The following is a 144,179-nucleotide window of genomic DNA, read 5'->3' on the forward strand; positions in this document are numbered from 1 at the left end:
TCACTGAATAACTGTTAACACGTTAGCTAAAAGAAACAGCCAAACCATCTTATATGGAAAATTGAGTCTGATCATCATCATTTTTTCGTGCAGTCTGTGATTTTTTCTTAGGTAGCTGTAGTTTTCGACCAATCGATAAACGGAGCCTGTAGATTTTAGTTCTACAACTGTTCTATAGAGCTATGAATTAACTATAAGTTTCCGTAAGAAATAGAGGGAATCATACTCGATAGATGTAAATTTAAGTAAGATCATCATGGACGTACATCTCGAGATTTTAAACATATGTATATAAGATTATAGAATGTCAATCCAGGATATTAGACATTTATAATAATCAGTACAAAAAATTATAAATTTGAATATGCATCGAAAAATTCAAATTAACATTACAATTATAAAGCAGTATGTGTCGTTTGTTCTTCAGACTCCCCGGCGTTAGTTTGCAACGAACCCTTCATAGAACTTTTTTTTTCATGTTAACCGTCGGACAGAGATCGGCCTGTCATAAAAAAGGCGTCGCCACTGAGAGCAACATCTGTACAATTAAAAACAGATTTAGTTTAGATCATTGAAAAATTATTTTTGTTCCAGAAATGAATTGTTATTATTTAAGTGCTGTACAAATTTCGAGCATAGTTTTATGAAATTACTTAAATCGACTGTTGTATACAAACTAAGATCCGTACAAGCATAACAAATTTATCTCCAAACCGGTCTTAAACCTCAAATCTGAACCTTAAATCTGAAAACTTCTTCATTCTTTATGTCTAAGAAAATCCGAAAAACATCTTTCAAAATTCGCTTTAATGTTAAGGAATGTAAACAAATATTGAATATACTTATCTATAGTTGACAGTCTTTATTGTAGGGTTCGTTAAATCCTACTCGTATGGAAATCTGTGGTCCATTTGATAGTCTAGTGTTTTTGGTAAAACTCTTTTCAATATTGGAATTTCTTCTTAAAAAAAGGAGAGTTCCTAATGTTGTGATAAGAACAGATTACACATTTATTTAAGTCATTACTAAATCTGAAGATTTCAGATACAAAATAATGGTAGATTAACTTTTCATGGAGTGTTTGCAGTCAAAGTATCTGAGTGTGTACATACGGAATTACATGAGTTAAGATATATGTGTGTTGGATATGTCGCCATAGAATTGAATAGAACTCTATGATTCTTTATGATAACATCAAAATAAAAATCAGACACCTGCAATTAAAAAACTCAGTGGAGATTTTAACGTGTCTTTGAAAACATAGGGCACATGTAAATGCACATATATATTTAACAGATGCGTATTTTTGTCTTGCTTTGAAAAACAAAATCGCAAAAAATGGATAAACTACATATTCTGACCATTGTTTTAGTGAGTTGTGGAATAGCCTTCATGACTGTGTCACTGGGTACTGGCATCAAGAGTCTGCTAGAAGGCAACTGGATTTACTATGCTTACTCTACCACTGTCTCGACCACCTACCTGGGTAATCCTGCCACAGTGGTCGCAGTGGCTACCGCCAATATTGGTCTATACACCACTTGTTATAACATCGACACCACTACCACTGTGACCACTTTTCTCGGTACTTCTACCACTTTCCTCAACACCAACGCCTGTGTAGACTCGGACTCCACCGGATATATCAGCGCAGGTTTGTTCACATTGGACGCTTATAAGTCTAGCAGCTACCGCAAAATGATATGCTTTAATATGTTTAATAAAACAATTTCATGCACGCTTAAAATCACAGGTAATTTTAATCATTGTCGGTTCGTTTAAAATACTGTTAAAGTGGTTATTTACTTTGGTTTATGGTAGTACGCGTTTTCTACTGTCAAACAACGCGCATGAGTATTAAGTATGCGTGTGCTTGATCTCCTACTCTAAAGTTTTGATTTTTTTACATACACGCACGGGGTATTTTACGTTGATCTAAGCGTAACCAGTGTCCCCCACGCGTAAATTACCATTTTTACAGTACTTCAGATAACGCTGTTAACGTCATATGGAGGCTAGATGATCAACGTATTACCCATCAGGTCTAACTTACAATTAAGGCGCGATGTTCTTTATTTATAAACTGTCATTTAGTATAGAAATAATCCAGATAGCTTTGCCATTAATTCGAAAATTTTCCTATACCTTCCTAGTTCTTCTCAAACAGATAGGATGATGTTTACTCAGGGTTTGATTTGTCAAATTCAGATTGGTCTTTGACAAACCGATGTAATTGGTCTTTTATTGTGGTCTGTCCTGATCAAACTACAAAGAGAGCATTTATACTTGGCAGATTTCTACTTATCAAAGGCACACCAACAAACTAGTTCGCTTACAGCATACATTGAAAAATATAACTTTGATAACAAATTATAGAAATATATTATGTCTTACGTAGTTGTTATGTGTTGAACTGGTGACGGAAATAATTTTGACGGGCGAAACTGTTTGAAAGTGTCGAAGGGCGAAAATTACACGGGGCGAAAATAAACCGGTATACAGTAGTACCTTAAACATGTATGATAATGAATTATTTTGCCAGGGTTGATTTATTTACAGCTACTATTGCATTGTAGAATCTAAATAGTCGTACATCTAAATAGCTATATATATGATTAGAAATTATACATGATGATGAATTTTCAGACTTTAGATGAACTCAAAAGCAGAGAAATATGAACCTCTTTAAGTGAGCTTTGATTTATATTTTGAAGTCCCGCTACTTATTTTGTTGTTGTTGATATCTAAAGCAACATCAAATCCCAATTCAATTCAATTTATTTTAATTTCCTTTAAGTTATACAACTCAGCAGAATACAAAACATTATATAAACATCCTATATATGAGGTGTACTGTTGATGAGTGGACAGATAAAGAACAATGAATGTTTTACAAAATGGTACAATGACAAACTTCTTAATTGCACAGTTTGCAGTAGAAATTTTCCTAAATTATTTAAAAATTATTTTGTGTCATCTACACTAAGTAACTTAACTAGTATGAACACAATGGGTTTTACATAGTACAAGCGCTTTTAGCTTCTTGATCCGAATTTATATCAAATATTGTGAACGCATTTAAACAATGGTTATGCTAAGTATGTGCATTATAAAAGACATTGCAGTTGTTTTCCAGAACAGTTAAGTCATATTTCAATGAAAAAATGACGTACAAAATTTGTTTTCAAAACAAACGACACAAAAGGGTACTGCGTCATTTAGCCTCATATTAGAGAGGTTGAGATTTTAAACGTGTACGGGTACGCGTACGTGTGTTAAAACTACACGTACACGTACACGTTTTTTGTAATTTATCAGTTTAGATTTCTTGACTTGTAAGATATAAACGTGTACGTAAATCGACGCAGTTTTGTAACATGAATTTATTTAGTTAATTCCAAAAAAATGGTAAATTTCTTATCAATTTTCATGCAAATGAAGCTTAAAAATCTATATAATGTATCACAAGAATACATTCACTCATCAAAAAGATTTTATTTGTTGTAAAAAGCTACACGTTTGTACTTACGTGTAGACGACACTCTACAAGTTTAGAGAACGTGTAGAAACCATGTCGTCACAAAAACTGATGACGTAATTCGCGAAGAATTTAGGTGGTTCCCCTAGTTCACGTACACGTACCCGTACACGTTTGAAATCTCAACCTCTCTATTAAATCTCACCCTGCTGTTGAAGCAGCTATGTTTGTATTACGACTTTGACATCGCTATAAATAAAGATCATAATGTTTTAGCAAATCAAAAATTAACCTAGTATGTACATTTTGTTCACTGATATTTCTCAAGTTTGCTTTGTTTACAATCGATGCATAACATGCGGATTGAATAAACCCAAACATTCGGGGACGAAACCAAACGGTTCCCTTTTCTAAACATCCCCATGATGCAGTTTGGTTTGGGTTTTTTTGTATGCCCTCAATTACTTTTATTTACTTTGAATATTTCTGATTTTGAAAGCACGAAGGTGCCCGATTCTGCTGGTGTAAATAGACGAAGGTCTATAACTTTTTAGGATAATTGATTTGTATGGAAATTTATTTGATACATTGTACTGTAATAGCGGGAAAATCGGACGGCAGGCAGCTTTAATATATTTGTTTCTGAATTCCTCATAAAATGGACATTTCAAAATAAAACGAAGCACATGTCATCCTCTGTATTGCTTTGTTGACACCTATTACAAAACCTCTGACTCCTTGTTATATTTTTATGTCTGCCTTTTGCAATTTTAAACGAATGAGAAGAATTGCTAAATTTTGCTACACTTTTCCTATACATTTTTTGCCATTATAGTTAATCGGTCTCTTAAGATAAGTTTGTAAACAGAAATTGGATACGAAATGCTGATACAGGAAACTATTTTAAAATTTGTACAAAAACGACATTAAATTTTGTTTGAAGATATTCAACATTTTGCATCAAATCATCTATGGACGGTAATCGTGTTCAAAAATCCAGACATGCAAACTTGTAAATCTGAATATCTAATCGTATTGGTGTGTGAACCTGAGTATAAAAATGTGTAATTCTGATCGTGTAACCTATAAAACTCGGGTATAAACACACGTAAGATTTGATTTAGTTCCTTCGTATGATGCTCATGCATTTTGCAGCTTTGTCGTTTTCATTAGTTAATGAAACTTTGAACTATGCACACTTTCAATCCGTAGTTTTTGCATTTGTATCATCAGAATCGGCAATAGCACATCTGACTCTGACACGATACAAATTGACAAATGTAAAGTCTACAAGTTATGGCAACTGTCTTGCTGCGGGAAAAGGCATGCCGTAATCGCCGGAATGGACGAAAATAAACAGAATATTCAGCTAAACTGTTGCAATAAGCTTTTAATGAATGATACTTTTTTCTATAGAAAATACCGGTATTATCTTTAGAAAAATTATTGAGGTATGATTGAAACTGAACCAAACAGGAAGAGGTTCATGTATATAAAAATCGTTGCCGATGTGACGAATCCGCTAATTTCTGTAATATAATTCTCATGGTATTATACGATAAGGGTTAAAAGAAATGCATAATATCTTATTTCTCTATGCTTCTAGGTCAACCTAATATTTTTTTTATTTATTCCGTCCCTCCGGCGATTACGGCATGTCTTTACCTGCAGCTAGCCTTTTCTATCGGTGACGTCACTGTTTTCATATATGGTCATGTCAAAATTCGACAAACTTGTAGACTTTACATGTACATTTGTCGATTTGTAACATGTCAACCGTGCTATTTCAGAAAACGGAGATATCAATGCAGAGACTACAAGTGATAAGTGTGAATTATAGTGGCAAGTAACATGTAAATAACAATCAGCTTTTTACAGCTGCATTTGTGCATCTGTAGAAAAAGCCTGCATGGTCAACTCTATAGTGTTTATGCCTGAGTTTTATATACTCAGGCATACACACCTTCACGATTGCATATTCGGATTTATAAGTTTACAGGTCTGGATTTTTGAACACGATTATCCTCATTAATCATCTTCATCTTATTTATATATTTAGATCGATCTGAACTTAGATCATCAAACATATATTCTAAACCTAAGGTGGAAGCTCATCTATTTTATTTACAATCTAAATATCATTGTTTTCAATCATATTCTCGTAACATTCCCTCTTTACGGTGTCCATTGTTTTTCTAGGTCAAATAGGTCAAAACTTCAAATTCCGTCAAGTCTGACATAAAATATCATTGATGAAAGGAGGACTCAATTGACATATCGTATAAATGGGGCTTCACAACCATGAGAGTCTTAACACCACAAGACAAATATTGACTATAAAAACTTCTTCCAAATAAAACCGTGTAGACAAAAACGTGATCACGTTGCATAAAATGAATTTAAAATTCTACTTTTGAAAATACGTTTTAAAAATTCGGAAAGTAAAAATTTTTAAAGCCCCAGCTGGATTTTTGACCTACAGATCCGTAGTGAACCCTCTAACCCACTGCGCTACGCTGTCAGATAACAGTCTTGGGAAAGAAACTACTTACATAAGGAATAAGGAATCATTCTTTGAGTATTATGAGGTGATAATTTCGGTCGGGGTGTGATCAAATCCAATAAAGCCCGAAGGGCTTTATGATAGATTTGATCACACCCCGACCGAAATTATCATCTCATAATATCCAAAGAATGATTCCTTATTACTTATATTTATATAATTTTAAGCCATCGTACGATTATATATTTAAATATTAATAAGCAAACTCCGCTGGCGCCTCGATTTGGCGTCATTTGTATTATGGGTTATATAGTACAAAATCGATACGTAGTGTTATCACAGGCAAAGACACCGGAAAATGTAAATATATGTATATAATATTATACTTGATTTTATTGTTTATTTCGATGAATAATACGCCTCGAACACGAAATAAACCTGTGTCGTACAGTCAACATGTCACTTGGTCACATTTAAGTCACTACTCAGTGGACTGAATGACATATAGCTTCAATTTGTGGGAGGACCAATAATGTTGCTCCAGAAGGTGGTAAAAACAATAACATAAATATTCATAAAAAGATAAAACATGGCTTATGTTGGTAATTATGTCTCTGTGATAATAATGTCACACTGGCTATCAAGGATATTATCTCAAAGACGGATCAAGGGTACTGGGTATAAATCAAATAATTAATATTCAAATACTTTATATTTATTTAGACGGTCTCAATGTGCTTTTTTGGCATGAAATTTAACTTTCTATGTTTTTAAAGTTTAAATTCAGTTCAAATCAGCCCTCTTACACACGACTTTAGAACTTTAACCTACAATATTCCCTTCTACAGCGGTAGCATGGTTTGCATAGCCTCCCAAACGAGGCAACCACATTTGGCGGTGGTCACCACATATTTTTGCGGTTGTTACGTCTTTAGGGTCGTTTAAATTTAATTAGTCTATGCAAAAAGGAGGTCACAGATAGGATCGGCCTAAAAGTTGGTATACATATACCGTGTTAATATGTAAACAAGACAGCGAAAATCATGTACGCATTGTGTCCAACAATTGAAATATGGCAGGTTAAAATGCAAACGCTAATCTTGTTTTTATTTAGAATTACGTTAAATAATGAAAGATTTACACATGTTAAGGAGATCTTTTAAGAGATATGGTTCAGGGTATTTCAAACTGTTAAAGATCATGAGGGTATTTTTTTAAGAAAGCTATATTTAAAAGTTTGTAAATTGACCGATTTTGAATTATCCTCTTTTCCAAATCCCTTGTAAAAATAGTCCGGCTGTTTTAATTTCTAGGATTAAAATACCTGGGTATATGTGTCATGATTCTGGCGCGCATGTCCGGCATCCAGCAATACAAATGTACAATATGCGGGAATGCATCACTGGATTTTTTTTAGCTCATTGACTACGCTTTCAACTTTTATCAAAAGTTTACTGCCAAAGTTAATGTAACACTTTTATATCTTTTAATTAAGTAACCAACTATGTGAGGTTTTGGAGTGTTGTCTTTTCACCTACAAGTGGATGAACTCAAAGACTGAAGTGACCGCATTAAACACCTTTCATGTTAGAGAGGATGACCTAATTCTCTGTTAAAGCAAGCGGACAAAGGAGTTTTATTAAAAACTTGAAATATGAAATACTTACCACTAAATTTGTAAACTAATTTAATCTGAAAGGTAAATAGAGACCCGTTTGTTAGGGATAAAACTAAGGGGGAATGTGAACCTACATTTTCTTTTATTAAAAAGATATATTTTTTCATAATACTATATCCGCTGCTTTATAAATTAAACACATGTAAATAATAAATGATAACCTGCCTTTTCCCATATTGAATCTTCTACAATTAGTTTTAATATTTTTGCTGAACACAACAATAATTTTATTTTATTAACCGCCATGTGTGTGTCTGCTATTCATTTCCCTTAAAGATATGTCGTTTTTAAAAAAAAGTGTTCTAATACAATAAAAGCCTCCATGTAATTTTGTCATTTCATATTGCTTCAATATTTTTAATTGTTTCTACTTTATAAAACATAGTGTAGACAAACATTCTTATAACAACAATTTCTTACGCTAAATTGATGATATAGTCGCAAGATCAAAATATCAATATATATGTTTTTTAAAATCTGGTTTGTGCAGATCTTTGGAAAAATAATAATAATAATAATAATATTATTAATGATAATTTATTGATGAAAATTATTATTGTTTCGTTTTGTTGTTGTTTTTTTTTAACCAACTAATTATTTTAATAGCTGGTTGCATCAGAATTTCATATACTTTTATATTGTAGAGTATGTAATACCAAATCGGCACAATTAAAAAAATTGCGAGACCATCATTAGTTAAAATTTATTTGATCATTAACGTCGTAATTATGGTGTGTGTTTTGGGTAGCAGCAGTTAAGTCAGAATACAGCTCAACATATATAAACATTGTAGCTCTGTGCCGGTGAGACGATCGTGTTAAAGTCCCGGGTATTTTTTTTCTCCCCCCCCCAAAAAAAATAAAAAAAACAAAAGGTTAAATTATAGACCATTGCTGGAAGTGTTTTAAGGTGGCTTGGAACACCTGTCGGTATTCATGTGGATAAAAGTATATTATAATCAAAATACTTTCACCGTTTTAAAATATTCAAAATTACGATATTTGACAAAAAATATTGTTTTAAAATTTTCTGGAAAGGTAAAGATTTTAAAGGCCCCAGAGGGATTCGAACTCTTAACTTACCAAGTGCGCTACGCTTTTTGGTAACAATTTGGGTAATAAAAAGTTAAGAAAATTATGCTAAAGTTTATTGTGTCATTTGATCGGAAGTAGGTCACAATATGGAGGTGACCCACACCATCTTAACCACTTTTATGATTGATGCAACTAACCAGTCATATTAGCTATTTATTTTTGTAATAATGTAACCTTACGGGGAAATGTTTCTTCCTAAATAGGAAATTAAGTTTATACTTCCTATAGATATATTTAAAATCCGATAGAATTTTAACATAACTTCAATAGAGTTTTGAGAACCGAGAACTTTTCTTGAAGGATAAACATCCGTCGAAATCAAATTAATTTGGGAAATATTTATCCCTTAGAAATTACTATTTTCCCATTGGATATTAATTCTAAAGGATAACATCTCATCTCTCAGGGAAGATACTATTCAACAAAAGTAGAAATTATATGATCTCTAGGAAATAGCGTTTGATATATATATATAGAACCATTTTAACAAGACCTTGGACTTTCAGTAGGACGTTGATATCTATTTCTTGCGTCAAAGCAAGTTAAAAATGACGCGGTTTCAAGCGAAATATGCACCGGTTGCGTAGTCTTAGCTCAAAAGCCAGACAAATCTTGTTGATTTCAGAGAGCCATGGCTGAGTGGCTGACAATGAAATAGACAGACATACGTCACATTGCTGTTTAACACAACTACCCAAAGTCCAAGCTCTTGTTAAAATGGTTATATCTGGATTTTTTTACGCAACTACTGTACATTCCAAGCCACTTGGACCTAGCATGATTATACAGAACAGTGTTTAATTCAATTTAATTCAGTAGAACTGCAGTATGTGTGAGTATAAGCAGGTGTCCAATTGTTTAATAGAGAAGTCTTTGTTTGGTTCCTACAGATACAGTACGAGTGATACAGAAGGTGGCCATAGCCGCGGCGGTGATGATTGGCCTGTCCCTGCTGGCAGGCTTCCCAGTGCTGGTCCTGGTCATCATCAAGAAGCTCCCCAAACCCATCTGTTTCCTTTCTCTGGCCCCCGCCATACTGGCCTTCGTGGCAAGTAAGTATACAGTGGAGTCCCCTGTGTGCTCTTTTGATCCATTCACAACCATCTCATACTTCTGTTAAGTTTAATAGAAATCATTGAAAAAAATTACTAGTATCATGTACAAAATTAGACGGCAAATCTTTTTGTGATCTTGAACATTTAAATCAATTTGATTATTTGTCATAAATAATTTCATATAATAATTTATCAATTAATTAATTTATTTATTTATTTATTCGTTCGTTCATTCATTCATTCATTTCATTTCATTTCAGCTGTGATGCTTCTGGCCGCCGTGTTGGTGCTGAATGACCAGCTGATCAGCGGGATGTCTATGGGCGACACCGCCAAACTGGGCTACGTCGCCACCGTTTTCGCCTTCCTGTCGGCGGCTGTCTACACGACGGCTGCCGTCCTCGTCATCAAACACGCCCTGGCTTCCGCCAAGACGTCCCAATCGCCGCCGACCAATCAAAAGGCCGAGATCACAGAAATGGCACTAGAGAGCAACAAAGAGAAGATTTAAAATTGTTATTCACGCGCAGTTTTCATAGAGCAAGTTTTTTGATTGTCTCTACAATAGGACATACCTTAATGTTGATGAAAAACCAGCCTCCGTTGTTTACAAACTTACCTATTTGATCTACAAATTTTGTCATACCTTATGATAAGGTCTGCATCTGAATGTAGCAACGAAATTATATTTCATTTATGTACATTTGTCATCATTATCATTGTGTTTTAAATTGATTTGAAAAATGATTTCTGTGATATATACCATGTGGATTTATGAAAAACCGTTTACATACAACTAATTCACATTAAAACAGATTGACAGTTTGGGTTAAAAAGACATGTGTTGTAAACTTTTCCTTTAAATAGTATTTTCTCTAGAAAAAATGGTGAAGGGTTACACCCTCATCCTCGAATAAAGGGCCTTGCAAACATTGTAAACTTCATTTCCTGTTATCGTCTATAAAATCTCTAATGACAACGAAGTGATAACAGGATTAATGTTGAATTCAAGTTGAATTTTTTTTTTTTACCAACCAAAAATAAACAATAAAATGAGTTCTTTCATATTTATATAGTTACAGAGCATCAATTTTATTTTCAGAAAATTGTATCCAATTTTCTTTCTCATCTTAAAATTTTTAAACTATGCTTCTTCTTTTAATAAATAGTGTTACTATAAATCAAACTAGTGCACGGGTTGACATTGCATATCGGACATTTACGAAATAGGTACGATAAGCCTACAATAATGCTATTAATTTCACTACAATTTCCTTAGTTTGAATAATCTAACCGTGTCTCGGGAAAGGTCCTCACCACAGTTAGAATGCCTCCCTCGTAATGTAGCAGAAAATTGCAGAATCGCTCCGGAACGATTTTGGAGAAAGTTAATGAAGTTGCCTTGAAAATAACAGTCAAATTCATCACAACAAACCTTTTTGAGACTGCAAATACCTTTCAATTAAAAATTTTAATCCATAGAATGGAAGAATTCAACACCTTTTCACCAACGTACACGTATTTTCTTTGTAAAACTGGGTCCGTAGGACATTATTAAATTTTTACGATAAACCATATTCTATCTTCACTCTCCTAACAAATTTAATGTAACTTTTTTGCATCATCACGAAGACAAAAGTAAGTACTTAGTTGAAATGTATATTTGTTATTTTATACTTTCTCTCAAAAGAAATGATTAATATATATGAACAGAATATATAGCAAATATCCAACGAAAATTTACCCGTATTTGTATTATAATTTCTGAGTTTATTCATGTAGATGTGATATTATGAAAACATAAACTAAAGATCCCGTTAGCGTGAATGTATTGCGCAAGCGCAAGATGGTAAAATCCAAAAAATCCAGGTGATTTCCGGGATTTTTTGAGGATTTTTTTGTTGATTATTAATTAGCGAAGATGAACTGAAAAAAAATAAAAACAAATTGGTAATCTTCAAGTACCAATGATGTTTAAAATATATAAAACAAAAGACAGTATTCTTCCGATTTCTCGGTATTAAAGACCAAAAATTCAAGTCTATTATTTTAATAAAGTAGTATAGATTGTTATTTAGAATAATTGAGAGATAATATTTACTCCTCGTGTATACATCTTTTTTCAGCGTGTAAACTCAGTAATTTCAACGTACCAGTATGCAAACAGATATCAATTTATTCTATGAATATTTATTATTATTGTTATATGTATAGTACACGTCCACCAAATTAAGGGGGTTTATTCGCACCTGTCCAGTTGCTGCAAAGGACAGTAAAGGTCACCTACTAACTGACTAATCTTATTAGGAAGATAGGACCCCTCCATTGTGTATCGCCTTTGTTAAGTTAATAATAAAATGACTGTTTGGGGTTGTCACCGTCGAATTTCTATTGAGAAATTAATACAAATTTAAAACATAGCCAGCAACTTATCCATATATAAGGCGGATTTTGTGCTTCCAACACCGGCTGGTTGTTGTGTTACATGCATTGTCTTTGAAAACATCACTTATCATTAATTGTCAAAAACAATCGTAATTTTATTGTTTTCATTTCATAAAAGTCACGTCATCATTGGCGACACTACTTGAGGTCAAAGGGCGAAAGTAAGACACTTTAAATTACAGGAATTCGGTTTAATTAAAAAAAAAAAGGGAGGACGGATAAAATGGAGAAAACTCAGCTCCTGATCGTCGTTTTGCTGGCTGTCGGCATTGGTTTAATGGCGACGTCGTTCGGCGTAGGCGTGGCTGGTTTACTGGGTGAGAACTGGATCGACTACGCCACCACTACTACCACCTCTACCACTGTAAGTGGTACCCCCGCCACCATCGTGGCCGTGATCAAGGCTAACATCGGGCTGTTCACCACCTGTTACATCGTGGATACCACTACCACCATCACCAGTATATTCGGCACTAGCACCACCTCACTGTCGACCAGCGACTGCGTAAACTCGGAAACTACCGGATACGTCGATGCCGGTAAGTTCTTTTTTAAGAGGGTTGGATGGTTGTGGCCATTTTTAGACTTATTCAATCTCCTTTAAAACGAGAGCTAAGTATAAAGAAAAAGTTAAGAAAACAAATCAAATTTTAAAGCTGAAATATTTGGAACTTTCTTTACTATACAGTAGTTTTATCTGTGTAGAAATATATTTTTCAATCTGATTAAGGTAGATAAGATAGATTTGATGAGTATTTTGTTGACTATGCGCCCAATATCCTTAAAATTCAATTGTGACCTCTTTTTCAATCTTGAAGAATCGAATTATTCATATTTTGAAAATTATTTTTGAATTTTAGTGTGATTACTAGTATTTACTCATAAAGCTCAATATCTTATGGATACAACATAAAATTAACATTTGAAAATTGCTAATCAATGAGATCCAGACAACTGTAAACAGTAGAATCATTTATCTGTGGGAACCAATCGCATACGATTTCCTGTATTATACGAAACTACGAATTCATACATAATACATGCCAAATATCGGACATAAAGAATTGTATGTGTAATGCAGGTGAACACACAAAATAGTTCGAGGAATTCTCTAAATGACTCATATCAATAAGTTTTCGTTTCAGATTTTACCGTCTTAAATATAAATGCATTTCATGGTATTTCAAAACTCCTGGTATTTTCTGACTACGTGAATAAAAATAAGATTACATTCTCTACAAGAATATAAACACAATAAATATTAAATCTTCATTATAAAATGTCTGAATTCACTAACGAATAGAAAATGGGTTTTATTTGTGTTTTTGATTTATTTTACATACACTCTTTGCATATCTAAGACTCTGAAAGGAAACTTGTACATTTTTAGCGATATAATTGACGCTGTTGTATAATATATGGAAATACCGGTCCTCTACCTCGTTGATGATTTAAATGTACATGCATTTAATAACTTCGAATAAAGAAAAAATCAAGTAAAAATTGCGCCCCATGCAGATAATGATAGGGGTACAACTCCCAGAAAATGTTCACATCAAAACTTTCTACATGTAAAAGCACATAAATACTTTTTAAAACGCTTTATGTAATTCTACGGTGGTTAAAGAGCAGTTGTGCTGACAAATGTGATTTTTTTTTTATTATGATATTAATTTCATTTGCACATACAATATATCATACAATGTATATATACATGTAAGTATATTTAGCACAATTGAAAAGTCTGTTGACAGGATCAATTTCAACAAATTTAAGGGAGAGAAAATGAGGGACAGTAGGAAATGGAGAGTGGGGGGAGAGAGTGAGGGAATTATGAGGATACATGTATCATGTCAGAAATATTTTATTAATAATTAGGCGTAATCAAAATATTTACTGCCGAGTTGTTGTATTCAGACAAGGTATATATAAATCGTGCCTTATGTAAATATGTCAATGGTCAGGATCTACATGTACATGAGAAAAAGCCAGTCAGTCCATTGGTTTAAGAAATTATTATATTTGCCTTGTTTTGTTGCAGTGTATTTAAGTGTAGTTATATGGGTTTTGAGATCAATCAGAAGTTCATGGATTGATAAGTTTTCCTGTAGACATCTTTTCCTGTATATGTAAGATTTGATTATATGAAAAATTATACCCAAATAAATTGAATTAGGGGTTACTAATATAAATCATTTTTCTTCTAATGTAATATGTAAACCTTTTCTGTCACATATTGATATAAAGTGGCTTAAAAGATTTTGGACATGTAAACAGTCCCAAAAAAGATGCACGATAGTTTCTTCGTTACTTTGACACATTTGACAAATGTGATCATATACATGTATTAATATGTTCGATATTGGCCTGGCTTCTGTAAGATTAGAAGGGGCAAAACTCCAGGAAAAATATGGAAATTAAGATTCCCTGTCTACAATTAAGTTTCTTGAAATTGAATGAGGATAATTGCTAAAAAAAAAAAAAAGTATTTTAGCGGTATACTTAGTATTTCATACTGAGTAAACTAGTTAGTGCAAAATTTACGAAAAAGGATTTGAAATTACCTGAGAATATGCACATCTACACACAACCACTTAGAATTTTGTTATAAGTGGAGCTGTGCAGTCAATACGTTTCGCATTTTATCTATAATGAAAAGTGACAAAATTCCAAGAAAAAAGGAAAAAGAATCCCAGCTATAACATGTATATATATACACTGTACACATTGTGTTCTTATTTACGACGAAGTTTCATTAAATTCTTTTTAGGAGTTTCAGGCACAGGGGGTGTATCTAATAGGTTTAAACTGTCATCTTTAATGACCAATTTTCTTAGTTCAAAAGAACCAAAATAACCAGAAATTAAAGAAATCAAATTTCCTGTTACTATGCACAACACCGACATAAATTATGGTGTTCCTAATTTACTACAGTAGTATGTTCAAAGACGTTTAAAGCATTTCGCATTTCTGTGCTGCGGATTGATCGGAGTTGCCCTGTTAAAAAACAAAGTACCGAAGAACTGACGGGAGTTGATTTTATCGATGTTTATTTATTTTAAAATCAATGATATGTTATTTTGAATGACAAGTACAGGTAGTTTCTAATCTGTATTTGAATTACGCACATTTTTATAATATGAATTTTCGAACTTTTTCGACACAAGAATGTTGATAAAACCCAATATGAATTTAAAGATATTAGAATAAATTCAAACTACACAGCTAATTGTGCAACATACGTTTCACATATGTTCATTAACGTACGTTAAACACACGTGGTACTTAAATCAAGTTAAACGTACGAGAGGTCACATACGTATTACACATGTTTAACGTATGTGAAACGTATGTGGCACATTTTGCTGTGTATGTATCAGTGATAGAAATATTTCTGGAAAATTTATGGATCCAAGCAATATTGAACCCTCGTCTCGTTAGGCAAAACGCTCGGCTGTCGCCGTTAATCTCAGACAAGCAAGAGAGACTCTCTGCTTGTCGGAGATTTGCGGAGACAGCCGAGCGTCGAGTTGAACGAGACTATATTGAACTCTGGCGCAAGAATACATACAACTACAAAAAATATCTAAATTGTTCGTACCATTTAAAATCTGACTATTTTCAAGGTATTTATAAATAAGTTTCCTTGAAAAACAATGCTTAAGCAGACATTATTTCGAATTTATCAATTATTCTCAAGAACTAAGTCTTGTCAGCGGCGATGATTTGTGCTTTCAGAGACATAAATAACATGTTATTTATGTCTCTGGTGCTTTGGTCCAAACAGTTTCACTTTCGGTCTGTCAGAGTAACTGCATAGGAGAGTTGATTAAAATCAACTCCCAAAACCCAAGACTGACTCAAAAACGTTATACCAAACTTGCTGAGTGGGGTTTACTTACGATTTGAGTATACTCATTCAATATTTTACCAGTCATAATAAATTATCCAAATAAGAATTATCGTTCTTAATATTGGCATTGAATCATATCAAAGTACTAAAATGATCTGACACTGTTGATTGATTTAAGAAATGAAGATAATAATTTTTCTATTGATCGACGTATCAAAGAAAAAATTGACCGGAAAACTTCATCAATGCGCGTAGCGCATTGATGAAAAAGTTTTCCGGTCAATTTTTTCTTTGATACGTCGATCAATAGAAAAATTATTATCTTCATTTCTTATCATTTAATAAAACATTTTCAAATAAAAAAATGTGATGTGTCATTGATCAAAAATGTAAATAATGTAAATGAAGCGGTGCGTATGAATACAAAACAACAACAGCAACAATATTCAAAATGGATGCGCCTCAGCTATGGGGCGCCGTTTTAATATTTTTGAGGTATTTTCTGATATCAGAAAATGATTTTTTGATATCAAGAATTCGAATTTCTGATATCAGGAAATGATTTTTTGATATCATAAATTCGAATTCTTGATATCAGAAAATACGATCCATTTTCTGATATCAAAAAATCGATTTTCTGATATCAAAAAATCATTTTCTGATATCAGAAATTCGATTTTTTGATATCAGAAAATGATTTTTTGATATCAGAAATTGAAACTGATTTTTTGATATCAAGAATTATATTTTCTGATATCAGAAATTCAAAGAAAATGGCGAATAAATTTCACCTATTTAATGAATACTCCCTTGATCCAAAATTAAATTTCCGAACTACAGAGCCAGATTTGCATTTAAATATTTTTTGTCTTTTATTTATTTGAATGTAAAATTTAATAAGTGTTCTTGATAATTCTGGTCTTATGTATTGAAAGCGCTAACTGTACGCCTGTATAGCTCTTTATATTATGCGAGGCCATCATTTTTCAATATTCACAGCAAATCGCAAAAAAAGCAGTGTTGATCATTGTATACGTGGCAAAACTTGCCAGAAGGAAACCAGGTTTAAAATAAGGCATTCATTATTATTCTTAAGAGATATCTACAGGCTTGAAACACCTTTTCTTACAAATTTCAAAAGTTGCATTACAGGGAGCATTCATTAAGTTGATAGTAATTTTATGTAAGTCTTATTTTCTGATATCAAAAAATAGATTTTCTGATATCAGAAAATGTAAATGATTTTTTGATATCAAAAAATGATTTTGTGATATCAAGAATTCGATTTTTTGATATCAAAAAATGATTTTCTGATATCAAGAATTCAATTTTTTGATATCAAAAAATCAACTTTAATTCTTGATATCAAAAAATCTATTTTGTGATATCAGAAAATCATTTTTTGATATCAAGAATTCGAATTTCTGATATCAAAAAATGATTTTCTGATATCACAAAATAGATTTTTTGATATCAAGAATTAATTTTTGATATCAAGAATTATTTTCTGATATCAAAAATTCGAATTATTGATATCAAATATTTATTTTTTGATATCAGAAAATACCTCAAAAATATTAAAACGGCGCCTCATACTCAGCTGATGCAGAGCTATTGAGCTGAATTAAAGGATTAAACACAAATAGTGAGTTAAAATCTGAACCGGCTGAATTGAAAACGAAAGGAAAATACATGCGATAGCTTGTGATATTATTCACTGTGCAGAAAAACTCGTAATAAAACTAGTTTTCATGTGAGATCGCTGGAATATGCAACTTGACATAACCATCCAAGGAAAGGCGATCGTGGATGAAAATAGCTGATATGTCGACAGAGAATAGTATGTATAAGCGACTTTTGTAAACGTTGTGGTAACTAGATAGCCAGTGATGTACTTAAATGGTATATTAGCCGCTTGGAATGCGCAGAAGGAGTTGATGCATCACTCATAGCTTTTCTTTACGACGCTTATTCTGATGACCGATCATGTACGTGTGTAAATTTAAAAATTATCGTTACCAAATTTGAACAGCAGTGTTACCTTGAAAGTTTATAGGCCTATATGTTCGTTATAATATTCCTGGAAAAGGAACAGCCAGCCTCGCTGTAGGCCTAAATGCAATGTTGATTGATCTCAAGCAGACGAAATCGTGAGAAGACGCTTAATTTTCTATGTCGTGAATCAAATAATGTGTTTTGTTTATTTTTGAAGGTTAAACTTTCAATTTTTTATATTCACAAGGTTGCATTTTGTTTGCTGACAATAAAACAGACACAACTTTACTTTTCTTGACAGTGTTTATCTTGGAAATTCCCGTTCTATAAATAGTGTTAGATCAGAACAGTTGAGAAAAGTAGATCCGGCAAAAATTTTATTGATGCAGGTATCAAAGAAATTTTTCGACCAATCAGAAGCGCCGATATCTCATCAAATGAATAAATATTAAATGATTCCACTTTCCAGATACGATCAAGACTATCCAGAGAGTGGGCATAGTGGCGGGGCTGTTCCTTGGCCTGAGTTTTGTGGCTGGCATTATTTTTCTCGTGCTCAACATCCTGAAGAAGCTTGCCAAACCTATCTGCTTTGCGGCAGTCACTGCGCCCTCTCTGTCTTTCATTTCAAGTAAGTGTGCAACTTTGTATTGTATTTTTTATACTGCATATCAATTTTAAGTGTAGAGAAAATCATAAAATGCATTTTTTTCATTCCAGCCATCATGCTTGTAGCGGCTCTAATTATTCTGGATGGCCAACTTTTAGCTGGAATGAGTATGGGTTCAACTGCCACCATGGGCATCGTTTCCCTTGTGCTCGCCTTTCTTGCCACAGTGGCATATTCCGTGGCAGCTGCCTTCATCATCAAGCGTGCCTTAGTGGCTTCCCAAATTAACCCCAATTCAAACAGCAAACAGTCTACCAGTGAAAAGGCTGAGCAAGATGGTAGCAAGGAACCAGAAAAGGAGAAACCTGATGCTGCCATTCCCTGATAAAGAATTCACAGCTGTTCCCATATCCACAAGGAGATTCACATTTACAATTAATTTATTTTTAGAATTTAATTCTCTCTCTTACTCCATGTGCTTGTTTTGAAGTTTGTAAAACATATTAAAACAAAAAACATTTTGACATTAACAAGCATGATTTATATTTTTAATCCATGGTGAAAATAAGAGAAAATACACAATAAATGACAGTTTGTTTGTTCATTGTTCCCTTTCACTCCATCAGCTGGTTTCCATGGCTGAAGCATCAACACCTGTAAAAACAAAGAGTAAATACTAAATAACTGTTCAATCTCACAACCTGTCAACCTTTTTAAGGTGGTATGGGACATCAGTCGATATTAATATGGAAAAGTACACTATAATCAAAATACTTTCACCAGTTTAGAATTTTGAAATTTCACAACATTAGACCAAAAATAATGTTTCAAAGTTTTTTGGATAGGTAAAAACTAGAAAAGCCCTAGTGGGATTTGAACTCATGACTTACACAGTCGTAGCTGACACTTTAACCCATAAAATACATTATTAGATTACAATTTTGGGAAAGAAAAACTTTATAACTAATTATACTAGATTTTATTTTTTATTTTGATGACAATGAACCTTATTCTCATGACTGAAGTTACAGTTTAGAGAAAAAGTATGTCACAATAAGGAAGTGTCCTATACCACCTTTAGCACGGCTGATAAGGCCAAAATATACAGTAGGATAAAGTTTTTTGATAAAAAAAACATAGGTAATCATAGATTACTAAGCTCACCGAAACGGAGCATCACCATTATGAGACATCACCTTCATAAGACCACCTTTATCATTTTATATGAAAATCATACTTTATGTTCAGTTCAGTTCAGTTCATATGTTAATCAATACAATGATATAAAATTAAATATTGTATCATGTCGTATTTATAATATATATCATATAAAACAATAAAATACCGTAATAAACAATAATGAGATATGATATTGTAATGTATGATATGACATTGTATTGTGTTATACCTTATTGTATTTGATCACATAATACAATATCATAAAATATAATACAATATAGTATTATATTACAATATCATATTACATAATACATCATAACATTGAAACATATTATATTGTATAATATAGTATGATATTGTATTGAATGACACTGAAACATATTTGATACATTATATGATATTATATCATATAATACAATATAATTTGATTCCAACATTGTATCTTATCAAATGATACAATATTATGTGATAAAGCAAAATATTATAAAATACATTATTATATTATACATATTATATCATATGACACAATAATATATATTACAATATCATATAATACAATTTCATGTGATAAGATAATATATCATATAAACCAATATCATATCATACAATATCGTATGATACAATATTATATAATATTACAATATCATATAATACAATTTCATGTGATATAATTCTATATTACTGAAACCAATATCATATTATACAATATTGTATGATACAATATTATAGAATATACAATATTGTATCATAGGACACAATATAATATTTATATAATAGTGTTGTGTTGTGCATGTACTATGCCTAAATAGTAGTCAGGGTTTGATACATGGTGCACGAGCCGGAGGCGAGTGCACTATGTATCAAACCCTGACTACTATTTAGGCATAGTACATGCACAACACAACACTATTGTTATTATTATGCCGACTGTTGAATATACTGACGTGCTTTGCTCTAAGTAGCTCTGACGTTCGAGTGTTGACAAGTCTTAAAATAATCACCGGAAAAGCAAGCGTTTGTTGTTGTTTTTCAAATTACGTGTAATCAATTGATTTGATTGTTTATTTAATCAACAAATTGTTGTACAATAAAAAGTCAACAAAGGTTTATGTTCTTTTCAAGAAATAGAGAGACGTTTGGCCTTACCGAGAAAACTCGAAATGTTTAGCAGACGAAATCTCAGTGAATTTTTTTTCTTGAACATTCTTTATCAAGCGTCATTTAAAAAAGCGTTTTTGTGATTCTCATGTAGAATTTCTTTGAAAAATGTTCAATCAATTTGTTCAAAAGTTTATAGGAAACTTTAACTTTAAAATTACCGTCAATAATGAATTTTTTTTTGGAAAAATGAATAATTTTAATTGCTTGATGTCAGTCGTATATATCTACATTTTATATACCTAAATACCGGTGTTCATAATAACGGCTAATTTAGCGTAGCGGTAACGCGTTGGGCTTCATGCTAGAATTAATGATTTTAGCGACGTGAGTTCGAATCCCGCTGTCGGCGCTTGACAGATTTTCGTTGAAAATATTCGCCGTGCTCTATTTCGGCATAGTATGCTTACGCTATGTAAATCCTTTGATACTATGCGAAAATAGATGAGTATTGAATATAAAGTGAGAAACTGACAGAAGGTATAATAATTTGCAATATCTCATGTAATTGTATCATGTGATAAAATAATAAATTAAAAATACAATATAATATTATACAATATTGTATCATAATATACAATACTATATATAACAGTATCATGATACAATATCATATCATAAAATATCCAAAAAATTGATACAATATCATATCGTATTGTATAACTTTTTATAATATAACATATGATATCATATTGTATCATATCAAACAATATTGTTTCATATCATACAATACTATATCATAGGAATCATGTTATATCATTTATCAACAAACACATCTATCTATCGAGCTGGTTTGAGTGAGGTAGGAGATTTCTTTAGCATCCTTGATAATGGAGATCAGGCTCTGCATATAAAACAACCTCTGCATTTAATTTATAATAAAGTTAAATCAACTATGCAAGCTATCATCTATAAAACATGTGACCTGTTCCAAAAAACTAAACCTCATCCAGCATCCGAAACCTATGGCTCAGATTCAGCATTCAAGCCCATCAGGTGCATTGGTATCATAACACGCATCATCCATGCAAGTTTGGTGAAGTTTGGACCAGTAATAACTAAGATATCATCATCAGAGGGCACTAGCAATTAAAACCTTAACTTCCTCCAGCATCCGCAACCTATGGCTCAGATTCAGTATCCATGCCTGTCAGGTGCATCTGTATCATAAGACACACCATCCATTCAAGTTTGGTGAAGTTAGGACCTGTAATAACTAAGATTTATTTTTTTAGCATCCTTGATAATGGAGATCAAGCTCTGCATCTGAAGCTACCTCTGCGATTCATTCATATTACAGTTAAATCAACTATGCAAGTTTGATATAGTACTATCATCTATTAAACATGTGACCTGTTCCTAAAAACTTAACTTTATCCAGCATCCGAAACCAGACTCAGCATTCAAGCCTGTCAGGTGCATCAGTATCATAAGACACACCATCCATGGAAGTCTGGTGAAGTAAGGACAAGTAATAACTAAGATATCATCATCAGAGGGCACCTGCAACAAAAACTTTAACCAGCTCTAAAAACCTTAACCTCTTCCAGCATCCGAAACCTATTGCTCAGATTCAGCATTCAAGCTTGTCAGGTGCATCAGTATCATAAGACGCACCATCCATACAAGTTTGGTGAAGTAAGGACCAGTAGTAACTAAGATATAATCATCAGAGGGCACCTGCAACAAAAACTTTAACCAGCTCTAAAAACCTCAACCTCTTCCAGCATCCGAAACCTATTGCTCAGATTCAGCATTCAAGCTTGTCAGGTGCATCAGTATCATAAGACGCATCATCCATACAAGTTTGGTGAAGTTAGGACCAGTAGTAACTTAGATATTGCTATCAATGGGCACCCACAACAAAAACTTTAACCTGCTCCAAAAACCTTAACCTCCTCCAGCATCCGAAACCTATAGCTCAGAATCAGCACTCAAGCCTGTCTGGTGCATCAGTATCATAAGGCACACCATCCATGCAAGTTTGGTGATGTACGGACCAGCAGTAACTAAGATATTGCTATCAAAGGGCACCTGCAACAAAAACTTTAACCTGGTCCAACAACCTTAACCTCCTCCAGCATCTGAAATTTAGGACCCAGATTCAGCATCCAAGTCTTTCAAGTCCATAAGTAGGTCCAGATGCATCACCCATGCAAGTTTGGTGAAGATAGGACAAGTAATAGCTTAGATACAGGACCTGCAACAAAAACTTTAACCAGGTCCGGACGCCGACGCCGACGCCGACGCCACCGCCGACGCCGACGCCGAGGGTATAGCATAAGCTCTCCTTGACTTCGTCTCGGTGAGCTAAAAAACTGGTTTAAAATGCAGCAGAAACCTATTCAGAACAAGCTTTCTGAGAGTATTGCGTAAGCAATACACGTCCCCTACCGGCTTGTAGAAATTTGTGAAAACAATGCACTGTTATGCAGAATATCATTTCCTACCGTCTTCTGTACCCCGAATCAACAGACCAACACGATAACGAACCCGATTGTAATAATACATAAAACCCTGTCGATTAAATTTACAACACAATGCTTGACACTATTTTACAGAACTCATTTGTTTGTTAGAAACAATAAAACGAATGGTCCCATTTATGCATGATATTATTATTGACTACATACTTTCCTCGTTTATTCAATACACACCATACCCGATAACGAACCCAAACATTAAAAAATTGGAATATAAAAAATTAATTTTCTCAAAAATATGTCAACCAGATGCTACGAAAGTGTAAACTTGATCTGCAGTTTGACATTTTAAAGCTGTTCAGCAAATTTCATATTATTCCTCAAACGCATAAAGAAAAGTGTGGAAAACTGAAAATGGACAGACAGACGGACGCAGAGGAAAGCTATAGTCCCCTCCGGTAAAAACTGAAATGGGGACTAATAACAAGAGCTACCATTTACAAGGGGCACATGCCATGGCTTTTAACAAAATGTCAACACTGACCATAAAAAGTGGGGGCCAGTTTGTTCAAAACTTGTTTTTCTATATTAAATCTAAAAAAAAATGTTGGTTTCTAAAGCAAAAACCGCTCCCTCTTACAGTCATCTCTTTTTTTTATCATTAACCAAACGAATGGAAAGGGGGAAAACTCACTTTCCTTCATTGATTACACATGGATAAACATACCTGGTAGTTCATTTTTCGTTTAGCTCATATTGTCTATTAGAGAGATGTAGTTCATATTTTATTTGTCAATCTTTAAAATAAATTACAATCAAAATCAGAGTCTATAATTATAACAGAAATAGTCTGTCCTCACAGAGCACCATTTACTGGTTTACAATTGTTATTTATTAACAAAACATACAACAGAAAAAGTCACAATATCTGAAAACAATTTCAACCTTACACATTCAAACTTCTGTTGCTATAAAGTTTAATGCATTTATTTTTCATTTGCTGTTTTGATGAATAAACATACATGTAGTCAATAAACAATCATTAAAGTGGTAAAAATCTTGCTACAACATTTTTGAATGGATTGGTTCCAAAAAATACATGAGTACCCATTTTTAATGCAATTAAAGTTTTCATATTCTTACAAACTTGTTTTACCTAATTCATTGAACATAAATTCCTGCTGGTATTCCTTTAAGAACTGTGTTGATCGAGATTCGTCCAAGAAAAGGGAGTAAACACGTTTGATATCATCCACATCAACTTCTGTACCCTAGAAAAAGCAAATCAAAGAGGTTCTTGACAACTGAATTAAAAGGAAAATCAAATGCATGGCAAAAAGGAAAGATCAAATACTGTGTGTGTGTGTGTGTGTGTGTGTGTGTGTGTGTGTGTCTCTCTCTCTCTCTCTCTCTTAATGATCTCTCTCTCTCTCTCTCTCTCTCTCTCTCTCTCTCTCTCTCTCTCTCTCTCTCTCTATATATATTATCTTGAAGATAACCAATTTGTTATTATTTTTTCTAAATCAAGCTTCGCCAATTAATAATCACGAAAATTCCTTTATAAAATCTGGAAATTTTCTGGATTTTTTTGATTTTACAATCTTGCACATGCGCATTACATTCATGCTAAATCACGGGAGGCTCTTTAGTTTATGTTTCCACAATATCACATTTGCATGGATAAACTCAGAAACGATATTACAAGTACCTGTAAATTTGCATTGAAAATTTGTCTTATATTCTGTTCATCAAAGGAAATACAGGAGATAACTCTAACTCAGTGCATTTAATATGAAATATCCCAAGAGTTCCCAATGTCAACATGGTGTGTAAATTTAAAGCGAGTAAAAAAAGTTGGTAAAAAAGTGTTGAATTCTTCATTAATTTGACTGTTATTTTCAATGCAGCCTAATTAATTTTCTCCAAAATCGTTTCGGAGCGGTTCTGCATTTTTTTTGCAACTTTACAGGTATATGGGAGGTATTTTAACTGTGGTGAAGGCCTGTTCCGAGACACATTTAGATTATTATAACTAAGCAGAGTGTAGTGAAATTAAAAGCATTATTGTAGTCTTAAAGCTTGGTTATGTAAATGTCAACAATACAGTGTGTCGATGTACCTATTTCTTAAATGTCTGATATCATATGCAATGTCAACCCGTGGATGCATGGGTAAAAGTCTAGTATATATATATATATATATACACACACACACACACACACACATATATATACACTTTAATAATTATTGGCTTTTAAAGTAAGGTTTGGTTTTAAAAAAAATAACAGGACACAAGCATTTTATCAATTTAAAAATGAAGTCCGCATCATATGGTTTTGAATAGTGTTTTAGAAACATCAGATTTATATTCTAAGATACGTTTTTCCTGAAATCGGTGGACTTGAAAAGGATTCAAATAAAATGTTTTCGTCTTCATAATAGTAGTCCAAAATTAAGACTTTTGTTGCATTTTATTCTTTTTTTTCAGATAGTTCATTTAAAATTATTAAAAATGAACCATGATATAAATAGTAACATTATTTTCGAACATTTAAAGCATAAATAACCCCATATTAGTCACATATAAAATGTATATACTTTTACCAAATTATTCACATTTCATCAACATGAAAATTTGAAGTCATAAACTTTGACCTTTTGTAAAACAGGCAAAATCATTTGAATTTCATGAGAAAAGAGACTTTAGTATAGTAAACAAAATGGTATGTAACTTTGGTACAACTCCTAAAAAATGCAAGCCGCAAACCTTATCTTAATAAAACCAAACTAGCCTCCCCCCAATTTTCTGGCCAAAAAGGCAATGAGTATTTAAACCAAAACCTATTAAATTCAGCAAAACAAAGAATATACATGTATAGCTATACTGCTGAGATATTTGAACAGAAATTGTTGGCCATCACATTTCCAGGTAATGCCCCTTGAAAGTCTGGCTCCTAGTGGGACATACCTTTCGTTTCCTGGACACAAGGTTGGCTGTGGTGATGAGCTGTATGGCATATCGGAGGGAGGTCTCCATTCCAATCCGGGTCAACACAATCAGGGCCTCATCACTCATCTCTACATCTTCCTCTTCACACCTGTGACACATAAAATAATACACTTAATTTCTGTATATGTACATAAATTCAGACATTGTACACATATATTCTTTCATGAATGCCTATATTTATTCACTTTGTATGCCAGGCTTTCCATTGAAATAATGATTAGACATATTTTCAACCAATTAAAAAAAATGCACTCATCTATATGTCTATTGCATTTAAATTACCATTAAAAACTTCTCTCAAAACAATTTTCAGTACATCAGCATTATTTCACAGATTTGAGCAATATCAACCTTTGAGGCCTGTTTAAGCAATGCAATATCACCCATACATAGTGAGTTTGAGCCGTGTTTAAGCAATGCAATATCACCCATACATAGTGAGTTTGAGCCCTGTTTTAGCAGTGCAGTATCACCCATACAGAGTGAGTTTGAGCCCTGTTTAAGCAATGCAGTATCACCCATACATAGTGAGTTTGAGCCCTGTATCACCCATACAGAGTGAGTGTGTACCTGATGGTGAGGATCTGTTTGATTTCCTTCTCCTGGTACGGGGTGGTGGAGATGATCAGTAGTCGGTCCAGGAGATCTATGGGAATTCCATGGGGACTCTGGTACTGTGTGCCTCGGATTCTGAAAGAGATGATCTTAAAGTTTTATATCACGTTTTATTTCTGGTAGATATACATCATATGACTACAAAACATGTATATTTGTTGGTTTCTCACTCTATTACTATCAGAGTTTTTTATCAGCAGCCAACAACAGTTTACAACAGGCTATCAGATTACAGTGACCTGCTCTTAGGGGATTTTTTAATTTTTTGTTTGTAAACATTTATTACAAACTCATATGCTGAACATAAATATTTTATTGAAAACCAAAACAAAGAGATTTACAACTCTACATGTGTAAGCATTTTCCCCTGGAAATGCAGCTAAAAATGACAAACTTGTGTGTTAAACTGAAAGCTGATTCTCTGTCAACAATCAATTATTCTGAGTCTATCATCATTATACAATTCACTTTCTGTCTAGAACTCTCTGCACTGAGTGGCCCCTACCTAGTGATTCCTCTGTTGGTGGCCATACAGGGCTCAAAGTAGACTTTTGGACAAAGTCGCCAAATGGCAACCTACTTTGAATTTAACTTGCCATTTTCAAGTTCTTGGGAGACAAGTCTACTAAATCTCCAAAATTGTACATTGTTTTGAGTGGATACGTGAAAGGAATATCTCGTTCGAAGTTCTTTCACACTGGGGTAACAAAATAAGTTTACCTTCACGTTATGTTAAAGTCTCACAAACGTTACTAAAATATATTTGTCTCATGCTGTTTTGCATATAAATCTTTCATTGAACGAAATCTCTTCTTTATATATATGAAACATGCAACGTTGTTTACATAGTCCACCATTTTGTTTATTTTGAAAGATTTTTGAACCCAGTGTAAAATTTTTGAAAACAAACCGGGTGGTTTTTTGGTCGCCAAATGGCGACTGGCTTTTAATTTAAGTCGCGAAACCTGAATTTAAGTCACATATGCGGCTAAATAGGTCACATATGTGACTTAAATTCAGGCCCTGCCATTATAAAAACTGGAGCCATGTCTAACTCAGGTGCTCACTTTCTTACCTGGTGATTCCTCTGTTGGTGGCCATTATCAGAATGGGAGCCATGTCTGACTCCAGGGCTCGGTTCAGAAAGGAGAAACATTCAATGTCAAGCATGTGTACCTCATCAATAAATAACACCTACAAAACAAAAAACTTATCAATTTTTATGTCTGATAATCAGTGCCTTTTCAGCTTAAGTTTTTTCATCTAATAAATCTTTTTTATGATAAAACTAACTCAACTTTTTTGCAGTGTGGTTTTGAATATTTTACTAGCTTGCACTTTAAGTTACAAGATTCCCCTTCCAGAATAAAAAACCCCATTATCTTAAATGTGGTTATATTCTTCATAACATTTATGATAAAAGCCCAAAAAAATTAATCATTAGTTTCTCGGGCCAAAATTTTGAAATGTTGATGAGGCAGTCAGGTTCTTTTTTTTTCTTTCTTTTTTTTGAGACACAGATTTACAATGACGGTAACCCATATTTTATGATTTATTTGTGTACTCATCAGCAGATATTCATCAAGCTGATACATTGGCAAAGTTTAAATATTTATTTTAATTTGTTCTTTTTTGTTTAAACTGTTCCTGATTCCTTTTCAAAGGATGAGTTTTTGCAGATGAACAAACATGACAAATGTTTTGCGCCTTGCTTCATTTTGCAGCCCAGCTTTCCCCTCCACAGTAATACATATAACACAAATCTGAACTGAAATAGGGGACTTCTTATGGCATTTCGCTAGTTGAATTTGCCATACAAAAATTTATCAACTAAAGCATTCATTTGGGGTGTTTTCTTATCAATCTTCAGTGCCTTGAGGACAGAAATCACGGAAAAGTAAATTAGTCATCCTAAAATTCTCAAACATTACAATTGTCCTTTATTCCTGCTACTAGGCAACATCACAGAGGCTTCAATTTCTGAAGATAACAGAGAAAGGACTATATTCGGTATGGTCAAATATCTGCCCCCAATTTTAACCAATTTTAAATACTCTCGTATAAAAATCAAATCTTTATAAATCATAGTACAGAAGATGCCTATCATTTTAATCTTGATTTTAGTCACCATTGCTCATTCGCTGTTTATCTATGACGTCACATAAATGACCAAATTCCCGCAAATTTGCAAACCAATGAAAATGTTGTCTTTTTTTATTTCTATTTTGCAGTCGGAATTATAGAGCGCAGGTCTGCTCAAGTACAAATTTAACATATGTTTTTATTGATATAATTATACACATCATACTAAAAAATAGTACGGTACTTCAGCAAGCCTGCTCTCGATGTTTCTCAGTCGAAAAACCGTCGGAAAACACCCATATTTTGCTACAAACCATCAATTTTACAAAGTAAGACTATCTTCATGACGTCATCTCTACATTATGATGTAAAACCTTTTACACACTTATTTTCAATTTGATTTCAACTATCTTCCACCTTATTTTTAAAACTCTATATAAAACTTTAATTTTGGGGGCAATAAATGCATAAAACCACACATAGTCCTTTCAGTTGTAGTGTTAACAGGGACCAACCTAAGGCAAACTTAGTTTAGGGAGACTTCACTTCTGAAGTTCTCCTTGCAGTAAAATTAGGGAGAAGTTTGAATCAAAGTACTGAAAGTACTGAAAAGCGCTAACCTAGCTTGGTTCTAAGAAAATTTACTGTGTGCAAGCGTAGGCGGAAATAAGCCTTATTGAAATTTTGGTTTATGTTTAATGAATATCAATTTAAAGTATCGAAGGCCAGATTTCTTTAAATATATGTTACTTTCTAAAGATGATGTGAATTAAAGCTGAACACGACTTGTATATGGATACTTGCCTGAAAAAAAGATATGTTAAAATCACAAATTATACCTTTTGAACAGTAATTTATCACAGTGTTTGACATTTTCCTGCAAAGAATCGATTTTATTTTTCTATATTTTAGCTTCTGAATACGCACTATATTTTTTCATCACTGCGTAGCATCCCGTGCTGATGTACGTAAGCCCCGCAAACCAATCGTATCTACTCGGCCATTTCCGTCACCCAGATAACTGGTTCCCTATACCTCTTACCAGTTTAAATGATGTATATTTCTGCTCATAGAGGGCAGTTATTCCTTGCACCGGAAATAGAAGTCTAACGACAATAAAGCGCTGAGCTATGCTTAGCGCTTTAAAAATCAGGTAGACTTCCATTTTTTGACAATGGCATAATGCTAATGATAATGTATATATACACAGATTCATTTAAATTGGATAAGAAACAAGTCAATTAAAAATAAAACAACTCCTAAAAAATTTAAAATCTTATCCAATTTTTTTAAATTTAACTTATTACGTGTATTCGTTCAATATGTAGATGAACTGTTTCATAACTTTGTTAGCTAAATGACAAATAAAATCAGTCTATGTGTTTCAGTTTAGTCCAACCCTTTGACCCAATTAGACCGTCATATAGTTGGATCTGTTTAATTTTAAAGATAACTGTAAACAAATGGTTTTATGATTATTTTAGCATTAACTTTGCAGAGTCATTAACTAATTACAAGTTACTAACTAATTGTAATATCAGCACCTGAAGTTATAAACATCGGTTGTAATTTTCAGTGCACAGTATGTGGTTGCATCAACTGTATTTATAACCTCTAAAGATAAGACAGTCGTTAGTTATTAATCACAACAGGGGTTAACTTACGCTATGAAAATGTCTTTTGAATTAGATAATTATCATTTTATTGCATTTGGGGTGAACTTTCACGATCGTGAACTCAGATTACAGGGCAACTTCAACCTTTCTTTCTGAGGAAGTTCTGGCAAAGTTACCGACCACAAAGCAAGTACTTATATTTACATAAACTTGTATTTAGCCCAAATCGCCCCCTAGGTTGGTCAGTGGGTAGATGTATCAGATAAAAAAAGGTTTTCACTGACAGAGACAAGCATTTATTCTGAGCGTTTGTTTACATTGATTCCAAAATAGAGAAAACCAGTAATGATAAGATATGAAAAATTAGGGAAAATAACGATAAAAAAGTTTGATGCGGCGATAATTTTACTAATGCGGCAGTGCCTAGGAAACAAATCATTAATTTTTTTTGGCCTAATTGGTTTTTTTTTAATAAGAATCTGATTGTCTTCTCTTTTATCTGAGTCTGACCAGGGCTTTGCTTGTCAAATAACCCTGTCTGTCTGTTTGTCTTACCCCGGGAACAATCTCTGCCTTTCCCTCCTCCCTCCATTCCGCCACCTTGGAGTTAATTTGTTCTCGTACCTCGCCCTTAATTTCTCCTGTGTCACCTGAAATAACCAGCCACCAAAAATTGAGACACTGTAGGTTTAATTTTATTACATTATTAAAAAGTGATTTTCTGCTTAATTAACTAATGCAATAAAATAATCATTTGATCATCAATTAATAGAAGTTTATTCCTATGAAACAAACTAATAGAAAAGACACTTTTCACCAATCATCTAAAGCATTTCATCTCTAAATTTGGTTTTCAGTACCTGAGAACAGTGCCAGGAATCCCTGTGTGCGACTGTTGATGACATCTATTTCATGTAACGTCACTGTGTGTACAACTTCTTTCCTTTTCTGTAATTCTCCCTCTGGGCACTGAACAAACTTGGTCTGAAATTTTATATTAAACAATACATAATATCTGAATTATCTAATATCTTTTACCTTCCTTTTTCCAATTATCCATTATCTTATGAAGTTTTCATTTTTAATTAGAATTTTTCAATCCAAGCAAGTTCAAAATGAAGTGAGTCCTCATTACACCACTCTGAACTTTCATAATTCATATATTACTGACTCTATCACAATTAAAATCACTATCACATGCATACAAACATAACCACGCAGGGATAAATAAAAAAAAGATAAGCAGTTTTCAATACCTGAGCTCCCATTGCATCATAATCGCGAGCTCTTGTAAAGGATCTGCCCAGCTTTGTAATTTTTCCGGTGGCTTTGTCAATGGTAATTATATCCCTGAAACCAGTTTAAAGCAAAACTTAAATTCCCCAAAAAACAACATCTTTATTCATTATGTCTAAATTCTCTGCAGTTGAATCGAAGGCTACAACAGGTATTTCTGTTTCAATAGGGACATCTATGTATTCTTTCCAGGAAATTTGCCAAAGAGCAAAACTGATACTGGTTCATATGACTCTTATCAATCAAAATACATGTACATGTACACTGATTTTGCATAGGTACCAATGATTCTATTACAGCAGTGATTACTGTACAAACTGTAAATGTTAATTATAGCATGATTATAGATAAGAATGTCCCTCATTTGTGTACATATTTATATACATTATACATGTATCTATAAAAAAATTTTGTCTCCACTGACATCAATGAGAAAATATAAATTATAGGTATGCCACATTGTTTTTACTTAAGAAATACATACTTACCCTGCTTGAACTTTTTCTTTTGTGAGAGATTCTATCATTTTCTGACCCAGATCATAAATTGTTTCCATTTCTGTGGTTTTCAGTGTCAACTTCCCAACCTTTGCACCCTACAAAAGACATAAATATACCAAATACATGTACACTGTATTACTCATACTTATGTCTTGAAATTTCATGCAAGTTTCTGTATTCAAGTCCATTCTGCACTTGCTTGTGTTGATAAGTCCATCTGATACTTTCCATTAAATTATTTAATGCTGGCCACTGTCAAATCATAGTGAGAAATACTTGCAAATTTTATATAAATAATAATCAATGCTAACCAATCTTAAGATTTGTTATTTGAAACTAACAAAGAATCACACAGTCAATTACATGATTTCAACATACATTTTCATCTGTCTTTCTATTTTGCATTCATTTGGAAATTTAGAATCAAATGAATATTATAACCATGATTTCTACACTTAATTCAATTTCTCTTTTGATTTTCTGAGGTTTGTTAGTGTCTTCGGCTTCCAGTTTCTGGTTGCCGTTTTCCGACTAAACAACTTACTGTTCCCGTGGCTGGTCTGTCTATCTGGATTTCTACAACCTCTCCCTCAATGATCTCTGTTTCTTCTCTAAAAAAGAATATACACCATTTTTTTAAGTGGCCTATTTAAGTACACATTTCACTAGAAAATCTCAGGAAGTTGTTGCATTATTGATTTCAATCAATTATTTATGAAGATCTTGTGTAGACTTATAGAAAAAAAAAATCTTCAAAGCAATCTTTTGTTATATATTCTAGGGGTGGTGGGAAAGTACATGTAAAGGTTATGAAATAAAACAATTTAACTTACTTTATTCTAACTCCAATGGATTTCCTAAAGGCTTGGGTCAGAGCTTCCGTCTTACTCATCTCCAGTGAGAAAATTTCACTACCAGCAATACTGGTAAAAGGGGTGTCTGTTCCTAAGGCCTGAGCCATTCCTGTAAATATTCAAGTGTAAAGTCAGATGCTCCGTTATAATCTAAAGTTTCATAATTTTTTATACATTTTACTTGTATTAAAAGAATTTACAGCAATGACTACATCAATTCAACAGTATAGTCAAAAGCAGCTAATCCCAAATCAAACTATTGTTTTGATAATTTAACTAAAACTACCAAATCTCTACTCAGTATTTATTCATGTGAATTTTGTAATATTACACATTACATGCACATAATGAAGCAATGCAATGATGGTACAGTGAATAGCAGCCCTGACAAAGGTCAATAAAATTAATTCAAGAAGTTGCAAAGCTAGGGTGTGAGTTGATGTTCTTTCATCAAAAGATGAGAGTTGATAGAAATGTAGATTAAACACAAAATTATGAAAAAAAATGCTTTTCTATGGATTTCAGTGGCTCATAAATGTAATGCTGAGCTTGGCATGTATTTCGTGGGCTGAAGTTATAATAATTCTGCTTGAATGACAGTTACCCATAGCGATGGCAGTTTTCCCTGTTCCAGGATGTCCTGCTATTAGAACTGCTCTGCCTGCAATTTTTCCTTCCTGTAATTGAGAATACATAAACTGTAATTTTAAAATTTTGGACATAAACTTGAAGAAAGATATGGAACTTGGTTTATTCAACGTTTAATTCATTGTTAAGAATAGCAGCTTTTACATGATGTACTAACCTTAATCATCTCCAGTATGACCCCTGCTGCCCGCCGGGCCTCTGTCTGGCCCACCATGCCCTGTGAAACATTTCTGGCATCTAGGGCATCGTCCAAGCCCAGACCACGGATGTGTGAATGGGCACCTGGAACAAAAAACAAGAGATTTTACAATATTTTAGTGTTAAGACATTTTTAAAACATAATTTAATATGTTATTTGATATTGTGTTTGTTATTTACTTGGTGTTTCCCAAACTAATTACTTCTGAAAGTGATCATGTTATGTAATTTAATGACTACCCTGGTAATTACAATTCCTGAATTGGAAAGTTAATAATTTTTTGGCATGAACAATTCCTTTTTTTACCGATCAGCTTTAATTAAAGACAAATAATATGACATTTGAGCACCCATACAAAATTAATTCATTTGCATACCTATTCGCTCGATCCTTGTTACCTCTCTTATTTCTTGAACTTTTTCCACTGTTGGCTTTAACATAAAGAAAACAGATCCTATATAGTATTAAAGTCATTACACTATGTGTGTACAACTCAAGAAGTGTTTCACTCACAACTAATTTTATTAAAAAAAGTTATGATTTTACCTCTAACTAATATTGCTTTTATAGGATTCTTATATCTCATAAACAGACTGTTGAACACATTCTATCAATTTGTGCATTTTTGAAATCTCACAAGATAATCAAAATTGTTTTTCAGTGTGATTATCAAAATATGCAGTAGAATTATATTTTAAGCAGTATTAGTGAGTTTGGAGCATTAGTGATTTAAGTTATTTAAGTTAGAAGATTTCATTGAGGAGTACTTTGTTCTTCTCAATATCTTCTATTAGGATGTTGTAAATTGTTGTTATCCCATAACAAAATACATTAAGTTCCAAGATCTTACTATTAAATCATACGACAACAGTTTACGCTTTTTTTATAAACCGCTTCGCGGTTTATAAAGCGCAAACTGCCCCAAACCATTTTATATCGTATAAAACAAATAAATATTGAATTCATTCCTTAAATAAATTCGGTTCCTGGCGGGGTAAAAGTATTCGAGAGAAAGCAAAAGTTTTAGGTTGGGGCAGTCAGGTTGCATTTAACAATGATTAGAGATGTGTAATTCCTTCTGCGCTTGCCTCAACGGTCACAGGTTGCATTTAACAATGATAAAAGATGTGTTATTCCTTCTGCGCTTGCCCCAACGGTCACACCGTAAAACATTTTATTTTATTTCTTTAAATCATATCACACTTGTTAACAGTTACAGGATGCACATATTTGAAAAATTAAATTGTACAGAATTATCAACATGATTTTTTTCTTAATGAAACCGACGCAAATTCGGACACTTCATTCTTGACTGGTCTTGTTTACAAATTTTGTTCCAGCATGTTCGATATATCCAAGTGTGCAATCGATGTCAACAAAGGCACGTGTTGTACAATTAGAACATTGAAACAAATAACTGTTAATAAAAATGTCTATTTTTCGACCTAATAACTTTAAAAGCACGTATTTCTACTACAAACAATGTTAATCATTCACTATAAAGGGTACAATTATAAATTATCAAGAATGAAACTTACTGCTGCCATTTCGCCGGTTTGTGCTTGTCGAAGCGCCCTCTGGAATTGGTATACAAATAGACTCGATCCAAAAAAGATTAAAACAACTGATCGGATAGATTTGATATTCTTCTAAATATTCTTGTTTTCTTTTTAATGATTTAGAGCTCGGCTCCTGTATGATATTTGTTTCCAAAGACGTTATTTACATTTTAAAAAAACCTAACAAATGGTAGTAGGCCCAATTTAATGTGACAAGTTCACAAAAAATATAGATAAAAGGACTTTAAAAAGTCTTTGTTTTGAAATTATTTGAGATAAAATGTCATATTATACGTCCCTGTGTTAATATTTAAGATCAATTCTATGTAAGAATCAAAATTTGGTGGCCACGCATAGATTTTGATGAGTTAAAAAGCCTAACACCATTTATTGTTGCTATGTGGTCCCGTTGCCATGGTTACAGAGGGTAAAGATGTAAAGATGTAAAAATGGCATATTGTGAGTAATGTGCGCAACTTGGGATTTCCAAGGTAGAATATATTATTTAAAATAGTTGTCGTTTTTTAAAAGACAGAAAAAAATCATGGAAAAAGGCATATTTTCAGAGCGTTTCCATGGTTACTAAAATTGAATTTAAAAATTAACAAAAATTAAAAAGTGCAAATCTAGGATTTTTTGGTAAACACTGTAATGATTGTGCAAGTAAGAATTTAAATATGAAAATTGAGAACCGTTGCTATGGCAATAAGCTAAAAAGAAAAGGTAAATTATGATATTTTCAGGCATATTTTAATGGATAATATTTACATATAATGAATAAATATATAAAATCAATTGGTGAGAAAAAACCAAGTATGTCCTAAACTTTTATGGAACTTGAAAAAAATCTGACATTTGCTAAAAATAACTGTCGTTGCTATCGACTTTTTAAAAAAGGAAGAATTTCTGTGTGATTTTCTACGCAACTTAATTTTCCATTGCAACAACACTTCTCTGTTGCATTACAAAGCTTTTTGTGGTATATAAAAGAAATAATTATATATAAACAACGTTATTTAGTGAACATGGCGTTATGAATAGCAATTGCTCTGTAGGCATATTCCATGATGCGCGCTAGCCAAAATGGCGGCGCCCACGGCTGGAAGAAAATTAATTTTTTGGCCTTAGTACCCTTGATTCAACTCTCATTTTTCACTGATTTTCTTATATAGATGTTACCATTAATCCTCGCTTCGCGAGGTGGGCTTTGCCCGCCTCTCGCTGCGCTCGGTATTACTTGGCCTTCTTACCAAAGCAACGTACGTCAATTTTCATAACAAGAGGCTAATAGGCTTAACGGTCATCTAAGTGCCATAGCCCATACACAAACTTGTTGAGGAGTCTCATATATACATTTAATTAAGTTTTATTCTGGAGTAAAAAAAATTATAATATTGTAATGACGACCACCTTCCTGCCTGAAATCTTTCTAAAAGGACTATGAAACCTATAATTTTAGCGAAAAACTTATAAAGATCATAATAGAGAGCATGGCCTAATATTAAAAGGGTACACGAAAATGGATGAAAATAATTTTCCCATATTTGTTAACTTTCAAGATAGGTTTTATGTGTATTTCAGATAAACTAAAACAAGGTGGCTAGTAGACATGTTTTATTAAATCAACCCCCCATTCCCCATCCCCAGGAGCAGACAGAAACTCTCTATATGTGGGCATTTAAACAAAAAGCATAATTACCATTTCTTAATCCCATCCCTCCAAATTTTCATTCAACATAACAACTGAACACCATCTGGTATTTATACCGTAATCATTTTACATGTACTGTTTATAAGTGATTATGGTTAGCCAATTAATATTTTACTATTAATGAGTCTATTTATTTGTATAAAGACTTAATACTTGGGGTTTTTTTTTCAATAAATAAAAAATTTGCATAGTTTTTTAGATCATACAACTTCTTAATTACATTATATTTAATGATTAATAACTCCATTATGAAGAAGCAAGGGAAGATAACTCCATTAGGAAGAAGCAACAGGAGATAGCTTAATTAACTTTCACAATATCTCAACTTTGATACACAGCCTCATTCTTTCTTTTTTCTTAATACACATGTAGGTGAATTACCAGGGTATCTCATTTCCTTCATTTAAATTCTTGAGCAGAGTAAAATAACAAGACAAATATACCCCCCCCCCCTCCCTCCCAGCCATAACACTTGCCTTACATGTAGGTGGCATGAAATATTATAAAAGATGACAGCTTAATTTTTTTATAAGCAGTCAGTTTTTATTCTATGTCAGTAGACCTTTTTTAAACATTCTCTATACATTAACACTAAATGACCATGCTTTTAGCCACACCCTGCATTAGGTATCCCAACCCAATACACTATATAAGTGTTTTGGCCCCGCCCTAGATTCAGAACCCATACCTTGGGGGGCATTAAATTAAAAATATTTGGGAGAGGACTTCCTGGTCTACAAGATTATGAATTCAGTTTTTCCTACAGGTGTGTGGGAGTAGAGAGATAATTTTTAAACATAATATGCATTAACACTATACATCCATTTTGGCCCCGCCTTAGAGTCAACATCCATTGTCTAGGGGACATAAAATTTACAATTTTAATAGAGGACTTCCTGGTTAACTTGATTATGAAGTCAGTCTTTCTTACAGATGTGTGAGAGTAGAGAAGAAGATTTTTAAACATTATATGCATTAACACTATATGGCCATATTGCCCCCCCCCCCCCCACAGCCTGAACCCCTGACCCAGGAGTTTGTGGACATCATAACCATAACCATGCATTTAGTTTTTAACAAATATATAGGGGAGTAGAGAAGATGATTTTCTAAGATCTAATACAACTTCAATACTATATGCCATATTGGCCCACCCTAGATCCTGAACCCCTGATCCAGGGGCCATGAATTTCACAATTTTGTAAGAGGGCTTCATGGACATCATAACCATCATTCAATTTTTTCCTAATATGTGTGGGAGTTGAGAAGAAGATTTTTGAAAATGGTTTTTTGGGAGTTGATTTTAATCAACTCTCCTGTGCAGTTACTCTGGCAAACCGAAACTGAAACAGTGTTTGGACCTAAGCACAAATCATCACCGCTGACAGGAGTTAGTTCTTGAAAATCATCGATAAATTCGATGTAATGTTCGCTGAAGCATTTTTTTTTTAAAGAAACTTATTTATAATTAAATACCTAAGAAATAGTCAGATTTTAAATAGTTGTATGGTAGTAATAGTAACAATTTAGAAGTGTTTTGCAGTCGTATGTATTCCTACGCCAGAGTTCAATATACTGTAGTCTCGTTCAATCATCGGCTGACTATACAGAGTCAGTCTATATTTAGAGGTCGCATCATCAAGCTATCACGTGACCTGGTATATCTTACTTGTCGGAGATTAACGGAGACAGCCGAGCATCTGGTTGAACGAGACTATTATTGGTTGGATCCATACACATTTAGAAATATTTCGAATACCGATACATAGTTTGACGAATCAATTCTTGGACTATTTTTAAATATTACACAACATGATTCATAAGAGGTTTTCTCGAAATTCTTGTCGGAAAAGTCCGAGAATCCATATTATAGAAATGTGCGTAATTCAAATAGAGATTATAAACTACTTGCCAAGCAAAATAACATATCGTTGATTTTAAGATAAATAATAATCGATAAAATCAACTCCTGTCAGTACTTTAGTACTTTGATTGCATAAATAGCCCCGCCCGTGGCGCCCTGGGTGTGGTAGAGCCATGAATTAAAAATGGAAAATTGTTAACGCACAAAGCACGACACACGACGACAGACGAAGACCAATTGCATTAGGTCATCTGAGTGACTCAGGTGACCTAATAAAATATATATTGCATGGACATTGTTAAAGATTTAAAACTTTAATAGTTTCCCTTTTCGGCTTATAAAAAACCGCAAAAAAATGATTTTAAAAATTTGTTACGGTTTCCACGGTCATATTTTAAAAGTATTGGTTTTTCCATCAATTTTCTTATATTATATAAGAATTGAAAATAGGACAAATGCTGTTTTATGTCTTTGATAGTTTACATTAGTGGGCAGCTTCTAATATGGCTTCAAAGTAGGCAAGTTTTGCTATTTTTCCATTTGTAACCTAGGTTACCATCGCAACGATTACCCCTAGCAACCAACTTTTAGTGTTTTACACCTAGGTATGTTCATGTATGAAATATAAGAAAAATTGGTGACTATGCGTGACCGGATCCTTTTATAAATATTTGATTCTTACACAGACTTCATCAAAAGTAATGCACTATGATAGGCCAATACTGTGGAATCATTAGATTTTGTGATGGCTCAATTTTCGTGGAATTCATGGGTACCCCTTATCCACGAATTAACATCATCCACGAATTAATAAAATAAAGGAATAAGGCATGTTTCCTTTTGTGATATAAGAGAATACACGAAATTACGTCCCCACGAACCTGTAAAATTTAAGCAATCCACGAAAATTGACCCCACGAAATTTAATGATTCCACAGTAGTTATATTAACGATATAAAAAAAAGTGAAACGTTTATGTACTTTTATGTACATATATCAAGTATTATTCCCTCTATTTCTTACGGAAACTTATAGTTCAGGCACGTAGCATCAGGGGGGGGGGGGGGGGGGGGCAGGGGGGCCTGCCCCCCCCCCCCCCCACTTTTTCTCGCAACAACAAATTTTTTAAAATATACATATAAAAAATTGAATTATCATTGAGTTGGCCCCCCCCCCCCCCCACTTTTTTGGGAGTATGTAAAAAAAATGATATGAAAATAAGGAAATGAGGAGTGAAATTGACCCCCCCCCCCCCCCGGATTAGGATTTTGAAGATTTTGGAAAACTTAAAATTTTCCTTTTTTTTTTTTTGCTTGACAACATTTTTTGGATGAGTCTGGCCCCCCCACTTTCAAAAAACGATGCTACGTGCCTGTAGTTAATTCATAGCCCTATAGAAACAGCCAAACTGAAATCTACACACCCTGTTTATCGATTGGTCAAAATCTACAGCGGCTAGCTGAAACAGACAAGAAACTGACAGGACTAAAAATTGACACGCCCTCTTTATTGATCGGTCGAAACCTACAGCGACCTAAGAATAAAAGTACTGAAAGTACTCATGGGAGTTGAACTTGCATAAATTTATTTTCGGTAGTATGTTTGTAGTTTGTACATTAATAACTAGACAACATTGAGATGGTCACCATCTCAAAGGGCCCTGCTTAAATAATGGACAACTGAATGACAAGAATTTCAAAGAACTTTGCTTTGACATTGACCCATAAGTTAGAAATTTTTCAGCTGGCTAAGAACGTTTCTTTACAAATAAAGTACAAACTTTACCAATAAAACATCAACGTCATATCATTCACACACACCCTCAATCACTGAAAAAAAGATAATTAATTACTTTTGAAATTCAGTGCACTCAAGACTATAACTTTCAGATTCGCAGACTAAAACAAAACACACTAAATATGAAACACGCAAATCACGACAAAGGTCTTTTTTCAGGTTAATTCTAAAATATTCAAAAAATAGATTTTTATATCATAGATATAAACGTAATCAGAAGATTTTACGTTGGCCTTAATCTACCTAAACAACAAAACGAAAACACGTGAACATCGAACATCGGCTTGCACATACCGGTATACAGCTCTAATCTAACGGAATTGCCGACTTTCTTGTGAAAGTACGAATTCTAATCTAACGGAATTGCTGACTTTCTGGTGAAAAAACGAATTCGTGCAATAAAACGTTATTTCAGCATTTACCACGACTTTCAAATTGATAGGATTTGTCAAAAACCTGATTTTCTTGGCAGTTTTCTTCAATCTTCTTCGAGTGTAAACAAAACTTGATGACACTATCGTGTATGCATACCGGTATTTTAGTGTACGAAAAGTAAAACTTATGAATTTTCACACGAAAACTTGTGAGGTATTCGTATACAAATTGTTCTAATATACTCAAGGTATCTATTTATGAAAAGGTATAAAACAAACAATGAACTATTTTTATACACTCTATACATTGCAAAGCTGTTTTGCGCCACCGTGTCCGTCTCGTCAAGAGCACTACCTTTAAAAGCACATTTCGTTACAAAACATAAACAAAAACAATAATTCATTATACTCCAGATATCAATCAGATATAAATCTAACATTTAATAAGAAATTGAATAGAAAATATGAAATTGATATTATTAACATCGTATTCATCTGTTCATGTATTTTATCAGCATCGATTAACACGGATTATTTAAACGTTATATATAGACATTATATTGAGTAGTTTGCCCACGCAAATTTTTCTTGCGCTGAGTTTGCGTGACAGTCTAGGGAGGTTGAACATAGTTCAACTCCCAAAAATCACGGACTGCACGAAGTAATCATGATGATGTCAGACTCAAAGTCTCACAGGAGACGATTTGGCTGTTTGTGTTAAAAAAAAGCAAAGAAAATCATTGACAAATTATTTTACACTGCAGTATCAAATTAAGAATAACATTGAAGCTTTTAGATTCTACGTACTCTTTCCATTTTGACGAATGCGAATTTGTTTTTTGCGCTTTCTTTTTCTTTTTGCTTGTTAAATTTTGAATGAGTTTGCTCCTCCAACAACAATTTTCAAAAACGCTGCCGCTGTTCGTCTACATCTCAGATCCCAATGTACGTCAGACTATATTCAAATATTGAAAGTTGCAAGAATATCCGTACACATTTCATAAAATCATTAATATCAACCGTTATAAGGTGTTTTAAAAAATTAAATACTTTGCGCATTTTTTATGAACAATCAAAGCGTGTATAATTTGTCAAGTACTTTGTTAGGCACAACCCCCGGTAGATACTTTTAAAAATAATTAATGTTAATTAAAATCATAAATTTTATATCACAATAGGTCACATAAAAGTCCTGACAGAGTGCTTTTATTGTACATTAGTATTTTCTATAACCATGAATGTCTTAAAAACAACAACAACACCCTCCATTCAAATAAAATGGTTGTTGTCTACCTTAAGTAAATTTGCTCAACCTTTCATTCACTGTTAGTCTCTTGATTTACATTCCAGTTAGCGTGTTCGACCACAGATGCATTCCTTTGCACAGATATTTTGCTGACTGTTGTATTTTCTTATCTTGACTGTATATTAGCAATTTTTCATCACTGATTGGAAGTTTATGGATAAACTTAGTATGTGAATGTTGAATGATAAAAATTCAAGTGCAAATTATTCAATTTTATATATGACCTATGCATATTCACATGTTTCATCTATGAATATGAAATCTTAAAGAATTGTTCTGATCTCTTCATTTAGGGTTTCGACCTCAAAAGCAAGCTTCATTAATGATAAGTAAAAAATACAAGACACAAAATTGCAAATATATATAATTTATATACTTCAGAAAAAAAAAACATTGCACATTATATGCCACTGGCCCCACCCTCGCTGGATGGGTGGATTCATATGTACAGCTTGCTAATAACTTGAGAGGAAAATATATGAATGAAAAATAAACTAAATAAACAATGACTAAATACAACAGCAACGACATTTATGTACTTTAGATTCCTAATTAAACGTGAGGAACTATTAATATCCGTGTAAAATCACAAGAACCGCATCGTGCGGATTTTACAATCTTGCTTTCATTTTTCAAACAGATGAAAACTAAATGAAACAATGATAACAATTCGGTGTTCATGATTTCATATTCTCTCGATTTTATGCAAAATGGTTGCATTACAGAATTATGTACTCGTGTAAATTAAGGAATCTACAGTGTACTAGCTAGTTCATGCATATATACATGCATCTTACAAAAATTCAGGTATGTGCAATTTCTTTTACAATTCGCCTCACCTGTGAATATTGAACGAATCAAATTCACTGAGATCATATATCAAAGTACATACGTTACAGTTTTCTGATTTCATATCAAAACTATAAAGACATGTAAAAATATGTCTTCAAGTCCAAGTCATAAAATTCTATGATAGATTGAGATGATGCTATGATCAGGCCTACAAGACAATCACATGTAAATAAATAATAATAGGTATTAAAAATTGAGACATTTTCAAGTTAAATCAAGTTATATTCTAAAAAAAAAATAATTGCACATCAATACAGGCATTTGTTCAATAAATACAGATTTTAAAGACTTCAACAAGTAGGATTATTCAGTAAAAGTTCAATAAATACACATGTATGCACGTTATAGACAGTTATTGTGGTAAAAAGTACATGTATCTGTAAGCATTTTTCAAGCAAATCTTTGCACTCAAATGCAGGGCAAGTATTGTAATTTCCAGAATTAAATCAGGAATATAAAAATAAGATGAGTTTCATACCAAGAATAAATAAAAATTTCATATTCTTCAGTTAGCTCTTTGTGTTATTTCAAAATGTCATATCAGTTGCATAATTAAATTATTTTCTTACATATCACCAGGATTAATTCTGGAACTATTACAACCAAAACACAAAACAACAAAAAACCACACAAATTTACTATAGTATAGTATTCTAAGATATTAAAAAAAGTGAAAATATCCCTTTAAACCATATAAATTTGGAATGTTTAATTGGAAATGCACACCATCTCAATGAAGCTGCAATATATGTATATAAGAAAAAAAAAACAAGAATATCAAGATTGCCACAAACATGGATTCATCATACTAAAGGATTTCTGGCCAGCAAATTAAAAAAAAAAATGTAATAAATAAATTCATATATGCATTTTCAATTCTCTCATAATAATGACGATGAGAAAATGGAGGATTGCTATCAAATAAAAAATTGGAAAAAACAATATGTTCGTCATTACAGAATGATGCATCAAATGCAGCAAGGACTGAAAAATGGTGCCCCAATAATTTCTGGAATGATTTGGTCATCCAAACACAAATTCTTTAAATTGTACATGTTGATTAATTGGTATTCATTTACAGGTCCTTTTAGTAACCATTTGTGCTGGACGCAGGAACCAAAAAACTGTACTACTGTAACAAGGTAACTCATTATTAAAACACAATCAACACATAGCACAAAAACGTGTCTATTCTGTACATTCTACAGGATTTTTCACGGAATAAATCCCCCAACTAATGGCAATTTTATGTTAATTGACTAGTCATTGATAGAAAATCCCATCAGTTCTTTCTGAATTGGTCAAAATGGGAAATTCAAACACACTCCTGACTGGATTAATGCACTGGCAGTGAAGAAAGAGCACTTCTGAGGCAGATCCCATAGCGATTCCACATGAGCTATACGTCGACTATTTTTTGTCCTCATGAATTACACAACATAGCTTTTTCTATATGGCAAGCAAGGTAGTTCACATGTTTGTCTGTTCAAACAACTTGTGATACAGAGCACAACTATCAAACAGTTGACTGTTTTGAGTTGTTGGTCACTTTGTCTGCGTATATGCCTATGAATGATCCATCCTCGTTGAATTTGCTGATGTCTAAATCACCACCATATTCTCCCATACTGTCCTCATCACTCTCTATCTGTTTGCCAAAATCATCTGACAGCGATATATTGTCCATTTTGTGGCCATCTTCATCTCTGAAATTAGACAAATGTATTTCAGATAAATTTTTTAACCATTCCTGAAAATTCAACATTGTTGAATTGAACAATGTTATCATGGTGTTCAACCATGTGGAGATCTAGAAGGGGGGGGGGGTCAAGGGGGACCCTTCCCACAAAAATAAAATTCAAACTATTTAAATTCACAAAGAAAACTTTCTGTAAAAAAAAAAAATATGCACATGTCAACCAAAAATGTTGAATAGAACTAAGCTTCCTATCAAAATTGTTTTTCTTGCCATACATGCAGTTGTTACAGCGAAATTAATAAAGTCACACTTTAACAGCAAAGTCAGTTTCATTACTGTTAGTTTTAAATGGTCGTATAAACTTATCCGATAAAACATATAATGAATCCAAATTGTTTATCCTTGGCAATTTGCTATAAGCATGCTTTACTGTAAACTTTAAAAAAAAACCACAACTTTATTCTATTAAACTGTATCATTCAATACATTTATTTTCATGATTCTTTTAGTGATAACTGGACTAGCTGCAACTTCATGTATATTTGACTGCATAAATGTGCATATTCAACAGCTTAAACACAATTGTACATGCGTATTCAAATTTAATAGCTTAGAAAAAATTATTCAACTTTTATGACTTACGCTCGAGACAAATCATGGAATCCGCTGTCAGCCAGTTCTTTTTCTGGATCATGTCCGGCTGCCACTTCTTTCTCATCCACTACAATCATCCAACATAATTTAATAAGTACATAAACCTGTGAGCTTGCTTCAAGTAAAAAATGCTTATACATTTTCTTTTTTTTTCTAAAATATTTATATGTACATCCAAGATACATGTTTGTAAAATATATCAGAAAAGTCGTTAAGTTGAACAACGATTGGACAAGTGGGATGATAAACCTTTTAGAGTAGCTTAGTTGATTAAGGAGGACACATAAGTGAATTGGCTTCAAAACCCACCTGGATAAGTGCCACTTTTACAGGCATTACGGTACAGCACGCAGCAGATCAAGATGATGACAATGATTAGGAGGATCACACCAAAAATGATTCCAAGGAACCACAGATTGGCCTCGGCTGGTGGTTCTTGTGGAACTAAAGAAGTAAAAAAAAAAATACATCAAAATATGTACATAACAATATAACAAACCAAATCGAATGCTCAGAAACATAATAAACATATAATGTTTTTTCACAACATCAATGTGGAGGAGAGTAAAATGTCACGGTAAATTTTTGAATCAATAATAACTTGAAAATATACTATAGTAAAACATTTCATTCAAAATTCAGGTCATTTCAAACATTTGTGCAAGGAACAAAAAATCTGTTGGTTGACTAAATAAATGCTACTACTGCTAATAATATCAACCACATTTAACTCAAATACATGTACAACATTGACAACAAATGTTCAATAATATGCAGAACTAAAAAAAAAACTGTAAATCGCTTAAATCTATCATATAATAGAACCATTTTAACAAGAGCTTAGACTTTGGGTAGTTGTGTCAAACAGCAATGTGACGAAGGAGTGTCTATTTCATTGCTAGCCACTCAGCCACGGCTCTTTGAAATCAACAGGATTTGTCTGGCTTTTGAGCTAAGACTACGCAATCGGTGTATATTTCGCTTGAAACCAGCGTCATTTTTAACTTGTTTTGACGCAAGAAATAGATTGTTACGTTCTAATGAAAGTCCAAGGCCTTGTTAAAATGGTTCTATGTACATCATAAAGTTTGTTCTGAAGAAATTATCAAATGCATGCTTTCTATTAAGGTGGAATGCTACACCCAGATTTTATTTTATAGATCGTTAAAGTATCATTTCTGAAACATGATTTCTTTGTTCAAAGAATGATGTATGCGCTTAATTACTTTCAACAACAAAGTCATATTTCAGAAATTATACTGTAGAAATCCATATAATAAAATGTTGGTGTAGAATTCCACCTTAAACAAATCCTTTACCAAAATGTTTTAAAGAAAAAGGGGAGACAAATAAATTACCAATACATGCAAAACCTTAATCAAGAAAGAGCCTTAAACATTTATCAATTTTCATCCAAGCCATAGTTCAGTATCAGTATTGATCTATACATGCATTTTCTACCAGTGATCTCATTTATCTATCATGCAAGTCCCCAAATCCGCCCACTTTTACAATGAGAAACCATTCACTGAACAATCAAAACGTGATACTACAAATAATATTCAAATTCATATCTTGAAAAACTCTTATACATGTAATAAAAGATTACAATATGTTTATATACAGGTACATGTTTTTGCCCATTTATATATGTTGTTGTTGTCTATATGAAAAATTAAATTTGATTTCTTCAAATTCTTATGACATATGAAATTAAATATATAAAGCTGTTATCATAGAATAAGCAACTGAAAAATGAAAGAAATGTTGTTAATGAAACATTCAAAGCCAAAAGAGACTGAGAAGAACTTTGGTGAGGTTCCTTACCGGTTGGTACTGGGTCAGTGACATCTAGAGGAACAAAAGCCAGCAGATGGGAAGGTCAATGAATGATGATAATGTACAGGTCTACCAGATTCATTAAGTCATTAAAGCAATGCATGTATCAAATAGGACCAAAGAGAATTGGGCACTATTAGGTAAAACGCATAAGAGACCCAGTAGCTGATAGATTTGGTATTATAAAGCTTTGATTCGAAGGATCAAGAACTTTTCAAAGAAAGGATAAAAATGACCATCTAAAATGTACTGAAAATATATGTACTTTGCCTTTCTGTAAACAAATAATCTGGCACTACAATTAGTTTATGTATATGAAGGTTAGTTGTTATAATCTATTCTAGCATATACATGAATTATTTTTCAAGAAACACTATTTTATAAAGCCTAAAAAGACGCGGAAAGTGTTTGATTTTGCATGTCACATGACAATAATCGTATTTTCTTGATCATAATGTGATAAAATACTACAGAGATATTCACATGAACCAGTCAGAGAAAGAGGACTAGCTAACAAGTCAATCATACTGCGAGAGACACTCCATTGATCTCACTACTTACTTGCTGGGATATCCGTAACCACGTCTATGTGAACAAATTCTGCGTCATACTGATGATAGATCTCCACAAAATATCGTCCAATCAGCTGGAAGAACTTGTCCTTGTTTAGGCCCTGAGCATTGATGGTGAGGTTCCTGTTGCTGTCGGAGAGAGTCCAAGCCCTGGGGTTGGTGTTGGATGTCAGTACAGTGGTCTGGTTATTGGAGTTCCTAAACCTCCATCTGTACTGTAAGCTCAGGGCAGGGTCTGTGCTTGCATCTACAGCCAAGGAAATAACACTCTCTCTGTCGATGAGGTAAGAGTTCTCAGGGCGAATCAGGATCTTTATGGGGTCTGTAAAACATCAAACATAAAAATATCATACTGCTACAAACTTAAGAATTAAAAAGATAAAACAAAATTAATAAACCTACATTTACCTGGCAGCAACTTGCATTATATCTATATAAAATGTAGGCATGATCATTTTGTGCTCTTTACTAGCTTAACAACACACTTGCATCACCACATAAAATCTAATCTTAGGAACATTTTAAGAACAATGTCATTCTTGCAGACTCATGCTATCATTAATTTTTGTTTGTATGATTTATTCTGGCCCATATTTTTCAAAGCTGATTCATTCTTTATGCTTTTGTTAAACTTACCAAGAACTGCCAGAAACGCATCCTTGAAGATCATGCCCTCGCTGTTGGACGACACACACTGGTAACTTCCGGTAGATCCAGCTCGAGAAGACGAAGGCTTCTCCGTGTCCAGCACCGTCAGTTCCCGCATGTCGGCACTAACAGAGTATTCTACACCTACTGAAATATCCAAAACATGAAGACGTGTCACTTCAAACAAGTCCCCTTTTGCATGCATAAAAGAGGTGCAGATATATAAAGGACATGTTCTGTGCAAAATAAAAATAAAATCACAACACAAAAACAAAGGAAGTCATGCTTATCACCACTAGTCTATATACACTCAATAAAATTGTTTTCCTTATTAAAATGAACATAAAGGTTTTGAGGTTTTTTTGTTATTAAACTTTATTTTGAGAGAGAAAAAACAACAATAAATCTATACCCATCTGCTCATTACCATCCATGACAAAAAAAAAATATATTAAAACATGTAAAAAATGAGGGAAAATACTTGTATGACTTCAAAAGAATTTGAAAGGTGTGCACTGAGCTTTTTGCTTGTTCTTTCCACTACAGAAATCGATAGTTATCAATCAGTCACTGCCATAGATTGTGTGGCCTTCTCTCTCAGTAATTATTAGAGAGGTAAAGAGTTTCTTGCATAAGACTTTCCTGTAAACTACCATTAAACTACCATTCCATTTATCATGCATGTTCTGTTTTTGAATGACCTCTAACAAATAAAAAGCAACTTTAAAAATAAAAATAAAGAAAAAGAGACTATCTATTGACCTCTATTGGCACCAATGTCTTTGCCATTTTTCTTCCATATTGGAGGTGACGGCTGCTTTTCTCCTTGTACTGACACCGTATCGCAGTAAAACACCACGTTTTTTCCGGCAGAAATATACGTGTCAGCCATCTGTGGATTTTGGTTTAATGGATTGATGAAAGGAGGTGCTTGGGAAAAAAATGGATATTTGTTAAATGGAGAAATACAGATGTAATCCCCATTAAAAATCAATTGAAAGTACCGGGGTACTACACGTAGTATGAATTTTTTCTCAATGCTTTGACTAAACAAACAACTAAACTCATAAAATAGATATGAGTACCAATATGGATAACTTATGCAGAACTTCATAGCAAATAAATTTTATTTTTTATATATGCACTCTTCAATGAATAAAATTGTTCAAAGAACTATTTCAAAAAATTCACTGTAATAGTTAACTATCACAAGACACTTGCACCCAGGACGACGTGAACTTACAAGTGACGTTGAGGAATGCCTGCTGCTGGACCTTGTTGTTGGCTATACACGTGTAGGAGCCCTCGTCATTGATGGTCAGGTTCTTCACCAACAGCTTCCTCCCAAAGTCGGCCAGTTCATACTTCTTGGTGTTGGAGATGTCAATGAACTCTAGCTCCGGGGTCTTCCACTGTATGGTTGGAATCGGGCTACAAGATCAGGACGTGTTTGTTAATACCCACTAGATCACCAAGGCTGGCAAAAACTGAACTAAGATATCTAAGATCAAGCTAAGCTGACTCAGAAATAGAGAATTATATCTTTTTTTATGTTCACATGTAATGTAATAACTAACCTTCCGGAAAATATGCACTGTAATTCAGCAGTCTGTCCCAGAAAGGCCTTGGTGTTCTCCGAGTACACACCCAGGGGCTCTATCCTGCTCTGTGAAGAGTCTGTGAAAGTCAAACAGACCATGTCAGTACGAATAGTTATGTTTCATGTTGATAGCTTTTAATGCTGAGAAATGCCATGATGCCTTTATTTGAACCTTTAATGCTGACATCTTTAATTGAACTAACCTTTAATGGAGAGAGATGTCATGCTGCCTTTATTTGAACCTTTAATGCAGATATCTTTAATTGAACTAACCTTTAATGGAGAGAGATGTCATGCTGCCTTTAGTGAAGGTCTTTGTCAATTCATTCCAAAGACCACACCCATACTGCTGTCCATCCCAGTCCTCATCAGTCACAGACAGGATATGTAAATTACCTACAATGTAAAGAAACATCCTCAGTTAAGTAGTTCTTGGGTTCTTATAAACGTTTAAAGTAGTGTCACATTTCTCAGAAATAAGTTCAACTATGATTCTGTTCTGCAATGCATATAAAGATTTAAAAGTATGGCAATGTAGCCCATTTCTGATCTACATGTATATAAATTGTCATTTTGCATTTTCAACTGAATTTTTTTTTTTTTTAAATAGGGAATGAAATGTGCAATCACAAATTTACATGTTCATGAAAATGTTTCAAATTTTATACCTATATATCACACACTAAAAACATATGAGAAGCTACTGTAATTTTATAATTTGATGTAACTGCCCTTCTGTGTTGATAGTAAATTCAGGCCCAGCCATGCCTACCCTTTCCATCCACTGCTACCCTTTCTGACACGCGAACATTGTTGTCGGTGCCAGGGCCTTTCTTCCACTCGACGCGGCACTGAGACTCGGGCTCACACACCGGGCGATTCCGACACTGGATCAGGCAATGCTGGAACTTGGTACACTCCTGAGAAACAGGATCCGCCGGGAAACTTCCCAACCCTAGAGAGAGAGGACACATTATAAAAAGGAGGCAACCTAAGCAGTATAATTGTTCAAAAATCGGTTCAACATGTGCTTGATATGTATTAGAAAGTATCAAAATTAATTGACTTACGAGCCTCATGGACTTCTATAGGAGGTGATAGAGCAGTGCCATATTGGTTGCTAGCAAAGCACTGATAGGTCCCATAGTCTGACATATCTATTCTGGTGAATACAATTGTGCCTAGCTTGGAATCTACAGCAACCTGTCGACTATTCCGCACTGCCACATCGTCCTTCCTCCACTGATAACTGTAGAATCAGGTAAAAGGGAGGTTACATATTGGTTTAAGTAGTTCAAGGCTTGTAAAGACTTTATTTCACTTCAAGATATCAGCACAGATGTATCATGCAATATATATATACTGATGAATTATAAAAAGCTGCTTTTCCCAAAATACATACATTTGAATATGATCTCTTTTTTGTAAGATTTTATACTCACGTGATATTTCCATTCTGGGCTTTACAGTGGATGGTTATTGGAGTACTGTGATCTCTTTGTATGTAATAAGATGGCTCAAATGTTTGATGTAATGATGGCGGGCGGTTTATCACTGTAAAAAGACAATCTCAGTAGGTTGCACAATATTCTCTAAATATGCAGAATACTTCAATGCTGATTAATTTTTTTCGTTTTTAGATTTGATTGTTTTTTTCATAAATATCACAGAGGATGCCTGAATTATTATTTTTATGTAATGATCTGTTAACCTTCCCGAGGGTATTCTAGTGTCAACAGCAAGATAACTTTAATCATTTCATGACTAAAGGTACTTTGTAGTCATTAATTAACTTCAAGCATTATAATTTGCACAAACCTTGGCAAGAACAAATGCAAATGCTGATTGCTATGGTCACAAGAGCCAACTCATGGAACGCCATCTTCGTGAACACACGATGCAGCTATTCAAATCAGTTCATCTCCAACCCCTGTAAAAAAAAAACCATTTTACACCCTGAATCAATCCGATCCATACCTATCTCAAAGTAATCAAAAGTTTCAAACAAGCACAAGGGAGTCTGTATTAACTCGAGCAGCATGTTTTTGGTATGTCACATGTCGATGAAATGATCGAGATATATATGTACTTCGACATACTGCTTTAAAATCATTACATATAAATGTCTTTTCTGATGACACATCAATCCATGCACTCTTAGTAGTCATCCAGACATCATCCATTACAAACATCTAACAACAAATACCAGGTATACAAATACCAGGCTTAAAAGGAATTCTCTGGCAGCACTTTGCTCACATTGCCTTGAAGATCAAAATTTCCATGATCTTGTATCACAGCTAGCCTGTATTCATAACGCCAGTGATGTATGGTACATATACCATACATACAGTCTAAGTCACGTACTTAGTGCAACCACTTGATCAAAATGGCTACCATATCATATCACCTTGTAGAAATTTGTGCCCAAGAGACAATAATGATTATGCCATATATGGAAATCATGTTTAGAACAGACTAAAAGATATTAATAATTGTTTGTGGTGTATCATATTGCTTGGTCAACTACTAGGTATACTACACACTATAATAATAACGCATACAACCATTATGACTGGATTATGAAGCATGCATGCAGATCATGTAGCAATTAACATGTTATAAATTAACTGTTAAACTGCTATCCAAATGTCTTGGTCTTTTTTCTTATTCTTTGCAGACACTTATAGCCATTGATAACCTCCTCCCCAAGTTAATGCCACAGATACAAGAGGTTTCACCCATAAAGTTGTGCACTTTGGCCCGTTTCATTCACAGATGACAAAAAAATCAATGTATCCATTACACAAACATGCCCACTCAGTCGTTATATCAACATGCTGTTTCTTTGTCAACAGATGCTGATCTCATGGACCACTACTCAGTGAATCGCATTCATATTCCTAACAAAAATAGCAATTGAAGCTATATCACTTACAGTTATGGCTGTAGAAATTGTCCCATTTTTAAAATCACCAAAACACAATGTATCAGTTTACTGTTCAAACAATCTTGTTTGATTCCACCTTCTTGCTGCCCTGTTGGGTAAATAAACCTATTGCTCTGTCTATTGATTTAGAAAACATATTCATCTCCTATAAACAGCAAACACAAATACATGTACTAGAATACTCCATTAAAGAAGTTTAAAGGAAAAGAAGTTATGGGTTTTTTTTAATGAAACAAATATTAACCATTCAAACCCTATTGCCTCAAAAAGTGGTCCTAATATCCGGACAGAAACAATCTCTTTCTGGATAATTTTTATCACTTTTTAAATATTTTCTAATAATCAAACCTTTACGTGTAAGCTAAATGGATTCAATAACCTTTTTGTTTTGGAGAATAAAAAGTCAACATACCAAAATACATCTACTAGTACCAGATGATCTATACCAATAAAACACTTTACTTAGATAATGATTTCAGCTTCAGGTCTATCCCCAATACATTATTCATTCCGAAATTGGCATACTTTTCCTTCCATATCATCACATAATACCTCAGATAGCTGTTGAGCATTCAAATTTTGCTCTATACCAATATTAAAGAATCAAACTGCAACAGATATAAATGTCACTGGTACAGCTATTCCCGCCAGACTCCAAGGTGCGACGTATATTGTAAGACAGTCCATACAGAGGTATAGCCATCATCTATAGCTACTAGCTGAGCTCGACCATGCTGACGAGTCATACATTATAGGATTGCCCTCAACATACCATAACCAGGTACATCACAATCAGTGATGGTGGGGACCATGAATTGTGCTGGGTGCAGCCATCAATCAAACTGTCTCCAGCCCCCTAGGCCCATTATAATGATTATAACCCAGATAGCTATCATATCCGCATTTACAAGAACAGAATTGTTCTTCACATAAAATTAATGAAAACACTGTGTTTATTACCACTGCAATATATTAAGCTTGTCATATTCAAATGCTTCTGAAATGAGTCTTTTAAGATCCTGAGTCTAAAGATTTTCAAAAGTGTGTAAATAATTAAAGGTTTGTTTTCAGAAACTACATAGAAACTGCCAGATCAATTAACCTTCAAAGATACAGCATCAACAGTTCTGTACGTCTGAAACCGAGCAAAGAATTCATTTGATGTCCTCATACTAACCATCCACTGATCATTGATGTTAGAATATTAAAGCTGATCTAATCAGTGAAAATTATACAATAGCTTATTAATCAATAAAAAAGCAACTTTTGCTGTTTGTGAACAATCTGCTAGCTAAACTATAAAACTGATTGAACTTACATGGGGAGAAAGAGTCCTTTCAAGTTTTGTGTTGAATTTATCACAATGAAGTCAACCTGGGTAACGCAATACACATCCAGAAGAATTTAATAGATAAACTGAGACCTGATAAATCTCAAATGCACATTCCCCACAATATCTGTCACTGGTCCATGTTCAGACTGCTAATTAGGGATGTCAAGAGTGTTGGTAATATGGCAGATAGATTATGTGCAGTCAGCTTGGATGGAATCTTGATCCAGAGTGACATGTAACAATATCCTGGTACAAAAAATTCTGCTCCAACTGTTCCACATCAATCTCAGAGGACACACAACATGCAAGTCAACGATAATGGACCAGGGCTTAATCCAGCGGGGTGTAAATAATAATATACATATAATTTTTCCTCACACCTGGCTTATTCAATTTCTTTCCTTACTGCTGAACCAACACCACATAGAAAATGTCATGTACCGATAGAAATTCACTGTATACAGAGGCATATGGATCACAGTTGCTTGAAATCAATTATGCATAAGGTGCATTATTCTTCCTTATTCGTACAATGTATGCCCTTGTAGCAATAGATCTTCAAAACAATTAAAACAACCCAGAAAGTACAAGAAGTGGCGGACCCTTGGGCTACAAACAGACCATCATGTAGCATTAAGCCCCGGCCACCTGGGGGTACCCTATAACATGTGCTAATACAGATCTGTCAAAGTCTTCTGATCAACTGACCATCTGAGACAACCGAGATAGAAAAAAAAATCACTTAAAGAATCTTATATCCTAAGGAACAATGTCTGTTCTCTCTGTGTGTAATCACCTGGAATAATACCCACACATTAGGAAGACAGGGTGTTCAATGCCCTAAGACCCAGGGTCCTGGGGAGCTCAACAATGGCCTGTCCCTACCTATCGAAGAAGATGACACAGGAGTCACTTTGTGTTGAGTGATTGGCCACTGCCTCCTTTTTTTATACTACTCTATCAGTAGCTGATGTCCTACCCAACCTTTACACACAAGCCTATGGACTCTAAATCATGGATCTATACCCTGCTGAAATAGATGGAATCTGATTCTTATGTACCAGTACTAATAAATGATATCATTAAATGTCATTTATTCTTGTGTGTTGAATTGCTTCGTAAGGGCTTTGGATAAAACTTGAATAGAATTAAATAGACAATGAGCATTAAAATTCAGTAACTCCTAGCAGTTCTTCAAAGACTTCATAACTAGATATAGATTCAATGCTGATAGATACATGCAAATCAACCCTTTAAAACTACCAAATGCATTTCATATCTTCATATTAGGTTCTCAATGGTTTTCTCTACATATATGGGTCACAAATGTTGTGAATTCCAAATGACCTTTAAGATGGCTGTTATTACTAAACATTTTGACATCATAAAATGCTTCTAAAGTGGCCATTTTCTGGCCACAAAATCCTCAAAGCATGTAATTCATACAATTAATGGAGATGTACTTTACATTGAATCTGATTATTCAACAGCAATCTCGTGGGAAATTCATTTTCAATGTTTTTCAAAGTTTTACAGAGTTAATCCTGCTACCATTAGGTCTCATCAACTCTATGCTAGCTGATGCAGCAATGCAACAGATTGGTATATAAATAGTCTGGCTCAAGTCATTACTGCTGCAAAGGCTACAAAAATGACACCAAATATCACACTCATGTAAGTTTGAAAGATAATTAAAAGATCACAACTTCCCCATGATTCACACTACTGTAAAACTCAGTTAAAGCGAAGTCCTAGGGACCAGTGGATATACTTTGTTATATCCGTAATTCATTATATCCATATAACGAATTCGTAATAATAACTATAGTGAATTCACGATATGCATGTTTTCTTTTACAAGACTACAATTTTTGCTAAATGATCGAAGCTTAAAATGAAAATACATTACTTTGATAATCTTTAATAATCGGAATGCAAATTGAAAGATTTATATGAAAATAAATTCATTACAACTGTTATGCTAAATGGAGGTGCAAACTATTTAAACTGTAAAGAAATTTTTGTTATTATTCACCTCTACGGTACTCAAAATCAGTTCGCTATATCTGTATATCCGAATTCGTGATTACTGTGAAATTTTGCAAAGATTTGATAAGAATTTTACAGTGGATTCCAAAAAACTTCACTAAATCCGAGAATACACCGATCCATTTTATTTGTGGGCGTGTCAGGTTTGACCAATTAGATCACCTCATCTGATGCAGGGTATAAGGTTAGACATTGGTCGGACATCGTTACTTGAAAATGGCACTTGTTTATGTATTGATATTGTAAAACTGGGTGTTATTTTTCGATTGAGTTCAATATAATGGTGAAGCACTGTTCGCATCGGACATGTAAATCGGATAGCAGGTATCCAGAGAAGCTTATGGGAGCAAAATTCATCGCATTTCCAAAGCCAAAGACTGATTTTGAGTAATGTTTACGATCGATATCAAGTTGTCGAAGAGATGAGTAAATCTCTAGCTGAAAAAAGACATTTTATTTCCAACACCACAGTCTGTCCTTCTATACAAACTTTACCATCAGGCGAGGCAGCAAGAAATGAAGATCTTGGATTTACTAATCCATAGTCATGAAAATGTATATTGTGGAATTTCCCATATATTTCTGTTTATCTATGTTTTCATTACATTTGCTGGAGGAAGTTGCTTCAGTAGTAAAAATTTTACTTTCAAATATGCTAGAAACAAAAGTGTCAGTGATATCTTTTTTCCCTTTTGCATATTCTTGCAAACTGGGAAGCAGTCACACGTTTCTTCCTCTCCTCATACCACAAAGCATTTCCAGATTGATCCACGGTTAATCTTTCTAACTTTTCAGCGTCATCTTGTGTCATATTAAAAGCTTCATTGAGTTGTTGAAATTTAGATTGATTAATGGCACATCAGTGTCTAGAGGAAATGTAGTATTTCCACAAGCCCCATGTACAATGGTTGGAAAAGACTTGTAAGTATTTTAACTGAAAATTAACAGATAATATATTTATAATTAACATCTTTAATATGTACATAGGCTAATATATGGTAACTACAAAAATTATTGATAACAGTGTACTGTGAGAATAAAGTTAACTACATATTTATATAAATACTTGACAGTATGCAAACTCTTGTAAGTAAGTAATGTATTTAATATGCATGCATGTAATTTTATCGGTATTGTTTCTGATCATATATTTTTATTAATTTTGATATTAAAGTACGCTTAAAGTATTTTATTTACTATTTCAGTATTCTCATCTATGGATGTGCTTTCATGGGTTGCACATACTTGTTAGAAAACTGGAGGAAGAAAATGACAGGTTGCAACAGGAAATCAAACAGAGAGGGAAAGTTTCTGATGCTGCTTGCCAAACAGAGAGAGATACAATTTTCACTGCTGAAGAAGTTTCAAAGTCCAAGATCAAAAACTTGTTTGAATTTTACACTGGATTAAGTTATACATGTAGTAGATTTCTTATGCTTCTTGTGTTTCTCTTTCCAAGTTGTGAAAATACAATCATTTATGAAGACAAAAGAAAAGGAACATATGTTGACAGGTTTTCTTTGTCACAGCAGGTGTTTATGTACCTGTGCAGACTAAGAAATGCTTTAAATGTGAAAGGTTTAGCATTCAGGTTCAATATTAAGGTTCAAACCATGTCAACAGTAATTAATGCATGGGGTAGCAAAGTACATGTATTTGAGATTAGGTTCCCTAAGGTATCCGACCCATATCAGGACCTAATTATTCTAACCTTGAATATCAATAATGTATTAAATACTCTTATATTAATTCAAAGCATTTTAGTGTAGAAAAATATTAACCAACAGAAATTGTCAAAAATATTATTAACTAAGCAGTAATTAATTAATGAAGATTGCATTAAGGTCTATGGGGACAAGCACATTTCTAAAAATAAATATTCAGAGTATCAATGAATGCTCTGATGGAAAGATGCATTTAATCATTAGCAATAGGAAAACAATTTAAAACAAATTCTATACCATAAAGACTTTTTTTAGAATTGAATTTTATAGATCAAAAGCAAAGGGGGGAAACTCTTTGATAACAGGAAAAGGTAAATTATTAGGACACATTCCACTCTTACATACTGATACTTAAACATGAAAAGTATGTCCAAGTATACTGAGTATTAAGCCCTATACATATCTGTCATGCATCCCGATTCCATGAACATGGGCTATTATGGATCGGATACCTTAAGTTACTGGCCCCATCGAAATACAATCATAGGAATCATGCCAGAATTTCACAAATATGATTTTCCAAACTGTTTAGCTATTCTTGACTGTACCAAGCTAATAACTGAAAAACCTTCATCATTGAAACAGCAAAGTCAGTGCTATTCAGAATACAAATCATCCAACATATTAAAAGCTCTTGTTGAAGGTCAATTTTATTTGTTTCAGATTTATATTCTGGAAGTATTTCTGACAATGATATCATTGAACAATGTGGTTTTTATGATTATTTGAAACATTTGAAAGAAAGGGAGTTTATTGCTAATAATGATGCCTTAATGGCTGACAAAGGGTTTCTAATTGAAAAAGAGTTGGCACTTTTAGATTTGCAGTTAATTATTTCCGCCCCTTGCATCTATAGTGCTAGGCCATTAAGTGAAAGCGATGTACCCGGTAAACCTCACCAGAAAAATAGCTACTCATAGAATACACATTGAATGTGCCATCAATCAAATAAAGTGTTTTAAATTATTGAAAAGAAAAATTCCTATGAGCATGTTTAATTGTATTAATGCACATTGGTTTGTAGCTGTGATGTTGACAAATTTCCTAGATACTTTGGTACAGTTTTGAAAATAAATGTCCTTGTTTTTATTCAATATAGCACATGCATGCAAAAATTTCTTAAATATACCTGATATGGAAGCATTGACCCCATCTGTACACCACCTAGTGTTGTCTCAATCAGCTGAATCTCCTCCTTAAGGAGGTAGGATAGTGGTGTTCCCACAGCTGCGGAATCTGTCTTTACCTTTTTCACCTCCATAGCACCAATATCTGGTATGCTTAATTCATGTGCCAGGAGTTCACATATTCTAACTTTAATTTATATTATTTAAACATAAAATGTCTCGTAAAGGCTTTATTATAAAAACCTTACAATAATTTGTCAGTACATCATCTTTGGCATAATGCTGAGGATAGGCCTTTTTTTTCTTGGGGTCTGTTTAGGTTTAAAAAACACCATTGCAGAAAGTGGTTCTGGGCTGATTTTGGACCCCCGTGGTTTATGCCACTGCTGTGGCATACTAGTGCAGGCAAGAGTTGAAGGAACTTCGGTCATGCCAAGATTTTTTTTAGTGAATTAAAGTGTATATCATACCAAATGAATGGGAACAAGAACCGCTTACTCTGAAAAGCATATTTTTAGACAGGTTGAATGAAAATGTTACGATGTTTTTTTTTTTAAATTATAAACCTCATAATCTGTCGATATAAGTACATACCCAGCTTTGCATGAGCAATGACTCTCGCTGATGCTCAAAGTTGTGATCGTAATTGTCATGTATGCTTTGTGGGGAGCTTCACTATTTTGCACAGATTGAAAGCACTTGGCAGTGATATCTATTGATTCATCACTGCACTTGTACAATTTTAACGCATGTACATAACTATTCATGAAATAATTATAACCTCTCTCTTTCGCTCTCTTTAAAATTGATGTATTCCTGAAATAATCGAAAGAAATGTCAGAAGGGATTGATGTTAAGTTTATTTCGCCCGCCATGTTTACTTCAGATTGTCCGACCCGGAAGCGTCGCTATGACGTAACAAAGGTGGGCAGAGCTTATCGATGTAAAATGGATCCGTGTATTTGCTATATCCGTGTTTGTACTAAACGAGTTTTACTGTATTCACTTTAATATTTCAAATTTATTCTATAAAATGAATATATATCATAACAAGAGGCCCAGGGGCCACATCGCTCACCTGAGCAACAATTGCCTTAATTCTGATCAAATTAGCATTACAGTATCAACAATATCTTGACAACTGAGTACAGTAGATCTTGTTAAAAAAAATTTGAAAATCTGCCAATTTTTATCCACCTCTTATTTTTTAGTAAAGCCCCTTTTGTTGTTGTACCTGTAAGAAGATTTTTCTCTATTCCTATAACCCCCCCCCCCCCCTCCCCATTTCGTGGCCCCACTATTCTCTAGGGAATCATGGTTTCATCAAACTTAAATCTACCTTTAATCTCATAACCTGTGCTTTCACATTAAGTACTGAGTTTTGGACCGAAAACTTTCCTAGAATATTTTTAAGGATTGAAAAACTTGATCCCACAATTGTGGCCTCACCCTACCCCCGGGGACCATGATTTGAACAAACTTGAATCAACACTTTCTGAGGATGCTTCCATTTTAATTTGAGTTTTTCTGGCCTAATAGGTTTTGAGAAGAAAATTTTTAAAGATTTTCTCTATATATTCTTATGTAAAACTTGATCCCCCAATTGTGGCCCCACCCTACCCCCGGGGACCATGATTTGAACAAACTTGAATCTACACTACCTGATGATGCCTCCACTCAAAGTTGAGCTTTCCTGGCCTAATAGTTTTTGAGAAGAAAATTTTTCAAGATTTTCTCTATATATTCCTATGTAAAACTTGATCCCCCAATTAAGGCCCCACACTACCCCCGGGGACCATGATTTGAACAAACTTGAATCTTCACTTCCTGAGGATGCTTCCATTTTAATTTGAGCTTTTCTGGCCTAATAGTTTTTAAAAGAAATTTTTTAAAAGATTTTCTCTATATAGTCCTATGTAAAACTTGATCCCCCAATTGTGGCCCCACCCTACCCCCGGGGACCATGATTCGAACAAATTTGAATCTACACTTCCTGAGGATGCTTCCATTTTAATTTGAGCTTTTCTGGCCAAATAGTTTTTGAGAAGAAAATTTTTAAAGATTTTCTCTATATATTCCTATGTAAAACTTGATCCCCCAATTGTGGCCCCACCCTACCCCCGGGGACCATGATTTGAACAAACTTGAATCTACACTACCTGATGATGCTCCCATTTTAATTTGAATCTTTCTGGCCCGATAGTTTTTGAGAAGAAAATTTATAAAGATTTTCTCTATATATTCCTATGTAAAACTTGATCCCCCAATTGTGGCCCCATCCTACCCCCGGGGACCATGATTTGAACAAACTTGAATCTACACTACCTGATGATGCCTCCACACAAGTTTGAGCTTTACCGGCCTAATAGTTTTTGAAAAGAAAATTTTTAAAGATTTTCTCTATATATTCCTATGTAAAATGTGATCCCCCAATTGTGGCCCCACCCTACCCCCAGGGACCATGATTTGAAAAAATTTGAATCAACACTTCCTGAGGATGCTTCCATTTTAATTTGAGCTTTTCTGGCCAAATAGTTTTTGAGAAGAAGATTTTTAAAGATTTTCTCTATATATTCCTATGTAAAACTTGATCCCCCAATTGTGGCCCCACCCTACCCCCGGGGACCATGATTTGAACAAACTTGAATCTACACTTCCTGAGGATGCTTTCATTTTAATTTGAGCTTTTCTGGCCAAATAGTTTTTGAGAAGAAGATTTTTAAAGATTTTCTCTATATATTCCTATGTAAAACTTGATCCCCCAATTAAGGCCCCACCCTACCCCCGGGGACCATGATTTGAACAAACTTGTATCTACACTACATGAGGATGCTTCCACTCAAATTTGAGCTTTCCTGGCCTAATAGTTTTTGAGAAGAAGATTTTTAAAGATTTTCTCTATATATTCCTATGCATAACTTGATCCCCCAATTGTGGCCCCACCCTACCCCCGGGGACCATGATTTGAACAAACTTGAATTTACACTACCTGATGATGCCTCCACTCAAAGTTGAGCTTTTCTGGCCAAATATTTTTTGAGAAGAAAATTTTTAAAGATTTTTATCTATATATTCCAATGTAAAACTTGATCCCCCAATTGTGCCCCCACCCTACCCCAAGGGGCCATGATTTGAACAAACTTGAATCTACATTACATGAGGATGCTTCCACTCAAATTTGAGCTTTTCTGGTCAATAGTTTTTGAAAAGAAAATTTTTCAAGATTTTCTCTATATATTCCTATGTAAAACTTGATCCCCCAATTAAGGCCCCACCCTACCCCCAGGGACCATGATTTAAACAAACTTGAATCTTCACTTCCTGAGGATGCTTTCATTTTAATTTGAGCTTTTCTGGCCTAATAGTTTTTAAAAGAAATTTTTTAAAAGATTTTCTCTATATAGTCCTATGTAAAACTTGATCCCCCAATTGTGGCCCCACCCTACCCCCGAGGGCCATGATTCGAACAAACTTGAATTTACACTTCCTGAGGATGCTTCCATTTTAATTTGAGCTTTTCTGGCCTAATAGTTTTGAGAAGAAAATTTTTCAAGATTTTCTCTATATATTCCTATGTAAAACTTGATCCCCCAATTGTGGCCCCACCCTACCCCCGGGGACCATGATTTGAACAAACTTGAATCTACACTACCTGATGATGCCTCCACACAAGTTTAAGCTTTACCGGCCTAATAGTTTTTGAGAAGAAGATTTTTGAAAAATACCAACAAATTTTCAATAATTCTCAATTATCTCCCCTTTAAAAAGGGCGTGGCCCTTCATTTGAACAAACTTGAATCCCCTTTACCTAGTGGTGCTTTGTGCCAAATTTGGTTGAAATCTGCCCAGTGGTTCTTGAGAAGAAGATGAAAATGTGAAAAGTTTACAACGACGACGACGACGACAACGACAACGCCAACGACGACAGACAACGGACAAATTGTGATCAGAAAAGCTCACTTGAGCCTTTGGCTCAGGTGAGCTAATAATATACCACTGTTATATTTAACTTTTAAAATTAAAAGGACAAAAGGTTTCATTATTTCCAAATGATTAATTCTAACAAATAACAAACTAACAAATATGAGCACTTAAAAAAGCAACATTAAAAAGGATCTCAACTGGGAAGTCCTCCTTTGTGCATCATACTTGACGTCACATCTCTGGAACATTTTGTCCCTTTCTTGAGGCTTAAAACCCTGAATAATTCATTAGGTGCAGTTTAATTGTAAAATGTCGATATTTTTCCCCTTTCATCAAATTGTTGCAACATAATGCTAGCAATGATATGTAATCAACAGCTGTTTCATCCAGAGTATGATGGCTTGGCCCCACCATCAGGCAGCTGTCATATAAAAGACACAAAGACATTGACAGAAATTAGGCACCATCCAACCAGCATTCCCGACTTTCATATTTTAATTCACTGATGAATGATGGATGCACTTCATTAACTAGCTACTATTACTGAATTATCTTCACTTGAAGATGGAGCAATTCATCAACAAATTCTGCATAATGAGTTCTAGAACTGGGACAAAAGCCTCTGATTTTCAAATATGACAATTTATTACTTGCAGAGAAAAAACCAGCTTCAAAACCGTCATTTCAAATTTGTTAGACAATCAGGAAGAACTAGCTCATATTTTTCATCAGATGAGTTTAGCGTCTTTTTGACAGCTCATTTTTAGAACTGCTTATCGATGCATTGATGACATTTAGTTTTTTAAAAGTTCAATTTTTAAAAAAGCCTATCTTATATTGTATGTAACACGTCCTATCAATGACAACTGAATACAGAAATTTGTAACTGATATGAACACGTGAAATCTTATTGTTATACTTTCATGTTAAATACTAAAATCTGATTGGTTAAGACGCAGTTAATAATATTTACTATTACCCTCAGCGTTAGCAACGCACTTGGCAACGGGTAACATTAAAAAATGTTACATGCGCGAAAATTATGCGTGTACGGTTCGCTGTAGAATTCACGTTATTCCTATATAAAAGCAGTAAAATTTTCTTAAAAATTTTAAAAAAGACATTCAGTATAACAAAATAAATAGTGCCTGTTTGGGAGGATAACAGTTGAAATTGACACCCCTCGAAAACCATTGTCAACCTCCGCTTCGCGTCGGTTGACAATGGTTTTCTCGGGGTGTCAATTTCAACTGTTACCCTCCCAAACAGGCACTATTTATATATTGTTACTACGTTTAAAACATGAATGAGTCCAAAATACCTGCATGGGCAATATTGGTCATTCCAGTCAATACCATTATTAATTCATATCTATTCATAGAATTTACATCAAAATCTACCATGATGGTCACCCGCAGACATTAGGATTGAAGTCAATACACAATCTCTTTGGTGTTGATTGGTTAAAGAACCATAAATCCTTCCAATCTGAACAACAAGATGTATAATGCCTGTATACCTGACAGCTCAACTCTACAACACCACCATACTACATGTATCAATAATGAAGAGTTGTTGGTTGTGTAATATGACTACATGTACATATACAACATTCCTTGCACTAGCCAGCAAGAGGAATGCTTTGATGATAGGAGGAAGGAATGTGTACTACATTAACTTCCAAAAATGATCCATACATGTATTAATGTGATATGCAATTTCAACAAGATCACATCTGTGTCATATCTATGTAAGAGAAGATCAAAACAGTTTGAAGTGGTATATTCTCTCTTATCTTATTGAATCCTCATACAGCATCGGGCAATGAGACAAAGACCAGTACCCAAACTTTAATCATGCCACTGCAATTGTTTTCTTTAAGGAATAAGGAATCATTCTTATCATTCATATACAGGAAACTCATTTAGTGGTTTACCCTTGTACACATCAATTCTGATCACTGTCAGTTTCCATTAATATCTTTGTCAAATGCAATTTCTTTGTACTCAACCATACATTTACACTCACGATTTACAAATAATCTTATAAAGGCATTATCATATTTTCCTAAGAAACATTATTACTTAAACAAGTGAAAAGCTGTCAATGTGACAGCAAACCGGGTTTTCTTTTATGTGAACTGTATCCATAATCCATGTCAACCCGTATCCAGTGAAATGGAGTACCCTATATGCAATATTTTGCCAAAAAATGACTAAATTCAAAAGCTGGTATTTTTTTCATAAATAATCAGAAATCAAAATCCAAGCAATATGCACTCCTCTGATGCATGTACAATTGATCTGCAAAAGAACAACTTCCTATCTTGAAAACTGTAGGAGGAGTTATTCGTACAATGAGGGCACCCTATATGCAATATTTTGCCAAAAAATGACTAAGTTCAAAAGCTGGTTTTTTTCCATAAATTATCGGAAATCAAAATCATAGCAATATTATGCACACCTTCTGCAAAAGAACAACTTCCTATCTTGAGAACTGTAGGAGGAGTTATCCGTACAATGAGGGTACCCTTTTGGCATTTTCACCATTTTAATAACCGAATTTTTCCGTTGAAAAACCCGGTTAAAAAAAAATTATGATTGAAAAAAATCATTCTCCCTTGAAGAAACAAAACCCCTACCCTGAAATTGGAGCCCTGCATATAGGTTATATTTCAACATTTTACACTGTCTACTAGGATCATTAATATTTAACAGTGTTTACACAACACACATTTTAGATCATAAAAAAAACCAAGCAAGCCATATTTTTCACATCATATTACTAAGAGGTTTAACCCTTATTTGTAGATACTCACTTAAGCATGAAATGATCAAGTTTTTCTTCATTTGACGATTCTATATTTATGACATTTGTTTACACGACACAAAGGGACAAGGTAAAACTGCTAAAAAGATTGTTTTTAAGCTAGTATTTGCAGGACCTAGATAAAGTTGAAATGTGTAATAAAAAAAAATTCTAATGAGATATTCAGTTTATCATATACCGTATTATTTAGCATGTAATTTCCTGGCGGGTCAACATGCAGTATAAACACAAATATATCATGTCCCATATCTTACACAATGAAATTCTATATATGAACCCCAGTGACGCATGCATGATAGATGATAAATGCAAATAAAACTTATTTCTGGTTATACGAGTTTAAGGCGTTTAATCAGAGTGCGGTTTTGTGCACCCGCCTGACAATCGGCCTACCTGCACTAATACAGTCAGTTACAGATGCCCACTCATTCCAACCCCAGACTTCAAAATGTCTCCTGAGAAAAAGAAAAAACAAGATCAATCAAAACCCAAGGGCAAACAATGTACGTGTGCCCACACACTATTAGTAAGATGTCCACATAACAGTGCTAACATTTCCCTAATCCTGTCAGTCTGAAAACAAAATGAAATGTCTCCCTGAAATATTGAATAAAAGAAATTATAAATAAATTAAGAATCCAGCATCACAAAGAAAGTTCCAATCCCTAATTACATTCTTTTCTTTAAGTTGACTTTAAAAAAAAAAAACACCATAATAATAATAAGCTAGTTTATAGTTTTTGCTGCATTCTTCAGAAGTTTATTTCACAGTCAACTTGTTAAATACTTGCTGGATGTGGATTAACCTGCTAATTAAAGAACACTTGCTGGATGTGGATTAACCTCAGTGCTGTGGTTAATTAAAGAATTAGCATGCAGCTACAGAAACAAATCCTACCAAAATGCGTGGCTGCAAACAATTAGGCATCATATCAATTTAAGAAACTTGGGTGTTTTAGCATGGATAAGAGTTGTTAGCTTTGTCCTAACATTTTGAAGCTGTAGGGAGCATAAAGGAGAGGAAAAAAATATTATAATTTCAAACTATACATATGTGTATCTTACTTTTGATGTCTGAATAAATCAGAAAATTTAATCTACAGATGAATGTTCACTTACCCATATTCAACATGTGACTTTTACCATATGGATGTAAATGGACATCATTTCTTTGCACGCATCAAATCTCCATATAATCTACAACATTAAAAATAACAAAAATAAGCCAAAATTAATTCAAATGAAGTCTCCCCCTCATGTGTTCCATTCAACCAAAAATGTTAAAGACTGGCAAGGGATAACCCCCAAATAATGAAACACTGTCCTAACAATCTTCTTAAGAGTCAACGCAGGAACACTCACATTTCACTGGGAATAATTCACATAAAAAAGAATTAACTGTGCGAGGAGTAAGTACCATCAAGGGACTTGAGCCATTGCTGTGCACTGGGTTTTGGGGACATTTTTGCTCTGGATGCTGCCCTTTTACATCCGAATGGGCCACTGCACAGGGCATCCAAACAATGATATTCCAGATTTCATTACATTATTTAACAACAGATTTTCTGCCAAAAAATCAATGAACGTGAAAATTGCTTGTTGGAGTATGATTACGTACAGGGAAATTGTTTATCTGGCATGATATAATGAAATGAGATTGCATATATGGGGAGGGGGTGGATTTTGATTTATTAAGCATCTGTGAAAACTCTTTATACCCTCAGTATTATAGTTATAGTCCATTTGATGAATAAATGAATATTATAATAAAATCAAGATGGTTCATAGTAATGCCACATTAAAGTGAAGTCTCCATAACATGTTAATTTTAGCATATTACTGTTGATCTTTGAAGTTATTCACATTACCATAATTTTTTGCTATTGATCATTTGTTTTCTGGCTCATGAATATAAGCAACAGAAGTGGTGATTAAAAATATGCAAAAAGATATTTGTATGTAATTTGCTATGACCTTAACCGTAGACCTAGATACATGGCTCAAGGTCACTGCACACCCTTTACCCATTAAGGCACTCTGTGGGTGAGGTATGTACCAGATTGGGTCAAGGGGAGAGGCTATGCACCTAACAAGCAATCTCCGAAGGACAGACAGACAGAAGGATGGAAAGACAGACGCACAGATTAATCACCACAGGGTGCCCGCAAAGTGGGGGGGGGGGCCCTAATGATTAAATAATTTTCCAATTTAACCTTGCCAAGGGATTGGGACAACATTAAAATAAAATATTAATCCCCATTACATTTTTAAACTTACACCTCATAAATCATATAACATAAATGAATTAAATGTTGCTTAAAGAGATGGGTGGAGGTAGAAAAATTGGAAAATGTGTGATACACAAGTAGACAAAATCTTTACTGAAGAGTATCAAAATACATCAACACAACACAATAGAAAAAGATTGGAGGAATCAATATAGCACCTGGGGAGGGATCTCTGGTGTCAACAACCAAATTGGATTAGAGTTTAATCAATGAGCAATGTAATGAAGTCGGCTGTGTTGTAATAGACCTTCAGGTCTCCTCTGTCACACCCCAGGCACCTAACCTAACACCGAGGACAAATGACTTCAGTAATGGAGGCCACACACGATATATCCACGTTATGTTATACCTCGTATAGTGTCACTAAGACACTCAACAAGATTTTCTCTTGGTTTTTCCTTAATTTCAACAATTTTTTTTATGCTAGCCCATGTTAACTTTTCATAATATGCAAGATATGGACTGAGACAGAGAGTAGTCACGTATTACAGTATACAAAATTGATTTTTTTTTTTTTTCAATGCAAGATATATTGACAACATGACAGTCACTTATAAACCACATATGAACAGAAGAATAATTATTTTAAAAAATCATTTTTTCATTTCAAGAAATGCATGCAAGATTATTAACTTTCAGTTCAATTATTAGATAGATGTATACTATACATTTCACTTATTTAGAGAATTCCAACTTCTATCGTTTTGGAAAAAAATATGTTTAAATTCAATGATGACCAAAAAAAAGAAAAAGAAACCCAAGATACCTACATGAATCCCTTGGCATTTCTCATTGATACCCTCACTAAGGAAGGCTTCGGGGTATTCAATATTCCGAGACTTTCACTGTAACAAAATTATAAAGCTTGGATTACACAACACCCATCACAATTAATCAATACAGCAGCATCTTGTTGTTTTAAACACTTGTTTACTTCCAAAATGGCTTTGCATGAAAGCACACAGGCGCACAATCCAATCAATAATCTATCACACGAACACAAGAGACCGACTATCATACACTAACTGTTAGGCCTTCAATAGATCTGATTCAAGGGAGGCTACTCTTTCACAATGCATGCAAATCAAGCAACTCTCATTCGCTTTAATTGCCCTATATCCATCTCGCAGCTGCATTGATGGATGAAAAATAAACATTATGACAGCTGCATCTGGTTTCGTGCTCACTGTGTGGTGGGTGTTAATTATAAATTTTTCTCAAAAAGTATCAAGGAGTCGACACAGTGTCTGCTGGATGTGCCACGGACCAGCAACTCTCATCTTTATTGATCAATCTTATCCATCTGTTTTAAATTGCAGTATTTAAATTATTTTGGAAAAAGGTAACACACTTCTTAATTACAAATACTAGTATTTTTTTCCCTCTCTGCACTGATCTCTCAAGAGTATTGAAGGTGTACCTACATAACATTTTCCGGTTGCCATGAATTAATTGTTGAAAATTGTACTTTTTGAGAATGCACTATTCTCCTGTCAACTGTCCAGCAAAAAATTTCAAAAACAGAAGTGAATTTGTGAAGCAAAGAAAAAATGTTCAAATCATTAACTTGAACCTCATGTACAATTCATATGGTTTTGAGACAATGGTCAATGGATTCGATATAAGGAGTAAATATAAATTAAAATTACAATTAAATCTATCTTATCCAAATACATGATGAGTTTCATTTGCATATAATTTTTTTTAGAAACCAAACATATTCAGAGAAGATTATTTCACTGAGTGAAAGACAAAAAATTAATACTTGTTAATACATAAAGGTTCATCACTGTCTAATAAACTAAACTCATAGCTTTTGTTTACTGCCAGTTCTTGTGATGGATGTCTGTGAAGATGAATTAATGTTTCTCATTACATTATTACCAGTGAAACAAAAGGCCCATGGGCCACATCGCTCACCTGAACCACAGTTCCTTGTAACATTCTATTTCAGCATGCTATTTCTATCTTAAACTTGGAACCCCTTTTTGGGGCCCTAGTATTGGTTCATGGATTATGGTTGGGTTTAACAATTTCAAATCTATACTATCTTAGGATGCTTGCATAGTAATCTCACAAACTGTAGCTTTGTAGTTCCCAAAAAGAAAATTTTTAAACATTTTCCATAATATACATTTCTTTGTTAAACTTTGAACCCCTCTTGGGCCCCAGTATTAGTCTGGTGGTCTGGGGCCCGTTTCACTAAAAGGCGTAAGATACGACGAAACTTAAGTTAGGCCTTAGGGCGTACGCCAAAATTTAGTCCGGCGTAAACTGCGTTTCACTAAGAGGCGTACGCCTGGCCGTAAACACTAGTATCGGACTAAGTTAAGGCCAGGCTTACGTCCTTGACAACGGGCTTATGCACATGCGCAGACAGGTGATAAACAGTAGAAAGGAAGATAGATAGATAAATATTTAGATATGTAGATAGATAGATATTCTTTAGATAGATAAAAAGATAGAAACTTGTCAATCGTGTTTGCGCGCGCGCGCGCAGGCGCGCGAGAGAGAGAGAGAGAGAGAGAGAGAGAGAGAGAGAGAGAGAGTATTCAGGCATATTAATCCTGTTTAGTGACAAAATCACACAGCAAAACTTGCTAACCTGTTTTATTTGAAAGATATATTTGATGAAGCATATAGGATATGTTCATTCAAAATTATTTACTCAACAAAACTATTTTGTTATCGATATCTCCGAAAAGTTAACCATGTTTCGAACACCCTTGGAATTTCTATTATTAATTATGGCCTGAGTATAAATATTTTTTTATGAAATTTTCTGGTTTCCTCTTGCTATAATATCCTGAAAGAAAATCAGTGAATTTGTTTAAAAATAGAAAATATAGCAAATTAATGCAATAATGAGCTATTTAATCATGGATTGGACAATATTAAGCAAGCATCGAACAACCATACCACAGATACTAAAAATAGCGAAATTTTAATATTTCATGCAAAAAAAAACAAAACCGAAGAGGCTCGGATAAATATATTTATTACTTTCATATTAAGATTTGGATCAATGTAAAATGTGGAGCAAAAATGACCTTGGAAATAATTGATGAATTCCAGGTCTAATTTTTTTTTACACAATTTGTTTCCGAAGTTAGCTTTTTTTTTAATTATTTAAGTGAAATGGTACGTACAAACCATAAGTGCATGCACGTTTATTTGTAAATGCGTGTGTCAGACGTATGGTGGACTCAACATAAACTACCCAAGTACACTTACATGTGTATTTAGTATATTGAACGATTCTTCATATTAATTTGAAGCTAATAAAGAGGATGTGTATGTAACCTACGAAATAAAATTCTATTTAATCTGGAGTCAATGTTTTGCATCGGTTGTATGATAAATAAATTATCTAATATTTAAAAAAATTAGGAACTTTTGACGACTCTAAAACATACATGTAGTTGGAGCTTTCATCATATTTTGGTATTTACATTTTAACAATACTGAAAATACTTTTGTGATTAACCTTAGTTACACTACCTAAGCTAACACCTTTTACTCGCCAAAAATTAAATAAAAAAAGAGGAAAATAAAAAAGTTAATAATTCACTTAGTGAGATTTAAATTGAAAAAATCCCGCTCACACATATTTTGCGTGGAAGTTGGGTGGGGGGGGGGGGGGGGATGGGGGTGAAATGCTTGAAATGCTTGACAAATATACCTTTGTACTACATATGCATAATGTATGTAGTTCTGCATTATTCATTGCCCAATTTACTAAAATATATGAAAACGTAAATCAAATTATTGAATAAAAATAATCGAATGACAACTATATCTCGATTGTCTAAATATGTCATTTTAACATGTAAACGGCAAGTGCAAATATAAAGAATGTGCATAAAACATGGTAAGAAAGTTTCTATTCGAGAATTGGTACCACCTATCAAAACTCTCTATTTTCTTAATTTCATATGAAATTTTAAAAATTTACATGACAAATTGTACAATTTAATATTACGGTAAGCACCGATATTCTCAGCATCAGAATTAGCAATCATTTCATGTTTACGCCATAAGTTACGACTACCCTTGGCTAGGCGTAGATTTTTGTCTTAACTTAAGGCAGGCGCAAAGTTACGCCTTTTAGTGAAACGGACCTTAGTCCAAATATTTGACTTAGTCCGGACTTACGACAGGCGTAAGGTTACGCCGGGCGTACGCCTTTTAGTGAAACGGGCCCCTGAGCTTTATTGATTTAGAATCTACATTTTTTAAGGATGCTTGCATAGAAATCTCACAAATTGAAGCATTGTAGTTCTTGAGAAGAAGATTTTAAACATATTTTCTGTATATTTTTAACTTTGAACCCCACCTCAGACCCCATTTTTGTCAGGGGGCCAACATATTTTCATTAAATATACTAGCTTTGGGGTAAATATTGGCATTCCTGGTGAATGGTTCTCAAGAAGAAGATTTTTAAACATTTTTCCTACATATTTCTATGTTAAACTTTGAAGGCCCCAGTTTACAGTGGATCTTGAGAAGATTTTTAAACATTTTTCCTACGTATTTCTGTGTTAAACTTTGAACGTGGCCTGGGGCCCCAGTTTTGGTCTGAGGGTCATGATTTTTACAATATAGAATCTTCACTATATATACAAGCTTTTATGTCAACATTGGCATTCCTGGTGCAATGCTTCTTGATATAAAGATTTTTAAACCTTTTTTCCGTAATTTGGTATTAAAATTTGAACCCCATCTGGGGCTCCAGTTTTGGTCCGACGGTAACAATTTAGAATCTTCACTATATATACAAGCTTAAATGTAAATCATAGGCGTTGGAACCGGGGGGCTAGGGGGGGGGGCTTAGCCCCCCCACTTTATTTGCAAAGTTAACCCTTACCATTAGACACATAGCATCAAGGATGGTTCAGCGCCTCCCCCCCCCCCCCCCCCCCCCCCCCCCACTTTTCTTGCAGCAAACAGAATTGTTTCTAAATTTACCTTAAAAAGATTGAAATATTGTGAAGTTGAAGTCATAGGTATACTAGCTCCCCCCCCCCCCCCCCCCCCCCCCCCCCCGCCACTGTAAATATTGGCATTTCTAGTGCAGTGGTTCTTGAGAAGGAGATTTTTAAGGACAAACACCCTATACTCACTGTTTTGCAATTATCTCCTTTTTAAAAAGGGTTACACCCTTTATTTTAACAATTTTGAATCCTCTTACCATAAGGATGCTTTGTACCAAGTTTGGTTAAATTTGGCCCAGTGGCTTTATAGAAGAAGTTAAAAATGTGAAAAGTTTACAGACAGACTGACAACGGACAACAGGTGATCAGATAAGCTTACTGAACCTTGGTTCAGGTGAGCTAAAAACAAAAAGCAAAAATAACCAAATGAAAAAAAAAAACGCAATAACAGCTAGTATATCTCCACAATCTATGGCAAACAGTAAGTAATATATCATACAGCAATTGTGATGCCATCGAAAAAAATAAAATGAAAATCTGAACCAACATGTTTGATGTTAATTGATGCATGTTGAAATATGCCCATGTCACAAACTGTTGATTTCCATTATAATTATTATTATATGCAAGCCATGTACTTTATAACATTGTACAATGTAGTGATTTGATCTCCCCCCTCCCCTTTGTTATTCTATTTTTAGCATATCCTTTAATGTTGCAGATGTATCATAAATGTACATATGGAGAGGAATTTTTGGAGTCTTGGTAAAATGGGTAGGCAAACCCGGGCCGGGGCAAAATAAAAGCCGGGGCAGATCGATATTTTTCAATTTTCTTTGTTAATACTCAACCAATCTCATTGAAATTTTCAGGACATGTCAACAATCAGTATAAATGTATTCGCTGTAAATATTTATGCAAAACAATGTATATTAAGGAATTTGTCGACGATTGTTGATTTTCAAGTTGGTAAAATTGGTAGGCAAACCCGGGTCGACATTTTACGGTTTTGTTGACTTATTTAAGAAAAAAATGAACATTTCACGTTTAATTCCGGTAAAACATATAAAATACTAATAAGATATGTTCATTTATTGAACGAAAAATAATTATTCTTCAATTAATAACAGTTTTTAAGAAAAACCGGGTCACTAAAACCGGATCCGATCATCCGGGGCAAACTTAAAAATTCCGAAATTATGAGGATGTTATTGTGACATTGCCCAGCTCTAACCACAAAGAGATATCCTCATTAGTGCCTAATTTATTAAATTGAAAAGGTAAGTAATGTTTTGGTGTTACACATTAATTTTAAGTTTTAATAAATATTTAAAGAAAATATTAAAAGCACTATATTTTTTTTATTAAATTTTGTTTTTTGTAAATTTTATTTAGCACTATTTATTTTAAAAGAGCTGTGATAATATGAACGAATAAGCATGCTGGTTTTTGTTTTGTTTTTTTGTTTGTAAACGACCTAGCTTCTTCTCAGCTTCCTCTCTTTTTAAAACTATCCTATTGAGATGTCAGTTTCCTCTCTATTAGCTAATTATCATAATGAGATGAAACAGTAGTTAATTGATCAAACAGCTTACATTAGGGCTTATGTGTGATTAAAAAAATAATATTAAAGCTAGGCACAGTATCTGTGATATTTATTCTCAAATTATGTGTTTTATTGTTTATATAAAGTAACATTAATAAAACATAAATAAAATCCATGTTGGATAACATAGACACACAATTATTACGGAATTATCAAGTTTGTCCCGGGTGATCGGATCCGGTTTTAGTGACCCGGTTTTTCTTAAAAACTGTTATTAATCGAAGAATAATTATTTTCCGTTCAATAAATGCCTATTTCTTATTAGTATTTCATTTGTTTTACCGGAATTAAACGTGAAATGTTCAGTTATTTCTTAAATAAGTCTACAAAACCGTAAAATGTCGACCCGGGTTTGCCTACCCATTTTACCAACTTGAAAATCAACAATCGTCTATAAATTTCTAAATATACAATGTTGTTCAGAAATATTTATAGCGAATACAGTTATATCAATTGTTAACATATTCTGAAAATTTCAATAGGATTGGTTGGGTATTAACAAAGAAAATTGAAAAATATCGATCTGCCCCGGCTTTTATTTTGCCCCGGCCCGGGTTTGCCTACCCATTTTACCAAGACTCGAATTTTTGTACTTAAAACGGTATAGATTGATAATGAACCTTAATAACTCACTTTCGTATCGCACAATCATTTTGACATGTGTTACATTCCTACATGTGTACTTTTGTTTTTGCACTTCTTGTGAATACGAAGTTTACCTTACATGTACTTTGTATGAAGAATTATGAAGTGTTCCGAATGTGTGTTTAATCAATTTCTCTGTTTATGCGGGAAATAAAAAGTCTTTGTAAAAATAGTTTGAGAGTGAATACGAGATTTTGAATATTTAATATTTTACATGATAATGTTATGTGTTGTTTTGTTATTTTTTAGTCGAGAATCGACGAGATTTTTGTATAATAGAACTCTGTATGTAGATTTTCTGTAATGATTTCTATTGATATTACGTGATTTATACAGACTCCGTGTTTTTTTGTGTAATTCTATGTTTCAATCGTGCGATGTATGGAATTCTGTTTTTGCTGATATAAAAGCCAGAAAATTCTGTAACTCGCTCTCTTTGGGTTTTTTCTCATTCTGGAGACGATGTAAGTCATTGTTTTTAATTTATTATTGTTTAGGCTGCATCTTTATTTTTGAGTTTTATTGATTTTCGTGTCTAAAAGGTTTTTTTATTTACATTTGATAAGTGAAAGAGATTCTAGTAATTTATTTAGCTAAATTTTGAGAATTTGATCAGATTAGTTTTTAAAAGTAAGTTACACGTAGATTTGACAGATTCTATTTTATTTATTAAGTTAATTAACATTGTTGGGAAATCTGATTTTTTTTTTAAAGGTTTACCTTATATTTCTAAAACGGTGCTACATTTTCGGGATGATTTTGGATTACTATGATAAATTATAGTTCGAATAGTGTTTGTTGAAATTTGAACTTGATGATTGTCTCAAGTAATTTCAGTAGTTAGTAATTATTCTAAGTAGTGTTTAATTAAAGCATAGAAAACTTCTCAAGAGTGATTTTTCCTCTGAGAGCTCCAGAATTTGAAGGGTGATTTTCCCCTGAAAATTCATTGTATAAGTTTAACTTTATTACTCACTGAATTTAATGGGTGATAACCCCATTTAATTTCAGTTCTTTTTTCATATAATTTAAAACTTGAAGTATTGTCTTTGGTGAATTATCCCAAATTGTTCCCCTTTAATTGTGTTATATTAGCAAGTTGATCTCGACGTTCAAATGAATAAATTTGTTAACTTTCTGAATTTGTGTCTCATTACAATAAGTCTTAGGACTTCAGTTCAAGAGTCAGAGTCCTGGTCAGCGTCAGGGTCGGAGTTAAAGTATTAGAGCTAATTAGGTCAGTTTAAGTTATGTTTTACTATGGGTCATTTAATTAAGTTTCCTTGCTGATGGGAGATAATCAGCTGATGGCAGCGCTACTGGGTAAAAGGAATTTCCCACTACAATATATATATTTACACACTGTCTACAGTTTATATATAATGATTTTGCAGCAATATAAACCACATGCTGTTAAATTAAAAGAAACAAAATAACAACATGGGTTGATAACGTCAACACCAATTTCTCCTATCTGTTTCTGGCCACACCTGATGTGACAGCCCCATGACTGAAATGTTTGGCATCTAATTATGATTGGCACAGATAGGGCACTAATGAGTTTGGTATAGGGAGGAGGGTTAATAATGCTTGACCAGTTCAAGAAATTATCACTGCAAAGTCTGTGGGAGTTAACCAACTCAAATCTAGTGATGATAATTAACTTTCTCAGGGACATCTCCCTCTCTCATGTCCAGAGAAATAATGCATTTAGATCAGGACTGCATTTCCGACACTTCTGTTATATTAATCAACTTGTTCTAGAGATTGATACTGTATAATTAACCTAACTTGAAACTGGAGTTGGCTAGACAATGATGGAGTTCAGATTTACAGATTACCAAAAGTTAGGAGCAATTTATAGGTACAAGGACATCTATTAAATCCAAATGGACTATTTTCTTTTATCCCCCTGCTAAATCTGTCACCACAAACTAATACAAAAATAACAGCTTTTTTTCTGGATGATTGTCTGGTAGATAATGAAATTCACTGTTGTAAATTGTACTCCATTCCAAAACGTGTTTAAGTTTTCATAAGATTTACTTGCCTTGTTCTGATTTTTGAATTAGAACCATTTAACAAGGCCTTGGACTTTCAGTATGATGTAACTATTTATTTCTTGCATCAAAACAAGTTAAAATGACGCTGGTACACCGATTGTGTATTCTTCCATCAAAAGCCAGACAAATCTTGTTGATTTCAAAGAGCCATGACTGAGTGGCCAGCAATGAAATAGACAAGCCTACTCACATTGCCAGTTTACACAACTACATAAAGTCCAAGCTCTTGTTAAGGTAAAGATCTAGTAAATGATTCCAGAGTGACTTTTGGGTGCTAGAACCATTATGGTGTCATAATTAATTTGATGAATCTTTTCCCGTATTTTACGGCCTTAAAAGAATTATGTAGAAAATAAAACAATTTTAATTTTGACATTTTGTATTTAATCCCGGGAAAAGTGGTCCCGGTACCTATATTCGATTTGACATCATTTTAAAGAGGAGGTAAAGAGCTTGTTTAATGCCGCTTTTGGAGAGACTGTAGGCATTCTAGATATATTTCATTCGTCAAAAATGGACAAAACTCTGAGATTTGTTACTTTTATCCTTCATATTTCTTAGAAAATTGTTGTTTAAGACATGATTTTACATTGTGTTTATCAAAAATATAAGCCCCAGTAATCCCTATGAAACAAAGATATATTTATGAGGCATCATTAAAAGAATTTATATCTTGAATTTCATAAACCTGTAGGCACATTTCATTTACTAGATCTTGACCTTAAAATGGTTCTAATTAATTCATTTAGATTTTGCTCAGAAATGCAATTACAAATCACTTACAATCACAATATGTGATGTTTTGGGGGTTTTTTGCCCTTTTTTGCATTTATTAGTTTAACATTAAAAAAACCGTTTCCACATTTAATGGAATCTTTTTCTTTTAACTCCCACATCAAACCACACCCTTTAAAACTGACTTATTAACCTACAAATTACCTATATATGCGTGTGAAGTTAGATGTTTCTGTGTTAATTTAAGGGTAACTTTTATTTTGGACAGTCTAAGCATAAATTTAATTGAACTATAAACAGTTATAATGGCATTAATACTTGTTATTTATTTTTATTAATATATTATTTAAACTTGTTACCCTCATTAAACAGAGATAATACAGCATCAAAATTCCATTCTAAACAATTCATTTCACAATTTATAAACTTTCCTCTTCAACTTACCCTCGGAAATTTAATCACGTGTCCTTATTTGACTTGCACTCAAAAATGGACCTGGAAATGTTCAATTTTCAAAGTTTTTAGGGGAGAGGGAATTAAGATTTTGGATAATTCAAGTATATAACACAGTGCAACACATGTGGTTCAGGTATGAGGTACGCTTTTGGTGAAACATCACATAATTCATATTTGCAAATTTTCCTCGATTTTGCGCCCAAATTTGTGAAACACGCCATAAAATCAATACACATTACTCGCGATATGCGTAAAATCCTTCCATAGACTGCAAACAAAACTGTCAACAAATTAACTCTAACGTCTAGAGTCTTATCAGCCCAAGCTATCCCGAGTTTACTCAGGTGTATACACACTCCAGACACAAGAAAATCTAAATTAAAGACATATCTAACTGATATCTAGCCTACATGATCTATAACTGTCATCCATAAATTATATTGCCCAATAAGCACTGCTTTCTGTGTGTTTGAAATGATCGGAATAGGAAACACGTACATTACCTTTCTATGTCGATAACATGAAAGTGATCAAGGCCGAGGACGCTCACCGCGACAACAAACACAGGTGAAAAAACTCTTGACAATATCCGGTCCAAAAAAAGCGCGCGAAATGTAAATGCAGCATTTACAAATATTTTGATAGGTTGAAGTTACTGTTAGGCTATAATAATCATGAATGAATGACGTTATATGGAACGCCATGGCTGCCTTATGTTAGATGATTTTATTATATGCTGTGGGTCTATTATTATATGCTGTGGTTCTATAATTATATGCTGTGGGTCTATAATTATATGCTGTGGGTCTATTATTATATGCTGTGGGTCTATTATTATATGCTGTGGTTCTATAATTATATGCTGTGGGTCTATTATTATATGCTGTGGTTTTATAATTATATGCTGTGGTTCTATAATTATATGCTGTGGTTCTATTATTATATGCTGTGGTTCTATAATTATATGCTGTGGGTCTATTATTATATGCTGTGGGTTCAATTATATGCTGTGGGTTCATAATTATATGCTGTGGGTCTATTATTATATGCTGTGGGTCTATTATTATATGCTGTGGGTTCATAATTATATGCTGTGGTTTCATTATTATATGCTGTGGTTTCATAATTATATGCTGTGGGTTCATTATTATATGCTGTGGTTTCATTATTATATGCTGTGGTTTCATTATTATATGCTGTGGGTTCATAATTATATGCTGTGGTTTCATTATTATATGCTGTGGTTTCATTATTATATGCTGTGGGCTCATAATTATATGCTGTGGGTTCATTATTATATGCTGTGGGTTCATAATTATATGCTGTGGGTTCATAATTATATATGCTGTCGTTTATTCGAAACTAGCTATTCGAATTCGGATTTCTCGTTTTGGAGTTTACATTTACAAGCACTTTCAGCTGACACCAAGGACAATGGTCGTGTGACCTTGACTGAGACCCATATGCTAAAAATTGCTTTTCAGAACTTTGTTGTCGCCGGGCGCATAGTGTTTCACAAACACATCTTGTTTCAATTTATCAATATTATACTTTCAGACAAAGCAGAAAATCTGTTTGTGTTTTAAATCTTTTATACAATAAAAAATGATTAAAATACTGAGTATGCAAAATTGATTTCTTGTTTTATTTACTATTATCAACTATAATAATTTAAGCTTTACTATTAATCGTTGATGTTTTAAAAGATTCTTTAAAGGGGGTGTGCTATTAAAAATCAAGTACAAGCTTGAGAATCTATACTGTCATTTGAGAGTACGTTACTGAAAGTCCAAGTAGCTCAAAAAATTCTATGTCTCGGCATCTCTCTTAGCGCAGCCGTACGTGTTTGCTCACGAATTCTATCAGGACACATTTTTATGCGTCCGAATCGTATATTGTTTTTGTCCTGTTTGTCTGTCTGTTGTCAACTTTAACCTTCGCCATAACTTTTGAACCACAGAAGAAAGAGACTTCGTATTTAGTATGCATACTTCACTAATTAGGTGCTTTTAAATGACACCTAGGATAATGAGTTTGTGACCTTAACTGTGACCTATATGCTAAAAAATTGCTTTTTTGAAATTTGTTGCCGCCGGGCGCATAGTGTTTCACAAACGCATCTGATTTTAATTTGATAATTTGTTTGCCCCCCCCCCCCCCAAATGCACCGTTACTGTATTTCTTTTATGGATCCGCCATCATAAATTTATTAAGAGAGTGAGAAAATTCTGATCTTAAATTCATGTCATTTAATGAATTATGAGTATTTTTTTTAAAGGGAAAAAAGCCAAGTTAACCAAAATAAATACAAGATGTGTTTGTGAAAAACTATGTACCCCCAAATCTTCGATGACAGTGGCATAAAATACCGCAAAATTGAATCTGTGTTGGATTTCCGGGCATTGGGCGAGGCTGAATGCACATCTCTACTTCAGTTCCTCAGACAAATAAAAGATAGTGTTTTCAACATTGCGTACATGTATAGAAAAGGTAACGCACTATAAAAATGTGTCCTGATAGAATTCGTGAGCAAACACGTACGGCTGCGCTAAGAGAGATGCCGAGACATAGAATTTTTTGAGCTACTTGGACTTTCAGTAACGTACTCTCAAATGACAGTATAGATTCTCAAGCTTGTACTTGATTTTTAATAGCACACTCCCTTTAAAGAATCTTTTAAAACATCAACGATTAATAGTAAAGCTTAAATTATTATAGTTGATAATAGTAAATAAAACAAGAAATCAATTTTGCATACTCAGTATTTTAATCATTTTTTATTGTATAAAAGATTTAAAACACAAACAGATTTTCTGCTTTGTCTGAAAGTATAATATTGATAAATTGAAACAAGATGTGTTTGTGAAACACTATGCGCCCGGCGACAACAAAGTTCTGAAAAGCAATTTTTAGCATATGGGTCTCAGTCAAGGTCACACGACCATTGTCCTTGGTGTCAGCTGAAAGTGCTTGTAAATGTAAACTCCAAAACGAAAAATCCGAATTCGAATAGCTAGTTTCGAATAAACGACAGCATATATAATTATGAACCCAAAGCATATAATTATGAACCCACAGCATATAATAATGAACCAACAGCATATAATTATGAACCCACAACATATAATAATGAAACCACAGCATATAATAATGAAACCACAGCATATAATTATGAACCCACAGCATATAATAATGAAACCACAGCATATAATAATGAAACCACAGCATATAATAATGAACCCACAGCATATAATTATGAAACCACAGCATATAATAATGAAACCACAGCATATAATTATGAACCCACAGCATATAATAATAGACCCACAACATATAATAATAGACCCACAGCATATAATTATGAACCCACAGCATATAATTGAACCCACAGCATATAATAATAGATCCACAGCATATAATAATAGACCCACAGCATATAATTATAGAACCACAGCATATAATAATAGATCCACAGCATATAATTATAGAACCACAGCATATAATTATAAAACCACAGCATATAATAATAGACCCACAGCATATAATTATAGAACCACAGCATATAATAATAGACCCACAGCATATAATAATAGACCCACAGCATATAATTATAGACCCACAGCATATAATTATAGAACCACAGCATATAATAATAGACCCACAGCATATAATAAAATCATCTAACATAAGGCAGCCATGGCGTTCCATAACGTTATGATAAATATATATGTGTATTATTAGTTACATGGTTTGTAGTTTATACATGGTCAGTAAATTCCATATGGGACGAGAGCGGTTAGCATAAATGCGGTCAAGAGGAGTAACTCCTATTTGCCTTTGAAACTGGGATTGAAGTTCTAATTTTAATTTGATTGACATTGACACATAATTTAAAGTCACACATTTTTTGAAAATAAATGCGAACCCCTGTTCTTTAAATTTGCTTAAATGTTTTGATGCCTCTTTGCCTGTGCGAGGGTGTCAGAATACCAACTCTGTATAAATGATAATAAAGTAAGCGCACTCTTTAATTAATTTATAATATTAAATTCACTATGCTTTGAATTTCATATAAGTGCTGCAATATAGAATACACAATATTTTTTTTCAAATTTATACAGCTGTTTAGTTATTATAACTTCAAATCTATTCATATTTATTGAAAGCTTCGAAGCTGAGAGAAAATTTAGTGTGTTAATCCCTTACGTATATTTACATATATATTAATAAAATTGTACACCATTTAATACACACACACACACACACACACACACACACACACACACACACACACACATATATATATATATATATATATATATATATATATATATATATATATATATATATATATATATATATATATTTATATATATATATAATCCCCCGCCATTCTCCTGTGAATTGTATGTATCATATGTCTATGAGCCACATGGCTCCTTTGGTCAATAAGAATAAAGAACAATATAGAATACCATCATGAGGGGGCATAGAAGACATATACACGTATAATTTCATTACCATAATTAGTGTGTGTGTGTGTGTGTCTCTCTCTCTCTCTCTCTCTCTCTCTCTCTCTCTAATTTCTTTTAAAGAAAGTCTAGGGGAATTATATCTCTATCACGTATATAAAAAGCTATAAAATAAATAAAATTTTGGCTACATCTATAAAAAGCGTCAGGCGCCTGTGAGAGAAATTTTAAAAATCGAATTTCAGAAAATCTTGATGTAGGAATTTCTTGAGTAGGAAGTGTTTTTATATGATTTCAAATCACATTGGTAAAAATGCTGTACAAATGAATTATATATAAAGTTTAAAACATATGACAAAAGTTCAGAAATAGCCAACAGTTCGTTTTTAAAAAGTACAAATATGAATAATAATTTTTATATTTCTTTCTTAAAATCCGTTTTTGGCGATGTACATATATACTAGTTATTTGCAACTGACAAGTTATTAGCACGCTAAATACTTGTCAGTTTAATAATTTTTATCAATACAAAATTCGTTTAATAATAGTGTCATATTTTAGAACTTCAATGCATTTTAGATAGAGAGGGTCTGTGTTCCGTTTTTTCATTGTCTGTAATATAAAAAAAAAAAATTCCGTCAACAAAAGTTTGCACCACTGGTAACTAGTGGAGTGATAACCCAATATACGAAACTTAACTCATTTCACATTCCACGGTAACACATGCATCACTTTCAAGAACGTTTCATGAAAATAGTAATAATCCGACACAAAGTACATGTGCAGCATACGTATACTTCCAACGGATCAATGACTATAAGTACCAAGCAGCCTCGTCCCCGAGCCCCCGCTTCTTAGTATAAACCATCATTTTCTTAAAAACGCAAATAGCAAAGAAAAATATTGAGCACTGCACTGCAGGCCTTTCATTTTTTCGGACAGTGTAAAAAAATATACATATTTGAAAGTTAAAATATGATGATTATGTCAAATTTTAATATACACCCCCCCCCCCCCGCCCCCTCCCCGCGGGCCATGTTTAGTAAAAGACAAAAGCATTGATTATTCACCAAAGAGTAATTATATATAAAGGAATATTTTAATTTGTGAAAAGCCGTTAAATCTACAAGACCGTATGGTTATTATATGCATTAAATACTGCTCTCATATGCTTTGTGAAATCAGATATCAGCTTTAATTAAATATTTTACCGTAGCTAGGAAATAAACCATCTAATGTGTACAATTTATAGGTATAAGTAAATATCGTTTATCCCCTCCTCAACTTGAGACTGAGCGTGCCAGATTTTATAAAATCCAAAGAAATGGTAGAGTTTGTAAACTATGTTCACTATCACACATTGAATATGAGTTTCATTTTATTCTAAGCTGCCCATTTTATAAAGAAAAAAGAAAGGTGTATGTAAAAAAAGAAGAAGACTATTATGAAAAGCATTCTGTCTTTTAACTCATTCAATTACTCTCAACAAAGAATATCAAAGAGTTCTGTAATTTGAGCAAATGCCTTTATTAATGCTCAAAATTACGATAAATATCTATTGTTTTAATGCACGTAGCATCGGGGGGGGGGGGGGGGGCACTTTTTCTCGCAGCAACCATTTTTCTTCAATTTACATATAAAAATGAAAATAAGGAAACTAAGAGTGAAAATAAAGTTATAGATATATTTCAGCCCCCCCCCCCCACGGATTAGGATTTTGAAGATTTTTGTAAAAATTTTATCCCCCCCCCCATTTTTTTGGCTTTTCAAGATTTTTTGGACGAGTATGTCCCCCTCCCACTTTCAAAAACGATGCTACGTGTCTGCCATTATCCTGTTTTGTCATTGTACTCTCCATTTTCCTCTTTTGTGATTGTAATACATAATTATGTACACTGCAATGAACACTGCTACATTGTAAGTACACTACTATGTGTACCCTCATACTAATTTAAGATTGTGATTTAATAATTTATGTAGATATGTCAAACCTATGAATCGTATGGTTCTTGATAACAAACGATACAATACAATTGTCATTGACTGATATTAACTCACCTCACAGTCAATTTCACCGACCATGCACGTGACCAATAATTAAAGGGCGCTTTTCTCGGAGCATTTGGTACTTAACTGTTGAATTTAAGATTGAATGAATGAAAGAAAGGTATGCAAAAAAGTAAGCTATTTTTTTGTCTTGATCATTATCGATATATACTAGTATGTATTATTTTTAATTTATTTTTTAATTAACTGGAGAAGCACATCTTATCTGCAGCTATTGTAATTAAATTAACAATATATTTACTGATTTGTTTAAAAATCGTCTGTTTGAAATTAGTACGGGAATATGGAATAATGTTCCCGTATTCGGGGGCGTCGGAATGTATTTCATATTGGGGCGGCAAATTTGATAAGGTCCGCCAGATGCATGGAGGGGATGGGGGTGTTAAACCAGATTTTAATTAAAATTAATATAATCAACGATATTTATACAACTGTATAAAGCACCGGTGAATCGGGAAAACCTTGCAATTGTCTTCTGTTTTAGTTATTAAAGACATTGTTATATCTTCATGTATCTTAGTTTGTTTTTCCAATTGGACCTTTTTTAAAAGCCTAATTAATCAAATATCGGCAAAAATAGGTCTATAAATATCAGGATTTGAATCGGGCTATTAAAAATTGAACTTTGTATTCGTCAAGACACTTGAGAATTCTCGGGAGTCTCTGACAGACAGGAAAGGAAAAAAAAATCAACGTGTTTTTCCGAGCTCTGCCCCGGAAAGACCAGAGAAGTTGCAGTTGGATCTGAGCTTCCGCCTCACATATGATTTCAGTAAAATGGGCGGATCCACATTTTGCGGTTAGATGATCCTATTCGAGTGACGCCATCACTGAGAGTAACCAAATTAAGTTCAAGTCCAAGTTCAAGTTCTTTTTTCCAAGAGACAAATAGGTTATACACGTGAACATATACATATTAAATACAGTAAGACATACAAAGTGTACATAATCAATTTTGATTATTCACATTAAGATCTAGAGTTCGATGCTTGTTTGTGATATATCGTATGACATAGGTAAAAATTCAGTTCACTGCTTAACAGAATTGTATAGACCTTGAGTTAATAATATTGCCTTAACTACTATATATACGCTTCAAAATATTATATTTGTACATGTTCGATAGTACATGTATATACATGTACTTTTCACAGTCTACCAAAATACTTATCTTATAATTAATCACGTGATTACAGGGCTATCTCTTATGGACAGACAAGATTTCTTCAATTTTAGATAATTTACCATAGAAGATAATTCCTTATTTGCATTTAAAGGGGCATGGTCACGATTTTGGTCAAAAATTATTTTTTCGATTTTAATGTTTACAATGAGTCCAAATAATGTTAACTCAGAGAGTTGGAGGGGGGGGGGGGCAACATAAATGGGGGGGGGGGCAACAACGATGGACTACTGCATTTAAATGATGCAACTCAAAGAGCTGGAGGAGGGCAACATAAAGGGGGGCCAACATTGGACAACTACACCCAAATGATATCGATGTAATTCAAAGAGTTGAAGGAGAGCAACATTATGGGGGAAGGGGTGGGGGCAATGAGGGACTACTGCATGCAAAGGATGTCAACGCAAGGGTTGGACAGCATCCAAGATGAAATCTAACTTGCAGTGGGGAAATAAAACTTCAAATTGAAGATTTGTGTGACAACTAGATGTGTAAACATAATTTGATTATGAATGTACTTCATTGTTTACAATTAATAAAATGAATTGATGATATCATATATTTGGAAAAAAACAAAAAAGAATTGTTGCACCAGTCATTTTTTATGACTTAATTAAAAAGATTCTAATAGCAATTAATTTGTGCGTATATACATTCTGTAATATTCTGAAAAAAGTGAAAGTTATATAATTGCGAAATAATCAGATATATGGTATCATAGTAACTGTGTTTTAATTTTTGCAATGCTTTGTTTTGGTCGTAGATTGCTCACACAAGCATTGGTTTGACAAATTGTTTTTGCATTCACATTCTTGTGGAGGTTTTTATTTCTTCTAATGGAACTGTGAGTTGGCCAGGGTGAGTAACCTATTTAATCTACTTTGATTCTTGAAAACTGAAAATTATTGCAAAATATATAATGATAATGTCATCATAAAGTGTAGACAAATCATCATTGAAAAAAGATTCCTGCTGGGTTTAAGATATTACTCGTTCTTACATGGTACTTCACAAAACTTGCATGCATGGACGCTGCATCAATAAATGGGTACTTAGTACATGTAACGTTAAGAGATAAATTGGATGCTGAATCTTATTAGCAACCAATTTAATACAAGTATAACAACCACATTTTGTACCTAATAAATCAATAGACAGATATTTTAATTCATAGTATGTGTCATTTTGAAGGTTCTTTGAAATAAAAATACTCTGAAGAAACTTTTCAAGCTTTTGTTTATTCCATGTTACATTATATAAATAGTGCCTGTTCGGGAGGGTTACAGTTGAAATTGACACCCCGAGAAAACCATTGTCAACCGACGCGAAGCGGAGGTTGACAATGGTTTTCGAGGGGTGTCAATTTCAACTGTTATCCTCCCAAACAGGCACTATTTATTTTGTTATACTGAATGTCTTTTTTAAAATTTTTAAGAAAATTTTACTGCTTTTATATAGGAATAACGTGAATTCTACAGCGAACCGTACGCGCATAATTTTCGCGCATGTAACATTTTTTAATGTTACCCGTTGCCAAGTGCGTTGCTAACGCTGAGGGTAATAGTAAATATTATTAACTGCGTCTTAACCAATCAGATTTCAGTATTTAACATGAAAGTATAACAATATATGACTAGTGCCTGTTTGGGAGGGTACCATCTGATTTGACATCGTTGTGTTACCCGTTGCAAAGTGTGTTGCTAACGCTGAGGTGATAGAGCGGATTATCAACTGCGTCTAAACCAATCAGATTTCAGTATTAAACATGAAAATATAATAATGCTTTTCATTATTTTTTACACTGAAGTCTCATATGACCAATCCATTGTTTTATTACCGTACAATATTGCAAAAAATAATTTGGACTTCATGCAAATCTCTTGGTGAATATATGCATAAACTCTCTCTTTATTAATATATGCAATAAAATGAAACATTAAACACAGATATTTTGACAAAATTTAAAACTTTTCTTTTTTTACCAAATGAAGATTACTCTTCAAAAAAAAAAAAAAAATAAGTTCAAAATGGCTGAGCTGAGCCTTCATATGCTATGCGGTTATGTTAAATTTGGTTTTTTTTCACTTTCACTGATATCTAGCAATACATATTTAACTAACGGTTAGTTTGAATTCATTATCACTTTATTATACATCCATCAAATTCCTCAGAGTTGTTTTTAAATTGTCGATTTAAATTAATAATTACTATCAATCGAGGCGTTCTAATCATAAAATATTTTTTGTCATACTTGGACACTCGATCTGCATTTGTCTAATATAGCATGCGCGGATATAGAGGGAGGGGGGGGGGGGTCCCAACTCCCCCCCCCCCGGAAAATGAAAATTGATTAATCTGACTCGGACTCCCTGGCAAAAAAATATACTGTACAGTAATGATATAATTTTTTTTTCGCTATCTCTTCTAAATCGCAAATAATTGAATCAGCAGAAATTATATCCTGTATCATTTTCTATTGGAAACTTTTTAAATCGCAAAAATTACTGACGCAATTTAAAAAAAAAAGGCTACAGATTTTTCACATTTTCGCAAATCCCCCCCCCCCCTCGAAAATTTTTTCTGGATCTGCACATGGAATACATATACATATAATACACATTATTTGCACGTACATTTGTTTTTCTTTAACAATGACCCACTTTCTTCATTTGTCTCATATATAGATATGTTATAAATTTGACTTACATGTAGTAGAAATATCATTTGACTTTTTCATCCAATCAGCAGTCACTAATAAATACTTTTTTGAGGAGGCTGGATGGTTGACAAAATTAACCATCAGATATACATGTACCTTAAATTTTTAGATATGATTTGTTAACCTTTAATTATAAGTCAAGAAAAAAATTCCATATAAGTTTTATCGTTTTAAATCTGAGTATTTTCCTATATCCCTAATCATCCAACCCTCTTAGTGATATGTTCTTAATCTTTAAGAATTTCTTCAAGAAATATCAAATTTTCTATTGACAGCTTAGAGAGTAAAAAACAAAAAAGTTCAATAATTAATACATGTACATGTATTTGATTGGCTCAAAACTTTTGATCTGCCAAGAAGAAGAGACGTTCGTCAAAATTTGTCAATTTTGATAAATCTTGCTTCGATTACTACACAGAGATAGACACTAAATTTTGGTGACATAACAGTTTCACAATGATCGAATTAAAACGGCCAAGTTGTGACATACTGTCATAAAAAGAAAAAGTAACGGTGTGTCGAAATTAATTTCCACATATTAAATGCTGTAAGTTGCATTAAAGTTGATAATTCCAGACGCTAATGTTAAAACGTCATTTAATGATAGAATTTTTTTTTACACATTGATTTGTCAATAGTTTATATAAGACTAAGTCGCAAAAGATATCACAAATCTGCCAATTATCCTGGCTTAAACTTCCAATTTTCAATTCAATTTATTGACGAAAACCACATGTAGTGCAAGTCATACATACAGTATACAAATATATAATTCGTACATTGTTTTTCTTATGTTATTTCATAATCTTGAAAATCAGTTCTATAAATCAATTTTTTCTATTACTTTTCGAAAATTAAATATTTCATCTATAAATTTTTCAATGTTTTCCCTTATTTTTATTCGCAGCTCTTCTTTTAAAGGAGATTAATATAGTCTAAAAATGGTCATGATATATGTCTTACCTTTATATGGTGCTAATTTAGATCGGGATCGTCCTACATGAAATTCCAAAAACAAGTGGAAGTGGGAGTCGTGACCTCATTCACCAATTTGCAAATGGCGACGGTTTTCTCGCCGAAGACCCACCTCCCAAAGTAATATAGTGGGATTTCTTGTGATTTGTGATTCTAGCATTAAAAGTTTCCAGGGGTAAGAAAAAGCAAAAAACTATACTACCAGCTTTTATCGGAGAGATTTAATGCAATTGACCAGAAGTAATGATAGTTTACAACATAATTAAAATAAAACGTTTTTTCCTCCCTTGTGGCATAACCGCCCACTTTTAAAAACTAATTTGTAAGATAACGGCATTTAATAAGCACTAGAAATAATTTTTGAAATTTGTTATAACATGGCTCTATTTAAGTTTTGGTTCAGTCCCAAAATCTGTTTACATGTTAATTTACACAGGAAGTGACACCCCCAGGCTCATGTTGTCAGCACTGGGGCTCGGTTGTCGGATACTGAACTTCTTTATTATTTGGATCTAAAGACAACGATTGTCAAACTCAGTTATCTAATGCTGTGTTTTAATTTGTGATTAACTATAACAATAAAATTGGCTACTAAAACCTCAGTGTTCACAGGTGCTGGAGGACTGAACCCCCACCAACCCCAATTTAGACTACTGAGGAAGCTGACCTTCCTCTACATAGAATTTCTTTAAAGTTATACACACAACATTTCTCATTTTTATGTACAGTCAAACTTCGTTATGTCGAACTAGATTGAACTGTTTAAAAACTTCGAGATATCAAGGGTAATATACTTAAAAAATAAGTAGTTGGGACTTACAAATCACTTCAACATATCCATTGTATTCGAGATATCAGTGCTCAAGATATCAAAGTTCAACTGTATTTGAAAATAACAGATTAACCAAATTTTTTTATTAATCGCATCCACTTAATAATATGTTTTACGGTGTGACGGTAAGGGCGGGCATAGCATAAATATGAATTTAATACACACAGGTATACATGTTTCATAACGATGAAAATTATAGCAGGCCGCAAGGCCCAGTCTTAAGTTTGATAACAATGTTTCTATAACGTCGTGGTCCTTGATTTTCCTGAGTGATATGCTGTTTCCACAGTCTGGCCAGAGGGTACAATAGCACCCGCCATTTGAAAATGGCTTGTATCACTTTAGATAAATGAACTAAAAATATTTTATTGAATGTTTTTTCCTGTTTCTATTAGTGTTTTAATCAAGTTGACACAGAATTCTATGATGTCTTGCTGTTCCATGCAGTCAGCTGACGTCACTTTTTCTGACGTTTTTAAAGACAAGTATTAGCAATAATATCTTTTAAAAATTCTCTGCTCATTTAAAAATGGCTTCAAATGATGTATAAAAATGACGTACACGACACTGACTTCTTCATAATTGAAAATTATGATGTTTCATAAAAACTGAAAATATTTATATCTATACACTAAAAAATTTTTCAATTACGAAATTTGGACAATTTTTACACATGGCCTTGCATACTTTCCATGACTCTTTAATATATTGAGTCAAATTTTTGTTAAATTTTAGGGAAAACGGTCAAAACCACTCTATATAGTTTGATTTGGAATTATAGACAAACATTTTGGTATACAATATGGATATTTAAGCCCGTATTGATAGACAATAGCGCGATTGTCCATGAACTTTTTTGACAGCCCTGGTACATTTATTTTAAACCTTATTTAAGGTTTAATATATGTTAATATTACACGATTATTTTATTTAAAAAAAAATATGTTTGCTAGATGTGATGTCAAAAGTAAAAAGAAATTTAATTAACAAAAAAAAAAAAATCAGTTTTATATTTCTGTTTTACTGTCAGCTTTAAAAAAAAACAACAAGTTTTATATAGTCAGTTTTACTGTCAGCTTTTAAGAAAGTGTACTACATGATTGAGATTTTATTTTTCAGATCTGACTAAGAAGGCAACCATGCCTGCTGTTAAAGGAGATAATATGCGGGGACTTTTGGTCTTCATCTCTGATATTCGTAACTGTAAGTTGTCTTCAGGGCATCAATTCTTTTCAAAAATAATTAAATTTCTGATGAACAGACATTAAATGTCTATGTATTAGACAACAGGTTCATAATTTTCATTCAGTTGGAAAATAAGGAATAAAACGAGAATCTTATAAACCGCAGAGAGTTTTCTGGTTGGTTATGTATGATTGGGACTGTGGCTTTTGTGAGGACATGCTTATCATCTGTACTTTTGTATCAGTCCTTTGTGGTGAACTTTGTAAATCAGTGTTTGTTTCACTTCCTATTCAAGATTACTTCATTGAGGAGTCTTTGTATGGCAGTTATCATGCCAACAAGTTAATCATTTGAACATAAGATCTACCGGTAGATTTGTTTAGTCTCTTAAAAACAAAATGGACTGGTTGAATACTAATTAATGCAGCACCTAGCTGTTGTCTATGTTGAATAATTGCTTCCTACCTCATTCGCCAGACCAAACTTGGAAGCTAGCAGATATTTTGTTTTCAAATTAAATAATATGTCTTGGATTTTGGATGATACAATGAATTTCAAATACAATTTCACACATTAGCTCAAAAACTTTGATTTGATATAAACTGATTTGTTGATATAATCAAACTTTCTTTGATAAATATTGGCAATAATGAAATGATAATATGTGTGATATTTTACGGCGCTACACCAAATGTATCTTTTTTTCGACCCAATTTACAAAATCATCGCAGAACACCAAAATTCATTGAAAATGAAAATTTGTACAGTATTTTGAATTTTTTGCTAAATGCCTCTATTTTCCTCTAATTCTCACTTGCAAATGTCACCTATATTTGACATGAAAATCGGCATGATGTACCTGTCTGGGCTTTGAATATTAATCATAGGATAAATAACCTTTGGAGATTCAGAAAAAGCCCTCTCTTTCAGCATATGTAGGCATGATCCCATGATGCAACACCCACCTATTTAGACAGCTAAATTATATGAGTAATTATAGATGACATTACTCTGGTAGAGTTTTACTAAGACTGGTCTGTTCAGCACTATGAGGTATAGCTGTATCAATTTCTCGTGACCCTGCTTTTGTCAGAGATAAGATTAAAGTGTAAATGAAATGCATAACCACCTAGCTCTTATACACTTCAGATCTAAAAACCATTTGCATATTATCAAAATGTAGTCATGAAATTTAGGATTTTATGTGTCCCTCTTCCCTCATAAACATATTCGATCTTTAAGTGATCCTGATTATGTTGATAACAAAGCATGGAGTAAGATGATGATTGGTAGTCATCTGTTTATAGTAGTGTATTTGTAATAATGTATGGAATATTTGATTTTCTGTGGATAAAAAAATGTAATATGTAATCTTACTCTTAACTTAAAATATGTCAAACTATATAAGTGCAGTGTTGTGAAACTCTATTTTTATGCCCCACTTCGAAGAAGGGAGGGCATATTGCTTTGCTGCTGTCTGTCAGTCTATCAAAAGTTTCCGTCCATTTTCTTCACAGAGGATGCCCATATTAAAATAAAATTTAATACACAGGTTTATTATAATAATATCTAGTTCAAGTTTGATTTTGGGTACGATCGAGCAATTTTTGATAGAGTTATGCCCCTTGGACGTAGAAAAATTCTAATTATTTGCAGTTTTCGTTCATTTTCTTCACAGAGGATGCACATATTGAAATGAAATTTGATATACTGGTTTATTATAATAATATCTAGGTCAAGTTTGATTTTGGGTACGATTGAGCGATTTTCGACAGAGTTATGCCCCTTGGATATAGAAATGTACATATAAGTGTAAAAAAAAAAAAATTGCTTTATGATATTCGTATAAGGACTATTAGTTTTTCATTCTGTAATGCAGGTCTATAGCCCTTGTATATTGTATAGTTTTGAGGTCTGTATAGATTATGGAGTTTGTGTTAATCATTTGATTTTAATTGCTGTACATATGGTAGAGTGAGCTGGATTGTTGGCTGTATGTCTGGGACAGGCATATTGATCCTGGCCGTCAGTGCTTGGAGTATCGTAGCCCTGAAAGTGGTTATTGATTGGGACCTACAGCGCTCAGATTTGTGTTGCAGCCTGCAATCTAATTGATCTGATGAGGAGACTGGGTTGCATTTCACGGAAACCACTGCAGAATCTCATTTTAAATAAATGCAGTCTTTTTTTACTATTTACAAATCTGCTTATTTTTGCTAACTTATGGGACATGTATCACGATGTATGGATTTTCACTATTTCATTAGTCTTGCTCTTGGTTGGTAGACAAATGTACTCGGTTTGCTGGGTTTAAAGTGGGAACGAGTAAGAATCATGTGGGAGTCAGTGTTTTCATTTTTATTTGAAACCATTTGTAATAGTAATTTTTCAGGTATGCTCTGCATTAAATTGCCACTGCCTCACAGAAATGTAAATTCAAACAGACCCAAAGATTGAAATATGCTCATTTGAATGGAAAATACTGCAGAATAGGGGTAATTAAAAAAAAACTGGGTATAAAGCTTGCAAATCTATGGAGAAAGAAATCTTTCATCTTGGTGTGTTCATCAATTAGAAGTTGACAAGAGCACTAATGAGAGTGCCTTTGACACAGTTAAGCACTTGTTGGATTGTGTTGTTGAGTTTTTATTGTCCCTTAAAGTAGGCACTTGAACCACTCATGTACAGACTCTTGGTAAGCTTGAAGCTGCTGACGATTGTACATATACATGTAACATGTTCTTTTTGAAATGTTGCAGGCAAAAGTAAAGAGGCAGAAATCAAACGAATCAACAAGGAATTGGCTAACATCAGGTCAAAGTTCAAAGGTAATTTTATAAGTGTAATGCAAAATATAGTCAAACTTTGTTATCTACAACTAGATGGGACTGTTTAAAAACTTTGACATATCCGAGTATTGAGGGTAAAATACTTGTATATTAAATAAGTGGTTTAAATGGACTTACAATTGTATTCGATAAATCAGTGTTTGAGATATTGATGTCCAAATGTGTAAGAGATTTAGATCTTAGCTACCAGAAACTATATATAGTTTGTTGATTTGTCTTTTAATGATGAATATCAAAAAGTGTATTGCATGTATGTCATGTGGTACTTGTCTTGTGGTAAGATAAACAGTAAAATGCTCTCTTTGATGGTTTATGGGAGTATAAATTTCAGAGGCTACATGTAGTCAGCATTGCAAAAAAAAATATTAACCAGAACATGGCCACAAGCAGTTACTTCAAACTTTCTTCATTAGTTGCTGCTTGTTTTAGCCCTTATGAGTCACGAAAGAAAGCATTTTATTGTTTACTTTTTAATCTATTGTTAAATCTATCCTATTACTAATTTACTAAATTATACATGTTATGAATAACTATAAAATATAAAAATAATATCTAGGTAGTGTTAAATGTAGGATTGGGTAGGGTGGGGCCACAATGGCGGGTCAAAGTTTAACATAGGAATATATATAGTAAATCTTTAAAAACCTTCTTCTAAGAAACTAATCAGCAAGGAAAGCTGAAACTTGTGTGGAAGCATCCTCAGGTAGTGTAGATTCAAAATTGTGAAAATCATGACCCAGGGGGTAGGGTAGGGCCACAATGGGGAGGGGGGTCAAAGTTTTACATAGGAGTATGTAGAGTAAATCTTTAAGAATCTTCTTCTCAGAAACTAATCAGCCAGGAAAGCTGAAACTTGTTTGGAAGCATCCTCAGGTAGTGTAGATTCAAAGTTGTGAAAATAATGACACCCCCAGGAGTAGGGTGGGGCCACAATGGATGGGGGGTCAAAGTTTTACATAGGAATATGTAGAGTAAATCTTTAATAATCTTCTTCTCAGAAACTAATCAGCCAGATGATTCTTTATAATTGTTCAGACTTTGGCCCCAGGACAATTTTTCGGCCTCACAAGAAGGTTCAGGTTTTGATGTAGGTTTATATCCTATGTATAAACAATTGTTAAGGATCTTTTTGAGAACTGCAATACTCAACATGTCATATGACTATAAAGTCATCCTGTTAGAAAAGGGACTAATGATTATAAACATAAGAATATCCAGGGTGAAAAATGGATTTTATATATACAGGATCTACATGTATTATTGTACATTGTCCAGATAGTTTGTACTAAGACTCCATTAAGCTGATTTTATCATACCTATTGTTCCTCAGGTGAGTGATGTGGCCCATAGGCCTCTTGTTAAATGATATAACATGATTCCTATGATATAATATTGTATGATATGATACACTATTGTTTAATATGATACAATATAATATCATTATAATAATATTCTACTCCAAAATGAAACTTGATTAAATGCATATATGAGACTCCTCAACAAATTTGTGTATGGGCTATGGTACTCAGGTTAAGGCCTGTTGGCTTCTTGTTTTGGGTACACACAGGTGACAAGACATTAGATGGCTACCACAAAAAGAAGTATGTGTGCAAGCTTCTGTTCATCTTCCTTTTGGGTCACGACATTGACTTTGGTTACATGGAGGCTGTCAACCTCCTCAGCTCCAACAGATACACAGAGAAGCAGATTGTAAGTGGAAGCAAGATGGAATTAATTTTTTAAATGTTTTTGTGCTTATAATATATTGTCAATGTTTTCAAATGAAATAAAAGAGGAGAGAGAAGTAGTGTTGAGGTAAACTGTATGGTTCATATGATGTATTTATTTTTTCAGGGGTACCTGTTCATTTCGGTGATGATTAGTGCCAACAATGATCTGATCAAGCTGGTCATCAAGTCCATAAAGAATGATCTGGCCAGTCCCAACCCAGTCCATGTCAACCTGGCCCTGCAGTGCACCGCCAACATTGGCAGCAAGGAAATGGCCGAAGGTCTGGGCAACGAGATCCCCAAGCTCCTGGTCACAGGGTGAGCCACAAAATCTAAATCTTCATTCAGAGGCTTTGAGTCCTAGATTTTGAAGTTTGAATGTTCCTTTGATATTTTTTTAGCATATTCAGGGGAACTTTTTGGCTTTCATTTAGAATGGAGAAAAGCTTACGGTCAGTGCTAGGGCCGCTGAGGACGTCTAGATTGGGGAGTGGTCCTCCAGGGCTATTCACCTCCTGAGCAACCCCTCCTCTTAAAAAAAAAGCATTTATATACCACACTTCCTGTTGTTCTTCTTTAGTCAAACACTAAGAGAATGTGTCACCTGTGCTGTTTCGTGTTTTTGTAGTGAAACGATTGACTCGGTGAAGCAGAGTGCTGCCCTGACCCTGCTGAGACTGCTGCGCACCTCTCCCGAGTACATCCAGATCGGGGAGTGGTCCTCCAGGGTCATCCACCTCCTGAATGACCAGCACCTGGGAGTGGTCACCTCGGCCGCCAGTCTGATCGAGGCCCTTGTCAAGAAGAACCCGGAGGAATACAAGGGATGTGTGTCTCTTGCTGTGTCCCGACTCAGTAGGGCAAGTATTGTGTGAACAGAAGAGAGATGAGCAGAGTGCTTGATAGACTTTTAAGGAGGCCAATCTAAAATGGCCATGACCATCAAGCCCTCTTTAGTTGTTTTTGTGCATTGGTATTTACTTTATTTAACATTGATTTTTTGCATGGTATATGATGACATTCAATCTTTTGAGCTGCTCAGACTCTGTTATTTTTTAAATGATGGCTAGTTACTGAATTGATATTGATTTTGTAGATTGTGACAGCTTCCTACACCGATCTCCAGGATTACACGTATTACTTCGTGCCAGCCCCCTGGCTGTCTGTTAAACTCCTCAGATTACTACAAAATTATCCCCCTCCAGGTGGGTGCCTCTTGTGGACGGGTTTATTCTGCTGCAGTGAATTCATCTCCTTGCCTACTTTTAATGTCTTTTACTACCTCCATTATGTTTATACTAGTGCATGTAGTAAATTCAATGCATGGAATTATTTTTAGAAAATTGAAATATCTTTATTCATTTAACTAATTGTTTTTAGCTCACCTGAGCTGAAAGCTCAAATGAGCTTTTCTGATCGCATTTTGTCCGTCATCCGTCTGTCTGTCCATCCATCCGTCTGTCTGTAAACTTTCACATTTTTAACTTTTTCTCTAAAACCACTGGGCCGATTTCAACCAAATTTGGCACAAAGCATCCTTATGGTAAGATGAATATAAATTGCAGAAATAAAAGACCGATCTTTATTCAAAGCAGAGAAAACCTCGAAACTGTAGAAAAAGGGTGTGCATTTTTAAAAATCTTCTCAAGAACTACTAAGTCAAATTCAACATAATTTAGCATAGATAATCCTTATGGAAAGGAAATTATAAATTGCAAATAATATGGGCTTATTCTGTTTCAAATTTGAGTAATTTACAAAAATTATAATTAGACAGAGAGAATGGGGGTCAATCAGTTTAACTACGGGCTGGATATTTCATATATCAAAAACCAGGTTAGAGACAGAGAACCAGTCTAGTTCTTTATGTCGGACGCATGATAAATGGGTCAAACGAACAAAGATGAATTTGCTTGTTGTGCAACAGTTTGTGTGCAAAGCGAATATTTGAAACATCCAAAATATATTTGTGCCGTTTTTGTGAAGTAAATGGAGGTTAAATATTTCAGTGCATTGACATTTTCACTTGTGACGGTGGTTTTAGTTTGTTTAGATTTAAAATATAAATTGCAAAATATAAGGGCTAATTTTTTCCAAATTTGAGCTATACGAAAATAATAATAAAGGTCATGAACGAGTGTACATAACTTCAGGTATGGTATTCCATATTTCGAAAAAGAGGTTCTTTGTGTTTAAAACAGCCATGTTGGACATATGATAAATGGGTAGGTCTGACAAAGATGAATTTGTTTGTTGTGCAACAGTTTGCATGCAAAGGGATTCTTTGAAACATGCAAGATAAATTGGTGCCGATTTTGTGAAGTAAATTGAGGTTAGATATTTCAATGCATTGACATTTCACATGTGACGTGACGATGGTGTTTGCTTGTTTTGATTTTCGTTTCATTTTCATTATTTGGGGAACTATCGCCCATATTTTTTAATTTTTACGTATCAAATCAAACATACCTCTACCAAAAGTTTAGTTTTATATCTTGCATAGGATCTTCCTTATTTTTGGTTAAAATAATATTCTATAAAGGTACAATGTTAAAGATTAAGTGTATGCAAAAATAAGTGTAAAATTCAAATACTTTAAGGTTTGATAACTTATTTTTTGTTTTTCAACCGAGGGGCCATATGGCACAATATCCTTTGAACACCCATATAAAGTCAGTGTTGCTCAGGTGAGCGCTGTGGCCCAATGGGCCTCTTGTTGTTTTCAGAATTGATTAGTTGACAATGTGAATTCTTTCTTTTTAAATGGTTCTTCGATTCATTGACAATGACGATTTGTTGACAATGTGAATTCTTTCTTTTTAAATGGTTCTTCGATTCATTGACAATGACGATTTGTTGACAATGTGAATTCTTTCTTTTTAAATGGTTCTACGATTCCTACTTTCAGAGGACCCTGCTGTCAGAACAAGACTAACAGAGTGTCTAGAGACAATTCTAAACAAGGCACAAGAACCCCCCAAATCAAAGAAAATTCAGCATGGGAATGCCAAAAATGCAGTACTTAATGAAGCCATAAACCTAATTATTCACATGGATAGCGATCCAAACCTTCTAGTCAGGGCCTGTAACCAGCTAGGCCAATTTCTCCAGCACCGAGAAACCAACCTCAGGTATATGATACTTGATCTATATAATGTTAAAAAATTCTTCATGTCTTTGGGTGATATCTCTGTTCTTGTTTTCCTGAATTGTTAACTTTTTGATATTAATTGATCTAAAACTAATCAGAATTTTGTTTCGATTTTCTAAATTATTAAATATATGTACCTTCTTTTTGTTTTAAGTTCTCTTTAATAAAACCACTTGAAAATGTAGAATATTCAGTGTTTCATTAGATTATATTTATTTTTGCAGATACTTGGCTTTGGAAAGCATGTGCTTGCTTGCGACCTCAGAGTTTTCTCATGAAGCTGTGAAGAAACACCAGGAAACTGTAGTCAATTCATTAAAAGTAAGAAACTTTGCTTGTTAAAACCCTCATGTGAAAAATGAAATTATCTTCCAGACTTAACATGTCCTATGTTTATTTACAAGGTGTTCTATATATGCATATTTTAAGTCAGCATTGGTTAAAACAAGAATTTCACCAGTTTTTCTGCTTAGCTTGTTAATCATGGAGCTACGCATACAAAAGAATCACAAATCTAAATTTTTTATTTAATCATGTACATTTAATATTTAAAAGGCAATTATTCTGACTGAAGAGCTGAAATTAGTAAAATTTCAATTTTTCCATTTTTGATGTCAATAATGCTGAACTGGGGCATTTCAAATGAGTTACCGAAATTTTAACATCAGTTGTCCAGATATAAGGTACAAACCTCACAAACAAGGCTTGTGCCTTGTTTTTGTTTACATTTATGTTGCTGGATGATAAATAAATATGATTTTTATCATCCAGCATCTTTTTGGTCTTTCCAGAAGATTATATCATGTACCAACCAAGTTACCTGTTAATGGGTGTCAAATACTCGAATGCGTTTAAAGTCAATATTTATGTACATGTATTATGAGAATATGATAGGATAGTTGTTTAGTTTGATGTTTTGATATATTTGAAATAACATATATCTATATATCTATTGGCAGACTGAGAGAGATGTAAGTGTGAGGCAGAGAGCCGTCGACCTTCTGTATGCAATGTGTGACAAAACCAATGCGGAGGAAATTGTAGGCGAAATGCTGGAGTACTTGGAGACTGCTGACTACTCAATCAGAGAGGAAATGGTAGGCTTCTTCACATTCAAAGCAAACTTCGTGAAATTTGAAAACTTGCTTTTATCTTTCTGATAATTGTTAACTACTGTGGAATCATTAGATTTTCGTGGAATTCGTGGGTACCTCTCATCCACAAATTAACACACTCCACGAATTGATAAATTATGGTAATAAAGTCATATTTCCTTTGTAGGTTTAAAAGAATACACGAAATTACGTCCCCACGAACTTGTAAAATTTAAGCAATCCACAAAAATTGGCCCCCACGAAATCTAATGATTCCACAGTATTCAAATTAACAACAAAAATTTTATTTTTCATGATTTCATTTGAAGCGATGGAATCGCAGAAATAAGTATTTGTGTAAAATAGGGAATTTACAGTAATGAAAAGAATTTTACATTTACTTAGCAGTATTTCTCAAACATTTGATTTGGATTTCTGTAATTTTTAATGAATAGATATGAATTTGACAATTCTGCTAATCACAGGTGCTGAAGGTGGCCATTTTGGCCGAGAAGTATGCAGTGGACTACACTTGGTATGTGGACGTCATCCTGAACTTGATCCGTATCTCTGGAGACTATGTCAGTGAAGAGGTCAGTGGGAGATGGAGGTCACTGATAATCTATATCCATCTATACAGCTATAATTTATATCCACAGTGATGAAATTTGTCCATTGGTTTTGTTTTATTTCTGACAAAGTTTCTCTTTTCTTTTTTTTTGTGATGGATAACTGATTCACAGTGTACAGTCAAAACTATCTTAGCGGCCACCCGAAATCAACGGCCACTCTTGACCAGTGGCCAGTTTTATTTCCCCCTGACAATTTTTCCTATATACTTGTCCTGAAATGAGCAACTCCTTGCGTAAAGCGGCCAGTCATATATTGAACCACCATGTAATTAACACTTCAACGACCAATGCAATAAAGTATTACACTTAAGTTTTAACACATATTTCTATTGTATATACCTATGAAATGCATGGTAAATATGTCGTGAATGTCGTTTCGCGCTATGACCAGATTTTTTACTTTCCAAATCTGGTCATGACCAGATTTTCACATGTTGGAGGTTGGCAAGTATTACTGTAATTGGTCACCACTATTTTTCTACAATTAATTTTGCCTCAGTCCAGAGTGCTTGTGGAAGAAAGAATGATGCTTTCTTCTGTAGGTGTGGTACCGTGTTATACAGATTGTGATCAACAGAGATGATGTGCAGGGATATGCCGCAAAGACTGTGTTTGAGGTAGGCACTGCTTTGTAACAGTTGGGCAAGAATCACACAGCACATTTGATGAACATGTGTTCTATGTAGAAGAGACTGATGACTTTGATCATCAATTAGATAAGTGGTGTTACCTGTTTTGTTCTATATTGTAGGCTCTGCAGGCCCCTGCCTGCCATGAAAACATGGTCAAAGTAGGAGGCTACATCTTGGGGGAGTTTGGAAATCTAATTGCTGGAGATCCTAGATCAAGGTACATCATAGAGGTCAACCAAATAAAAAATAAATCTTTTCTACAGTTCATCATCGGAAACCCACTGTTCATTACGTGTCGTTCCTCTCTCCATCACCCATCGGTCCCTCTAAACTACGATGCTCATATTGAAGCACGCAAGTTGAATGGTTGCTCATATTACACATTGAGTAAATTGGTCCAATCAACAAGTCGCTTTAAATGCTTTTTCGTTACAGTATTCACTTGGTGATCACAGAACGATTTGTATTAATAGTAAGGCCACAGTAATGCAACCTTTAAAAACAGAAGAGTTTCATTACTGTAAAGACTAATTTGATTGGATATTTATAAATAATTGGTCATTAACACGAGCGTCGAAGTTAAAAGGAACTCACAGGTGATGAAGAGAGGAACAATGCGTACTCAACCCTGGGTTTCCTACGATACTGCAGTTGAGCTTTGTTCTTCATCATTCTTGAGGTTTTAAAAGAGAGTCGTCAAATGGTGTTGTATATATAAATGAATTGTATTCTCATACGCGTTGTAAACTTTCCTTGCATCAAAAACCTTTTATTTTTTTAAGGAATAGGGATTGATTAAAAGTATACTGTGGAATCATTTTAATTTGTGGGGGGCAAGTTTTTGAGATATTTTAATTTTTAACACATTCATGTGAATTTACTTAATGATGAATGAGTTAATATTTTTTTTTTTCATACTTTGTTGAATGTTTTAAATCTTTTAATAATCCATGCAAATTGAGCTTGCAATGATGCAAATGATTCCACAATATGTTTAGTACACATAGCAGGGATTGCTGATGACAAGTAATTCTGTCTACTCGTTTTGTTTACAGTCCTTTGGTCCAGTTCCAGCTACTACACTCCAAGTACCACCTTTGTGGTCCCGCCACGCGCGGCCTCATACTCTCAACCTACATCAAGTTTGTCAACCTGTTCCCAGAGATTAAATCAACCATTCAAGACGTAAGTCTCCTCTTTCATTAATTAAAGCATGCATATCAATAAAACGTCATCAAATGTCATAACACTTCAAGTATACACCTTCATGTTCATCTTAAGTGCATCATCTCCATATATATAGCATTCTTGGTTATATATTCATATATACTCTTCATGGTAGAGAGATTTCAAAACTGCAGAAAATAAGGCTCAAACTGCTGAAGAACGTAAAAAAAATATTTCACCTGGAAAGAAAACTGAAAGTCAGAAATCAAAAAAAGGTATTTTTTTCTTGTTTTAAACTATGTTTTGTGTTGGTTTACAGGTTTTAAAGAGTGACAATAACCTTCGTAACTCAGATGTTGAACTACAACAAAGAAGTGTGGAGTATTTACAGCTAAGCACAGTGGCCTCCACTGATGTCCTGGTAAGTAGATGGACTTCTCTTGCTATTCTCATCCAATGACAGTGAAAACTAATTTCTACCCAATTAAATTTTGCCTAAAATGGACAAGCTGAATAAGAACCTCTGGGCCAATTTCAACCAAACTTGGCACAAAGCATTATTGAATGAAGATGATTATAGTTTGTTAAAATGATGGGCCACACCCTCTATAAAGAGGGGATAATTTGGAATTATTGAAAAATTTGTTAATATTCTTTTGAATTTGCCATGATCCACAGGGGTAAGGTGGGGTCACAATGGGGGTGAATTAATTTGAAGAAAAAATTTAAGATCTTTTTTCAAAAACTGAAACAACAAAAGGAGCTCGATGTTTAACTTAAAATATGGTGAGAAAAATTTGGAAGTCTTTGAAAATCAAGATATATTCTCTACTAGGTTGTCTAGAGATTTTGTATTTGATACCCTAAAGCTTTTGGTTGCTATTCAAGTGAGCGATGTGGCCCATGGGCCTCTTGTTGAAGATTCTTGAATCTTTTTATACTCCATTCAACAAAGTTTTGAGGGATATAATGTTTTTGACTGGTCTGTAAGTGAGTCAGTCAGTTCATCAGTGCTGTTTCTTTATAAGTACGCCTCCTCTTAAATTGTTGCATGGAATTTTGAGAAACTTCTTCTGTATTTAGGACACAATGTGTAGATGTGCATATTACCAGGATATTTCGATTCCTTTATTTTTCTGGAAATTTTGGCCCTTATTTTGAATAAAGTAATGAACAGTTTGTTAGTGTATTTATTTTATTTTGTGTATTTAATGCATACTTTGCCATTATAAATTATGAGTATTATTAAGTAAAAGGAGAGTGTGGGGTATGTGAGCTAACTCACTTTCTCTTTCATTTAATGCATTAAAGAGTTTTTAAATACCTAAATTCTGTATAAATACAATTTTACTCTTCACATAGATATGGTACCACACATACATATAGTTTTGACATTGCTGATCATTTTCTATCATTTCCTAATTAAGTTATTTTTTTGTATTGTAGGCAACTGTATTAGAAGAAATGCCACCATTCCCTGAAAGAGAATCATCTATTTTGGCCAAACTGAAGAAAAAGAAGCCAACTGTAACAGAACAGGCAGAGAATAAGGAACCCAAACAACCAATGCCTCAGGCACAGATGAGCAACAATGTTAACACCCACAACACACCCCCTCCTGTAAGTGTAACTCAAAAGGTATTACAACATCATTGTTCATCATGTTTCTCTTTCATTGCTGCTATCCCTACAACTCTATATAAGCAGCCGACATTTGCTGTAGGGGTCTCACCTGTGTGGACGTATGTCTTATATTGCTATGTTACTCAGTCGTTATAAAAGTATCAAATTTTTACGCGCTTTTTCCAAGCCAGGAGAATACTAACATCAGGCCCAGGGGCCATAAAAGTTAGACGAGCTCACTTTTGATCTCAGTCTCACTTTTCCACTATAGGTTCCTTTTGTAAAAGTGAGACTAAGATAAAGGGCCAGACATACAGGTTCATGTATTATTTTCAAACTCAATATGCACATTAAACAAAAAATAGATGCACAAAATCTAAGACAACAAAAGGAATACAAGTTTCAGGTGTGCAATCAGGTGTAAGAAAATTGTGTATATGAGAAAATGTGTAACAGTGTCAATTTACAAGTAGTGATCAGCTTTAACACACGCACACTCACCCCCACACCCGTAAGTCAAAGATATGAACAGTTATGTGGAGGAATCAAAATCAATTCTTACATATTCATTGTGAAATAAATCAATAACAAGTTTATAACTGATTGTTTGTTATTTACAGAAAAAAAATTATGTCACAAAACAGTTAATTTTCACAAAAAGTTTCCATCTTTCACTCAGGAACTCATCGTCTCAAGCCACGGGTTTTGTGTCCATTTTATTTCCACAAATAGAATGGAAATGTGGAAATAGAATGGACACAAAACCCGTGGCTTGAGACGATGACAGGATCTGGGATGGGTTTTATGACACCACCACTTAAGTGTATTATGGTTCACTTCTTGGTATTTCTAATTTAATGATTAGATTACCGGTAAATGAAAAAAAAACTCAGTTTTTCAGGAAATAATGTTATCATTAATTTAATTCCTGGTGTTTCATAAAATATTGATAATACAGCTGATTAATCAATGTACAGTTTGTTGCATTTTATCAATTGGTGAAGTTCCAGTATCGATGTAGATTTTCAAAATGCACATTTTCTTGATAAAAGATACTGAGCAAATTCATCATATCAAAATTTATTGAAATATGCATTTCTTGTTTCAATTTTTTATATTGATACTTTATATATTAATTATAATGACTGTTTGGTAGTTTGATTTTCATTCTGTTAATACAACATTGCCCTTTTGTATTTGACAGCTATCAGTACCTGCAGCCTCTAACCCCCCCAGTGCAGCAGCCTCAGACGACCTACTGGGACTCAACTCCCCGGGCCCCTCCCAGGCTGCTCCCTCGGCTGGCAGCTTTCTCCTGGATGTTTTCGATACTGTCGGATCAAGTCCACCGACCAATGGAGTGGATTCAAATGGACTGACACCGGGAGCAGAAGAGAGCTTTAAAAAGTATGTGAATAGTGCTGAGCTCTTCGTTATATGTGTGTGTATATGCTGAGCTCTTTGTTTTGGGGTGATATATTTTGTTTATAGTTTTTAGGAATTTAATTTACCGGTATATCAAATAAATAAACTTAAATTAAGAAATCAATGTTTTATTTTTCAAAATAAGTGATTTCAGCACTACAGTATGAATACATTTCATGTACATTAAATCAAGAAGGACTTTTTGGCCATGGAAAAACTATGTGTGATATGCATTGCAAAAAACCATTCTTTACTTGCAGATTTATTTGTAAAAATAATGGAGTATTATTTGAAAATGACCTTCTACAAATTGGAGTCAAGTCGGAATATCGACAGAACTTAGGAAGACTTGGGATATTTTACGGCAACAAAACATCATTCCAATTTAGCGGATTTAGCATAGACACACAGTGTCCAGGAGAGTTGGCATCTCATATCCTTTACAGCCAATGAAATCAAGTGTTATGAATATCTAAGTGTTAGTGACATGTCTTACATACTAAAATACTCGACAGTAGAATTTATGGTCCTAACAGAAAATACAAATAGAATAAAAGTTTTTTTTAAAGATTAATTGATGTACAGAGTCGTCAGAGTTTATTAAAATCAAAGTAAAAGATACTCATACAGATATAAGCAAGACACATGGAATTGAAAAAAACATTTACAGTATTTACTGCAAAAAATTATTTAAATTGTTATAATGAAAAGAAAAAGTGCAAGTGAAAGTTTAATTCTGTGAGTAAAAAAAAAATCTATTAGCTATAATATTCGAATGGTCAAAAAGTTAATTTTGATCCCTGTAACCTGTGCAGGTGATATTTTCACAATACATGTACTTACTTTTTCTTTGATGGCTTTTTATGAAGTATTGGTCATACGTAGTCAAACCAAAAAAATATGTAATTGTTAAATATCAGATCCATCAATAAATTATAGGCAGGTCTGGTCAGACATTGTGAAAGTAAAAAAATGCCTTAACAGCTGTTCACAGATCACATGTACACCTAAACCAGTGGGCACAACGATTGAGAGTGGGGCGCAGGTACAGCAGGTGATCAACATAGAGTGCATCACCGAGTTCTCCGACGCTCCTCTCCTTATCATCTCCTTCATGTAAGTGTACACAGGGCTACCACTGAAGGAAGGGCACCACCAGTCCTTGTGTGTGGTAGTGGGCACCACCAGTTCTTGTGTGTGTGTGTGTGTCATGAGTTTAATGATAGAACATTTTATATGTATTTTAAGGTCACCTGAGACACTCAGGTGACCTAATGCTATTGGTCTTCATCCGCGTCCGTTGTCGTGCGTTAACAATTTTACACTTTTAACTTCCTCTTTAAAACTACAGGGCCCAATTGTTACCATTTTTGGTGTGAAGCATCTCTATGGTTAGAAAAATATAAATTGTGAAATTCATAGCTCTACCACCCCAGGGTGCCACGGGCGGGGCCAAATATGAAAAAAAAGTCAAATTTTCATAAATCTCCTCCCACACGTGAGGAAAAAACTGATTGCATGGTTATGATGTCCATGAAGCCCTCTACCAAAATTGTAACCAAAATGTCGTGCATTAACAATTTACATTTTTAACTTCTTCTTAAAAACTACAAGGCTGATTGTTACCATTTTTAGTGTGAGGCATCTCTATGGTAAGAGGAATCTAAATTGTGAAATTCATGGCTCTACCTTCCCCAGGGCGCCACATGTGGGTCCAAATATGCAAAAAAAGCCATATTTTCAAAAATCTTCTTCTCTACTCCCACGCATGTGAGGAAAAAACTCATTGCAAAGTTATGATGTCCATGAAGCCCTCTACCAAAATTGTGAAATTCATGGCCCTGGGTCAGGGATTCTGGCTCTAGGGTGGGGCCAATATGGCCATATAGTAAAAATGTATTAAATCTTAGAAAATCTTCTTCTCTACTCCCAGATATATCTGTTAAAAACTAAATGCATGATTATGATGTCCATGAAGCCCTCTACCTAAATTGTGAAGTTCATGACCCCTGGGTCAGGGGTTCAGGCTCTAGGGTGGGGCCAATATGGCCATATAGTAAAAATGTATTAAATCTTAGAAAATCTTCTTCTCTACTACCATATACAATGTTAAAAACTAAATGCATGATTATGATGTCCATGAGGTCCTCTACTAAAATTATTAAATTCATGACCCCTGGGTTAGGGGATCAGGCTCTAGGGTGGGGCCAATATGGCCATATAGTAAAAATGTATTAAATCTTAAAAAATCTTCTTCTCTACTCCAACACATGTGGGCAAAAATCTGAATACACGGTTATGATGTCCACTAGCCCCTCTACCTAAATTGTGAAATCATGGCCCCTGGGTCAGGGGTTCAGGACATGAGTGGGGGGGGGGGAGCAATATGGCAATATTTGTTAATCCATATCGAGAATCCTTATAGAGGAGGAGAAAGAGAATTTTGGTAACTTGAACAGATGGGTAAAAGTTAAAGTTCTATCAGTCTTTTTTGTGATTTGCAGGTGTAATGGTAACTCCCATAGATTGAATCTGAAGCTTCCAGTCATGTTTAGCAAATTCTCTGAGCCTGCAGAAATGGACTCTGCAACTTTCTTTGCCAGATGGAAGGGTCTATCACAGTGAGTAAAAGAATGTAGTAAATAGAAAATTTTCCTAGCATTTAGCAAATGCTATAAAAGATTATGTTTGTCTTTCTCACTATGATTTATTTTTAATTCGAATTAAAGTCTATTAAAGGAGAAAGATTGTTCTCTTTTAGAATACATGTAAATTGTGTTCATGTTTATTTTGGGGTGGGGTAGGATTGTGGAATGGTCTTTTTGAAGAAAGGTGCAAATGAACTGTAAAACATTGTTATTAACTTTTACATATACTTTATGATATTTAAATTGCAAGGGATGCAAAATGAAACACTCCAAAATTTACAGAAATTACGTAAGTGACAGACATAGTTGAAATGAATTGATTTGAAATATTTTTGTGATTCAGACCAAATCAAGAATGCCAGAAGGTGTTTAAAGCCAAGTTCCCAATAGACACAGAACAGAATAAGACAAAGGTGAGCTCCTGGTTGTCTGATAATTACCACAAATCTTATTAATAATACACTTTTCTTCTGTGTGAAGTTTCAACTGTATAAATTGATCTGTCTGGTCTTAAGCTTTGATCGACTCTCTGCTTACTTGGTTTTAGATGCTGGGATTTGGGATCAGTATCTTGGAAGGCATCGATCCTAACCCAGACAACTATGTCTCTGCTGGAGTCATCCACATCAAGGGCAGTCAGGTCGGCTGTCTAGTCCGACTGGAGCCCAATAAAAATGCCCAGGTAAGGGAGGCACCATTCAGGTGTTCATATACGGTATATTCCCATTTAGCCAACATTCTAAAATTGTCAATTCCCACCTGGCCAACATTTTGATTTTCTGTCCTCTGCATGTGATTCCTTTGATCAATACACATGTAAACATTACTAACAAAACCGTTGGGGTAAACGGAACAGCCGTCAAAATGACCTACATGTAGATTGTCTCTCTATAGAAGAAACGATCTGTAGAAATACTGGGCTGTTAGTAGAATAGAAGTAAAGTTCTTGTTTTCGTGAATGTTACAGGATAACCTCCTCGGTCTCGAAATATTGCCCTTAAAATTTTATATTTCAAAACAACATTTCTTAACCTCGGAGGTTATATGCAACATTCACGATAACTCGTACTTTATTTCTTAAACAAACTACATTGAATTTCGTGTGAAAATCGCAGTGCTGTATTGCCAGGTGTTGTAAGATCATTGGATCCCGCATGAATGACCAATACATCTGGGTGGGGTTGGTGTTAAATCTTATCAGAAGTAAGTTTGTCCAGGTCTTCCCAATATAGTCACCTTATCCCTTTCCAGGTAATGTCCATGCCGAGGTTCAGGTTCTTTCCTCCTGGTCTCTTCGCTGCTTCCTTCCTGGCCCAATAGGATATTTAGGTTCCCACTATCCAAACTGTTTTAAAATCTGGAATACTTTTGGCAAATTAGCCTGTATTCCATTCAAACTAACAATGAAACTACAATCTAATGTAATTATACCCCTGCTCCGAAAGAGAGGGGGGTATACTGTTTTACCCTGTTGTGTCTGCCTGTCCGTTTGTAACAAAAATTTCTGTCGCATTTATCTCGGCAACTATTTATCGCAGATGCTTGAAATTTTTACACAGTGTTTGTTAAGGCATGCCATATCGTGGAATATAGTTTTGTACCAATCGGACGTCAACTTCCTGTTAAATGACGACTTTGCTTATTTTTTAACCAAAATTATCAAACAAATTTTCGTCAGAGATTTTTCAGCAACTATTTATCGCAGATGCTTGAAATTTTTACACAGTATTTGTATAGGCATGCCATATCGTGGGATATATTTTGTTCCAATCAGACGTCAACTTCCTGTTAAATGACGACTTTGTTTATTTTTAGCAAAAATTTTCAAACAAATTTTTGTCAAAGATTTCTCAGCAGCTATTCATCGCAGATGCTTGAAATTTTAACACACTATTTGTTTAGGCATGCCATATTGTGGGATATATTTCTGTACCAATCGGATGCCAGCTTTCTGTTAAATGTCGATTTTGCTTATTTTGCATATTCACATCAGAGCGGGGGTATCACTAGTGAGCATTGGCTCACAGATATCTTGTTTTGAAAAGCCCTTGATTCCCATCTGCCTAAGGCTTTAATTTCTGATTCTGAAACCCCTTATTTAGCAAGATCTGTAGCTCTGCCTATTCTAAAGCTACAATGTATTAATAAAGATTAGAATTTAACTATTTTTAGGAGTTGTTTAAATTTATTAGTCAAGTATTGATGAAGTGACCCTATAGGGCATTAATTTAGATGAAATTCAAAATTACTGATATGATTGTAGTGTTTTGGCAATTTTAAAATTGTTTGTAAAATTAAATTTTCTATTTTAAATATTTTTACATAGTATGGATCTATATAGTATCATAGTATCTCTTTAAGGATGACGTTTATTCAGAATGAACAAAAAATCCACTGATAATAATGAAAAGCCATGTATTGGATGTTTTAGACCTTTGATTGTAGAGTTATATTTCTCTTTCAAAAAAGTAGGTCAATGACCTACTTTTTTAATTAATGGCCATTGAATATATTTTGAAAAATCAATAATTATGGTAATGTTTTGGGAGTTCCTTAAATTTAACAAGCTCATCAAAGAAAATCATAGTCCTATGGGATCAATTTTCTGATATGGAGTTCCATTGTACCATAGGAGAAAGTGAGGAAAATTTGAAACAACTAATTGCATCTGTCAAGACTCTTATTAGAAAGATATTCAAAGTTTTATCAACAGAAGAGCATTGCTTGGCTACCGGTATTTCCATTTACTGCAAAGGGAGGGGTTATTGTCATTTTTTTGGTTTTTCTTTAAAACAATAAAATAAAAAAAAATATCATCAGATACATAAACTTGTAAATGTATTTCTGTTATACATATGTTTTTACAGTGAAATTCTGACAATTTGAATTTTTCTTTGTTAACTAATCTTTTTTTTTTTTTTACAATTCTAGAATTTTTTTTTTTGTATGTGTTCCAAACCTTTATTATTCAATTCAATTATTTTTCCCATTTGAAATTAGCCTTGCGGGGGTATTAGCCCCATTAGGGCAGTTCTAGTTGAAATATTATGTTTAAGACATGTTACAATTTTCATGACCCTAGGTGATTTTGATGTTGTGGTGTTTATAACCTTGCACAACTGCCATGTTGTCAATGTAGAACAAAATTTTTGACAAATCGCTGTTTCAGTGTCAGCTCATGAGCTATCTGCACTGGAAAGAGTTCTAGAAAGGTCATATCTCGAGTTATGCCTTGAGTAAACCAACAACTTGGCCACTGGGCATATGCCCACTTGCCTGCGAAATATATACCAAATCCCCCTGCTTCTCCCCCTGCACTGTCGGTAAAAAGCTGTAAGGTGTCGTTATTAACCCATGTACCCTCTGTAATTACTGAAATCCTGTTGAAGGACTGGAGAAATGTGAGCCAAACTTGTAGGTCAGCTTTCATTTCTGTAGTCACTTGTGTCTGGTGATGCGGTTTAGTGAGACCGATAGTTGCATCAGTAAGATGTCAGCAAAAGGCCCTACCAGGAGCTATTACTATACATGCAAAATTTAAAAGCCCTAGTAATGATTGAAGTTGTTTAAGAGTTGCCTTATCTAATTTCATCATCATGGCCTCGGTAATATTTTGTTTAATTTCATGAATTTTTTGTCCCCCGCCGCAACGCGGAGCGGGGACATAGAAATGCGGGGCGTGTGTCCGTGCATCCATGTTTCCGTCCGTCACACTTTTTTTTAAGCGCTCTCATGCCTACAAATTTTGACAGATTTTCATTAAATTTATACCAAATGTTTATACCACTATTACCTTGGTCAAGTTCGAAAATCAGCATTGGTTGATACTTTTTGTTGGAGTTATGGGACTTTGTGACCTTGTAAGCGCTCTCATGCCTACAAATTTTGACGGATTTTCATAAATTTATACGAAATGTTTATACCACTAATACTTTGGGCAAGTTCTTTTAGATTGTAGTATTTTGGATATATTTGTGACAGGAAAAATAGAGAGAAAAAATGGGTGGTGGGGGTAAAAAAATGTTCCTCCCAACCTCCCCACACATTTAATTCTGGAACAGCCCTGAATGTTTGAAAATATTGCAATTTCATATACAGATTACTAGTATACTGCTTGACCGGCCAGGGACCCAGGAATTTTATTCTTGTTCTATTGGCAATATCATGATCATTTTTAGCTCACCGAGACGAAGTCAAGGAGAGCTTATGCTATACCCTCGGCGTCGGCGTCGGCGGTGGCGTCGGCGTCGGCGTCCGGACCTGGTTAAAGTTTTTGTTGCAGGTCCTGTATCTAAGCTATTACTTGTCCTATCTTCACCAAACTTGCATGGGTGATGCATCTGGACCTACTTATGGACTTGAAAGACTTGGATGCTGAATCTGGGTCCTAAATTTCAGATGCTGGAGGAGGTTAAGGTTGTTGGGCCAGGTTAAAGTTTTTGTTGCAGGTGCCCTTTGATAGCAATATCTTAGTTACTGCTGGTCTGTACATCACCAAACTTGCATGGATGGTGTGCCTTATGATACTGATGCACCAGACAGGCTTGAGTGCTGAATCTGAGCTATAGGTTTCGGATGCTGGAGGAGGTTAAGGTTTTTGGAGCAGGTTAAAGTTTTTGTTGTGGGTGCCCATTGATAGCAATATCTAAGTTACTACTGGTCCTAACTTCACCAAACTTGTATGGATGATGCGTCTTATGATACTGATGCACCAGACAGGCTTGAGTGCTGAATCTGAGCAATAGGTTTCGGATGCTGGAAGAGGTTAAGGTTTTTAGAGCTGGTTAAAGTTTTTGTTGCAGGTGCCCTCTGATGATTATATCTTAGTTACTACTGGTCCTTACTTCACCAAACTTGTATGGATGGTGCGTCTTATGATACTGATGCACCTGACAAGCTTGAATGCTGAATCTGAGCTATAGTTTTCGGATGCTGGAAGAGGTTAAGGTTTTTAGAGCTGGTTAAAGTTTTTGAAACAGGTGCCCTCTGATGATGATATCTTAGTTATTACTGGTCCTTACTTCACCAAACTTGTATGGATGGTGCGTCTTATGATACTGATGCACCTGACAAGCTTGAATGCTGAATCTGAGCATTAGGTTTCGGATGCTGGAGGAGGTTAAGGTTTTAAGAGCTGGTTAAATAAAGTTTTTGAAACAGGTGCCCTCTGATGGTGATATCTTAGTTATTACTTGTCCTTACTTCACCAGACTTCCATGGATGGTGTGTCTTATGATACTGATGCACCTGACAGGCTTGAATGCTGAGTCTGGTTTCGGATGCTGGATAAAGTTAAGTTTTTAGGAACAGGTCACATGTTTAATAGATGATAGTACTATATCAAACTTGCATAGTTGATTTAACTGTAATATGAATGAATCGCAGAGGTAGCTTCAGATGCAGAGCTTGATCTCCATTATCAAGGATGCTAAAAAATAAATCTTAGTTATTACAGGTCCTAACTTCACCAAACTTGAATGGATGGTGTGTCTTATGATACAGATGCACCTGACAGGCATGGATGCTGAATCTGAGCCATAGGTTGCGGATGCTGGAGGAAGTTAAGGTTTTAATTGCTAGTGCCCTCTGATGATGATATCTTAGTTATTACTGGTCCAAACTTCACCAAACTTGCATGGATGATGCGTGTTATGATACCAATGCACCTGATGGGCTTGAATGCTGAATCTGAGCCATAGGTTTCGGATGCTGGATGAGGTTTAGTTTTTTGGAACAGGTCACATGTTTTATAGATGATAGCTTGCATAGTTGATTTAACTTTATTATAAATTAAATGCAGAGGTTGCTTTATATGCAGAGCCTGATCTCCATTATCAAGGATGCTAAAGAAATCTCCTACCTCACTCAAACCAGCTCGATAGATAGATGTGTTTGTTGATAAATGATATAACATGATTCCTATGATATAGTATTGTATGATATGAAACAATATTGTTTGATATAATACAATATGATATCATATGTTATATTATAAAAAGTTATACAATACGATATGATATTGTATCAATTTTTTGGATATTTTATGATATGATATTGTATCACGATACTGTTATGTATAGTATTGTATATTATGATACAATATTGTATAATATTATATTGTATTTTTAATTTATTATTTTATCACATGATACAATTACATAAGATATTGCAAAATATTATATTGTATCCTATGATACAATATTGTATATTCTATAATATTGTATCATACAATATTGTATAATATGATATGGGTTTCAGTAATATTGAATTATATCACATGAAATTGTATTATATGATATTGTAATATTATATAATATTGTATCATACGATATTGTATGATATGATATTGGTTTATATGATATATTATCTTATCACATGAAATTGTATTATATGATATTGTAATATATATTATTGTGTCATATGATACAATATGTATAATATAATAATGTATTTTATGATATTTTGCTTTATCACATAATATTGTATCATTTGATAAGATACAATGTTGGAATCAAATTATATTGTATTATATGATATAATATCATATAATGTATCAAATATGTTTCAGTGTCATTCAATACAATATCATACTATATTATACAATATAATATGTTTCAATGTTATGATGTATTATGTAATATGATATTGTAATATAATACTATATTGTATTATATTTTATGATATTGTATTATGTGATCAAATACAATAAGGTTTAACACAATACAATGTCATATCATACATTACAATATCATATCTCATTATTGTTCATTACGGTATTTTATTGTTTTATATGATATATATTATAAATATGACATGATACAATATTTAATTTTATATCATTGTATTGATTAACATATGAACATATGATTATCATAAAAAAATTTTATCAGATGATATACGATATTTTGTCAAAACAGAATCCATGAATATCCAAGATCATAAAGTATGATTTTCATATAAAATGATAAAGGTGGTCTTATGAAGGTGATGTCTCATAATGGTGATGCTCCGTCTCGGTGAGCTTAGTAATCTATGATTACCTATGTTTACAGTATGAAATTCAATGCCTAAAACAATGAGCACTTGAGTTGGTTGTACTGTTTTTTCATTTGCAATTGAGACACCAAGGTCATTGCACAGCCATAGAAAGGCATAGAAAATTTTGGCCACAAAAAAGAAAATCATCTAGATAGTGTAAAATGGACAAATTTTGTGCATGAACCTGTGTCAGCCAATGAAAATCGAAAGCTAGCAAATCTGTCCCAGATTGCACAAATAATCTTACAACCAAATGGCAACATCTTGTCATAATAGTAAGCTTTGTTAAAGGAAAAACCCTAACAGATCAAAATCAGTGCTGCTAACTGGTATTAGCCGAAAGGCTGATTTAATGTCAGACTTTGCGAGGTATGCCCCACTTCCTAGTCTGGCAATCATGGCAGCAGCATGTCATCTATAGTTGAATAGGTCACAGAGCTCTGTTCAGAATCAATGAAAAAATTTATAGAAGCAGCTTCTGGATAAGATAAATGGTGAGTAAGACGATAATCACCATCTTATATGTATATATAAGAATAAATAAGGAAAATAATTGTTTTTCGACCTATAGTGCACTATCTCTTGTGCAGCTGCACTGTTTCAACATCATGTGTTGTTGTTGCAGTGGCATGCTTTTGATGCCGGCGAAGTTACCGGCCCACTGAGTCTAGCGAGCAGCTGACATAAACATTGGCTGTTACCAAGAGGGAAAACCGATGATATTTTGAAACAAGCTCTATTTGCGAAAAAAAATGTGGAAGCGAACGGAATGACATGCTAATGTGGCTGTTCCATGTATATTTCACATCCCTAAGAGCATATATAATGGCTTTACAGCAACGATACACAAATATTTGATGCAAATAAACGTCATTTTGAATATAATGCTTATTTTTGGATGTTGTTTGTCCTATAACACAACAAGCGGAGCAGACATATTTAATTCAGCGCTAACGAGCGGTATTTATTTTGTGTGCACCGCTTTGTGTGTTATAGTACTGACGACATCCAAAAATAAGCATTCGATGCTTAAGTGTAGGAAAATGTATTAGGTTTATTGGATTATTATATTCAATGTTTACAAACAGATCTTTATTCATGAAGTTTATCATTTATAAATGAATTTATTTCTTTGCAGATGTACAGATTAACAATACGTGCCAGCAAACCCCCTGTTCCTAATATTTTAGCAGATTTATTGGAACATCAATTCTAGTACAACCAAACGTTTAAACATAATTTGACTTAACAATATACCATGTGATATATACGGAGGATGGCCTAACAGGGAAATATTTGTACAGAAGGAGAGAAAGAGAATAAGAGTCAGAAGGGAGGAAAATGGAAGAAGACCAAGCATAATTCACAAACAGTTGTATATGAAGCATGTGTTTCGTGTCTGGTAATCATGTCAAATGTGTTAGATTTAGAGGAGATTAGCATACAAAATAAGTGGGTCTTCATTGCTGTGATTTGTCACTGTTTGTATATATCAGTTGTGTAGAGGCTAGCAGAAATGACTTGTAGGGAGAACAATTGGTTGTGTGTTTTAACTTTTAAACCTCAGTTTATGTTGCAGAACTGTTCAAATCAATACTTTCTATTGCTTATTTTTCATACGAGAATTTTTATTTCATATGCATTAATATAAACTAAACGAGCGAGCTTTTTTCCCCCTTTCAGTTGTAGCTTGAAACATTTTTATGGGCAATGGACTCCATAAAATGTGATATTAAAAATTTGCTAAGATATGTCATAATTTAGTGTAGTCAAAAAGTGCAAATGCTTTTCCTAGGGATGTGCTGAGTTTATAAGAGCTTCATTTGTTCTGCAGATTTGACTATCACCATGCATTAGAACAATGTCTGCAGAACTTGTATCTATACATTCCAAGTATTCTGTTTTTAAATCTCAATGGAAAAATAAAAGTTTTCTATTTTTGGTCTATGTATATGAATAAAATTTGTTCATGTATTTGTTTTGTGAACAGCATTTGTGTGATACATGTATGTTATTGTAGATGTCAAGATTTCATCCAACATCCAGAAGTGCTAAAAATGTAAACTAACAGCAAACCTCATACAAGACTCTATAAGTCTATATTGTACACATGTCCATTGTCAGAAGCTGATACAGATGTTCATGTATCTGATTTTTAGCTTGATTTCCAGATTTGTTCCCAGTTTTGACAGAAGGTTGATACATTTGTAAAATGAAATGGAATACTCAGTGGATGGAGAACAGACTTTTTTCTGAATCTGTCAAGAACAATCAGTTATAAGAGTATAATCAGTGCACTGTCACTATCAGTTTCATGGAGGACTTTGTTTCCCATGTGGATATACCTACTACAAGATTATTACTGATTGATTAACATTTTCTGTACATTTTGCAACCGCCAGAGTTCAGATTAACTATAATTTTGCCAAATAGAACATTATTACAGTATGTGAAGGATTTTCCTTTTTTATTTTTATCAGAACATTAACTGATTGAAATGAATCTAAAGCTTGCTGATGGTGCATTGATTGTATTTGTCTAGCGTACTGATATATCTTTATTATTGAATTGTGATGGATGTAGAATTAGACAACATCACATTTAATTTTGATGCATTTTGCCCACTGTTTTCAACCAAGATTCGCATGAAAAGATGGTATATCAAGAGATTTATTTGTCTTACAAATATGTTCTTGAATGTCAACTTTGGGCTGGATGCTGTTAATTATTTGGGTCACCACGTGCGGTAAATAAAACCTCTGAATATGATGTTTGAAGGCAACATAGGAGATGTGTGTACAGAGTGAACAATGTGCAATAAACCGTAGCCAAGCTTGTAACTTATAACGTGTAGAACTATTGTTTTGTGTCTGAAGATAAAAAAAGAAACAAAACATCTTATTCAGCTAGTGAATAGTAGGACAATTTTATGTGTATTTACATATTTACTCTCCTAAACGGATAAAGCATTGAATGTCTTGGAAATAATTTGAACTTTGTCACATGATGTGTATATGTCACATGGCTGTCATGTGATGTATGTTTATTCAAAGGCTAATGTGATTTCAGCTTTTTAAGTTTTTGATTTATTGATGTTGAATATGGGGATTTATTTATGAAATAGAGCATTTTCTCCCAGTGTATAATTGTATATTTATATAATATCATTATGATAGCAACATCATTATTAAACAACTCATTAAAGTGGTAAAAAGTGTTCGTCGATATTTTTTGTGTTACACAGTAATTGATGAAAAACATTTAGATATTTACTTGGATGCTAAGAAGACTTTCAAGGATAAAAATATTAAATATATAAAAATATAAAAATCCATAGACATTTGTTACTGTCACCGCAGGGTAATCAATACATGTATTGTTATATCCTGGTTTTAACTCATTCTCCACAGCTACAGTACCTTTGATGACTGCTATGTGTATTGATATATTTTCATTTTATAAGATTGCATTAAAAACGGGGGGGGGGGGGAGCGCCCCCCCCCCCTTTTTTTTTTGCAAAAGTAGACGTAACCATGGTAACCATCAGACACATACATGTAGCACTTTTTCTCGCCGCAAAATAATTGTTCCTAAATTGACCTTTAAAATAGAACTATTAATAGTGACAATGAAAATTGGAGTCCTAGGTATACTAGCCCCCCCCCCCCCCCCCCCCCCTCCCCCATCGAATTAGGATTTTTTTTGGAAGTAAGATTTTGAGTTATAGGGTTATAGGTATACTAGCCGTCTGAAGTCTGAACATAAAACATTATGCATTGCGATCAGAAATAATAAATCATTTGCATTGTGATATTATTAGTATCAATGAAACATATCTACTTAATATGGATGAGTTTGGTTATAGATGTTTTGGCTCAAATCGTAAACAGACTCACATCCAAGCCCCTAAAGGTTCAGGTGGAGTTGGACTTTTGATTAAATGCGATCTAAACAACTCGTATAACGTTAAAGTCATTGATCGCGCGTACGAGGGAATTATTGGTGTTCATTTTGTCAACAAATTTTCTGACTTTAATTTTATTGTGTATTCATTGTCCATGTATCTGATTACGGAAAATTCGCCATGGAGGCGCGATGCCACTTCGTTTTTCTCCCATTTACTTACCCAGGTTTATCTGCATTGTGAAACCGACGCTCTCATCTTATGTCCCCTGTTATATGTTCTGTAGAAGCAATAGAAGACGAATTTCATTTTTTATTACATTGTACATCTTATTCAAAACTTAGAACCGAAATCTTTTCTAGTTTTGGCTTTAATAATCGATTACAAAACATGTCAGACTCGGACTGCACTGGTTTTCTCTTATCTAACTTCTCCTTTGAATCCATGTGCGTGGAAAATCATTATAATTGCGAAAGAGAAAAATATACTGTAGATTAACGTGATAATAGCACTATAATCACAATAGCATATTTTTATATGATATAAATAAAGAAGATGGGTGGATAAGGCGTTTAAAATACCCATGCACGGTCGGACAAGCTACTGAAAAATTAATATATCAATAAATATCATATTTAAAAAAATCATTTAAAACAATATATATTTAACATATCATTGATTTTAAACCTATAAATTTGTTCAATACTTGGTATATGTTGACTCAAACAGGCGTATACGTATCAAAACCTGCAAATAGTGCCTTTTTTTTTAGAACTTTAAGGCATTTTCTTTTATAGAGTGGGTCTGGGCTCCATATTTTTCTTATAGTCTTATTTAGGTCTAATGGAAAACAAACCGATTTCAATCAACAAAAACGTAGAGAGATGACCCAATATACATTAAAAATACTATTTTGTATCCCAACAATTGAACGTTTTGAAAAAATAATACAAGTCCATAAATTCGTAGCCAAAGTGAGACATAATATTAAAGAGCCTACTTTGTTGTGTCTGAAATGGCTCAGTGGTTAGAGTTCCTGGCTTTAGCTTTAGCTAACCTTATATATCTAGGGTTTTTATGGTATTTGTTCGATACCACCAAAATTTCAGGCAATATTTTTTTTCTTATTTTTGGTTAAATATATAAAAAAAACCTGAATAAAATTAGAAATTGTGCTTTGGCAAACTCGTTTTATAATATATTTGATTAGATAATAATAATAAATAAATTTAAAATTGTATTTCACGACTAAACTGAATGGGCACTTGCGCCATCTTATTCCCCCATTTTCTTTACAAATTTGGAAAGCAATAAAGCTTGAATCTTTTTTAGAATCTTTTTACCGTATATCGCCCAATTCAGGCACAGTTAAGAATTTGATTTTACTTTAAATTCATCATTAGAGTTTTAAAGGGGCATTACCAGTAGGCAGTAGCTAAAGAAGTTTTGGCAATCAAATTTCAACTGTAATGAATACATGTTGATAACAAAACAAATAACCACTTTTTGCGTAAAGTAATAACAACAGCTATTGGCTCACAGCTTACAAGCAACTAGTGATTTAAGGTCAGACGACACGTTCCTCGAGCATCTTTTTTTCGTATCTTCTCGTTAATTATAAAGAGTTCCAGTAAAACTTTTATTACTTAAAATCATTTTTAATTTGATTGGCATTTTATTATTGTATTGATATATGCCTAGATGGCCAAGTGGTTAGAGCGGTGGCCGCTCCTTGCGAGGAGCGCAGGTTTCATAGGTCATGAGTGCAAGCCCCGGCCCCGATGAAGCTCCAATATACTGAATTTTCCTGTGCTGTATATTTTTTTTATTTCTATATCAGCAATTCAAGTTTATTTTCAAAAAGAATATATATTGCATACTCTAGTATTTTGCAGAAATGCCTGGTACTTACTTACTTACTTATTCCTGTTCGCTCCTTGGGGAGCATAGGGCCGCAACCACTCCTCGCCAGCGGACTCTGTTCTTTACTGGGCCCAGGTGAATCCTGCCTCTTTTGTCTCTGACTCTACTGATCTTCTCCAGGTTTGCCTATGTCTTCCCACCTTCCTCTTTCCCTGTGGGTTCCAATCCAGTGCCTGTTTTGTGATGTTTTCTGGGGATTTACGTAGAGTGTGGCCTATCAATCCCCATTTCCTCCTCTTTATTTCAATGTGGATGGGATCTTGTTTGGTCTTTTCCCGTAGGCTTGTGTTTGATATGGTGTCTGGCCATCTGATGTTAAGAATATGTCGGAGACATTTGTTGACAAAAGACTGGAGTTTGTTATTGATCGTTTTTGTTACCTTCCAGGTCTCCGAGCCATACAACAGACTGATTTTACATTTGTATTAAAGATTCTTGTTTTGGTGTTGATGGAGAGTGCTTTTGAATTCCAAATTTGACGTAGGGTGTTGAATGCAAGTCTTGCCTTGTTGGTACGACTTTTAACATCGTTGTCAGCGCCCCCGTCCTTGATAACAATGCTCCCAAGATAGGTAAATTTGTCGGTTTCTCTGATGTTCTCTCCATTTAACTGAATTGGTGTATTCTGTTTTTTGTTCATTCTCATCACCTCTGTCTTTTTAATGTTTATTTTTAGACCAGTCTTTTCTGCTTCTGCTGCAAGGCGTGACAATTTCTCCTGCGCATGTTGTTGTTTGTGGGATAGCAGGTCAATGTCATCTGCAAAATCCAGGTCCTCAAGGTGTTCGCTGAAGGTCCACTTGATTCCAGTGTTGTTGCCTTGCGTTGTTTCCTTCATGATCCAGTCAATAACAATTAAAAATATTGTTGGTGAAAGAATGCAGCCCTGCCTTACTCCTGTTTCTACTTTAAATGGATGTGAGTTTTCCATTGTGGATTATTTCACATGTGGCATCGTCGTACAAGTTTCTATTGATGCTAATGAACTTCGTTGGTATTCCATAATGTTCCATTAGCGTCCAGATGGTTGACCTATCCACACTGTCAAAAGCTTTTTCAAAGTCCACAAATGTTGAATATAGTGGAGACTGCCACTCAATAGACTGCTCTATGATGATTCGAAGGGTGGCAATGTGGTCTGTGCATGATCTGTTCTTGCGAAACCCTGCTTGCTCTGGTCTTAGTTCCTTGTCCAATGCTTCTTTTATTCTTTCCAAGATTAGTCTTGTTAGAACTTTGCTGGCAATGGATAAAAGCATGATACCTCGACAATTTCCACATTGCGACAGGTCACCTTTCTTTGGTAGTTTAATTAAGTATCCTGTTTTCCAATCATCTGGAACTTTTTCTTCTTCCCATATCTTTTGTAGTAGATGTTGTAGCATCTCTGCAGACTTTGTTGGGGTAGCTTCAAGAGCCTCTGGGGGAATGCCATCTGGACCAGCTTCTTTTCCGTTTTTCAGTGTTTTAATTGCCTTGGTAATTTCTACTCTAGATGGGGGTTCAGTTATGATTTGAAGTTCATTCTTTATTGTTGGTATGCTTGCAGTACCAGGTGGTGGTGGCCAATTTAGAACTTCCTTGAAGTGCTCTACCCATCTAGCTCTTTGTCCTATATCACTACTGATAATCTTTCCCTGCTTGTCTCTCACTGGGGTGTTAGTGTTCACATTCTTTCCTGACAGCGTTCTGCCTTTTCATACAGCTTTTTCATGTTGTTCTGTCTGGCTGCTGTCTCTGCCTCTTCAGTCATGTCATGGACAAACTGTCTCCTGTCTTTTCTAGCATTCTTTTTGACTTGTTTGTTGGCTTTCCTATATTCTTTTTTCAGTCCCTCTTTTTGTTGAGCATCCTTACACTGGTTAATTTTCTGCTTCAACTCTTTCCTTACTTTAACTATTTCCCATGTTTCTGCTGTCATCCAATCTTTGTGCTCCCTCTTTTTCTTTCCTAAAACTTCACTGCATGCAGTTTTCCAGATGTCTTGGAGCTTAACCCAATGGTCTTCTATAGTTGTTACTGTGATTCCCTCTAGTGCATCGAACTGGTTGCTTATTGCGATGTTAAACTCATCACTGTTTTCTTTGTTTTTAAGAAGGTGGACATTAACTTTGTAGTGAGGTGTTTTTGATTTATCTTTAAATGCTCTGAGTTTCATTCTAAGCGTAGCTGTAACAAGTTGGTGATCTGAGGCTGAATCTGCTCCTCGTCTTGTCCTAACATCAAGCAAGCTTCTTATCCATTTTCGCATGATGGTAATATGGTCTATTTGATTTTCTGTCTTTCCATCTGGAGAAGACCAGGTTGTTTTATGTATCTTCTTGTGTGGAAAGTTGGTGCGTCCTATGACTAGGTCATTAAAATTGCAGAAATCTGTAAAACGTTCTCCATTTTCATTAATGTTACCAATGCCGTGGTTTCCCATGATGAGTTCTTTGTTCGCGTTGTCCTCTCCAACCTTGGCATTCAGATCTCCCATCACAACTTTTATGTCTCTGCGAAGTGCACGGTCTATCATTGACTGTAATGCAGCGTAAAATTCATCCTTCTCCTGCTCCTCTGCAGCATTTATTGGGACATAACACTGAATGATTGTGATCTTCCTTCCCTCTGAGTTGAACCTGGCTGACATGAGTCTTGGCGACACTGGTTCCCATGCTATCATCGCTTTTGTTGCTTCTGGTGACAACATAAGGGCAACCCCTTGAGTGTGTGCATGATCCTGGTGCTAATGTCCACAGTAAACGATGGTTTCTCCTGATTCTAAGCGAACTTGTCCTCTTTCATTCCATCTAACTTCGCTTAGGCCAAGTACTTTGATGTTGTACATTGTCATCTCCTTTGCTACTTGGGCAGCTTTTCCGACCTCATATAGGGTTCTGATGTTCCAGGTCCCTATCCTGGTGTTGGCCTTAATCGACAGATGATTTGTCGGTGCACTGGCTTCCTGATGGCTTTCACCTGCACATGTCATGAGCTCATCTTGCAAGCCATCTTCCGGATCTAGGTCTCGCTCTTGATGTGGTGTTGTTGCGGTTTCTGTAGCACTGTGGGTTTTTTTATGAGGTTGAGTTGCTTACCCCACGCCCAACCCCCCGGAGGGCTGGTGGTTTTCTGTTAGGGTTTTCCTTCCCTTAGTCACTGGTTCCGGTTATTTAAAGGCGCCGGAGGCTCGCCTTTCGCAACTGTCACTCAGTTGCCGAGGCATTTCCAGGGTCACCATGGCGAGGAGGTGTGACATGTGACTTGCTGGCAGAACCTATTTGAGACGGTGGGCATTGACTCAAGGTTTTAGTGATGGCATTTAGTGACACTTAGAGTCACCCCTCGAGACCCATACCAACATTTGACCCTGGTAAGATATCCTGATTTTTTGCAAGAAAGCGTGTCAAAGTAGTAGAAAATCAATAACAAATTCCTGGAAAAAAGTTATACAAAATTGAGGAACGTATCGTCTCACGTTAAACTTGGTTTGTATTCTCTGAGGGTAGAAATGTGTGTGAAATCATTTGTACTTTTGTTATTCCGGTCTTACATGAGCAAGATCTTTTTCATGTACAGTATTGATTTGCTGTCAAAACAACTTATTTTCATTTCATCTACATAATATTAATAAAAGTTAAATGAAAACGAAAGTAATATATCACAAAAATAAAAATGATAAATTTTTAAACATTATAATCCTCTTCCAATTATTTTTCAAAACGCTGATTTGATATTTTTTCATTCCTCTGAACCAAGGCAGACTTATTTTGTTGTTTATAATCAAAGCAATGTACAATTGTCACTGAGTCAGTGACTGCGGCAAATGTTTTCATAAAAAATAAGGGATTTATAATATCTGTGACAACGCACGGACGTCATTTGTTAAAAAATGAATTTGTTTAATCTATCTGCTTTCAGTCGGCACGTGGCGAACCACAAACATCTCATGATTCCAGGGACGTCTATGAAGCTATTGTCTTTTATAAGAAAGACTAATAGTGGAGTAACAAAAATAGAAAAACTCGCCTTTTTCGAGTTTAATTGACAGGCATACCACCAAGGATGAAAGTTATTTTTTCTAAAAAAAAAAATGTCACCTTCTCTTAGCATTCTTGCCCGGTCAAAGAGTTTTTTTTTAATTGGGATGAAAATGAAGATTTGAGCGTTTTTCAATGTTTGATTATTTCACTTTGTTGTCAACTATTGTTCTTTATTATAAAAAAAAAGTTTAAGATATTTTCTATATATACATGTAATATTAATTGTTGTCTAAATGTCCGATGCAAGTATATATTTCTAATATTTGTCAAACATCGTATTTATAAACTTTTTAACACCAGCAGGCAAGTTCACGAAACTTTCCTTAGATATGACTTAAGGTGTAATATCCCTCTGCTATCAATTTTGCCATATATTTTTTTTTTAAATTTCATATTGATTTTTATCAAAGTCAATATTAATCGATTCATGAAATAAAGTTTAAGTGATGAAGCGCTGCTAGATTTTTCAAAAATTGATAAAATGTCAAATCATGATATGAAGAAAACTAGACATTGTGATTAGAAAAAGCAAATTTTTACCATCACAGCATAAAATTAAAAATCTAAAATGTATATGAAAATAATATAGAGTTTAAAATATACATTTTCAATTCATATTACAAAACATTGAAGCGCTGCATTTTAGTTCAGAATAGCACTTTGTTGTATAGGTTTGCAACAAAAATTGCTTCAATCAGCAAGAGTTATCTTTCTTTATCAAAAACTATTGAAGGTTTTACATACATGTTTTACATACAGTGCATGATAAATTGCCACAGTTTCTAAATTTTCAGAAACGGTTTTCTGGTTTTAAATTTGGATAAGATAATAGTAAATGGATATATATTTAAGAAATCCTAAAAATGTAAACCAGAGCATTTTGTTATGTAACACAAAAAGGGGATCAAGTGAATAATCTTTCAGTAATTAGTATGATATCAATATAGGGATATATTGTCTTGAATCAAATGAGATCTTGGGTGGGGTTTTTTCAATTCGTGTTCCCATATCTGCTCCCTCAGAATAGAAAAGCCATATTCAATTTTAAACATTTGAAATGTTATAAGTTTTAAACGATTATAACTAAGTCTAGAATTTGTAATTGTCTTGGTCACATTTTTCCCAATTATAATTCATTTAGCTTTGTGAACGAGCTATAGATAGAGCAATAAAATTATTCCATCAAAATATTCTCTGGCCTAAAACATCAAACATGTACTGTACATGTACTGAACAAGTACATACAATTTAGTTATATTTAAAAAAAGAATTAATCCATCGGGGGGGGGGGGGGGGGGGGGTAGTCATGTAGATATTGCCTCATAAATACTTTATCATTATGATAAATTTCTTGTAATATTTTGTAAAAGTTTTCTTTACTTTTTTGCCCCCTGCTTCAAAAGAGCCCTGGGGTTCAGTTCGTTCCGTTCAAACTTTCTTTTTCTATATTTGAATTTAAATAAGTGTATCGCCTTCCAACATAAATTGGGACCCAGCACCACCTCCCTTGTTGTTACACGCCTCAATAATTGAGTTAACAGAAACAATGTGATATCCTAAGATCAACTTAGGACACGTCTTAAGATGTAGCTCGACGATAACATAGGAACATCTTTAGTAGTAGGATATCCGAACCTTCTACAACCACTCTTATTTTTTACATTTATTTATTCAAATCGAATTTGAGAGACTTTTGTAGGGATAAATCATCAAACATTTAACTAGAGAAAATTGTACATGTGTACGTGTCGGTAGTTAACACACCAGGGCTAAAACCAGTAATTTTAATGTATATATTTTTTATAAAAATTTACATTTACCTAAAGATGAATTAGTGTCCAATAACAATATAGTCTAAAAAAAAAAGAAAACAAACACAATACAATAAAACAACCCCTCCCCCATAGAAATCAAAATATGTATCAAGACAGAACTGGCTTACAAGCAAATTATTATTTAATTAAACAACTCTTGTGCATTCTTTGAGTGTAGATTAACATTTGATAATCTTGTCATTCAAGTACATGTAAAACATAATATAAAATATATCTATATCTGTGTAAAAATTTGACCTCTCATGGTGGCCCACCCAACCCCCTGGGGATCGTGATTTGAACAAATTTGAATAATTACTACCTGAGGATGCTTTAGAACAAATTACAGCATTCCTGGCCTATTTGTTTTAACAAGATCTTTAAAGATTTTTACTCTATATATTCCTATGTAAAAAAAATATTGACACCCCCCATCGTGGTCCCAAATTACCCCCGGGAATCACGATTTGAACAAACGTGAATCAAAACCACCTGGAAATGCTTCCACACAAATCCCAGCATTACTGGCCTTTTGATTATAATGTAAAATATGTTTAAAGATTTTTCTCTACATAATACTCAGTAAAAATTCGGCCCCTCTCCCCACTGAGTCCCCATTCCACCCCCGGGAATCGTGATTTGAAAAAAAAAGACATGAATCTACATTACCTGGGGATACTTTCACTTAAGTTCCATCATTTTTGGCATCGCCTAATGGTTTTAAAGAATTTAAAGATTTTTAATTTTGTCCATATTCTTATGCAAAAATTTGACACACCCCCTCCTCCATTGTAGCCCCACCCTACCCCTGGGGATCATGATTTGAACAAATTTGAATTTACACTACATACGGACACTTTCACACAAGTTTCAGCTTTTCTGGCCAAAAGGTTTATAAGAAGAAGATTTTTGAAAAATACCAACAAATTTTCAAAAACTCCTAATTTTCTCCCCTTTAAAAAGGGTGTTGCTGTTTATTTTAACAAAATTGAATTCCCCTCACCTATGGTGCTACACTATGTACCAAGTTTGGTTGACATTGGACCACTTATTCTGAAGAAGAACATGAAAATGCGGATAGTTTATGACAACCACGACAAAAAACATTTGATAAGACAAGCTTACTTGAGCCCTCACTTCACTTCACTTCAGATGAGCCAAAAGCATTCAAAATATGTGTCGACTGCCATGTTACCGACTAGTATATGTTACTCGAGCTTTTTTTTTTTTTTAATTTTTTTTCTCCATATTTTAATAGTATATAGACAGACAGACAGAGCACCACTTTCTCACAGACTCTCACACACAGCAAGTTGGTACAATGTATTGATATACACCTATATATATAGATACATACAGTACAAATTATCTCAAGAAAAAGAAAAAAATTAACATCTACATTATCATTGATGTGTTAATTAAATATTTATACAGGAAAGAGACAACTCCATGGTGACCATCTCTTTGTAAAGTCTTCTGTAGCAAACAGTTTCATTTCAGTATTGTAATAGGTTTGTAAGTAGGACATTAACATTTCAAAACACATCTTTATGTCTTTTCTCGACCTTTGAAAAATATATTTCTTTACCAGTATAATTATCAAACTAACTACGTGACCCATATCTGGATTACCTAATAGAACACTCTGGATATCAAATGTTATTCTCTTGCCAGATCTATCAAATTTTGAGAAAGCATTTGACTCTGTTTGGCACATTGGTTTATGGAACAAGGTATTATCAAACAATATTGATGGAAAATGTTTTAAAATTATTACTAATATGTACAAAGGTATTAAGTCAAAAGTTCTGGTTAATGAATTAAGTTCGGAATTTTTTGAATGTACAGTTGGAGTACGACAAGGGGAAAATTTATCGCCTTTTTTATTATCACTATATTTAAATGATCTTGAGGAGTATCTTTATACAAACAATGTCAGAGGTTTGTCACGCTTGTCTGATAACATTAAGAAAGATCTTAATCTTTATTTAAATCTTTTTGTCTTATTGTATGCAGATGATACCATCTTATTGTCAGAAAATCCAGAAGATTTTCAACACTTACTCAATGTTTTTTCTAGATATTGTAAAGAGTGGCGTCTTAAGGTTAACAGTAAAAAAACTAAAGTTGTAATATTTGGTAGAGGTAAACAAACCAACTGTTTTACTCTTGAAGGTTCCCAATTAGAAATTGTTAACAACTTTAAATACCTGGGTGTTACTTTTTGTAAAAGCAACTCTTTTAATCTTAATGTTAAATAACTGTTTGATAAAGCTACTAAAGCAATGTATGGTGTTATTGGGAAGTGCAGAACCCATAATCTAACAATTGATTGTAAAGTAGACATGTTCGATAAAATTATCAAACCAATATTATTATATGGATGCGAAGTTTGGGGTTTTCATAACACTAATCTCCTTGAAAAATTACATTTAAAATTTTGTAAACATATATTGAACTTGAGAACCTCAACTCCAAACTTTATGGTATATGGGGAACTTGGAAGATACCCCTTAACAATTAATGTTAAAGTTAGAATGATTTCCTTCTGGGGTAAATTAGTCAATTTCCAGAACTCAAAATTGTCAGCAAAACTTTTTAATGTATTGAAGAATTTTAATAACCCATGGTGCGAAGCCATTAAGAAAACTTTAAATCAATGTGGATTGACATATATATGGTATCAAAACACAATAAACATACCCTAGTTAAAATCTAAAGTATACAATATTTTATTAGACCAATTTAAGCTCATGGTATAGTGAGGTACATAATTCTCCAAAAGGTTTAAATTATAGGATTTTTAAAAAGTCACTGGATTTTGAAAAGTATTTATTGACTTTGCCAACACAATTATGTAAGAAATATTGTAACTTTAGAACTGGTAATGCTAAATTACCTATTGAGATAGGTAGATGGTTTAATATTCCTAGAGAAAACAGAATTTGTAAACTATGTACCTGCAATGAAATAGGGGATGAATTTCACTACCTTTTCAAATGTACTGATGTATATATATCCAATTCAAGGGTTAGATGTTTACCAAAATATTTCATAACAAATCCAAATGTTGTAAAATTTGAAAAACTGTTTAATGTCACAAACATAAACCAACTTACCAATATTTGTAAACTATTAGATACTATATTTGAGAGAGTTAACTCTCTTGGTTAAATTATATCTGTTATCCTTTCATCATGCCTGTACCATTGATTTTCATGTATTATATATATTGTAGTTTGTACATACTGTACATATGTTTTTTCTCTACACTGTAAATTCAGTTATGAGAATAAAGTTCATTGTTATTGTCATTGTCATCAAAAATATAGTCTGACAAATTTGTCCAAAGACTCAAGATTAGTGGGCATTGGTAGAATAAATGCTCAAAAGTTTCAGGCTCCAACATACATATTGCACATAAGTTATTGTTTTTTTATCTTAGAAAGATACAAAAATTTATTTATACCTAAAATTCAATGAATTATTCTGTAATTAAACCATACCAGTTCTTTATCGTTTGTGATTAACTTAAGAGTTGCGATATATGTGGTTCCAAATAAATTCTGGTTCAAGATTTAAGTCAGTAGTCCACTTAGATTCACATATTGGCCTATGCTGTAGTTTTGGAATAAAAAAAGTCATACAATGTTTTTGAGCCTTTTTTATCTTTACAAAAACTTTTTATAAATTCTAACTGGTATGGTTTCACTACTGATTCATGTGAAAATTGCCTGATACTGGGCCAGGAGCTTAATATAGCCTTTTTTAAGCCTTCATATTTAGTAAATGGTAGCTTAACTAGGCAATCATTGGTTATTTCTTCATAACTAAAATTTCCCTGCTTATCCAGCAGATCATATAAAATACGTTTACATCCCAGGGCAATAGGTAAAGATCTAATTTTGTGGAGGTGTGAACTCCTCTAATACCCAAGAACCCCCATTGATTTTAGACCCAAGGGAATCAAAATATCCCATTCATGTGAATTGAAGCAATCATTATTTATATCCTGATATGTTGTACTGCCGAAAGTTGTACTTTCTAAATAAACATAGTTTTAATATGTGAATAAAAATAAATTCACTATAGAGAAAAATATTATTCAGAACCAAAAATGAACTCAATGGTACTTAATGAATTTTAATGTTATAATAAAGAAAATTGTTCTAGAAATTTTCAAGAGTCTGATCTCAACCGAACTATACAACCTTTAAAAACATAACCGTGCATAAAGCCCTGTATTTCTTAATGCTGTTAATATATGTATATGTTCTCAAGATTTAAGAAAATAAAACTAAAGTAATTGAAATGAAATTAATTACATTTATCAAAGTAATTGAGAGTAATTAATTACATTTTTAAAAATCAATGTAATTGTAATTACAAGTAATTGATAAAATTGTCAATGTATTTGAAAGTAATTAATTACTTTTCAAAGTAATTGACCCCAACTCTGACATCTACAAAGTATTATTCCCTCTATTTCTTACGGAAACCTATAGTTAATTCATAGCTCTATAGAAACAGCCAGACTGAAATCTACACGCCCCGTTTATCGATTGGTCGAAATCTACAGCTACTGAAACTGATAAGAAACTGACAGGAACAAAATGGACACGCCCTGTTTATCGATTGGTCTAAACCTACAGCGACCTAGAAAAAATCACGGACTGCACGAAATAATCATGACGATGTCAGACTCAAAGTCTCACAGGAGGCGATTTGGCTGTTTCTTTTAGCTAACGTACTTACTTACTTTGACAGTAATTTAGTGAATTTACCTACTTTTCATAATCAATTTATTAATTAGCTAAAAGAAAGATGTTAATATAAACAATAAAATGCTTTTTTTGATGATTCATTCGGGTTGTGAATGTAGCGATCAATGCAGAAAAATTTTACATAACCCGCGTTACCGGGTTATGTATTTTTTCTGCAATGTCGCTACCTTCATATCCCGAATGAATCACCAAAGAAAGCATTTTATTGTTTAAATAAAAACCCTTTTCATATAAAGACTTGTAAAAAATATAATTATTTTGCACACTGATCTTACTCGAGCTTACCCTCTACAGAAATGTTTAAATTTAGAGGGAATCTATATAGGTATACTGTCTGCTGTGATACAACGCACTTTGAAAAATTACGCACTCTTGTGAAGAGGATAATTATTAAAATAAGAATAAATAAAGCTCATTCATTTCATGAATGATTTCAGAACGTATCCACAAACTACACGTATTCATAAAATAATAATAAGCCATCAGACATATACCAGAAACACATTGTTTTCGTTTTGAATATTTTATTTACACATAATATTAACACATATCCACAAATATCAATTCTAGCTAATGAGGCCGCTTACAACCATTTACAACAGCGTCAAATATCAATAAAATATAAAATCATCGTTTCTTTTCAAATGTCAAAAATAGTTTATTCATAAAGCCATATAAACACATATATTTATATGTCAGTGTGTTTCCCGAGCACTTCATTAATTCTATACAAAACAATATACATCTAAAGCACGCTGACGTCACAGAAAGACGTCAGACAACATCAAGAAACGGAACACAACGTAGTAACGATATTCCAGTGTACCTCTATCATCACAATCTATTCGTTCTCTCAATCCACTGAAAAGAGCTCCACGGACCATCGCGCCTGTGCCAACCGTCTTACAGGTTTATAACGAATACAAATTGTCTATGGCGCCTCTTGAAATAAATTGTCTCACGTGCCTTGTAAACTACGCACGCCGATGACGCTTTGAAACCACAGACATTGGCAGCCACCATTACACAAACAATGTAAACCATTAATACACAGATGTTTGCTGTCCTTGGAAATTTCCTTGAAAAACTGAATGATCTAAAATTTGTTCTTTGTTATTACTTAGATAAATGTCTTCGTGTGAGTATTCCTCGCTTATTCCTGAACAATTTTGTTCACTCTCTTTTTCTGCTCTTTCATCGCCTGATAATTTGTTGGATTCGGGCGATGACGATTTGCTTTCGTACACTAGTCTCGACCTCTTTTTCGGTTGCTCACTGTCATTATCAGCGTCCTGTGAATATTCAAACACCTGTTCCAGCGCTCTTTTCAAATCATTTTCGGACGCCACCGACGCTGCTTGATCACATGGCGAGCCTCCAATTTCTTTTTTGATGACAGGTTTGACTTGTTCCGGTTGCACATTGATTGCTTCTGACATCATCATATGAGCGCCAAAGTTATAACTGTTCGAATAACAACTTTCGTCTATCTGCTTAATCTCACCCATACCGGAAACGTCGTGGATGCTGGGAAGGACGTTTTCTTGGATAGAGTTTGGTTGGTATTGTGTTGAAATTTGAGGAGGATATGTGACTGCCCGTGCAGCGGAAGTCGTCCCTGTGTAGGCGACAGCGGCCGGATATATCCCGGGTTGTGAATAAGTCATATAATTGGGTCGGGATTGGCTGACGTTGTCGATGTGCCGTCTATAACAAAACAATCGCATATTTAAAAAGTAGATCGTATCGAAAACAAATTGACATTTTATTTAATTGCAGAATTAAAATATCAACTTAAAACGGTGATTGATAAAATAGGAAAATGGAATGATACATTGCTACATGTATATTCCGTTTGCAACAATTCGTAACGTTTTTGTTTCTCATATTCAAATTGTTATTCTAAAGAAAATTCAGAATTTTGCTATCAAATTCACTCTTACAAAACAAATAAACCATATTCTTGAAATGATTTGGAAAGAGGACACAGAGACCACAAAATTTATATTTATTGGGTAAACATTCGATTTTTAATTTCTAATTTCATAGAACTTACCTACATTGTAACACATTTTCCAAAAACCACAAAAAAAGGATTTTTTTTAAATTTATTGGGGATGGGGGATGGGGGGGGGGGGGGGTCGATGTTGGCAATCATGCTTCGGGTATATCAAAATAGTTAATTGTATTAAAAATCTTCATTTTTAAGGACCCCCCCCCCCCCCCCACATTAAATTGCTAACCAAATCGATAAGTTAATAATTCACAGTGATTTTAAAAATAGAACTCTTTTAAGTCAATGAATACTTTGGTATGCAATCATGTATTTCATTGTGTTGTTTGAAAATGTACACTTTTGTTTTCTTAATATTACATTCTGATAGGTATGCCTTGGTTGTGGTAAACCGAAAATTGTCTGTTTGACAAGGCATTATACGATTTGTACATATTACCCCGTCGCGGCCCTCACATACACTAAATGCGTCCATCGCCTGGTTATATTTATTTCACGTATAACTACCCAAAAATTTTAACCAAAAAAAAAAACCTAGATGACGACAGCATCGATATCTTAATTTGTTGAGAGTCTTAGATTTAAAAAAAATATAACATAAGTAAATAAAATTGATTTTATAAAGGGAGTAAAGCTGTCGCGTGGATTAAGAAAATATCAGTTTATTCTTCCTTTGGGTTTTTACTGTACCAAAAAGTATTACATGTATTGCGTCAATTTCTCATTATACTTACCCGTCGTAGTTGTCACGAAAACCCTTGGCAAAAGGATTATGGTCTATCTTAAGTTGCGTTATCTGTCGAATAAAAAATGTAGATTAAGTATTGATTCACCGTTACATGTGCTTCTGTAACGATTCCCCGGCTGTATTCACTCGTTTACAAAAAAAATAAATGAAAATAAATGGTTGTCATTGGTAACAGTAAAATTGCGTTCAGACTAAACATTTACTGCAAGCGACATTTTCTAGCTCCGGATACCTGTATATAAATGTATCAAAGAAACCAATATCCTGGGCACCCTGATTTAGTATCTTGTCGCGTCTCCTAGGTGTTAACTACATGTACTTCTTGTGAACGTTGAATTTGAAATTAATTTATTAATTTTTAACGGCAACATATACGAGCAAAAGGGATTTGTTAACATTAAACGTTTATGCAGAAAATAATGCATACTTATACAGTATTTATGCTTCATGTAAAAGAAAAGTTTAAAAATCTGAGAGTGGGTGATCTTTTATTAAAAATTAATTACATGTATAAAAAATCCGAAAAATCAAAAGTAACAGGAAAAAACTTTTACCCCCCCCCCCCAAAAAAAAAAAGAAACGACAAAATGAAAACTGTTTACATTTGATTACTTAAGTACCAAAAACTTTTAAGGGGGCTGGATGGTCGTGGCTACTTTTAGACTGTATAAATCTCCTTAAAAAGAAGAGCTGTATACAAAGATACAGAAAACATTTAAATTCCGAAGTTGATATAAATAAAATATTTCTTTACCAAATTATAGTCTATGACTAAACAATAAACAAGCCATTTTTGAAAATATGAGGTGGATCTTATCGTTATTATGTTGACTCCCTAGCGTCTTTAAGTGTATAATCGGTTTCTGCTATCGTTTCGAACAACACGGATACTTACGTCTGTGTTTTGGTATGCAGTCACGGCAATAAACTGTGTTTCCGGAAACGCATGCGTCTGGAGACTTTTCTGTTCATTTGGGCCATGTGAGCCGACTTCAATAACATGGATTCGTGGTTGGTATTTATGCATTGAGTTCAAAACAATCTGAAAGTTATAATAAATCATAATTTGAGCTCTTATTTAGCCAATTAGATCTAGGGACCGTTCGTACACCATACACCAATGATACGGAATTGTATACTATTTCAAACTTCTAAAAAGTGTTGCATGTACAGTCATGTAGTTGACTTCGTTACAACAAATTTCTGGTATGCTTGCACATATGCTTCTTTTAGAGTTCAAAAATTATATCTGAATATTGTTACCAATTTTTGGTACTGCTACCAATTTTCTTGTGGTTTATTGAAATTGTGTAATGTCAAACAAATTTTGTTTTCTCAAATACTACATGTACATTGTGGCAAAAATCATATGCATATCGAACAGAGTTAGTAAATAAACTCTGGTTTTAAGAATTTAAAGATTAAGACCTTTATTTGGTCGATTGGCAATGCGCGCAAAATATAAATACGCAAAATATAAAACTTTTAAATAACAACTGCGACACATGTAAACTATGCATTTTGCAAAAACATATTGAGTTACTGAAATAGGAGTCAATTTTAACTTTTTGTTATCATATTTTTAGACAGGTATTATAGTAATACATGGTATGCATTGCAATTGCAAATTTCAACATTTTTTCGAAAATGGATTCAACATTTTTGTAAAAGTGAACGCTTGAAGAAGCGTTGCGTTTGTTTTTTGTCAACACAATTAAAATGTTTGTTCTAAGTTGGTGTATGAAACCCAGAAACCAGAGACATGTCTCTGATGAAACCCAGTCAAAACAAAATCAGAGAAATAGCTGTGAAGCCATCTGAAAGTGACTAACCCTGTTAATCACTACATGCATACAAATCAAATATACCTGGCTGACTTGGCCCTGGTCCAGAGCTCGATTGTTGGTCAGTTTCAGCTTCCCAAACACTATGTCCTGCTTCATCCAGTGGGCACCGGAACTAGGGGAGTCCGGATGCAGATAGACACGGCCGTCTGAAAACAAGAAGACATCAGTTATATGCTACATGCACACACTGATCATTTCTTATCTTGGTAGATTTTTTTTATATATTTCCAAAGATCGAAAACTGCAGGCATTAGATGCATGCCTCTGTTGTCCTTCCATCCTTCACCAGCAAGAGCACAATAAAGTTATCTCAGTAGGTGTTAAAATGACTAAAGAATATCTGGGATAATACTTAAATAAGTTAACATATTGGTATTTCTAGTACTTAATCTAAATTTTAATGAGCAGGATGTGATGATGTTGTTGTTTTGCGCAGTAAATTGCAAGTTGTTTGTATGAACGCGGCGGTGTCAATCTACGCTATACCTATCCAATAGACTTACCGGAGGCTTAGTCATGTAGCATACTGACAAAAAGCGGATTAACTAACAACCATTGTATGAAACTCATGAATCAGAGGCACAGGACGCTAACAACAACAGCAGCAATTCAAACCATAACAAGAATAAAGGGATACAAATTCCCCTTAAAAAATAGATGCAAGAAAAAAAACCCCTAAAACATAGCAATATTCCATCCACCTCATAGGAACTTGCAGACAACATTTGTATGCTTTCACACCGCCATAGATTCTCTTTTTTGTTGTTGTAAAACGTGTAAAATACAATGTATTCGAAATAAAGGGTGCATATTATTTTTAAACTCTTGCCCCATTCCAGACAATCTTTCAAGACCATTATACGGGTAATTAAAATTCGCTTTTTTTCATACTTGAGGATGAAGATGTTGTCAAATACTTATCTTGTTCTTATCTAAGGTTCGGGGTTACTTAAATGGATCGCAATTTATAACTTTCCTCTGTAGATAACAGGTCGGGTCCCCCCCCCTATTTAAAAAGATGTTCTTACTATTCAAAAGTACTCTTAGATCAGTATGAAGTGTTCGGATGGTTCTTCAGAAGAAGGACCTAAACTATTTGGTTTAGGGAAACAGCAAATTTATATAAATAATTATATGCTGCAGGATTTTCACTGATTCAAAACGTGAGGAAAAATATAAATCCATTCCAGGTATCTTTTTTTTTTATTGATTATTTGAGGAAAAAACTTGTTTTTAGGAGCCGTGTCGTTTATACGGGGCTTACCGCGAATACCCGCTAAGCTCATCCGGAGCCAATTAGAGAAAGGTAAATAATATTGTACAGTACAATGTCGGCGCGGCGGCCAGCCCGTAATTTGATTCACAGTGGTCAAATGGCTTCTTCCGCCGCCGGCAGGTGTTGTGCAGAACAAGGGATGGGCGGTAGTTAGCCAGTAGTCATTTGAGCGTTTGATCGATCGACATTCTTCTGCTCAATAGGTATAGTCATTACCTGCAGTGATTCGGCTATGCCTTGACAAGTGTTAATATGAACAGGATAACAAAATGAGTTTCCGGATAAAATACAATATATGACATTTCCCTTTTTCCGATAAGTTTTGTTATTGTTGTTCGAAGTCATGCGCAAATCTATAAAATATTTACATCTGGAAAAACAAAAGCTGTGTACATGTCCAATATTCACTCTAATATAACATGTATAGAGATTTTTACATTTCAATATTTTAGAATTGTTGATCATTTTCATACGATACTCTGTAGTATTACTTCTTTTATATTTATCTTACAATCCAATATAATATATATATATTTTTAATTTACATGAATAAATAAGGATTAAATTGGGATACTTCACATTCGGAATACATTCGTCGTTTTTTTAACTGATAAAAACCTACACTAGACTATTCGAAAAATAATGTAAATTCTAATTAGTCCATAAAATTAGTAAATTAAAATCTTCAATGGAGAAATGTCTATCTTTAAGAAATCAAAATCCCACTCCCCGAAGAAAAAAATGTCAAAAATGTAATAATACCCAAGACTTGCGTAACAAAAGATGATGCCTCCAATTCCCCCTTTATGGATTAAAATATTTTTGGCGCGAATGTTACATGTATTTGAAACCCTGCATGCATGTTCACGAAGTTCAGGACTATGGTGTGTCCTTAGTACATCTTAGGATACGTCTTAGTCTTAAGTCTGTTTCTCTAAGCTCTCCTAAATTTAGGAACCGCCACAACTTTGTCTTGACTTTAGGACATCACTTACCTTGCCCTAAAACCATTCCAAGGCTGTAAAATCACGTTGTTTGGTGATATTAGGACCGTTGTGAAGCTTTTTCTTAAGACCGGTAAAATAAAGCAATATTTCCTACAGTTCCAACATTTCCGACGAACCGCAAATTCCTAATCCGGGTGGAGCGGGGGGGGGGGTAGTCATTAATTCTATAATGTACGTTCATTTTAATAAACATGAGGAGAGGGACCCCGAACTCTTACCCCCTTTCCCGTTGCTACATGCCTGCCTGGGAGCTGACAAATTGAGCAATGTTTTCCCCCCGCAAATACTGTCTCTGTTTGGCGAATGAAAATCGTGTTGATTACTTTTTGATAAAAATTATTCAAATGTCCTAGGCTAAAAAGGTAAATTTACATCGGTTTATATAAGCTTACATTTGTAATTTTTATCGCTTCATTCTGAAATTTTTTTTTTGAAAATTCGTAATGTTTACTGAACTCTTTTTATGTATTTTCGAGATAAATTAAAACTCATTTCTTATCTAACATGTTCGTGTATTTTATATATTGCAGATTAAAGGGAAATTAACGTGTACACGTGTTTCTACAAGTAACGTTCAATTCTATGGTTGTTTTTTGTTTCATTTTTTAAAACTAAATTGTTATTGGTCATATTTAGGTAAATGTAAATTTAAAAAAAATAACTATTTAAAATTACTGATTTTAGGCATATCGTGTTACCTACCGACACGCACAATTTTCTCTGGCAAAATGTTTAATGCAGTCCCTTAAATTCGATCTGTATGAATAAATGTGAAAAATAAGAATGGTTGTAGAAGGTTAGGACATCCTAACTTACGATGTTCCTAAGTTACCGTCGAGCTACATCTTAAGGTGGAATAACATATCATTACAAAATGGCTGACCGCTGATCGAAACGACATTTCGTTTTATTGAAACGATTTTAAGGACTGAAACATGTATCTTACTCCATAGCCGAGTGGATAAAGTATTGAACTTGTGATCCGTAGATCCCGAGTTCGAAACCCGCAGGAGCTTTTGTTGTTATTTACTGGAATAATTATTTTTGATATTCATTTTTTATAACCAAACTGCAAATTTTTCGCTTATTTGACATTTGTACAGTTTATTTATCATTATATCTTTCATTTTCAAATAATTTTTCGTTAATTTGAGTGACTTTTTCCAGGTGTATTATTCCACCTTAAGACGTGCCCTAAGTTGATCTTAGGATGCTCCGAACTTTTTTCATTAGTCGTAGCTTAGTACCACACTTAGGTCATATCTTCGAAAAGTTTCGTGAACATGCCTGCTGGGTGTTATGGTATAGTTGATAATCCAATTTCTTCCCGGTTATTCTAGATAACATTGAATCTGAATTCGTATTTCACAGAAATTGGAAGACAAGTTTGATACATTTATTCTTAATATATATTTATTACATATGTTTAAATAATTAATCAAGAACATGTATGAAAACTCTTTGTCAAAAGTCAGTATTAGCATATATGCTGAAAAAAACTCGCAAATACATAAACACGCCTTTAAAGAACTGTTGCTTTTCTTGGAAATATCTTAATGATGTTTCTTGAAAATAAATCAAAAGGTAGTAAATATCTTTGAAATTCCTATCAAAATGAGTGAAAAATATTGCAGACATAAATATTGCCACCTCCCTCTTTTCTCTCTCTCTTAACATGTATTGCTGCATAAACATTAAATTTGTAAACCTTCGGATCACTAGTACTGGTATTTTAAATGAGCCCATCTGATATAAGAAGCACAACTAAACAATGCACAAAGCTCTCTCTCTCTCTCTCTCTCTCTCTCTCTCTCTCTCTCTCTCTCTCTCTCTCTCTGCAGATTTTTAATATTCAAAATTGACGATCACCCTGTCACCTAAAGACGTTACTTACTTTGAGAGAGCTGTTCTGCCTGTCCGCATGGCACCCATTTGCCGTTTTGGAACTTCCAGTGGTGGGGGTCCGCCAGAATCATGTCCACAAAAACGTTGTATTGCTTATGGGGATCCAGGCCGTTTAGACTGAACTGTAGTGTTGGAAACATTCTCCTAAAGAAGAAAAAAGATTAGAAACATGAACATAATAAGAGAGAGAGAGAGAGAGAGAGAGAGAGAGAGAGAGAGAGAGAGAGAGAGATTGATTTATTTTGCCTTTTATATTGTTTTATACCACTAAGTGGTTCGTAATCATGCTATTTTTCTTTTTGATGACATGTTGTTATTTATTAAAATGTAATGATGCATGTCTATAAATATATATTTTTAAAATTTTTGTTTATATTTTAATTCATCTTTTCTGACATCGTGATTTCGGAATGGTTTTGTATTAACACTGGTTTAATATATACGTTTCTTGCTCATTGTCTTTCAGGGATTTACAGGGGTTTTTTTCCTTAACTTGGCCAAACCTATAACTTCTAAAACTCTGCATGATGATGATTTTTATTTTTCATAGAATTCTACAGAAAAAATACTACTCTTTTTCAAAGACGTGTAAATTAATACAAATGAATGCATAAAAAGATTCATTCAAATTGTTTTTAATATTTTATTCAACAAAAAAACTTGTAAATAAAGATAATTACAATTTCCGCTCTCGTCGGTTTCTTTTGTTTAGCAATTTCTTATTATTTCAATTCATTAACTTATAAAACAGTGTTTTAATAACGTTGAAAGAAAAATATCTTTCAACAAACAACTTGTTTTCATCTACTTAAATATTTAGATATTTTTGAAAAGGTCACTGAATGATTCCACGCTTCAAAGAGTGGACACTATAGCACGCCTTGTATAAACAGTATCATACTCGTCAACATTCATTTGTATCTATTTATCACAGAAATAACACTGCTTGTTGTTTATTTTGCTTTTAGTACCAGCAAACGTATTTTTGAATAACAGTATGTAATAATCCGATTTTTTTCAACAATAATAGAGAAAGAATCATGCATTCAATAAGGCAAATTTCAATAGTTTGTTTTATCATTTATACAGTTCAGAAATGAACAATTAACAGCTGGACATCGCACCCGTTGTAGAATCATATGCGGTGAATATTTGATCTTTTTAAGCATAAGATTATCTACTGAATGTATCATCACCTATTTGTGTCATCAATTCATTATTACTAAGTCCTCGGGAATTATTTCTAAATAAAACAAGTTACATATAGCTTCCGACTTTTTCGATATATGAAGGGTTAACAAATACATGTATTCCTCATCACAAAAACGCTTTCAAACATAAAACTGGATCATACGCCCTCTCCCGTCATTTTCATTTTATCTTCCTGACTTTTTTTAAATTTTGAATTAGATTTAATAATAATTAATTAAGTTACAAAGACATCCAAACCTGGGCACATTGATAATTTTAATTTAAATATTTGTAAATTTTATCCAGGGAACTAGATTTGTAAAAGTAATTCTTATACTTGTTTCCGAATCCCTTCCTATTAATTTTACACACCATTGAGTTATGATGATTGTTGGGAAATATCATCATAGATATTGAAAATAAACATAACAAAATGGTTTTCATCGACTATCATCGTAACATCTGATTCTTTTAAATATTGTTGTAGCAATTATTTTTTCGCAATATGCTTGAATCTCAAGTTTATTTATAAATTATTAATTATTATTAACGATGTTAGCTTCTTATCCACCTATTCTGAATATATTTAATGTTTTTAATTTTATGCTTTATAGATAAGAAGATATTTGTATACAGCGAAAAAGAAATAAAATCAAATGTAGGTAAAGAAAACGAAACAAGTAAAACGAATACAGTGTCTGCGCATATTTCAAATTTATGATCAAAAAAAAATTGGAAAGGCGGAAATGAACATTTTGAAGATTATTTTATTGAAGATGTTATATTCAAATATACTACCATTCATACATATTAATAATTCAGAGAAATTAAAAAAAAGAACCCAGATTAATGGATAAATTGATAGACAGATGGATAATATTTTTTTGAAA

General features: G+C 33.8%; 7 protein-coding genes across 19 annotated transcripts in view; 3 read left to right on the forward strand and 4 right to left on the reverse strand.

The window, feature by feature from the left end:
* Positions 1 to 1,220: 1,220 nt before the first annotated feature.
* On the forward strand, positions 1,221 to 10,847 carry LOC105333219 (uncharacterized). Its single transcript, XM_011436073.4, has 3 exons — positions 1,221 to 1,654; positions 9,644 to 9,805; positions 10,069 to 10,847. The coding sequence occupies exons 1-3, from the start codon at positions 1,339 to 1,341 to the stop codon at positions 10,317 to 10,319; spliced, it is 729 nt and encodes a 242-aa protein (XP_011434375.3). The 5' UTR covers positions 1,221 to 1,338; the 3' UTR covers positions 10,320 to 10,847.
* A 1,397-nt stretch (positions 10,848 to 12,244) lies between these two features.
* On the forward strand, positions 12,245 to 19,304 carry LOC105333221 (uncharacterized). The gene is made up of 3 exons (XM_011436075.4): positions 12,245 to 12,792; positions 18,571 to 18,732; positions 18,822 to 19,304. Exons 1-3 carry the CDS (start codon positions 12,477 to 12,479, stop codon positions 19,094 to 19,096), a joined length of 753 nt encoding a protein of 250 aa, XP_011434377.3. The 5' UTR covers positions 12,245 to 12,476; the 3' UTR covers positions 19,097 to 19,304.
* LOC105333220 (ruvB-like 2) lies at positions 19,230 to 35,921 on the reverse strand. Of its 3 annotated transcripts, none has more exons than XR_010713936.1 (16): positions 35,830 to 35,921; positions 34,668 to 34,722; positions 34,250 to 34,374; positions 34,049 to 34,121; positions 33,424 to 33,553; positions 33,135 to 33,201; positions 32,579 to 32,685; positions 32,051 to 32,144; positions 31,655 to 31,778; positions 31,350 to 31,444; positions 28,172 to 28,290; positions 27,052 to 27,171; positions 26,440 to 26,569; positions 24,628 to 24,742; positions 24,199 to 24,268; positions 19,230 to 19,365 (listed from the first exon to the last, which is right to left on the reverse strand). XR_010713936.1 is itself a non-coding variant. In XM_020069288.3 (16 exons), exons 1-15 carry the CDS (start codon positions 35,836 to 35,838, stop codon positions 24,218 to 24,220), a joined length of 1,377 nt encoding a protein of 458 aa, XP_019924847.2. In that variant the 5' UTR covers positions 35,839 to 35,921; the 3' UTR covers positions 19,230 to 19,365; positions 24,199 to 24,217. The 3 variants fall into 3 exon arrangements, 2 of the variants coding, with proteins under 2 accessions (XP_019924847.2, XP_011434376.1); XM_020069288.3 differs by having other exon boundaries at positions 24,199 to 24,231; XM_011436074.4 differs by lacking the exon at positions 24,199 to 24,268.
* A 7,332-nt stretch (positions 35,922 to 43,253) lies between these two features.
* Positions 43,254 to 80,012, reverse strand: LOC105333222 (hemolin). 10 transcript variants are annotated; one of them, XM_066083910.1, is made up of 18 exons: positions 79,933 to 80,012; positions 69,761 to 69,835; positions 67,822 to 67,899; positions 67,096 to 67,157; positions 52,585 to 52,696; positions 52,209 to 52,320; positions 51,837 to 52,015; positions 51,539 to 51,721; positions 51,040 to 51,162; positions 50,744 to 50,843; positions 50,410 to 50,597; positions 49,929 to 50,096; positions 49,155 to 49,313; positions 48,508 to 48,840; positions 47,935 to 47,958; positions 46,417 to 46,551; positions 46,096 to 46,174; positions 43,254 to 45,460 (listed from the first exon to the last, which is right to left on the reverse strand). In XM_066083910.1, the coding sequence occupies exons 5-18, from the start codon at positions 52,646 to 52,648 to the stop codon at positions 45,271 to 45,273; spliced, it is 2,037 nt and encodes a 678-aa protein (XP_065939982.1). In that variant the 5' UTR covers positions 52,649 to 52,696; positions 67,096 to 67,157; positions 67,822 to 67,899; positions 69,761 to 69,835; positions 79,933 to 80,012; the 3' UTR covers positions 43,254 to 45,270. The 10 variants fall into 10 exon arrangements, with proteins under 10 accessions (XP_065939982.1, XP_065939983.1, XP_065939985.1 ...); XM_066083911.1 differs by lacking the exon at positions 79,933 to 80,012 and adding an exon at positions 79,418 to 79,433; XM_066083913.1 differs by lacking the exon at positions 69,761 to 69,835 and having other exon boundaries at positions 79,933 to 79,979.
* A 10,849-nt stretch (positions 80,013 to 90,861) lies between these two features.
* Positions 90,862 to 120,070, forward strand: LOC105333224 (AP-2 complex subunit alpha-2). 2 transcript variants are annotated; one of them, XM_066083847.1, is made up of 23 exons: positions 90,862 to 91,020; positions 92,797 to 92,880; positions 95,622 to 95,690; positions 97,279 to 97,421; positions 97,566 to 97,759; positions 98,070 to 98,301; positions 98,538 to 98,646; positions 100,350 to 100,572; positions 100,817 to 100,913; positions 101,552 to 101,689; positions 102,172 to 102,279; positions 102,861 to 102,935; positions 103,070 to 103,167; positions 104,006 to 104,135; positions 104,437 to 104,538; positions 105,564 to 105,737; positions 106,945 to 107,147; positions 107,426 to 107,598; positions 108,158 to 108,281; positions 109,670 to 109,786; positions 110,157 to 110,226; positions 110,361 to 110,495; positions 117,990 to 120,070. In XM_066083847.1, exons 2-23 carry the CDS (start codon positions 92,817 to 92,819, stop codon positions 118,065 to 118,067), a joined length of 2,856 nt encoding a protein of 951 aa, XP_065939919.1. In that variant the 5' UTR covers positions 90,862 to 91,020; positions 92,797 to 92,816; the 3' UTR covers positions 118,068 to 120,070. The 2 variants fall into 2 exon arrangements, with proteins under 2 accessions (XP_065939919.1, XP_065939918.1); XM_066083846.1 differs by lacking the exons at positions 108,158 to 108,281; positions 109,670 to 109,786; positions 110,157 to 110,226; positions 110,361 to 110,495; positions 117,990 to 120,070 and adding an exon at positions 97,876 to 97,893 and having other exon boundaries at positions 107,426 to 107,633.
* Positions 120,071 to 122,740: 2,670 nt separating this feature from the next.
* On the reverse strand, positions 122,741 to 123,516 carry LOC136275591 (uncharacterized). Its single transcript, XM_066085179.1, has 2 exons — positions 123,184 to 123,516; positions 122,741 to 123,028 (listed from the first exon to the last, which is right to left on the reverse strand). The coding sequence occupies exons 1-2, from the start codon at positions 123,514 to 123,516 to the stop codon at positions 122,741 to 122,743; spliced, it is 621 nt and encodes a 206-aa protein (XP_065941251.1).
* Positions 123,517 to 133,814: 10,298 nt separating this feature from the next.
* LOC105333225 (T-box brain protein 1) overlaps positions 133,815 to 144,179 on the reverse strand; it is a 12,005-nt gene continuing 1,640 nt past the window's right edge. Inside the window, exons 2-6 of the mRNA XM_034454392.2 lie at positions 142,088 to 142,242; positions 137,932 to 138,056; positions 136,959 to 137,105; positions 136,050 to 136,111; positions 133,815 to 135,008 (exon numbers count right to left, since the gene is read on the reverse strand). Coding sequence (XP_034310283.2) covers positions 134,345 to 135,008; positions 136,050 to 136,111; positions 136,959 to 137,105; positions 137,932 to 138,056; positions 142,088 to 142,242 — 1,153 coding nt within the window. The 3' untranslated portion in view covers positions 133,815 to 134,344. The remainder of the gene's footprint in view (positions 135,009 to 136,049; positions 136,112 to 136,958; positions 137,106 to 137,931; positions 138,057 to 142,087; positions 142,243 to 144,179) is intronic.

The sequence above is a fragment of the Magallana gigas genome, chromosome 5 (assembly GCF_963853765.1).
Source record: "Magallana gigas chromosome 5, xbMagGiga1.1, whole genome shotgun sequence".
NCBI classification, from domain to species: domain Eukaryota; kingdom Metazoa; phylum Mollusca; class Bivalvia; order Ostreida; family Ostreidae; genus Magallana; species Magallana gigas.

Excerpts from the sequence above, each read along its gene's own strand:
- LOC136275591 (XM_066085179.1), bottom strand. The coding sequence starts at position 123,516 with ATGAAGGAAACAACGCAAGGCAACAACACTGGAATCAAGTGGACCTTC. Across the intron at positions 123,029-123,183 it reads TTAAAAGTCGTACCAACAAG|TCTTTTGTCAACAAATGTCT; the intron begins GCAAGACTTGCA and ends AACAAACTCCAG.
- LOC105333222 (XM_066083910.1), bottom strand. The coding sequence starts at position 52,648 with ATGGCGTTCCATGAGTTGGCTCTTGTGACCATAGCAATCAGCATTTGC. Across the intron at positions 52,016-52,208 it reads GCCCAGAATGGAAATATCAC|TTATCAGTGGAGGAAGGACG; the intron begins GTGAGTATAAAA and ends CTGATTCTACAG. Across the intron at positions 50,598-50,743 it reads CAGTGCATATTTTCCGGAAG|CCCGATTCCAACCATACAGT; the intron begins GTTAGTTATTAC and ends CTGATCTTGTAG.
- LOC105333221 (XM_011436075.4), top strand. The coding sequence starts at position 12,477 with ATGGAGAAAACTCAGCTCCTGATCGTCGTTTTGCTGGCTGTCGGCATT. Across the intron at positions 12,793-18,570 it reads TACCGGATACGTCGATGCCG|ATACGATCAAGACTATCCAG; the intron begins GTAAGTTCTTTT and ends TCCACTTTCCAG. Across the intron at positions 18,733-18,821 it reads CTCTCTGTCTTTCATTTCAA|CCATCATGCTTGTAGCGGCT; the intron begins GTAAGTGTGCAA and ends TTTTCATTCCAG.
- LOC105333224 (XM_066083847.1), top strand. The coding sequence starts at position 92,817 with ATGCCTGCTGTTAAAGGAGATAATATGCGGGGACTTTTGGTCTTCATC. Across the intron at positions 103,168-104,005 it reads GCTGGAGATCCTAGATCAAG|TCCTTTGGTCCAGTTCCAGC; the intron begins GTACATCATAGA and ends TTTTGTTTACAG. Across the intron at positions 105,738-106,944 it reads CCCACAACACACCCCCTCCT|CTATCAGTACCTGCAGCCTC; the intron begins GTAAGTGTAACT and ends TGTATTTGACAG.
- LOC105333220 (XM_011436074.4), bottom strand. Across the intron at positions 32,145-32,578 it reads AAAGAAAAAGTTCAAGCAGG|GGATATAATTACCATTGACA; the intron begins GTAAGTATGTAT and ends AACTGGTTTCAG. Across the intron at positions 31,445-31,654 it reads ATTCCTGGCACTGTTCTCAG|GTGACACAGGAGAAATTAAG; the intron begins GTACTGAAAACC and ends TGGTTATTTCAG.
- LOC105333219 (XM_011436073.4), top strand. The coding sequence starts at position 1,339 with ATGGATAAACTACATATTCTGACCATTGTTTTAGTGAGTTGTGGAATA. Across the intron at positions 1,655-9,643 it reads CACCGGATATATCAGCGCAG|ATACAGTACGAGTGATACAG; the intron begins GTTTGTTCACAT and ends TGGTTCCTACAG. Across the intron at positions 9,806-10,068 it reads CATACTGGCCTTCGTGGCAA|CTGTGATGCTTCTGGCCGCC; the intron begins GTAAGTATACAG and ends ATTTCATTTCAG.